At 41.6% G+C, this 144,179-nt stretch overlaps 1 protein-coding gene across 10 annotated transcripts; it reads left to right on the forward strand.

The window, feature by feature from the left end:
* The first annotated feature begins 10,025 nt into the window (after window positions 1-10,025).
* Window positions 10,026-92,964, forward strand: EMSY (EMSY transcriptional repressor, BRCA2 interacting). Of its 10 annotated transcripts, none has more exons than XM_037131539.2 (22): window positions 10,026-10,457; window positions 11,995-12,103; window positions 17,356-17,455; window positions 19,273-19,347; window positions 20,687-20,728; window positions 24,115-24,290; window positions 25,915-26,067; window positions 28,208-28,467; window positions 36,878-37,154; window positions 45,117-45,371; window positions 55,019-55,168; window positions 57,735-57,905; window positions 63,939-64,075; window positions 66,694-66,867; window positions 68,704-68,902; window positions 78,886-79,050; window positions 80,799-80,954; window positions 81,946-81,987; window positions 84,162-84,313; window positions 86,180-86,743; window positions 87,690-88,190; window positions 91,005-92,964. In XM_037131539.2, exons 2-22 carry the CDS (start codon window positions 12,034-12,036, stop codon window positions 91,197-91,199), a joined length of 4,014 nt encoding a protein of 1,337 aa, XP_036987434.1. In that variant the 5' UTR covers window positions 10,026-10,457; window positions 11,995-12,033; the 3' UTR covers window positions 91,200-92,964. The 10 variants fall into 10 exon arrangements, with proteins under 10 accessions (XP_036987434.1, XP_036987433.1, XP_036987435.1 ...); XM_037131538.2 differs by having other exon boundaries at window positions 10,026-10,314; XM_037131540.2 differs by having other exon boundaries at window positions 10,026-10,314; window positions 25,918-26,067.
* Window positions 92,965-144,179: the final 51,215 nt, after the last annotated feature.

The following is a 144,179-nucleotide window of genomic DNA, read 5'->3' on the forward strand; positions in this document are numbered from 1 at the left end:
ACTGGGCTAGTTACTGGTAGTAGCTTGATAGTCTAATGAGTTTCTATTCTCCATTTCAAGGGTTTATTCTTCCACCGAACATCAATAACACATCTATTCTGTGCCAGACATTGTTGGCACCATAACTGTAGAAAGGAACCATATAGGATCCCTGTGCTTGAGCTTGTGGTCTGGTGGAGCAAATGGGCATATAGATAATAACAAGAATGAAATGAAATAAATGCTACAACAGAGAGAAGCAGAGGGGGCTATGATAGCACAGAGGGCTCCTGATCCTTTAAGGACCAGAAGTAGTCATTTATCTGAGGTCGTATGGTTAAGGAGGAGTGGAACCAGGATGAGAACCCAGGCCTTTCATACTTAAAAGCCCACAGAAGAGTAGAAAATTGGGAGAAGACAGGAAAGACTTTGTGGCGATGGAAGGAATTTATGTGTGTCAGCTTAGTTAAGCTTGCAACCATATGGCTCTAGATTAGTGTTGGTTAAATGAGGGTTGCTTGAGATTTAGGAAGCTGGAGTGAATCAGCAGCTGCTGCTCCCTGAAGATCATGGGGTTAGTTACAGCAACAACAGACATGGAGGTGCCGTAGATTCCAGCTTGTCTTCACTCTCCTGCACTCCACATCCAGCTCTTCCCTACTGCTGGCTGCCCTGGACAATAGTAGCTCCAGGTCCACCACCAGACATTTGGCTGTGGAGCCACAGACTTCTCCCATTGACTTCTTCCTCAGCTCCCTCTTCATAGAAGCTGGTTGGCTTCTTCTGTGATTGACTGGTTTGGTGACTCCACCTATCTCCTCACCCTCTACTTTCGGAGATGTTACTGTCCTAGCTCCTTTCACAATTGTGTAACTTCAAATTTCTATTAAAAAATCCCTTATCCCAGAATGCATAGGAGTTCTGCTTCCTTAGTTGAACACTTACTGAATTACTGTGCTTTTTCCAAGGATGAAAATAAATGAGTAGATGGAACAGACTAAAGTTAGAAGTCAGCTTCACCAATATCTCCATAACTCTAGTGCCTCTGCACTTAGTAGTTCAGTAAATATGTGTTGAATTGGCCCTTGCTGGTGTAGCTCAGTGGACTGAGCAAATGTTGTGAACCAAAGGGTTACCAGTTTGATTCCCAATCAGGGCACATGCCTGGGTTGCAGGCCAGGTCCCCAGTGGGGGCCATGTGAGAGGCAACTGCAAATTGATGTTTCTCTCCCTCTCTTTCTCCCTCCCTTCCCTTCTGCCTAAGAATAAATAAATAAATAAAATCTTAAAAATATATTTGTTGAATTGCATTGAATTTTTCCATGGCTTCCAGTTAGTTCTTCATTGATACAGATATCATTGCAAAAAATAGTTTCTGAGGAAGAGGTGTTCTGTTTCATTTTGTTTTTGTTGTTTGTTTTTGCTTCTGTTTAATTATTTTAGCAGGATCAGTGCAAGAGTATGAAGTCCTTTATGGCTCAGGCTCTGCAGTTTTGACCCAGGATGATATCCACTGGGTTGGCTACATGTATTCTTCATGCCCTGGCAGTGCAATAAATTTTCCTCTGGCTTTAATGTTCCTCTCTATCCTTCACCTTCTGTCCCTTGCAAAAACAGAGAAAAGCCTCCCTCTTGTGCATTTTCTCCAAAGAAAGTATTTTACATTCTAATCAGATAAGCAAAAAAATATATATTGGATTACCCTTCTGGGAATGTTCCTTTGACCAGACTAGGTTGGAAGAAGTTGAAAGAAACATCTGGAAGTGGAGGCTCTGCTCACTTGGGCTGGATGGACAGCAATCAAGTCTGAACCACTTAACTGCCAGAGAATTTCCTCCTCACTACTTAGCTCATTCAGCACTTCTTAGGAGAAGACATGCTACATATTCACTTTACATTCTGGAAGGCTGAATTAAATGTTGTTTCAATTAGACAACCATTGATGGAATGTCTGTTCTAAGCTAGTCCCTATGCTAGCTGCTGGAGATACTACCCTTGAAACATTATTACCTCAAAAGGATGGCGAACAATGAGTTATAGCACAAGTCAGCCTATAATAAGTGCTGCAAAAGAGACATAAACAAAGCACCATGGGACAGAGGGTCAATTATACCTGTCAAAGTAGTGGTGGGGTCAGGGAGAGAAGTCTAAGAGAAGTATTAAAGAATATATAGGCAGCGGGAGCTAACACTGATGAAGCACAAAGATGGATTTCACAGAGGAAGGTAAAACAGGGGAGAGAGCTAACAATTACTTGCTGATTATCTACCCTATGCCAGTCTCTGGGGTACATGCTATACATACATTCTCCCAAAATCCATCTGGTGGAAACTGAGGCACAAAGAAGTGAGGTAACTTGTTCAAGAACTTGGAAGCAGTGGAATTGGGATTCAAACACACATCTCTCTGACTTCCAAGAACATTCTGCTCCCATCTATGCTTGGAGAATTATTTTCCAAAGGCATTTGTGATGGGGGTAGGGTGGGGCATGGGTATAACGGGACTAAATGGTAATGGAAAAAATACAATAAAGTTTAAAAAAAGACATTTGGGATGGACTGTAAAGAATGAGAAGGATTTTGACAGGCTTCAAAAGGCAAGAGAGTGGAAGAAAGGATGGGGTAAAAGCGTTTTGGGAGAAGAACAGCTCCAGGCCTAGGTGTGAAGGTGCAAGGCTGGTGCGGGGCATCTTAGGAAGTCTGGGGTGATTTTGTCAGATGCCTACACCACTGCCTTCTCCAGTTTGACATGCTCTTCAGTAAGTTACCCAGCAGTGCCGGGGATTCAGAGCTCAAAACACCCCTTGCCCTCAAGGAGTCTCCAATCTAGTTGGAGTCTTGTGGGATAACTGCTGTCACCACTGACTGTCTTCCACACTTCAGCTTGGAAGGGGGGGGCGTGGGCATGCACATTTGCATACTCACACAAGTGTTATTTGGACCATTTCCTTCCCACAGTCATTTCTCAACACATATGTTCCCTGGGCTGTCCACAAGCATGTATTCTTTTATTGCCTCTGCCTTTAGCAAGGCTTGGCCTTGATGTGATAAGTTTAGAGCCCATAGCATCTCAGCAAGGAATATTTCAACCCAAGAGAGACCTGATATGGTCTTCCACTAGCTCACTTAAAAAATAATGATCAACCCTAGGGTCACAAGGGAAAGATCATCATTGGAAATGACAAGGAAGTGGACACCTTCTATTATTTCTCTGCAGACTTCACAAGTGCTCAACACGTCTTGAAACAGAATATGGCTCCAAGCCTTTCATTCAGCTGGCTGGAGAAGTTTTAAAAAATGCATTTCGTCTCTGGCAAATCACAGCAGAACGTCATAAACAGCTGGAAACTCTCTGAGGTGAAGACAAGCTGGAATTATGTTTGGATTTATAGCCCCTCCCCCATGATAGCTGATTTCCATTTCCGACAGGGTTATTTCCATCTTTATAAAATATCTTGGATCTCACCTTGGATAATTACTGATTATCATCAGTTCCTCACCTGAGGTGGCTTAGCACTTGAGCGAACCTAAAATTTTTTTTTCTTTCAAAAATAAACTAGGGAAAACTCAGCATGTGAGATTAGGTATTTTTATTTTCATTTGCAATTCTCTTTGGCTTTGTAATGATTGAGTCATTAATCAATGTCAAATCACCATCCAGAGCACAGACAATATTTTTGCCATTTGGGTTCCAAGGTGGATTAAATGGCAATAACGTGTTATTAGGTCTGGTGCTCTCTTGTGATTTATTGTGGTAATCACAAACACAGAGCCTTTTAGTGTACAGTCAGGATCTTGGTGGCTATCTGTACTTTTTACCTAAGGATGCACATCACCATGTTTTGGAATTTGATGGAGCCCCCAAGTTATTCTGAGAAGTTCTCACAGTTGACGGCCTCTAGAAGCCCAATATCCCTATTTCACTCCTTGAGATTGCCATTTTATGCATCCTTTTATGCTTTCACCCCTTTGCTTTTCATACTTGGTCTGCCATGATACTCCATCTTCACCTCACATCTTTGCCTGGGCAAATCCTGTTCACCCTATGAGCCCAGCCCAAATGCTATTAGTGTTGTGAAGCCTTCTGTGGTAGAATCCCTTTTCCCTGATCCCAAAGCACTTCTTAAACACCTTTGTGAACGTTCTGAGTTACCAGGTTCTCCTAGAGTATACAGAGCTGTGTGCATGTGTCTATAACTTCTTCACTCAACTGTGAGCTCCAGGAGGATAATGGTTGTACTTTATTCATCTTCTCTTATCTCCATGGCCTGCCATGGGACCTGGCATTCATTCATTGAATGAATGAGAAGGTTGATTCTCACAAGAAATAAAGAAATTTTTTAAAATTTTTATTTTATTGATTATGCCATTACAGTTGTTCTATTCCCCCCTTCATTCCCCTCCACCCCGCACCCCCCACCCCTACTATTCCCCCCCTTTAGTTTATGACCATGTGTCTCAAGTTCTTTGGATTCTATATTTCCCATACTATTCTTGCCCTCCCCCTATCTATTTTCTACCTACCGTCTATGCTACTTATTTTCTGTACCTTTTCCCCCCTTCTCCTCCTCTCACTCCCCTGTTGCTAACCCTCCATGTGATCTTCATTTCTATGGTTCTGCTCCTGATCTAGCTGTCCTTTTAGCTTGCTTTTGTTTTAGATGTGGTTGTTAATAACTGTGAGTTTGCTGTCCTTTCACTGTTCATCTTTTTTATCTTCTTTTTCTTAGATAAGTCCCTTTAACATTTCATATAATAAGGGCTTGGTGATGATGAACTCCTTGAATTTAATCTTATCTGAGAAGCACTTTATCTGTCCTTCCATTCTAAATGAAAGTTTTGCTGGAGAGAGCAATCTTGGTTGTAGATCTTTGGATTTCATGACTTGGAATACTTCTTTCCAGCCCCTTCTTGCCTGTAAGGTCTCTTTTGAGAAATCTGCTGGCAGTCTGATGGGAACTCCTTTGTAGGTGACTGTCCCCTTAGCTCTTGCTGCTTCTAGGATTCTCTCTTTCATTTTAATCTTGGCTAATCTAACTATGATGTGCCTTGGTGTGTTTCTTCTTGGGTCCAACTTCCTTGGTACTCTCTGAGCTTCCTGGATTTCCTGGAAGTCTATTTCCTTTGCCAGATTGGGGAAATTCTCCTTTATTATTTGTTCAAATAAGTTTTCCACTCGTGGGTGTTCCTCTTCCCCTTCTGGTACCCCTATAATTTGGATGTTGGAACGTTTAAAGATGTCCTGGAGGTTCCTAAGTCTCTCCTCATTTTTTTGAATTCTTGTTTCTTCATTCTTTTCTGGTTGGTCATTTTTATCCTCCTTCTGGTCTACTCCTTTGATTTGAGTCCCAGTTTCCTTTCCATTACTATTGGTTTCCTGTGCATTTCCATTCATTTCAATTAGTTTAGCCTTCATATGTTCCTCTAATTTGTGACTAAAATCAACCAGTTCTGTGAGCATCCTGATCACCAGTGTTTTGAACTGTGCATCTGAAAGTTTTGTTATTTTGTCACTTAGATTTATGGGCTCTGGGGCTTTGAGATCTTCTTGAGCCATTTTTGGTCTATTCACGCCTATTAAGTATGAAGAGCGGAACCTTAGGGGTGGGGCAGGGCCTCCAGGGCAGGGTCCATTGGTTGTGATGCTGTATGTGGGGGCGGGGTCAGAGCCGGGAAATGGCGGCCATCTCTGCTCCCTCCCGTAGCTGGGACCTGCTAGTCCGGTCTCACTGCCCACTGCCTCCCTGGTGTATCTGCACAGGAATGCGCCAGCACAGTCAACCTGCCGCCCTTCACCCTCGCCAGATCCACTAGTTGCTCACTGGGTCGGCCCTTTGCAACCCCACGCCTGGGATCCGCGTGCCTGAGTCCATCTGACCGAGTTTTCCTGTGCAATCCCACTCCACCAGGTGCTGGTTTCGCCCCCGCTTACCGGTCAGGCTGAAGAATTCATTGTTATTGGACTTCCAAAAAGTTCGATTTTCTGTGTTCTGGCTGTGTTTTCTGTTGGTAATATTTAGTTGTCTCTAAACTTGGTTGTGTGAGAAAGCACGGCTTCTCCACCTATGCCTCCATCTTGGCCGAAGTCCAGAAATAAAGAGATTTTTACTTTGGTTCATATACTACTTTAGCCAGATCTGGGCTTCCTCTGCATTTATTCACTAAGTTGCTCACAAAGAAAGATGTGTAAGGGTGTGAAAAAGAAGAACCTAAAAGGCCATGATGTTATTTTTCATATTCTTTTAAAAATGCCACTTTCCCAACAAAAGCAATAGTAGCTGCTTTGATTTGAATTAGTAATGAAAGTCTCAATATTAACTTGAAATCAAGGAAGTGTCTTTAAGGAAATCAAACAATCACATAAAAATACAAACCTTAAGCGATGGTTATGGTAGTGTAGGCAATGTTAGCCTAAAAATCAGACCTGCCCCCAGGTTCCTGTGACTTCGTGCAAGTTTCTTCATCTCTCTGGATCTCAGACACCTCTTCTGTAAAATGGGAGGTTAAACTGATTATCTCTGAGGTTCTATTACCTTAACAAGAATCATTAATCAAACAAAGCAGCAGTTTCTTCTTTATTCAGTTCTACTCCATCCTTAGGTGAATGTAGTATTCTTAATAAGAGACTAAGAAGTTTTATAAATGTTATTAAACTATAACAATAATATAAGTACCTAAAGAAAACTTGTAAAATAAAGGAAAAAGAATTACCCATACTTTTGTTGTCATAACATGTTATTTTTGGCATTTTTTATATTTACAGGTACATGCTCTTTCCACTTATCATAAGCATATTTATTGTTAATTGTTTGTAGTTCTTATTTTAAGTGACTGTATAATGAGTAGGTGTGTGGGATATGTAAATAAATACTCTTGTATTATAATATAATTAGGTTGTAATTTTGATAGCATTAAAATTAAATATAACTTTTCCTAGTTTTTAAAATTTTTATTTTTTGAGTTTTCTGTTTAAAATTTTTGTTCAATCCTTCTACCCTACCCCAACCAGGCCACCCCCCAAAAAGCTGTCAACCTGTTTTCTATCTCTGAGTCTGTCTCTATTTTGCTTGTTCATTAGATTCCACATATGAGTGAAATCACATGGTACTTGTCTTTCTCTGACTGGCTTATTTCACTCAGTTTAATGTTCTCCCGGTCCATCCATGCTGTCGCAAAGGGTAAAATCTCCTTCATTTTTATAGCCAAGTAGTATTCTATCTGTAAGTATACCCAACTTTTTTATCCACTTGTCTATAATGGACACTTGGACTGCTTCCAAATCTTGGTTATTGTGAATAATGCTGCAACAAACATAGGGCTATGCACATTCTTTCAAATTTGTGTTCTGGATTTCTTCGGATATGTGAGTGTATACACAGAAGTGGAATCACTGGATCATAAGGCAGTTCCATTTTTAATTTTTTTAAATCTTCACATGAGGATATATATTTTCTTATTATTGATTTTAGAGATAGAAGAAGGGAGGAGGGAGAGAAAGAAGAAAGCAGAAGGAAGGAAGGGAGGGAGGGAGACACAGACAGACAGACATCAGTTGCCTCCCATACACACACCGACCAGAGATTGAACCTGCAACCTAGAGATTAAACGAGTTAACGTATATAACAGGATCTGAAATAGAGAAAGCCCTGGATAAGCATTAGCTGTTATTCTTATGTGCTGGGCACTAGAGTGCACAGACCTGGTCTCTCTCCTAGAAGACCTCATTGTGTAGTCAGGGCGATTTTCAAATGACTGTAACTCAATGTTCTGAGTCCTTGTAACAAAATGTGTACTAAGTGGTATAGGAGCACAGGTGGGAATGCCTCCTAACACATCCTTGAAGGAAAGGTAGGGGCAGGATTAGCTTCTTGAGGGTGAAGTTTGAGTCTGATCCTTAAAGAAGAGAATTTAATTTGGGGACTACGGAGCAGTCAGAGGCAGCATGGGGAAGGCAGTCTCTGACCACAAAACACAAACATGGCTAGGAGGAAAGGGAGGGTATATAGTAGATTAGAGATAGTTGATGTGAGAGCATCAACATCACTTGGAAGCTTATTACAAATATAGGATCTTAGGGCCCATCCAGACTTCTTCAATCAAATTTGCATTTTAACAAGATCCTCAAATGGTTCCTATTGAACACTGGTCTAGACCAGACTCTGAAGCCAAGCTGCTTACTTAGATTTAAATCCTGGCTTTACCACTTACTTATACTGTGTGTCTTTAGGCAAGCTCTTTAACCTCCTTCCTATGCCTTGATTTCTTCATACAAATAGTTTCTACCACGTAACATTTTTAAGGACTAATGAGTATGTGAATTAATAGGTGAATTGCTTAGAACAGTACTGACACCTAGTAAGCACAATGAAAGCTATAATAATTCTTGAGTCGTAAATTACTTATTACAGTCAGGGTTGGTTTTACAAGCAGCTTGCCTTTCCATTTCTACTCCATTATGTCACCTTGAAATTTGCTGTAGAGGAAGTCATTTAGCTGTTAGAGACCTGAGTTTATAAAGCCCACCTCCCTTCAATTTCTAGCTGTGTGAAATTGGGTGAGTTCTTGAATATGTTTTTCTCATTCATAGTAGGGAGGACCCTTATACCTGCTTCACTGAGATGCTTTGAGGCTGAATTTTAAAAATGTACGTTAAACTACAAAATCTTCTATTAAGGTTTCATTTACCATCTTTCCAAGACTTCTTAAGTAATTGGACTGAAAACAGGTGGTACCTCAAATTAGAGAATAGCTGGAAGAGAATTCATTGGCAGATCAGAGGGCAAGGAGGAAGAGCTGGCAATTATTTGCCCCATTTCATGACTTTCTGAAGGGGGAGGCTTGGGTTTCAACAATAACCATTTTTCTGGACCTCAGAGAGTATTTTTAGGTAATGGGTGAATAGTAGGAAACTTAAATATTGTTATTTATTTTCTGATCTACAGCACCATTCAAGATCATGAACAGTTTCACGTGTTTGTATAGTGGTCCACAATGTATACGTGATTCTTCCACATTGTGCATTACAACATCTCCATGGGGCAATATATACATATTTAAGATTTTATTTATTGTTACAGAGAGAGGAAAGGAGGGAGAGAGAGAGAGACAGAATGAGGAAAACACTGATGGGTCGCCTCTCTCACAACCCCAAACCGGGACCCGCCCAGCAGCCCAGGCCTAGGCCCTGGCCTGGAATCCAACCAGCAACACCTCCGCTTTCCAGGATGACACCCAACCCACTGAGTCACACCAGTCAGGGCTCCAAAGGGTCGTATTGTCTACATTTTTTTTTCAAGAAAACTTTGTTAATATCAGAAGACATATCAAAAACCACTTTTACCAAATGTTTCCGCAAGTACAAAATTTAAGAGGGCAATCACAAAATTTGATGAAATCTTCAACACCAGGCACTCCTTCGATTTTTTATGGCCGTGAGTAACTATTTATTGGGTCCCTTTCCGTATCTGTAAAACTGGGAAAATACCTGTGATTAAGAACAAAGGCTAAATGGTAAACCTACCACGTGATAGGGCCTCAAATAACCCTTTTCCTTCTTGACTTTAACAGATACAGCACGAGATATCGCTATCATTCCCACTTCACTCGTGGAGAAACCCGAAGTCAAGGACGCTCGGGTTCCCCAACTTCGCAACCCTCACATCAGGTACAGGCCAACTGCGATGGCTACTCCATCAGTTCTCGTAGCGCAGATTCTCTCTCCCCGAATCGCGTCTGGGGGGAGGGGGGCGGGATCCGCTGATAACTGCTCTCTACACTCTGATGAATACGATCCTAATCCTCCACGTCGCTTCGGGGACCAGGCTGATTTTCTTACGTCTCTAACCTCGCTTAGAATAAAGGTCGCGGTAAAACATCAACTCCAGCTAGGAACGCCATTTTGACCGCTTCGTATGACGCCACACGTAGCAGAGAGCGCAGCTAATTGGTTGGGAGACGGCGGCCAGAGGCGAGGCGCGCGAAGCCATTGAGAAGCCGGTTGAGGAGAGGTCGAGAAAACTACAATCCCAATCTTCCTTGCGCGTGCGACAGCGCGAGTTTGGGCTCGGACCACAACTCCCAGTACACCTCGCGATGTCTCCCGTTACCTTTCAAAACGCGGAGGACTAAGAGGGTCAGGGAGAATGGAGGCCTTCTGCTGTTCTCCCAAAGGCGGGAAAGCGAACTACCATTCCCGATTGGCAGCGCGCGCCTGCGCCTGCGCCCTGATACCTGTCGCCATCTTGCCCCTTCTGAGGCACCGCAAACAAACCCAATTCCTGGTGTCCCTTAGTCTTGGCGAAGGAGCCTTTTAGATGAGCCCCGAAAGGCCGGGCAGGTGGGTGATTCTGAGACCGGGTGCTGGGGAGAGCTGGCAGATTAGCCAGGCTGGAGGAGCGCTGGGCCAAGCATTCAGAGTCTCGCTCGGGGCGTCCAGCTTCATCCTCCGTTGTCTCCTAACGGGATCGTTGGGCTCCCGAGGTGGGTTGAGGGGGACTCTGGCAGGCCTCATGCTGGGATCTCGGGGGTCCAGCTCAGGGACCTTCCCGGTGCGTCTCGGTCGTCTGCCTGCTGTCCACGAGTCTACTCTCCTCGATGTCCTCTCCGCAGAGGAGGGAGCGAAGCGCTCATGTTGGCCGGGGCCCTTTGACACCCGCTACTGGTCCGACCGGCTTGGGCTGAGAGCTTGACATCAGGGTCGGGGGCGAGTGGCTGCGGTGAGGAGGGTGGGCTGGCTGCTCTTGCGGTGCTGCGAGAGTGCGTGTTTGGGGAGGGGGCGGGGCGGGCTTGTCTCCTTGACACTTGAGTAGGGGAAGGATTATACAAATCTCGGTTCCGGGATCAGGCTGCAGTGACTGCTGCCCAGGTTTCCAGTGCGATGTGGTGGGGTCCGCTGGTAGGGACTCGTCGGGATGCTGTTACGTGGTGCTTGATTCCGGCGGTCGCTGGCCGCCTCCGAGATCCTGTCGGGAGGCGGGGACTGGGTTGTGGAGGGAGCGGATTCCTTTGGCTCTGCCCCTTGTTCCTCCTCCCCACCCCTTTTCTTTATGTCATTCTGCCGGCTAGGGCGCGCTGTCCACTTCTCCTTGCTCCGCGTTGGTTCTTAGCTGAGAGGACTGGGAAGTAGGGGGATGGGGACTCAACTCTGGGTGAGGAGTTGGAAGTTAGCAGCCCCAGTGACTGGAACAGGATATAGTAATTCATTGCTTAGGCGTCTGACTCCTAGACCAGAGAGTGAGCTCGTTCCTTCGTTTCACTCATTCATCCATTTACTCTTCTCAGTCATTCATTTATCTATATGACAAATATTTACAGCGGATCTGCTGTGTGCTAAGCAGGTGGTGTGGAGTGCCCAGCTCTGTAGTCTTTTTATCCTCCAGATTAGGGAATTCCATTACCAAGTAAGTTCCTGGCATCTAAACTTTTGGTAAATGGTTGTTTAAAAACTGTGGGTGTATATTCATCTTTGTTATGATTGAAGAGAAAGTTCTCCATTAAGGTCTGGTAACCCAGTTATCGTGTTAGGATCTTTACATATTTTATCTCATGTAACTCATAAGTTGAAAGAGCCAGCAGAAGTCAAGTGACTTCCCCAGGGCTACAGAGGTAGTAGTGTCTGTTTATTCAAAAGTGTACCAGCCATGGGGATAAGAACTTCGCAGAGACTGTTCTCTAATCTTCATAACAAACTGGGTGATGATACACCTCTGTTTTAAAGATGAGAAACCGTATGCTCAGATATATATCAATTTTCCTAGGATCACACAACCGGTAAGTTGAAACCTGAAACTAGAATTTAGAGGGGTCTGACCGCACTGTCAGAGGTGCCTTTTCCACCGTCATAGACTGGAATGGTGAGCTCCCAAATGGTGGTCTAGTTTTCATTTGTGAGGAGTTGGACAAGTGTGGTGAAGTAGGATTGTGAGATATTCTTATTGGTTTTACTTCTTAGCCTTTGTTTCTCCAGGGGAGTGGCCTTTTGAATGTACTTTAGTAATTTGATTTTTTGTTTTGATAGAGAAGACAAGCTCTTTGGGGCTACCAAAAAGAAGCAACAATGCCTGTTGTGTGGCCAACCCTTTTGGATCTCAGCAGGGATGAATGCAAAAGGATTCTTCGAAAATTGGGTATGCTTTTCATTTTTGATGTTTTATAGCTCTATGATACTTTTCTGTTTTTGTTTGGATAATGGCTGTTTGCATGGATGACATATCCTTTGTTGCATTGGAAATGCTTTATAGAGGTACAGTTACTGTCTTACTCATTGTTATTTCCCCAATGCCTATCATACTGCTTTGATAGGTACATGAATCATAATAATCACAGCAACTAAGAGTTCTTGAGGGGTACTGGGCTATTCTGAGTTCTTTACATTCTCATTTAATCCTCAAACCAAAAAGGTAGGGTTTTGGGGGGGTTTTTTGTCCTCATTTTACAGAAGACAAAACTGAACTTTAGAATTCAAGGTAATAATGATAGTAAGTCCTGGAGTCAGGATTTCAACCCAAGGAATATGATTCCTGTCATATTCCCTGGGAATATGAATGTATGTGTCAATTACATATTGTCATTTGTAAGTATGTAATGAACTAACTTCTTATGCAACTAGAATGGTATTTGTTATGGGAAAAGTGAGAAAAAGAGTTACTCAAATCATTTTCTATATTCTCTGCTTCAAAATGAGGATCCTTGGTTGAGAAATGCTGCTTTAGCCTGTAAGGTCCAAGAAAGATGTTGTCTGTCTTGTTTACCACCATAGTCTTAGGCTCAGGAAATGGAAAAATACTTGAAAATATTTAGCAATAGACATGAATTATTTAGATATCTATGATTTTGAAGGGGAAAATGTAGGCCTTGAATTCAGACTGACCCCTGGGTCTTGATTCTGTTACTGATGACCCACATGATCAAGGACAAGTTATTTAGTCTTCCAAAATCTATTAACGTTTTGTAAAGGAAGGATAACAATATCTGCTACATACACTTGTTATGTGGATTAACCATATATAAAAAGGGCATATCACAGAGCCTGACATCTGAGAGTATAGTATTTTAAAGTGGTTGCTTTCAGACATTATTTTTTTCAGATGAATTTTTTCTTCAAAAGAAATGTTTGTTAGGAATTCCTATGTATGAATCTGGTCATAGTTGCTCTGGCCCTACCTGCTAGTAACTTTGGCTGTTTTATTTCCCCTCAGGCCACTGTGAGAATTTCTCTATTTTGAACTACTACTTAGCATTGTATTTTAGCACAGCTAGAGAATTTTTAAAATTTTTGGTCAATCATTCCTTTATCTTTTCTTTAACCTTATATCCAAAGTCTAGTACCAATTTGAGATGGTTTTCTATTCACTTACATTCATCTGCTTTAACTTGCTAGCTATAAACTACACAGTTGGGCTTATATTTATTTCATAGCTGAAATAATTACAGAGGAACGGATCACAACTATAGCAGATTGATTAAAGTTTCTGGGCTTTTGGGGCCTGAATCAAGACACTGTGTTTAAATATAAAAATGGTAACCTTTAAGTGTAAATTACTCCTTAATTTTAGTAAGAGCTGTGCGAGAGTAATGCTACCAGAGAGCCGCTCTACACAAAAGAAAACAGCCTTCCTACTGGGCAGTGTCATCTACCACGGCCCTTTATGTGGGAATCACTTGACGGTGATTTGCAGAGACTTCCTCTCCACCCATTGGCCAATTATCATAATAATGGAACCTTTCCTTCAAACGCTAGCTCCAGGTTCGGAGTTTAGAGAAGGTACTGTATTTAAGAATTGGCTTCAAATATTTTGAGAATTAACTTTGTCCTTTTAAAAATAGTTATAAATCATTGGAAGGTAAGATGCTAAACATATAGATTTTACTTAAACATAGAGAAGCTAGGATAGAGAATGTTTTTTATGATCTACTGAACATACCAGTGAGAGTTAAATGCTTCTTTTTTTTTTATGCTGCCTTTCCTGTTCCCTCCCCCACCCCCTGCTTAAAATGAGGATTCTTGAGCTACAACTCTAACAGGGGGTTTTATGGACTATAGTATAATTAAATGGCTGATGTGTTTAAATGGAATGGGTTGAGGGCTTTATAAAAATGATTCAGTAAATCTTATATTTTCTGTGGTGTTTGTATGTGTTTATTATTTCATTATACTTATGTGTCATTAGAATTCACATTACAATAGAATAGCACCAAAATTATCAGAAATTGATATTTGGTAGGATCTGAGGATACCCGTCAAAATAGAAATCAAATGTGAAGGAGGTTGGGAAGCTATTACAGGTCTTTACAATGAGTGAATTTCTGGAGAAAGGAAGTACCTTGGCTTTTGTAGTTACGAGAACTGTTCTGAGTCTCAGTATTGTGTAAGGTTGCCACCTCTTACTTTTGTGCATGACTTTTTAGTTAAACTTGGAATGAGACTTGAGATGTCAAAAATCTTTGTCACATTTCTAACGAAGTTAATTTCACTTATTTTGAAATAGTGTTACTATCACCATAAATTTCAAAGGCAAAAAGTCAACTTCTTTTTCTTTTTCTTTAAACCACTTTCCTCTTTCTGACCTCTCCATTTCCTATGATACTGACATTCTCCTAAATATTTCGTAAACTGCAAAACCTGATTCCTTTCTTTGTGCCATTCCTTCCACATTCAATGACCGAATCCTGTCAAATAAAAACTTTTTAGACTGGAATAAGAGGCTTTTCTTAGTCTGGCACCAAACTACTTTTCTATTTTAATCTTTCTCTATTCCTCTCTATGTGTCCCTTTTTAGATTTTAATCACCTGAGGATAGGGACTTTGTTTTGTTTATATGAATATTCTCCATGGTATATGGTAGTACCATGTTCAACTAGGAATTTGGTTTGAATTAGTGACTGTCCAAATACAGAGGTGTTTTTACTTCTTGTAGTATGAAACTCTCAAAATAGTCACTAGAAGTTTGATGTCTGTATGAAATATTGTCTGCTCTCTTATTCTCTGTCCCTTTTGCACATTTGCCTTTTCTTCCCCTGGTCTGCCTTCCTGGAGCACAGTTTTCTTTCTGATTAAAGCTTATGCTTCCAGACTAGATGATGTGTTTCTCCTCTGCCTTTACCATTGTATTATAAACTGTATTATAATTTTCTGATGACTTGTTTCACTGTAGCTTTATTCTAGGATTAACTCCTTGAGGGCAATATTTAGCATACTATTTGGTATATAATAGGACTCAGTACTGATTTGTTGAATAAAATATTTCATAAATGGGGCATAAACATTAGAATATAGCAGTTTCTTAGTTTGTTATCCCCAGAGTCTTTCTGAACTCTGCTTGGGTCCTGATAATAGCTAAAATATGTTTTCTGGAGTTAAGTGTCTCCTTCACTCCTCCAGAGCATCAGAGCTTTGTCCTTCCAGAGAGACCTTGTGAAACATCACCCTGGTATCCAGCACAGATTGGACATGCGGGAAGTTTACATCTGGGATAATTCAGTTGGACCAGAGATAAGGCTTTTTTTTTTTTTTTTTTAATGGAATGATGAATAGTATGGCCTGAATGAGACTATTAGTTGATTATTCATGTAGTGCTTAGGATACAGGTATCCCCACTTTCATCATCTGGCTAACATTGCGTGTCTGTTGTGTGTCCAGGCATTGACTATGGCAAATTCTGGTAGCAACTTGAATTTAGTAAGAAGATAACTGTAGGTTGGACACTTACTTTCCATCATTTTGTTTAACTCAGCTATGCCTGCCCCACAGTATTAATAAATTAAAACAACCACTATTTTACAATTTCTCAAGATTATGTGGGTTACTGGTCTTGCCTGAATTCTCTCATTTGGCTGTATTCATTTGGTAGCTTAGCTGACTGGCTGGGCTCTGCTGAGATGGCTGTACCTCTCTCTCCATGCGGCCATTCTGGGATTTTACATGGCTTGGTGATTTCAGGGTTCCAAGGGAGCCATGCCCTGTGTGCAAGTGCTTATCTGTTTGCATCATGTATATACTGATGTTTCATGGATGAAAGCAAGTCACGTGCCAGATCAGCGTGGAAGGGGACCATATACAAAGGTAGTACACAAGGAGTGCACTGGAAGGCAGGCATGGTTCATTGGGAGCCTTTGAGGACTTTCTGGTTTTGTATTTTAACCTGTGTTAGGGATTAACAGTCTCATTTCATGGTGGCTATTGCTGTGCAAAGATTGTGAAGTGAAACTATCTGGCATTAAGGTTCAGTATATTAAGCCCTGGTTGCTGTAAGAGTAATTCATGTTCCCTAATCTGCCTTAATTATTTCTTAAATTTTATTTATTATTTTAAGAGAGAGGGGGAAGGGTAGGAGAAAGAGAGGGAGAGAAACATCAGTGTGTGGTTGCCTCTTGCATGTCCCCAACTGGGGACCTGACCCACAGCCCAGGCATGTGCCCTGACTGGGAAATGAACCTGTAACCCTTTGGTTCACAGGCTGGTGCTCAATCCACTGATCCATACTGGGCAGGGCTTGATGGTGGTTTTCATAGAAGATTGTAACTCTGGGAAGTACCTTTAAAGTCTCTTCTAGACAAAAAAACTGACTCAGAGATGAGAAAGGACTTGCTCAAGGTCACACAACTAGTAAATGGCAGTACTGGACCCAGAATTTGTTCCAGTAGTTTTTCTTTCTTTTTAAAAAATCCTCACTCATGTTTATTGATTTTAGAAAGGAGTGGGGAGAGAGAGAGAGAGGATCAGACAGACAGCCGTTGATGTGAGAGAGAAACATTGATTGGGTGCCTCCTGTATATACCCTGACTGAGGATTGAACCCGAATCCTAGGTATTTGCCTTGACAGAGATCAAACCTGCAACCGTTTGGTGTATGGGGACAATGAACTCTCCAAGCAACTGGGCCACCTAGCCAGGGCTTCAGTAGTTTTGTCAGTTGCGCTGTACTCAGTCCTCTCACCTACCCAGGAGGTATGTGGAATATAGTCTGAATTCTTAAGCAAGCTTAAGGAATTGTTTAAAGGCTTGTGGTGAGGGTACCTTACAGTAATGCTAAAAACTTCTTCTGTCAACCTTATGTCATTTAGAGCCTCTTTTCAGTTGTTGGTAGCATCTGAGTTAAATGTTCTTGAGTGGTAATGTGGGAGACAAAATATTTACTGTTAAGATTGTTCTGCTTACACATTTTACATATATGACTTCTTGAGGCATTAAAAAGAAAATGATATAAAATTATAAAAGCCACATTTTAATCTGGTTTTGAGAGGGATTTAAAAAAGTATTTACATACTGATTTTTAATTGATTTTTTTTTTTAGGTTTCTTGCCCGGAAGTTTCACTATATGTATCCACAGTACTGAAATATTGCAGGCCTTTCTTGATAAAATAAAATTTTTTTTTCTAGAATTGGAGGCATATGCTGGAGTTATCAGTGCACTTCGGGCACAGGGGGATCTCACCAAGGAAAAGAAAGATCTTCTTGGAGAACTCTCAAAAGTGCTTAGGTAAATTATCACAGAAGTTTGTGAGACATGACTCTAGAATGTTCATTTTCAGGAGTTTCAATACTTTTCACACACTGGTTGAAAACAGGCCTTGAAGTTGTTGGTGCTTAAACATCCCATCCCAGTTGCGTGCTTTGGTATAGAAAGTTATGCAGGTTACCATTTATTCTGTAGTGTAATCAGGAAGGGTTTAAGGGAAGTTATCTAGGAAAGGGGGCATTTTTGACATGGGTAGAGAAAAGAAGGGCTGGCAACAACTGGATATGAAGATCTAGAGTGACCCAGTCACATTTTTTAAAAGATTTTATTTACTTATTTTTAGAGAGAGGGGAAGGGAGGGAGAAAAAGAGGGAGAGAAACATCAGTGTTTGGTTGCCTTTCACATGTTCCCTACTGGGGACCTGGCCTGCAGCCCAGACATGTGCCCTGACTGGGAATTGAATGGGCAACCCTTTGGTTCGCCAGTCACATTCTCTGAGGGGAAGGAGGAGATACTAGAAAGTTGCCTTAATTTATAGAGACAGGTGGTGATTTTGTAGTCATAGCTTTAAGGATAGTTTATCCCTTCAGCTTCCCGTTAGAGTGGCACTTGAATTCATTAAAACATTATCATGAAAGGGGTTCTTTGATATTTTGATTAATCCATTCTAATATCTTGAGCTTTCTCAGAAAATGTTCCATTTTAATGGAAGTATCCTTTCTACATTTAAAACAAATTTTTTAAAAAGTGAAAGCAGGGATCTGGCTGGTGTAGCTCAGTGGATTGAACGTGGGCCTGGGAACCAGAGGATCACAATTCGATTCCCAGTCAGGGCACATGCCTGGGTTGCAGGCCAATTCCCAGCAGGGGACCCACGAGAGGCAACCATACATTGATATTTCTCTCCCTCTCTCCTTCCCTTCCCCTCTAAAGATAAATAAATAAAATCTTTTTAGAAAGTGAAAGTAGGGAAGAGGCTTTTCCTATATTTAACATTAGCATAGGGACATTATTAAGATAAATCCTCAGTCTTACTGTCTTCATATTTAACAGTTTATATTTTTTTGTTTGTTGTTTCTACTTCCTCATAAATTCTGCTTTCTAGCCCCTTAAATTTTATTTTAATCCATGATATAGCTTAGATAAAGATTACAATTTGAAGAGTGGCATTTATTTTATTGAGTATTTGTGAATGGAATGGGTGTAGCCTTTTTTCAATTGTTTAGTAATATTAACTTCCTGTATTTCATCAGGGTCAATTTAAGCACATTTTTACCATAGTGGTAACATGATATACTGCAGAAGACACACAGTTCAAATGTGGAATAATAAAGGGGTAGTGTACTGGTGTTAAGTTTCATAGCATCTAGCCACCAGAAACATTATTTTGTCACTTTTATTTTTTTATTATATTCATTGAACATAAAATTATAGACTCTTGAGCTTCAGAAGTACTTCAGAAGACTTTCTCCTGAGTGATTAGGGGTCATTCAGTGGCTATATGTTTAAATAACAGGAACCTCTGCTAATCTTGAACATGGTCTAACATTACTGAGTTTTGGAGGTAATGATTTGATATCAAGCTGAATTTGTCTTCCTGGGATTTCTAATTTGTAGCTAATTTTCTCTGTAGTTATACAGAATTGGTATGAATCCTTTTCTGTGACTTTAATTTAATAAAGCTTTTGAAGATACATGTTAGGCTTCATCTTTACCTTTTCAGAAATCAACCTTGACCCCCCCTCCCTCAAGCAAAATGTTGACTTAAACATTAATAAAAGTATAGAAAAGAGCTGCCTGCTTGGCAGAGTTCTATAATGGCTATTTTTTTTCATAGCATCTCAACAGAACGCCACCGTGCTGAAGTTCGGAGAGCAGTAAATGATGAACGGTTAACAACAATTGCACATAAGTAAGCCATTAGTCATACCACCCCTGATTTTTTATGATGCAGTATAATATAGTTTTGAAACAATCTTCATATTGTATAGCAAATTCCTGAGTCTTTTATCCTAATACTAATACGTCTATACTCAGGTATCCTGACCATAATGGTATTAACTGTTTATTCAATTGGTTATGGTTTTGCACTTAGCTAGGCAAGTTCTAATACTCAGGTCAAATCCCGTTACAATGTAATCTCTATATAACTAACTAAAGGCCACCACAATTTAGCAGATGATTCACTTGAAACAAAGTTCAATTACAAAGTGATGTGCTGCTCCCCAAATTTGACATTCCCTCAGAGGTTCTTTGTAATGGTATTTGATATGTATATTGCCTTATACATTGGCATCATAAATTTTTTGATAACTGACTAATATTTCATGTGTTTTGAGATTCACAAAAATTATAAAATATGTTCTGCTTTTAAGAAATATGAATACAGTATATTCTTAAAACCCAACAAAATAAAATTATAAAGCATTCTTATCAAATTGTTTTTGATCATTATAACCTCTTGACAGACGGGGTGGAGGGCGGTGGAGGACTGCGGGCGTGGATCAAGCATTAGTAGAGTGTGCCTGGAGACAGTGCCTCCTGAAGACGAGAGAGAAATAGAAATTATCCTTTAAATGTGAATGCGAGACGAGAGGAATATTTCATAAAATATGTTGTAGTATAACATATTTTTAACTTTTTATGTCTTAACGTGCAATAAAACTAAAGGAAAAAATTCAGTGCATTTTCATAATGTGATAAATATTGCATTTAAACTATAATTGACCTCAAAGATTCATTAGCTTCATGTTGTGCTTCACTGTTCCTCATTTTACTTAAACTATAAAATGGGGTACTTCCTCTTTAACTGCAGTTTGAGACTTATCTATTTGAATTTTGAGAGTTTTCAGTGGTACATATGTATGCACTGTAGAAATTTACAAAAGAGAAAAAAAGAAAAAAAAAAGAAAGAAATTTTCCATTAGAGACATTAAGTATTTAGTTGTCAGGCCAGCATGATTGAAACATAATATTAATGGGTTCCTTCTTTAATTTGCTGTAAAATTTTGAATTGGGATGCTCTAAAAGTAATAATTGAGCCTAGATTCTAATTTTAGAACTGGTAATAGGAAATGTATGTGCTAGATTAGTAGAGTAGTTAACAATAGCTTGCATTCAGAGGCACTTAGATACAAAATTAAAACCATTGAAACAGTATTGTGGGGCAATTAGTTGTAAGTTGATGCATCAGTGTCATTCGTGAAGGATAACATTTATTTAGTCTCCTTTTCCTTTTTTCCCCTTTAAAGAATGAATTTATCCTTATATTTGGGTGAAAGACCAAGTTACAGGTATGCAAATAGGTTATTATTATTTCAGGCTTTTTCTTGTATTTATTTCAAAATTGAAGCTCTCAATTATTCAGGGGCGCATATTCCATTTACAAATTAACCATGCCCCTCGCTTTTCCTCTCTTCCCCTCCTCCCCACCTAATACTGCCCATCCTTTAGCCATTTTGCTGCTTGGGAGTACCTCTAGTCAGAGGGTGGGAAGGGAGAGGAGGTGAAAATTTTAATTAGTTGTTTTACTATTTATTAGTTGTCATGGAAAAAGTTGTTGGAAGAATTTTCAAGTATTTGCCAAAGTATTTTTAGATAATATGTGAGTTTCTTTAGTCTGTTTGACCTCTCCCTTTCCCTCCTCTATCTGTTAGCATGGATAATTGAGAGTTGGCTTTTATCTGCCTGTGTTTCTTTTTTCCCCCTCTCCTTTCTGATTTCTTTAATACATGAATTTAATTTTTTAAAAGAGTTTATCTCAGTGTCTAATTTAGAACTTCTTAGGTCTTTCAATATTCCTGTTTTAATATTTTATATTGTGGTTTTAATTTGACCAGCTGTCACATTTACTTGTTGAGCCCAAAGGTCAGTGAGTGGGAATTGCGAGGAAGTCATAGATCCCTCATTCTCTCCGTCTCTTCTGCCTTTCCCTCAGAGATAGCAACAGAGCCTAGTTTCGAAGAATATCTATAGGAGAGGTCATACTCCAAACCTGGAAAAAAGGCAACTTAAGCCAAGGAGGAATGCATCTGAACTGACTGCATTCCCCTTCTCCTCTCCCTTTCCTCCCCTCCCCCACTCAAAACATCAGCTTAGGCCCTAGGAATGTGGTTGAAAGGTGAAGAGAAAGCTGAGACGATTGAGCACAAAGGAGGTAGAAACAAAAGGCGAGGGATGTGTGGAATAAAAAAAACCCAAAAACAAAACCTTGCCTGTGACTTGAAGTATAACACTTGTTAGTTATTTTGCACCAGACCGTACATTACGTTTAATTCAGTTTTGAAACATGTCAGAATATTATAGTATTAAAGCATGGAATGTCAAGGGGCTTTCAGAGTTTTTAATTAGGCCACTTTTGCCAGCATCGTCTCTAGAATTCACAGAAAGTGACAACCTGGAATTTTTGTCTCTTAACACCTTCGGGAGCCCAGCATCATAGGGCACCGTGTGATTTTCTACGTGAAGATGAGGATTTCTTGCTGATGCCCTGCACACCAAAGGATGTCGTGTTAGATTTTAGAACAGGGGCTGGAGCTGGGTTTCCATTTTAGTGTAACTTAGGTGTGCCAGGGAAGCCCTGGAGCCAGATGCTGAAAACTCCTAAAATTTAGTTTAGTTGATTAGTACAGCTAATGCATATTGACACCCTCATTACTAAGCAGATAGGAATTTTTTATCTAAATTTAACATGATGTTTAATTTTTTATCACTTCAAGTTTGAGCATGTTTGCATAAGTTGATATTTGGAAGATTTATAGATTAAAAGTTGCAGTTGTGTCTTTTGCTCTGCAAATTTTGTCTTTTCAATAGCATATATTTGTTTCAAATTATTAATCTTCCATAATTTCTGCCACCATTTAAACAATGAACCAGGTAAGTGTAGATACCACTTTGTGTGGTAAACTCTCACCAAACATATTTATTAGTGATATTCTAATAAAATGATAGCAAAGTAGGAGTTAGCCAAGAAAATGCTGAATAGCTTTTAGAATTTTTTCCTTTGACGATTAGCTGTAGCTGTTTTCTGTGCCTCTTGTTTCTACCACTCTCTTTCAGAACTAGAACCGCCTTGGAAATAATGTAACAAATATGTGAGAGTTGTTGGGGTCTTAGGAACTCCTGTTTTGTCTTACCTTAGGTAGGGCTAACCTACCCAAGGTTAAGTCATGGGGGAATTTGCAGGTTTCTCACAGTAACCCAGTTGAATTCTTCAACTCCTAGAAATTCCTTTCTGAAGTGAAAGTAAATCCTTCTCAAGCTGTTTATTTGTAAATTATTCTCAAGTAATTTATTTGTTCCATTCAGTGAAAGTTGGTAGTAATTAGGTAGCAGTGCCCAATTAGGGTAAATCAAAGACTAAAGTTAGACACAAAACACATTTGAACATTTTAATACTCTACTTACAATGTGGTGAATAGTTTCAGTAGCATGATATATATTTATTGAAGGAGACATTTAGTAGCTGTGTGACCTTAGGCAAGTTAAACTCTCAGTTTCCCCATCTGTAAAATGAAGATAAGTGATTTCATAGGATTTTTGAGAGAATTACATGAGTTAATGATACATGTAAAATGTTTAGAACAATGCCTGACATGTAGTAAATGCTTAATTGATGTTAGCTATCATTATTACCATCATTATTATTATCATTCCCCTACGCCTTAATTAAGGGTTTTTATGTACTCTAAATTGGAAGGATCAGTGGACATAGAGCATCCTAAACTCTAGGTTGCAGTTGTAAAATCTTTGGTTTTGAAAAAGCTACAGAAATACTTTTAGTGAAGAGGTTGGTTGATTCTGAGTAACTTTTTCAACCTCAACCTTAAACATTAGTCAGGAGAAATGACACAGTTGCCTTTCACGGAACCAAGTAACAGAAGTGATGCAACTATCTTTTCATATTTTAACCTCTTTTTGCATTCCTGGGATAAAATTTGCTCAGAAAGTTTAGAGAAACTGAGAGTAGTATCTGCTTAAGGTAGAGTTCAGCAACCTCAAATATTTAGAGTGAAGACTGGTATAAGTAAATAAAATTAAAGTAGTTGCAGATTTCTTCCAGCATCCTTAGATCTAGTCTGTTTTAAGTAAGGATAATAATATAACACATTGCCAGGGAAATGTGCAGTGATACATTCAGTTCTCTTCTATCCCTCCCAGTTCCCTCGTTTACTGCCTCAGTTGTTCATCTTTGAAAGCCTTAGAATCTCTGGCCATGCAGGCAGTCAGATAATTTTGTAAAGGTTCACTGAATTCCATTCTTAATTATTAGGGAAAATTTGATTTTAAAAATTATGAGTACTTTTTACCTTTCTAGTTTAACTACAGATTTTAAAAGTTAGTAGAAATGCTGGTTTTTATTAGCACCACTGAATTTAAGCTAATAAAAATAATATTGATATTTATTTAGAAGGCATAGGAAAAATATTTTTAGTTTCAATTATGTTCATTGTAAGATTCAGATTATAGAATAAAAATATGTGAGAAGCTAAGTATATGTGAAATTCCTTGAAATCTGATTATTACTCACAATTTTGATCTTGCTTGCTTAAAATGAACTCTCTTTTACTCACCTAGGGTACTTTATAAGTTTAAAAAGTTGTATTTGTTTGAGAAAACATATTTGATTCTTCTTTTGGTGATTGAGAACCCTTGTAGCAGCATTTTCTTTTTTGTTCAGTATGTCTGGACCTAATAGCTCTTCAGAATGGTCCATTGAAGGTCGTCGTTTGGTACCACTGATGCCTCGGCTGGTTCCCCAAACTGCCTTCACTGTGACAGCTAACGCTGTGGCCAATGCGGCCATCCAGCACAACGCGTCTCTCCCAGTGCCTGCAGAGACAGGAAGCAAGGAAGGTGAGTAGAAAAACATTTGTGAATAGAGATGACTTTCCTTAGATTCTTCAAGAAAAGTTGTCTTATTTTTTTTCATCTGTTTTTATCCCAGTGTTTAAAGGTTGGAAAACAGTGAGCAGTTCCTATTCTGAAACTAGAAACTGCTAAGGTTTAGTATCAGCCAGAATTAAGTCTCCCTTTCGTTCAAAGTGTGAATTTTAATCAATCACAAAATTGCAAAAAAATTTGGAATGAATTTTTGGTATCAGTGTATTTTGTTAGGAGTGAGTAAAAGGTCTTAATGGGTGACATGGAAAATAAATAAGGTGGTAGAAGCCATTCATTTAGCTGCTGGGGAGAGATGCTGAACTTACACTCCAGAATATAAAGTTCTTTTTGTTTTCTGGAATCGATAGTATATGCTGCTTCTCTCTTCTAGTCAAAGTGCCAAATGGAATAGGGATTACCTGGCAGATGGAGAAAGCTTTCTTATTGTTATTTAATCTAGTGATTTACACATAGTTTAAAAATCTGTGAGTTCTCCTGAGGTCACTGAGCGTAATATTAAATTTGAGAGGACACATTTGGATTGACTTTGGTAGCTTACTTTGGTGTTGCATGAAAATCACCCTGAAGATAATGTAGTTGTCAGCCGACTTTAGGGAATTGTCTTTTCTGGACTAGCAGTGGGCTGTGGAGCAAAGTGAAACATGCTTTTCATGCATGCCAGGCTCTCTTTTTAAGCTGAAGAAAGCTATATTCAGAGAGAGACAGTTACCAGTGTGCCAGTGTGCAAACTTGACTTCCATTGAGTTTCTGCTTTGTCTGTTGTAGGAGAGGTGTCTTTTCTTCCCACTTAACCTTTTCTATCTACCAACTCTCTAGTGGAATGGAAAGAATACAGGATTTCCAATAGTTGAATCCTAGTTTTGCCATTTCCTAGCTATGTGTGACCTCCAGCGAATTTTTTAACTTCTATGAACCTTGGGCTCCTCACCCTTAAAATGTGGGTGTGGTGTTGTGACAATTTGTAATAATATATGATAAGATTTAGCATAGTGCATGGTGCTCAGAAAATGGTACCTTAGAGCTATTTTTGCTTGTTGTTATTCAAGATACTGAAGTATGATGTTGTCATTACTTTAGTTGAGTTATTGTTGCCCTGCTTGGATGGCAAGTGACTAGTGAGTTGGTTTATAATACTGGAACCTTGCCTTGGTTCCTCCCCCCATAGCCAAGTTGGAAATTGCTGTGATTAGGAAAGAAATTATCCATCACCCCATCAGTGGTGCTGCTATTAATATGAAAAGGGAATACAAGTACTGTTTAACTCCTACCATGAATGAAAAAGGAGTTTCATTTTCCTCAGTATAGTCTTAGACTTGATTTCTTTGTAACTGTGCTCTTCTCCATTAGCAGTGTCACCTGTAGAAAGATGTTAAATACTTGTGAAAAACCCAGTTAAGTGATAATTTTCAGGAAAGGATATTAATGTCTTTTAACTTATAGACCTAATACCTAGCACTGGCCTCTAACTTCTGATCATTTGAAAATGTTAAAATTGGCCTGCAGTAAAAACTAATTTTTCTGTATGAGTGGACAGTTTTGGTGAAAGTTAACAAGCAAACTTTTATCATTCCTTCAGTAGTGGTTTGCTATTCCTACACAAGTACCACGTCAACCCCGACCTCTACCCCTGTTCCAAGTGGCAGCATAGCAACGGTTAAGTCTCCAAGACCTGCCAGTCCTGCCTCCAATGTAGTTGTCTTGCCAAGTGGAAGTACTGTTTATGTCAAAAGTAAGTGATTTTCTCAGTGTTATTAGGGCCTTCTTGGCTAAATGGTACACAGTAGGCTCTGATTAGATTTGCCTTCCTGCATTAAATTATTGATCCACTGGCTATTAGCAGTGGTTAGTTTTTGAAGGTTCTAAAGAATTTTTTTCTTTATATGTGACTAGGTTTATATTGCTTTTTAATCTGTTAATGGGGGTTGAGAATATTACTTCTTTTTTGTTCTGTGGGCAGCAGTCCTCCTTGAACAGTGCTGTCTTTCAAGTATTTGCTTGTTTTGATTGTCCTCTAATAGAAATATAAGTAGAAATGAAGGAGTAAGCTTATTTTATTTATTCGGTGTTTACTCCCATAATTGTAATCTTTGTAGTATTTTATCTTATTTTAGATTTTATTTATTTATCTTTAGAGGGGAAGGGAAGGACAGAGGGAGAGAAATATCCATGTATGGTTGACCTCTCATATGTCCCCCGCTGAGAACTGGCCTGTAACCCAGGCATGTGCCCTGACTGGGAATCGAACCACAATCCTTTGGTTCGTAGGCCCGCGCTCAATCCACTGAGCTACACCAGCTAGGGCATCTTTGTAGTATTTTTAAAAACTATGTAACATCTTAAATTCAGTGAAGCGTTCTGGAGAATCCATCTTTTATATTTCTTATTGATTAATTTTTTGAAGTTTATTTGCAATTTTTAAACCCCTTGATTCTACCTTGTAAAGCAGTTTGATGTCCAGTTCAATTTTTTTGTTTTTAATGTCTTTGTCTGTTTTTCTGCTTTTGATATCAACCAGAGATCATTAATATTTGCTTTTAATTTTTCTCAATATCGTTATAAACTTGATTTTTTTTTTTTGTTAACTTTTAGAGGTGGAGTTTGCCATTTTAGACAAGAGTGATTTTCGGTCATTGTCAACTGTGTTTAAATTAAAGTCTAAAAGTTGAACATATAAGGAGTTGTATTTTATTACCACTTTCATGAGTCATGCTGTATATTTTTTAAATGTCTGCTCTAGAGATTTTCTGTGTATGTTGCAAGGTTTTATGTTTCTCACTTGCTTTTTAAAAGAATTCTACAAAACCAGTTGAGGTTTCAGTACATAAAGAAAAAACTAAAAATTTGGGATTATTAAGTTTATGTCTGTTTTCTGTGGATTTAGCCAAGATGATCTTTTAAAATAACTTTAGAGATCTACTTTTTAATCATTTCGTAAAACCTTAAGAGTGAATTTCAAACACGAAGAAACCATTTTATGTAATACGTAGTTTGAACTAACAGGAAGTTTATTGCTTTATTCTTAGAAGCCACACAGGCAACATTAGTTTGGGATATAATCATTCATTCACCTAACTTTATACGTGCAAGACACTATACCAAGGAAATCAACCAATGAGACTTAGTCATTGCCCTCTGGGAGCCCATTATTTATGGGAGATACGCAGACTGACAGTTACATTGCCATGAGACAAGTGATACAGAAGAGAATGTACAAAGTGCTTTATGGGCTCAGAGGAGAGGTGGATTCACTGAGGAGATGGCTTGCAGGACGGTGATTGCAGAGTGGCAAGGTGGTCATCGGTGCGAGGTGGTATTCCCCAAAGGTCAGTAGTATGTAGACTTCAGATGGATAGAATATGGTAAGGCTTTGGGGAATGGTGAGCAGTTCAGTGTGCCAGAATTACAGAGAGACACAGGTTTGAGTGGAACAGGGTACTGTCTTCTTATAAAGAAATGGGACTTTGAATGATACAATAATGATTTTGTGCCTCATCTTATAAGGAGATTAAAACTGTTCAAGAATTTGAAGCAGGGCATTTGCATGAATTAGATGTGAGATTTATAACCAATAGTAGGTTGGAGGGTGGAAAAGAAGTAGCAATTAAAAGCATGAAAACATTTTAGGAGGTTGTTACTAAAATATAGGCAGGGGATAAGAAGGTCTTGACATGGCCACAGGGTTAAATAAAATGGAGGGAAGACATTCGGAGCCAACTTCTCTGAGGGAGAACTGATAGGACTTACTATCTGATTGGACATGAGGCAAAGGGACATACCAGGGATGATTTGATAACACAAAGATTTAAAAATAAAGTATAAATGCAATGTTAGATTGGTATAAATACAGCAATATTGTTATTGCCTTTCAGGTGTTAGCTGTTCAGATGAAGATGAAAAACCCAGAAAACGAAGGCGAACAAACTCTTCTAGCTCCTCCCCTGTTGTTCTAAAGGAAGTTCCAAAGGCCGTTGTTCCTGTCTCAAAGACTATCACTGTGCCTGTGAGTGGCAGTCCTAAGATGAGCAATATCATGCAGAGCATTGCCAACTCCTTACCACCCCACATGTCTCCTGTGAAAATAACCTTCACCAAACCATCAACACAGACGACAAACACAACAACACAGAAGGTATGTGGTGGAGGGAGTCTCTGCCTGCCAACTGTATTTCCATCTCTTTCAGTCAGTATTCAGATTTAACAAACATTCACTGAGTGCTTACTATGTGCTTGGCATTATGCTGGGAATGTTCACATCTCGTATTTTAATTCTGCACATTAAAGCTTTGGGATAGGTATTATTTAATTTTTTTCTAGATGGGGCTCAGAGATATCAAATGATTTGCTTAATATGTCATACCCAGCAGATCTGTAACTTCTAAGACTTTCATTCTATTCTATTGTGATGCTATTTGGAAAAATTTAAAATACGAAAGATTTTAAAAATCTGAAATAAGAAAGAACAGGATGATTTCACCTTTAGAAACTCAGTTTTTACTTTGCCTGAGTAACAAAGTTGTCAGTTGGGTGTTTCATAGAAGAAGGAAGCATATGATTAAGTGAACAGTTGTTGTCTGCTTTTTTTATTCTTTGTTTGCAATCATCAATTTATTCCTAAATTCTTGTCTCAGTATGTTCAAATCATCTGTCTTCTGTCAGTTTCATGTTATTCGAACCCTCTAACATCCCACACTAATCTAGATGCTGATGGCATCCTAGATTTGTTGGATGCACATCTGTGCTTCTGGGATCTCCCCCTTCACCACGTTCTGATCTTCCTCTTGCTTGATTTATTTACTCATTTACTAGACTGTGTCCTGTAGTAGCTTCTTGGCGTACAAATGCATGGAGGGTATGTTTTTGAGACCTTGTATGGCAGACTGAAATTTTCTTTTTTCTACCCTCCCATTTTCTTGATGGGGACATACTTGAGGATTACAGTTATTTTCCCTAGAATTTTGAAGATATTGCTCCATTGGCTATTGGCTTCCAATATTGCTTTTGAGAAGCCCAGTGCCATTCTAATTTCAAATTCTCTTTTTCTTTTTGAAAACTCAGTAACTTTCAGAGTTCAGAAATTTCAAGGTAATTTTTCTTAGTGTGAGTTCTTATTTTACCCACTGGGTTAAGTACTCAGTAGTATCTTTCACTTATTTCTTCGCTTTTTCTCTGTTCTCTCTTTTTAAATCACCTATTATTCAGGATGTTGAACTGCCTGGATTGATCCTTTAATTTTTCTTATCCTTTCTCATGTACGTTTTCCATTTGTTTGCATTTTCTCTCTCCTATAGTGTAATGGTTAAAAGTCTGGATTTTGGAATTAGACTCCCTGAATTCAAATTCCAGTATTTGCCACTCACTATTTATATGGTTATGGGAAAACTAAATTCTAGTCCTAAGTTTTCTCATTTGTAAAATAGGAAAAACAATATATCTATTTTTAGAGTTTGGTGGTATAAATAAATGAGATAAGAAGTATAAAACTGTTAGAAAAGAGCCTAATACATAATTAGTGTTTTATAAGTATTATTTTTCGTTATCCATTACTACTTTATGGAATTTTTAAAAGTTTGCTGTCATACTTTAAATTTCTTGTCACTCTTTTATGTTCTCTGAAATTTCCTTTTTTAAAAAAAGTAGCATCTATGTCCTGCTCTTTCATATAATCACTATATTCTCTTATATGATGATAATTCAGGGTAATTTTCTTGATGTTTTCTTCTTTCATGTTTTTTAACTTCTAAGTTTCTTTTATCTATTTGTTTTGATCTCTCTCATGTCAGAGTTTCCTTAAATGCTGGCTGTCTGTTTATAATGAAAGTGAGCATTAACCTGACAGAAGTCTCTGTATATAGGATGGGAGAGGTAGGCTGGTGACTTTCATTATAAGTTGACCTAGATGGGATACTTTGTTGAGAAACACCCACTATCCCTATACGTCCACCAAGCTGTCTCTCGTGAAGGCTTTTCATGGACTGGTCACTTTCCTTAGAGAATCTCCTACCTTGAGCAAGTCTTTCTGCCCTTATTTTGAGAGTAGTAAATGGAGAGAGAGGGCTGGATAATCCCACCATTCAGTATATAGACTTTACCTCTGTTTTCAGAATAGCACCCTCTCCATCCAGTCTGGTGTCATCATATTCCCTTGGATTTAGTCTTTCCTTAAAATGAGGGAGGATAAGTATGATTTAAATGCTATTTAAATGGACTTTCAACTAATTTTTTTCTCTCTAGTTCCACTTTTATTCCCACTTCAGAAGTATTTGGTGCTTTCAGCTCCCATGTCCTTCTGGAGTTCTCTGATGCAAGTTGCCTTGTTTGTTGTTCTTCTCTTTGCTGTTTTAGGTTTTTACTTTCTTGGGAATGCTTGCTTGCTTACTGCTTGTCTGTCTGTTTTCCAGTTTCTAAAACCTTTATCGCTGTTGTCTCCTTTCCATTTTGACCTTATAGGTTTATGCCTCTTCCCTTTAAAAAAAATCCCTTCATATTTTCAGAGGGATTTGGGGGGAAGAGTGGAGGTAAATTTTTGTGTTCAGTGTGTGGTCTTCCCCATCTTTGAATCTTCATATCCATGATAACTTTCATTTAAAAAATCTTCTTGACTTTCTTAGAAAGATGTCATTAGATAATATATAAAAAAGATCATTTTCTTAATGAACTATAAGTGATAATGAGTTGATCTGTGGAATATGATTCTATTTTCAGTCTTAGAATGAGGCATTATGGTATAGTATTAAAATCAAACAAGAATTTTTGTAATTGAAGTGGCCAGGGTTGGACCCCAGGTCTTCCGGTCTGACCTAAGATAAATTGGTCTTTCTAAATTTGTTTATTCATCTGTGAGTTGAGAATAATGCCGATCTTTAAAGATTATTGTGAGGATTAAATGAGATTGGATATTTTAAATTGCAGTATAACATATGTACTCAAAAAATGTTAGCTCTTTCCCTTGCACTTATTTTATGGGATGCAGTGCTTTTTTTATTTGCACCTTTATCAGTGAGCTGTTCCAAATAACTGAATTCATCACTTAAGCTTGCCTCTTAGTATATAGAAATTGACTATTTTAAATGACTTCTTAAATGTTACACTGAACATAATTTTTGTATTTGATGACTCCAAAGTAATCTTTCTGAATATCACTTTTTATATATTATTATAATACAGTTATTACTTTCTGGGCTAGCCCTATATTAGGTGGCATCCATGCTATACTCAGCTATACTGAGTTTTTAAGTCTACAGATTGTAATTTTTTTTACTGTTCCTTCTTTGCTGGATCTTACTTTATCAGTAATTTTCTCCTCCATATCTACTTTTTAAAATTTAGTATTTGAGAAATAGTGTAGCAAAGTTATAGCTAAAAGAGCACTTACTTCCCATCCATGTCCTTCTATTCTCTTACTGTTTTATTTTTGTTATGCTTATAACTAGTTGACATTATATTACATATTTGTTTATTTCCTATCAGAGTATATAAGTTGCCAAAGGTAGGGACTTTGTCTTATTATTCCTTAGTGGTTAGAATAGTGTCTGGCATGTAGTAGGTATTAATTAATATTTGTTGGAATGAATGAATGAATAAATGAGTAAGTTTGGTTCCACTACTGGCTCTACTACCTTTTTTGAGCCTTAGTTTGCTTATAAAACAAAGTTAGTGACAGTACTTACTTCCTAGGGTTATCAGGATAGTTAAATGAGTTGATTCATAGAAAGTGCTTTACATAGTGCATATGCCAAGTTCTCAGTAAATGTCACCTAACATTATTAACTTCTGAATTTTCTTTGGTAGACCTATATAAAGATACTTAGTATAGATGGGGATTCATGTATAAGTGAAGTTGGTGATTTTTTTTTTTTAATTCAGTGACTTTACCATATCTTTATTTTTGTTTCTTTCTTCTGACTGGTCAAATGAGAATGGATAATAGAGATTGTCACTCATACAATGTTTATAAGTTGGCATATTTATCTCTAAAGTCATATATGAGCCATACTATGAGATTTGAGGCTCAGAATCTTAGATTTGTTCTACCGTGTTTAAAAAATGAACATTTAAAACAAACTATGTTAAAAGCAAGACTTATTCATTCCACAAATATTTATTATTTACTGTGTTCCAGATGCAAAGCTACTCTTTATTTATACTCAGTGCCATTAGTTTTATTATTTTTTGGACAAACTGAGTATCAGTAGGACTAACAGATAATCTTTGGGATTTTTGTTTGTTTCTGGAGTTTTCCTTTTGCTGAGTAGTTGGATTTTTTGAAATCTTTGTAAGGCTGTTGATATTATTGCGTTCACCTTGAATTTCCCACTAATCCTGTATAACTTAACTTAGGAATTATTTTAGGTAAAGTGACTTTTACATTTAATATAATTATTTATGGTTTTGTGGACTTAATTCAAATAGGTCATATATTTTCAGGACAGACAAATTTCCACCTATGTCAATGTGGTGCCATCATTTTAAGTATAACGTTGGTATATCACTTATATAAACAAAGCAACGGAATATAGCTTTGTGCTTTCATGTGCTTGATTGATATTTTTCATTTTATCCTTAGGGTGCAAGTCCCAGCACTCTTAAGGAGTTTTTGTGAGTGCTAGAAGGTCAGTAATTTGAATTATGGCCTGAATAAACACTGTTTGGTACTTGGTTTCAACACCCCCTTTTTTTTTTCCTGTTGTAATATAGTAACTTTAAAGTGCAAGTAAATTTTCTTCAAGGTAGATCTCTAATTTTGGATAATCCCTTTTCAGATCAAAAATCAGTTTGCAGACTGAAATCCCAAAATATGTTTTGTCTTTGTATCTATAACCTAAAATATGCTCTGAAAGACTCGAGATTTATTTCTAAAGTTTCATTATCTTAATGTCAGAAGCCTCTAAGCATACTCCAGTTCTGAAATTGCAAATATTTGACACAAATATCAATGCTTTCCCTTCTCCTGCCTATGACAGACATTGCTAATTAATCGTGTCATGCTTTTTTGCCAAGTCTTGGTGAATCCTCATTTGTACTGCAAAGTCCTTATAAACACTATAGTCCAGAAAGCTGCCACTATTACCATAGTTCAAAATCAGCAAATGTGAAACCTAATTGTTATTACTACTCTAATTGGTTTGGCTATGATAGTAGCTCTGAGGTTTTTTAATTCTCAGGGATGTCAGAATTTTGGAAAAAGGTGTCTAAAAATTTTTAATGAAACAAAATAGAGCACACTAAAATATATTTCCGATTGATTTGATACATAATGTCTTTACTATATTCTTTGAACATTTATTAAGTAGTAATAATAAGCTACTAATAAATACCATTTGTTGACTGTCAAATATTGATCACCTGCTATGTGCCTAGCACTGTGTTAGATGCTTCACATCATTACCTCCTTGAATCCTTGTAATGATTTGCAAGGTAGGTATTATCATCCCTATTTTACAGATGAAAGTTGGAGCCCAGAGATTTGAAACGTATCCAGAGGTCTGTCAATTGTCAGTGGCAGAGGCATGATAAGCTCAGATTCCTTTGACTCTTAAGTTTCTGATCTTTTTACCATATTTGTCTACTTCTCCATTTATATGATGGCTGATGGTTGTTTTATAGTAATACTATGTAGGTATTTTTTGACAGAAGTATGCTGGTCAACTCTTTATAGGTGTGTGCTGGTCAAGACTTCTCTCAACTGCTCAAATAATTAACAAACTCCTTAAAGTTATGGACATGCACTAATTTTTTGTAACACTTGAAATATATATATAATAATATAGTGAAAGCTTCTTAGATATGTAATAAGTACTGAGTAAAGGCATAGTAATTTGATTTAACTACAGGCCCTCTTTAGGACTAATAAAAATTAAAAAGAATTTCTCCCTTAAATTTTTTTTGAGTTTTCAAAACAAATTTCTGCCCTTATATAAGAAGTTTTGGTGCCCTGGCTGGTGTAGCTCAGTGGATGGAGCGTGGGCCTGCGAACCAAAGGGTCAAGATTCAATTCCCAGTCAGGGCACATGTCTGAGTTGCAGGCCAGGTCCCCAGCAGGGGGCACGTGAGAGGCAACCACACATTGATGTTTCTCTCCCTCTCTTCTTCCATTTCCCTCTCTCTAAAACGAAATAAATAAGCTCTTGAAAACAAAAAGAAATTTTGGTGAAAGAGGAAAAAGACGTTCTATTCTGATTTGGGTATCACTACACCACCATTATACTCACCCAGAAAAAAATTGTGATATTACACATTTGTAAATGATTTTTGTGTTCTTAACTGTAAGGGATAATAATAGTATCTGTGTCATAGGATTATTGGAAGATTTAAATGAGTGAATGTGTATTAGCCCTAGGAGCTAATCTTGATTCTTTTCCTTAACGCTGCCATTTCCAAACATCAGGTCTTATCAACTCTACCTCTCAAAATAATCTAACATGCTCACTTTTCTTTATTTCCACTAACACCACCGTGCAAGCAGCCTCTGTCATTGCCAAATCTACTGCAATATATTCTTTGCTAATTTCACAGCCTCCACTCTTGCCTCTTATCGCATAGCAGCTAGAGTGATCTTTTGTAATATAAATCAGATATTTTTGTTTCCCTACTTAAAAGCATCCCATGATTCCCATTATACTTAGTATAAAATTTAAATTTTTTACTCTGGCTTACAAATTTGATACGGCCTCTGCTTGCTTTTCCACTCCTTGCCCTACATGATGGTTTTGCTATGCTAACTTGCTTTCTGTTTTTAAGTACATTGAGCTAATTCCCACCTTAGGACTTTAGCTCTGTCCTCTACTCTTTGAAATGCTTTATGCCTATGTCACAATATTTTAGCCACACTGGCTAAACTTGAAGTTGTTTTCCTGCCCTATATTTTTCCTCTGTTCTCTATATCACCCTATGAGCAGATCCTGTTGGTTTTATCTTTAAATATATTCAGAATCTGTTAACTTTTCACTACTTCTACCACAGAGACTTTGGTCACCATCATCTCTGCTTTGTTTATTGCAGGAGCCTCCCGATTTGTCTCCCTGTTTCCGTTTCTGCTTTCTCTGCTGTACTATACTGACAATTTATTTATTTATAGAGGGGAAGGGAGGGAGAAAGAGGGGGCGAGAAACATCAGTGTGTGAGAGAATCATCCATCCGTTGCCTCTTGCATGCCCAAACCCTACCCCCCACCCCCTCCCCTTGGGGCCCAGAGTCCAGGCATGTGCCCTGACTGAGAAATTGAACCCGCGACCTTTTGCTTTGTAGGATGATGCCTAACCAACTGAGTCACATCAGTCAGGGCTAGAGTAATATTTTCTTTTAAAAAATAGTTTGGTTTTTGAACAGTTTTAGACTTACAGAAAACTTGAGAATAGTACAGAAAGCTCTCATATACCTTGTACTGTTTCTATTTAACATTTTATATTAGTATGGTACACTTGTTACAATTAATGAACCAAATTGATGTATTGATATTAACTAAAGTCCATGGTTTATTTAGATTTTATTTAACCTATTATCATTTTTTGTTCTGGGATACCATATTATATTTATTTACCATGTCTTCTTAGGCTCCTCTTGGCTGTGAAAATTTCTCACACTTTCCTTAATGTTTGATGACCTTGACAGTTTTGAGGATTACTATTCAGTATTTTGTAGGTTGTTCCACTGTTGGAATTTGTCTAACGTTTTTCTCATGATTAGACAAGGGTTATGGATTTTTAAAAGGAGACCACAGATATAAAGTGCTGTTTTCATCATATCGGATTAAGGGAATGTACTGTCAGCATGGTCTTCTACCATCTAGTCCTCCATTGCTGCTCTGAGTCTGTCTTCTGTATCTCTCTGCTTAATAAATTCCAGTCCCATTTATTAGTCCTTGAAGTTTCTTGAACATACAAACCTTGCTTCCGCCTCAGGGCCCTTGGGTTTAACTGCTCCCTGTGCCATTGGATGCTCTTCCTCTAGGTGGCCACGTGGTTCACACCCTTTGGTTATTTACTTCTAGTTTCTGCTCAATTGTCACTTTATCAGAGAGATCTTTAAATGCTTTATAAAAAGTCATAAAGCACTCTCATTATTTTTTTGTGTCATACCCTGCTTTGTTTTCTTTTCCACATGACATATATTTACTTTTTTATTTGTTTATTGTTACTCTCCCCTTGATAGAATGTAGTTCCATGAAAGTACACACTTTGTTTTGTTCATCCCACTATCCCCAGCATCTAGAATCATGCCTGGCACATAGTAGATGCTCAACAAATATTTGTAAATGAATGACTATTTAAATTATTTTCCAGAAAGATTGTGCCAACATATATTTCCTTAGCAGTATATTAAAGGTCTATGTCTTGAACATCATTGAGTGTTGTCTTTTAAAATATTTGGTTGATAAAAATTTTTTATTTAAATATTTTTAGTTGTATAGTTGTTGAATCGTTTCTTCATGTTTCATGTTTTGTAAGCTATTTTTGAATTCTATATAAACTAACTGTGAGTCTAGATACAATAGTATTCTAGTCTAGTAGGTATATGAAGATAACTTCTTTTTCCTTTCTTAGGTTATTATAGTGACCACATCACCAAGTTCAACCTTCGTACCCAACATTCTCTCCAAATCCCATAACTATGCAGCAGTCACTAAGCTTGTACCAACATCAGTAATTGCTTCCACAACCCAGAAGCCACCGGTGGTTATAAGTGCTTCACAGTCCTCTCTGGTCAGTAGTAGCAGCAGTGGCAGCAGCAGTTCTACCCCATCACCTATTCCTAATACAGTTGCAGTAACAGCTGTGGTATCTTCCACACCCTCTGTGGTCATGTCAACAGTAGCACAAGGTGAGTGGTGATTCAACCTGTAATTCTGTATTTGTGGTGTAAAAGAATTTTGAAGAAAACTCAATGGGTTTATTTTTCTTCTTTGGGTCTGAAGGGCCCTCCTGTTTCATCGCAGATTACCACTCTCCCTCTCCCAGTTTGAGAATGTCAAGATAGTGGGTTACTCGGGTTTTTAATATTAATATGCTTACTCCAAAATTTTTGTTCACATGCATAGTATCTACTCACATAGGCTATTAATACTCTCGAAATGTAGGTTAAAACTTGTCACAACACATTTCAATGATATATCCAAACATCTTTAATGTAGGATTTTAAAACAAGAAACTTATTATTTTACTATAGGTTCTTTAGAACAGATATTAAGTATATAACCTCTTCAGACTAAGTCAGCCAGTGATACGTAGGGGGAAGAGAATGATTTCAAGGACCTGTCATTTGCCTTTTTTCAGTTTCCTAAATTTTTCTGTATGGGTGGGTCGTGGGAGGTATTGAGAAGCACTGAGGCTGAAATGAAGGATGAGTGCTTCTTTATGGTAGAAGAAAGGATATGTGGAAACCTGTTTTCTCTTAGCTATCAGTTTAGGCCTCTTCTGTACTTTTGATGAAAGGCAAGTAGCAAACTGTTAAAATTTTCTTCTTATAGTGTTGGTAAGTCTTAAGATGGGGATCAAAGAGAAACATTTATTATATAGAATTCATACCCATGGGAATCTTTATTATGCAGAATTCATACCAAAGGGAGCATAGAAGCAATATAGAAGAGTACTTAGTATTAGTTTTCATTGAATTTTATTTGAACAACATATAGCCCAAAATAGACTGAGACTTGGAAATATCCTAGTTTATGAACTAGTAGCAAATGCAAGCATTCGAATAGGGGAATAGTGTCTTTTGTAATTGCTTTAGTCATGCTCACTGGGTTCTGTATCACTGTGTTAGTAAGAAAGAGGTTACATAGATGTGGTCAGTATTCCTTTTCTAGAGCCCTAGTGGAGTGTGAAAGCAGCTGTCATTATTTTCGGACTCTAATACCCATTTAGTGTCTCACTCAATAAAAGGAAGAAATAGCAGGCTTGAAATTTTCTTTTATTTGTTACCTTAACTAATTAAAAAAAAAAATTCTAACTTCTATTTGTGCAGCACTAAACTATAATATACTATTATTAAAAATATAAATAATTTCTCTACAGAAAGTTTGTTTAAGATGCTGGTTGCAAAGATGATCTAAATTCATCATTTCAAAATTTGAAAGTGTAAGAAGGAAAGGCCACCTGTCTCCCCACCTTGCTGATGCTTATCAGAACTGTCACCTGTTGACAGTTGTTTTTCCCTTCTAGTCCTGACTAAACAGTTCACTAAAGTTTTACTATATTAGAAAGGTTACCGTTCTTACAAGTTATTATATGAGATAAAAGGGGTATTTCTTTTAGTTACTAATGAAATATCTTTAGACAAAATGACTATTCCATGCTTCTGTTTTTGATTTTTAGTTTTTTCCAGGTACCCTCTGAAACTCTTGGGAACTTAGGACTTCCCTGTTTTCTTCTTTGCTTCTGTCATCCTGTATTTCTTAGGGGAGCTGGATAAGATGCCTCAGAGATTTTTCATAAATTCAGTGGAATTCAGTAGAGCATGAGAGATGTAAAAGTATCTGAATGTAGGTGCTCATGGAAACTGTATAACTCTTTTGAGTTTCTGTTTGAGATGTTTACTTTAGAAATTATTAGTGCTAAAAACTTAAGGCAGCTTCTTTTTAATGAACTATAGAAATGATCCCTGAAAGTATAGTCCTAAGGCACCTTTTTTTAAAAAAGTTAAAGTTTAGTGGAAGTGGTAATATGCAGATTGTAGTCGTGATTCTGACTATAGGGCTTCTGTAGCAGCAGCTCCTGTGTGGGTACCTGGGGAGCAAGTACATTCAGTGTCTGCTTTTGTTGGAGATTAAAGACCAGCTGTTTGAGAGCGATGTCTCCATCCCTGGTTATTCTTATAGGGGCAGCTGGTGGTAGGGGGAGAAGAGTCTTAGTAGCAGTAACTTAGTTGAGTGATTCCTTGTTTATAAATGTAGAGATGGTTCCAAACATAGGGAGCAGGGGGATTGTATATGGTCAGCTCATGCCACGAGAAGGGAAAGGAACTCCTCAGTATTTGGAATGTGGGAATTCTTAAAATTCTGATTAGAATGGTTATTCTGAGTTAGTCATCTAGAAGAAAGGATAATGTTAAAGATTTATTATGGAAAATGCCAAACATATATAATAAATATGAGAGAGAACAGTAAAAATTTAGACTATTTATAGGTTTTGGTATTATAGATTTAACTCTAGTGAACATCTCTGTGAATTTAATTGAGCCTTTTTTTTTCTTAGACCCAGTTTTTAAGAGCAGGATTGCCATGTTAAAAGGTTGGAAATTTTTAGTAGAGTTTTTGCTAAATGACATATTTTAACTCCAAGTGTATCATCTTGGAACATTTCACTAGTATGTGTTCCACTATAAAGTCCTTGCTCTTCCTGTTTGCCAAAAAAGGGAGGAATATAATAAGGATTTTTAAAAATGCATGGCATGCTATTTAACCAATCAGTTTAATATCTGATTTTTTTCTTTAAACTCTATGGGTATAAGACAAAACATAGTTAATATCCTTAGAGTCGTGTATTCTTACCCCTTTATTTACATGACTTTGTTTTTTGATGTGTTCTGGGCATATTTCTTTAGAGCTATTAAAAGTCTAAGTATTTTATATTTAGAATTAAAACGTAGCCTGAATTGTATGTAATTCCTCCAAATATGGACTATAATGTTTGCCTCAGAGGTATTAACTGTAGCATATGACCTTTGGGGCCTGCAGATCACACAGATAGTATGTGTTCATGTGTTGAAGGCATGATTTGAATACTGTTCTCTAATTCTGAAGTCATCCTGACTGCTTTTATTTATTTTTTATTTATATATATATTTTATTGATTACGCTATTACAGTTATACCAATTTTTCCCCTTTTGCCCCTCTCCAGCCAGTACCCCCATTCTCTCAGGCAGTCCTCCTGTTAGTTCCTGTCAGTGGATCATGCGTATAAGTTCTTTTGGTATTTGCTACCAAATTTGCTACTCCATTACCTATACTGTTTTTAACATCCCCCTGTTTTGTACCTACCAGTTTGTACTTGTTAATCCCAGTGCCTTTTTCCGTATTCTCCCTTTTCCCCTCCCAACTGATAACCCTCCAAGTGATCTTCATGTCTGTGATTCTGTTTGAGTTTCACTTGTTTGCTTAGTTAGGTTTTTAGATTCAGTTGTAGATAGTTGTAAATTTATTGTCATTTTAATGTTCATAGTTTTAATCTTTCTTATATAATTCCCTTTAACATTTTGTATAATAATGGCTTAGTGATGATGAATTCCTTTAGTTTTTTTCTTGTCTGGGAAGCATTTTACTGCCCTTTGATTCTAAATGATAGCTTTGCTGATAGAGTAATATAAGTTGTAGGTCCTTGCTTTTCATTACCTTGAATACTTCTTGCCAGTTCCTTCTAGCCTGCAAAGTTTTTTTAGAGAAATCAGCTGAGAGTCTTACGGGGATACCTTTGTAGGTAACTCTCTGCTTTTCTCTTGCTGCTTTTCAGATTCTCTCTTTACCTTTAACCTTTGGCATTTTAATTATGATGTGTCTTGGTGTGGACCTCTTTGGGTCCAGTGGGTCCAACTTGCTTGGGACTCTGTGCTTCCTAGGCTTGCATGTCTGTTTCCTTAACCAAATTAGGGAAGTTTTGTTTTAGTATTTTTTCAAAGAAGTGTTCAATTTCTTGTTCTTCCTCTTTTCCTTCTGGCATCCCTATGCTTCGGATGTTGGTATGTTTGAAGATGTCCCAGAGGCTCCTTATACTGCCCTTGTCTTTTTAAATTCCTTTTTTTTCTTGCTCTTATAATTGAATGTTTTTTTCTTATGTTCCAAATCATTGATTCGATTCTTGGCTTTATCTCCTGTTGGTTTCCTGTAGATTTTTTTTTAAGATTTTTATTGTTTTATTTTCTAGAGAGGGAGAGAAACATCAATGTATGGTTGCCTCATGCACTCCCACTGGGGGGGCCTGGCCCCCAACGCTGGCATGTACCCTGACTGGGAATAGAACTGGTGACCCTTTGGTCTGCAGGATGGCACTTAATCCACTGAGCCCCTGTAGATTTTTCTTTATCTGACTTAATGTAACCTTTGTTTCTGCCTGGATCTTTTTTATGATGTTGAGGTACCCAATATGTTCTTGGAGCATCCTGATAACCAGTGTTTTGAACTCTGCATGTGATGGATTGCTTATCTAGATTTTGTTCAGTTCTTTTACTGGGGTTTTGTTCTGTTCTTTCATCTGGGCCATATTTCTTTGTCTCCTCATTTTAGCAGCTTCCCTGTGTTTATTTCTGTGTATTAGGTAGAGCTGCTTTGACTCCTTGTAGTAGTAGCGTGGCCTAGTATAAGAAAGCACACCTCTAAGTTATATGGGGTAGAGCCTTATGTAATTGCCAGGGCAGGGCAACCTGTGTCCCCGCTTTGTGGCTCTGTGTGTGGGAGGGCTCGGAGAGGGGACGAGGCTGCTGCCTGGTCTCTGGAGTTTTGCCCAGGAGGAAGGTATCTCCTGGCACTCGCCCTGATGCCAGTCGTTTCAGTTACTCTCTGTATGCCACTTGTGCCCTTCCAGCAGTTGCCCTGGTGCTGAATCCCAGAGGGAGGGAGTCTGTGTAAGTCCTAAATCTATTGCAGGCCCTTTAAGAGGGGACTCCTGATAATCCTGCAGTTTCTTCTGCAGCCCCAATCCCCACTGGCTTTTACCACCAGAAGTTATGGGGACTTACCTTCCTGGCACAGGAAACCCTGGGCTTGATGGTCTGGTCTGGGGCTGGGATCTCTTACTCCTGGTGTATCCCTCCCAATTTTTATTTACCACATGCAGATGTGGCACCGCCCATAGTGCATCTCCACGTCTTTGACCTCTCCACCTTTAGCGCCCCTCCTTGTGTGTCTGCGTCTCTGCCCCTCCTGCGTGTCTGGATGAATGTAGCTTCTTTACTTTTTGGGGTGTTGGACTTCTATACAACTCAATTTTCTGATGATTCTAGATACTTGTTTTGTAGTCCAGTTGTAATTTTTGCAGTAGTTGTGTGAGAAGGTGAGGTGTGTTTACCTATACCTCTATCTTGACCAGAAGTCCCTTACTTTTACATCAGCCACTTTTTGTGTACAGAAGTATATGGAGAACATAGTTCAGGTAGGGAGTTACTCATGTACAATTTACCTTAATATGAGAGTTCATTAGGAATGCAATATAAACATTAAGGCTTTTATATAGTTTAAAAATAACTTTCACTTGTATAACATGTTATACTGTATTTTTCAGACTATAAGGTGCACCCCCTGAATTTGGGAAGAAAAGGGCGGTGCGTCTTGTAGTCTGATTGTAGCTTACCTGGCTTGCTGAGGGGTAAGGTGGCGGTAGAGTGGGGTCCCAGATTATTAAATATTGTACCACATTTTTTGCTTCAAAAATTTTTTTCTGTTTTCCTCTTCTAAAACCTAGATGCATCTTATGGTCCAATGCATCTTATAGTCTTAAAAATATGGTACTTACATAATCACAAAATGTTGGTGCCTAAAGGGGCTCAAGACATAGCCCAGTTTAGCCTACCTAAGCAGTATAACATACATGTCACTCAAACTAGTGTTCAGTGGGAGTTGGAAGTGGGCAAGGTGGGATCCTGTGTAATCAAGCCCCCCATTTTGTAGACAAAAATATGACTACACCTTTTGTCTGCTTTCAAGTATTTCTCATTCTGTGATTTTACGTGACTCACAGAGCAACTGCTGGACACGTGGTGCAAGGAAAATTCAACAAATGGGGAAGCTGAGGCCCAGAGAGTCAGAGTGACCCTAAGTACTTGATAATTAGGCTGTTAATTTATCAGTTTCTTTTCATTGTTTTAGCATTGTTCGGCAAGTTGAGTATGGTGAGTTATATTCTAGGTTCTTTTTGTTAAGAATATTAATTTATTTACAAACAGTAGTCTTACTGTGTTGTTGATGAATTATAAGATTTTTTAAAAAATTTATTTAGTTATTTTTCAAGTACAGTTTTTTGTCTATTTCTCCCATCTCAGCCTCCCCCGCCCCGTGCTCCCTACCTCCCTCCCATTTCCACCCCCCTTAGTTCTCGTCCCTGTGTCCTTCCTATTTGTTCCTCCAAATCCCTCCCCTTTTTTCCCCTTAAATTCCCTTCCCTCTCCCCTCTGGTCACTGTCCTCTTTTTCTCTATTTCAGTGTCTTTGTGGTTTTTTTTTGCTTGCTTGTTTGTTTCGTTGTTTAGCTTCCTGTTAAAGGTGAGATCATATGGTATTTGTCTTTCAACCCCTGGCCTATTTCACTCAGCATAATGCTTTCCAGTTCCATCCATGTTGTTGCAAAGGATAGTAGCTCCTTCTTTCTCTCTGCTGCATAGAATTCCATTGTGTATATGTACCACAATTTTTTGATCCATTCATTTACTGACGGGCACCTAGGTTGCTTCCAACTCTTGGCTGTTGCAAATTGTGCTGCTATGAACATTGTGGTGCATAGGTTCTTTGAAATTGATGTTTTAGGATTCTTAGGATATAATCCTAGCAGTGGAATTGCTGGGTCAAAAGGCAGGTTGATTTTTATTTTTCTGAGAAAGTTCCATACTGTTTTCCATAATGGTTGTACCAGTCTGCTGTCCCACCAACAGTGAACTAAGGTCCTCTTTTCCCCACAACCTCTCCAACATTTGTTGTTGGTTGCTTTGTTTATGATAGCCATTCTGAATGGTGTAAAGTGGTATCTCATTGTGGTTTTAATTTGCATCTCTCTGATAGCTAACGATATTGAGCATCTCTTCATGTGTCTCTGAATGTTCTGTATGTCCTCCTTGGAGAAGTGTCTGTTCAAGTCCTTTGCCCATTTTTTAATTGGGTTGGTTGTCTTCTTGAATTATAAGATTATTGATGAAATATCTGGGAGAGGGAAGAACTTCAGAGTCAGATTTTAGTGGAAGTTACTGGTACTCTTTAATAGTTCATGCATTGTAATATTAGCTTTGCACTGAAAAGAAATGTCTTACAATCTTTTTTTGCTGTGGACATATCAAGTATGCCTACTTGTAACTTTTCATATGATTATGTAATGACCCAGTTAGAGGGGTTTTTAAATTATTTTATTTTTTATTTTAGGGAGATGGGAAGGGAGGGAGAAAGAGAAGACAAGAAACTTCAATGTGAGAGGAAAACATCAATTGGTTGCCTTCCGCACACGCCCCAGGGAATGGTACCTGCAGTCTAGGCATGTGCCCACTGGGAATAGAACCTTTTGGTTCACTGGGCAATGCCTCATCAAGTAAACTACACCAGCTGGGACCCAGTTAGAGTTCTTAAGAAATGACTTAATTTATAGATTATTGGAAATGAAATATAGAAAATCTATTTAACCATGCTAAATAGTTCAAAAGATAAATGTTTCATTGTGAATTATTTTATTCATGCCATGTTTAAATTGGTTCACTAGAACCTGAAGAGTAATTTCTAAAAATATATATTAAAAATAAGATTCAAAACTTAGCTTACTTTGTTCTTATATTATATTGAGAAATCTGTATTTTCTAACAGGAAATTTATTGAGACATCTGTGAGAATATCCTGCATGATACTTTGTTTCTTTTGTGTTAACTCTTCACCAAAGGAAAATCAGTTTTTTTTTTAATGTGAGAGCAATGATGCCTCTCTTGCAGAGTTTGATGATTAGATATCAAATGTGTAAAATACCACACATTATATCTGACACTAGGTGCTTAATAAATTACTTCTTCTATTGATTTACTTAGTCTGTATTATCTACTACAATAATCAGAAGTAACTTTAATTATGCTTCACTGTTGAATTTTCTTTTCCCAACTCTTCCACAGGTGTATCTACATCAGCAATCAAAATGGCATCAACCAGACTTCCTTCCCCCAAAAGCTTAGTGGGTGCCCCAACTCAGATTCTTGCACAGTTTCCTAAACAGCAACAACAGTCTCCTAAGCAGCAGTTACATCAAGTGCAGCAACAGACACAGCAACAGGTGGCCCAGTCGTCTTCAGTATCTCATCAGCAACAGCCTCAGCAGTCTCCTTTGCCACCCGGTATCAAGCCTACGATTCAAATCAAACAGGAGTCAGGTAACTGGGAAATGCTTACACAATATGGTAATCCTCCTGTTACTATGTCTCTGCAAAAATGTATGGATCTGTTCCCAAATACAGTTTTCCCGAGCACCAGATTTGTAAGTTCCAAAATGTATTTTTAGACCCTCCTAATTGGAAATACCTATATATAAATAAATTGGAGCTTGGGAATAGAAAAGGAATAACAAGTAGGTTGCACTGCAGGAAGAGTCTTTTGTTTGTCTTTTCTCTCATTGAACTCTGAGGAGAGATAAAGCTGAGGAAATAAACCCAGAATTATACTCAGGAGCCCGTTGGGGTTATGGGAAGTGGGCAGTAGAAAAATTAGTCTGGGAGTCTTGTGTTAGAGGGCAGTTCAGATATACGAATAGGATGTAAAATTGTCATGAGCAGAAGAGGTGCTAAGATTATAGGACATTGTGTACAATGTGGAAGTTGGTGGTTTGTGGAATGATAATTTAGCAGTTTATTGAAAGCATCTCCAGTACAGTAGGAACGCAGATGTAGGAGTCATTTACTGTAAGTTATCAAATCATAAAAGTATTGAATAGAAAGGTAGATAAGATGGAGGCTGAGTCAAAGGGAAATTAAAAAGCCTCTTAACATACTTAAATATTCTTAAGAAAATGGATGTTTTTCTCCAGTGAATCTGTACTTTATTTGGTGGTAGAACAGGAATTTGGAAAATGCTAACATTTTCAGTTGGTTTTGTTTTGTTTTTTTGATAGGAACATGTAATTTTTCTGAGATATTGTAATGTAATGTATTAGTTTTAGGTGTATAACATAATGACTTGATGTATGTATATGGGGTAGGCGAAAGTAGGTTTACAGTTGTATGTGGAACAGAATTATTTATTTTTGCACTATTTTCCATACCAACAATTGTAAACCTATTTTCCCACCTCTGTATATTGCAGTGATGACACTAATAAATTTAGCTACCATCCATCATCACACAGTTACAAACTCCTTGTGATGAGAACTTTGAAGATCTACTCTCTTAGCAACTTTCAAATATGCAATACAGTATTGTTAGCCATAGTCACCATGGTATACATTATATCCTCAGGACTTACTTATCTTATAAGTAGAAGTTTGTACCTTTTGATCACCTTCCCAATTCAGCCAGTCTCTTACCTCTTGTTAGTTCTCTTGTATCTAAGAGCTGCTTTTTTTGGTGGGATTTTTGTATGTTTTTTAGTTTTTGCATATAAGTGAGATCATACAGTATGTTTCTCTGACTTATTTCACTTAGCATAATGCCATCCATGTTGTTGTAAATGGAAGAATTGTATCTGTATACCGCATTTTCTTATTCAGATTTAATGTTTTATTTTTTAAGTATTTTCATAATTTTTCCACATGATTTTTCACTTATGTATAAGCAAACCTTAAAGTAATGTGTGGTAAAATCAGTGATGAAAGAAACAAAAACTCGTATGAGTGAGGATTATTCCCAGTTCATCGCAGGTCTCAGTTATAACTTTGGCAGCAGCAAAACTGGACAGAGCAGTAGTATATGCCATGCCATTTCTTTTAGCTTTGTCTACATTATCCATGAAAGGAAAGAAGGCATCAGAGCTGATGGAAACTTCCCTAAGTTTGTCAAACCACATTCCTTCTTCTCATCCTTGGTTAATAATTCAGGGACTTCCTGAAACAGTGTGTTCCACTTTACTAAATCTTCATCTTCACTGATGGTTCCAGTAACATATTGATCAATGGCATTGGAAATTTCTTCTTTGCTCACTACGGTTTTAAACTTCATTAAGAGCACTCATGGATGGTGTCTAAGCCACCAAAAGTTTGCCTTATTTTCTGCAAGGCATGTGAGTGTATCGAAGATGACTGTCTTGCTCTGATGCCAATAACCTGACCATTCTTGGCATAGCACACAGAGTTAAACTGAGTATACCTGACAGCAGTGGTAGCTACGGTGAGGTCTCTCGAGTGCAGATTCCAGCAAATCTTTACTCTTGGTAACAACAAGAGTAATGACTGGTCATTATTGCTAAATAATGACCTGTCAACGGCATTATTTCTCTTCTGACTTAAAATGAAGACTAAAGAGAGTCAAATTTTATTTTCATTTGGACTATAAAACTGATCTATTTGAAGAGCACAGTAGTTCCCATTTTTTCCTCTTCATCTTGCACAATCTGCTGATCTATTTTTAATTTTGCTAATTATTTTTTCTGCCAGTTCAAATCTATCGAGAGCCTCTCTAGTGAATTTTTTTACTTCAGTTATTGTACTCTTCAGCTCCAGATTTTTCATTTGTTTTTATAATTTCTATCACTTTACTAATATTCTCTATTTGATGCCACTTTGTCAATACTCTTTTACTTCCAAAGTCATGCTTTTCTTCAGTTTTGTGAGCATATTTATGATGACTACTTTGATTTCTTATTTTGTCGTTGGATCTGACACCTGGTCATTCTCATAAGCAGTTTCTATTGCTTGCTTTTTAAAAAATAGTGTATGGGTTATATTTTCCTGTTACTTTGCATGCCTCCTAATGAATTTTGTTGGAAACCAGACATTTTTGATGTTCATACTGATATTTTAGATAACAGATATAGCTGGGTGCTACTCTTCTCTTATCCCTCCTCCCCTGGTGTATTATTTTTATTTGCTTGGTTGTTCATTGTTTAGTGACTACATCAATTATTTTAGTGAGGTTACACTTCTGATATTGTTCATCAGGGAGATGCAGCTTTGGGTATGCCCAGTTCTTCTGAGATGACACTAGTGTTGTTCTCTTTCTTTCCGTGACCACACTCAGCTGTTCGACTGGACTGACTGATTGCTCTATTGATTTCAGCAATTCCCTGGAGCATAAGTTGCTCTCCACAAACTAATGAAAATTGTGGCTTCTTTGAAGGAATAGTTTCAGAGGTCTATTTTTGGTATTTGTTCTGACCACAAGAGGATTCCTCTTAGCTTCTGTATTCCTCAGTTTTTTCCTGCAAACTGTCTGGCCTGTAGTCTCTAGAACTTGTCTTTATTAAGTCCATGAATCTCCTTGCAGTTGCCTTTTATCACATCCTCCTCTCTTCTCAATGCTCTGTTACAAATGATGTCAGTTCCTTTGGGAAGAGATTAAGAGCTATGTTTTATGACCTGTTTCTATCTGCAGACATCTCTGGAGCTCCGGGGGTAGGGTCAGTGGCATGCTTCTCTGAATGACACTCCTGCCCTAGGAATTGAGCACTCAGTGAAGGCAGGGGTAGAGGATGGGTATCAGCCTGAGATCCTCTTAGCTTTCTTCTTGCAGTGGAGCCACCGCCTCACAAGCCATGGCAGTGGTGATCAGGACCCCAGTATTCTCAGTGGCACGGTGCCCAAGGTAGAGCCATGGATTCATGGACTGAAGAAGGGAGCAGCCACCTCTTGACTGCACTTGGCCAGGGTTTAGTCGTAGCAATAGGCGCCTGGGGGCAGGGTGCAGTAAGCTGAAGTCCTGTTGCTCCTCAAAAGAAAGCCTTCCAGATGGAAGCTGGAAGAAGAGGAAACGCTGTCTTCCTGACTGCAGTGGTCTGGAGAGGAGTCTGCCTCACTCATAGCAGGGGCAGGAAGAACAAAACTTAATTTAAATACCATGGATCTTGCCTTTCTTACTGAATTTCTCTGCATTTTCTTGAATATGTTTCTTCAGTTGTCTTTGGGACCATTTCCAGAGCTTTTTATTGGTAGTTTTATCACTTTTACTAGTTTCATTATGCTACCTTGCTAGAAATTCATCTCTAGAATGGCTTTTTTAAATTTGCTTTTAATTGAGATATAATTGGCTTATAACCTTGTATTAGTTTTAGGCGTACAAGATAATGATTTGATACAGATTTAGTTAACATTAGTTAACTTCCATCGTCACACACAAATTTTTCTGTGTGTGTGATGAGCACTAGTAAGAGGACAGGTTTTTAAATACATTATAATTACCTTCTTTTTAAAGTATTGTAGAATTATTCTGTGAAAATATCTGGGCCTGCTATTTTTTGGTAAAGGGGAAGGAAATTTATTTTAAGGGGATTTATCTATTCAGACATCTCTTTTTTTGAGGTCAGTTTTCATAAATAATATTTTTCCAGAAAATTATGTTTCATCTGAATTTTTACCTTATTTGTTGGACTGAGCAAAGTAGTCTCTTATGATTCTCTTAAACTTTTCTGTCTGTGATTATTTCTTTGGGGACTTCTTATGTGACTCAAGTACTATTACTGTAAATTCATTAATATGATATTAATGCTAGAAATAATTTTTCCCTACAATTTCACTGTTTATGATTTATTATAATCAGGATTTCTTTATTTCTATGACAATAATAATACTTTATTGAATTTTTGGTATGTACTAGGCACTATACAGATTTGATTTATTTAATCTGAACAATAGCTCTAGAAGGTATATGCTAATAATACCTTTATTTTGGATAAGCCAACTGAGTCATAGAGATTAAGTTATTTGCCTAATTATGCTTAGAAGTCATAATTTTAACTTTTTTGTTAGCATATGAAATTTAAAATTATTCAGAGATATTAAGGCAGTAGGTTTGTTTGCTCCTTGATGTCTCAACCTAATCACCATTTTTATTTATTTGTTAAATATATCTATATATATATATATTTTCTTTTTAGAGAGAGGGAAAGGGAAGGAGAAAGAGAGGGAGAGAAACATCAATGTGTTGTTGCCTCTCACTCACGTGGCCCCCACTGGGGACCGGGCCTGCATCCCAGGCATATGCCCTCACTGGGAATCAAACTGTGACCCTTTGGTTCACAGTCCGCACTCAATCCACTGAGCTACACCAGCCAGGGCTATTTTTTAAATATACTTTATTGATTATGCCATTACAGTTGTCTCATTTCCCCCCTTCATTCACCTCCCCCCTGTACAACCCCTCCCCCCATGTCCCCCCCTTTAATGCATGTCCATGTGTCTAAAGGTCTTTAGCTTCTACATTTCCCACACTACTCTTGCCCTCCTCCTGCCTATTTTCTACCTACCATCGATGCTACTTATTCTCTGTACCTTCTCTCCCCTTCTCCTCCTCCCACTCCCCCGTTGCTAACCCTCCATGTGATCTCCATTTCTATGGTTTCACTTCTGATCTATCTGTCTGCTTTAGTTGGCTTTTGTTTTAGGTGTGGTTGTTAGTAACTGTGAGTTTGCTGTCCTTTCACTGTTCTTTTTTTTTTGTTTTTTTAAGATTTTATTTATTTATCTTTAGAGAGGAAGGGAAGAGAGGAGAGAAATATCAATTTATGGATGGTTGCCTCTCGTGAGACCCCGCTGGGAACTGGCCTGCAACCCAGGCATGTGCCATGACTGGGAATCGAACCTCGATGATGTGGTTTGCAGGCCTGCGCTCATTCCACTGAGCTACACCAGCCAGGGCCACTGTTCATATTTTTTATCTTCTTAGATAAGTCCCTTTCATATTTCATATAATAAGGGCTTCATGATGATGAACCCCTTGAACTTGACCTTATCTAATAAGCTCTTTATCTGCCCTTCCATTCTAAATGAAAACTTTGTTGGATAGAGCCATCTTAGATGTAGGTCCTTGCCTTTCATGACTTGGAATACTTCTTTCCAGCCCCTTCTTGCCTGTAAGGTCTCTCTTGAGAAATCTGCTGACAGTCTGATTGTAACTCCTTTGTAGGTGACTTTCCCCTTATCTCTTGCTGCTTCTAGAATTCTCTCTTTCATTTTAATCTTGGGTAATGTACATATGATATGCCTTGGTGTGTTCCTCCTTGGGTCCACATTCTTTGGGACTCTGAGCTTCCTGGATTTCCTGGAAGTCTATTTCCTTTGCCAAATTGGGGAAGTTCTCTTTTATTGTTTGTTCAAATAAGTTTTCCACTTGTTGCTGTTCCTCTTCCCCTTCTGGTACCCCTATAATTCAGATGTTGGAACGTTTAAAGATGTCCTGGAGGTACCTAAGCCTCTCCACATTTTTTTTTTAATTGTTTCTTCATTCTTTTCTGTTTGGTCATTTCTTTCTTCCTTCTGGTCCACTCCCTTGATTTGAGTCCCAGTTTTCTTCCCAGCACTATTGGTTCCCTGTGCATTTTCCTTCATTTCACTTAGTGTAGCCTTCATTTTTTCATCTAATTTGCAACTAAAATCAACCAGTTCTGTGAGCATCCTGACCACCAGTGGTTTTTTTTATATATTTTATTGATTATGCATTATAGTTCTATTTCTCCCCTTCATTCCCCTCCACCCTGCACACCCCTCCCCCACCATTCTCCCCCTGTAGTTTGTGACCACATGTCTCAAGTTCTTTAGATTCTATATTTCCCATACTATTCTTGCCCTCCCCCCTATCTATTTTCTATCTACTGTCTATTCTACTTATTTTCTGTACCTTCTCCCCCCTTCCCCTTCTCGTACTCCCCTGTTGCTAACCCTCCATGTGATCTTCATTTCTATGGTTTTGCTCCTGATCTAGCTGTCCTCTTAGTTTGTTTTCGTTTTAGGTGTGGTTCTTAGTAACTGTGAGTTTGCTGTCCTTTCACTGTTCATCTTTTTTATCTTCTTTTTCTTAGGTAAGTCTCTTTAACATTTCATATAATAAGGGCTTGGTGATGATGAACTCCTTGAATTTGATCTTATCTGAGAAGCACTTTATCTGTCCTTCCATTCTAAATGAAAGCTTTGCTGGATAGAGCAATCTTGGTTGTAGGTCTTTGGATTTCATGACCTGGAATACTTCTTTCCAGCCCCTTCTTGCCTGTAAGGTCTCTTTTGAGAAATCAGCTGACAGCCTGATGGGAACTCCTTTGTAGGTGACTGTCCCCTTATCTCTTGCTGCTTCTAGGATTCTCTCCTTCATTTCAGTCTTGGCTAATGTAATGACGATGTGCCTTGGTGTGTTTCTTCTTGGGTCCAACTTCTTTGGTACTCTCTGAGCTTCCTGGATTTCCTGGAAGTCTATTTCCTTTGCCAGATTGGGGAAATTCTCCTTTATTATTTGTTCAAATAAGTTTTCCACTTGTGGGTGTTCCTCTTCCCCTTCTGGTACCCCTATAATTCGGATGTTGGAGCATTTAAAGATGTCCTGGAGGTTCCTAAGCCTCTCCTCATTTTTTTTGAATTCTTGTTTCTTCATCCTTTTCTGTTTGGTCATTGTTTTCCTCTTTCTGGTCCACTCCTTTGATTTGAGTCCCAGTTTCCTTTTCATCGCTATTGGTTTCCTGTGCATTTCCATTCATTTCAATTAGTTTAGCCTTCATATGTTCTTCTAATTTGTGACTATAATTAACCAGTTCTGTGAGCATCCTGATCACCAGTGTTTTGAACTGTGCATCTGAAAGTTTGGCCATTTCTTCATCGCTTAGATTTATCGGCTCTGGGGCTCTGAGTTGTTCTCGAGCCATGTTTTGATCTGTTCGTGCCTGTTATGTACAAGGAGGTGTTCACCAGGGCGGGGCCACCCAGGTCGCTGGTTTGTGACGCTATATGTGGGGGCAGGTCAGAGAGGGACAATGGCAGTCCCCTCTGCCACTTTCCCTCTGCCACTTTCTGCCATTGGGGCCTGCACGGTCTGTCTCACCGCTTCGCTCCTTCACCGGTTTATCTACGCTCGACTGTGACTTTGGTCAGCCCTCAGTGAGTCCACCGCCTTGCGCCCTCAGTGGGTCCGCCTGCTACTCCATACCTGGGATCCGCCCATGGCTGCTGGCATACCTGGGTGAGTGCCTGGGTTGCGCGCCCAGGTTGGTCCGGTGGATCTTTCCTGCCCGACCCCGCTCTGTTGCTGGCTCTGTCCCTCTTACCGGTTTGGCTGAAGGGTTCATTTTTGTCAGACTTCCGTGTAGTTCAATTTTCTGTGGTTTGGTTATCTTTTTGTTGCTAAAACTTTGTTGTTTTTAAACTTGGTTGTATGAGAAGGTGCAGTGCTTCCACTTACACCTCCATCTTGGTGGAAGTCCGTCACCAGTGTTTTGAACTGTGCGTCTCATAGGTTGGCTATCTCTTGGTCACTTAGAAGTATTGGCTCTGGGGTTTTGAGCTGTTCTTCTTCTTGAGCCGTAATGTTTTGGTCTGTTTGCACCTGTTATGTATGAGGGGCAGATCCTTACATGTTCACCAGGGCGGATCAACCCAGTTGCTGGGTTGTGACACTGTATGTGGGGGCCGGGTCAGAGAGGGAGCAATGGCTTTTGTTCTGCCCTCTCTCAGATTTCAGTCCCTTCTGCTGCTTCCCACAAGCATATTGGGCCCTTCTGATGCTGGTTCCTGGGTGGGTGGGCTTGTGTACATTCTAGGACCCTGTGGATCTCTCCAACGAACTCTCCTGTGAGGCTGGGAGCCTTTCTAGCACCTCAACCCCCCAAAATTTTTCCAATAGGTGCCTTTGGGCTTTATTTCTCATTGCTGGGGCCCTGGGTTGGGCGGTCTGTCTTTTTGCCTGGTTTATCTGTGCGCGAATGTGTATCTATGGTCAACCAGCCGCCTTGCACGCCTTACTGGGTTAGCTTATTTCCTCCCTGCACCCGGGTCTACTAACCGCTGCCTTCTCCTGCTGGGACCCCTTTCCTCTGGCCACAGACTTTGCCCCTCTTACCAGTCTGGATGAATGGTTCATTGTTGTCAGACTTCGGTACAGTTCAGTTTTCTTTTCTTCCTGGTTGTGTTTTGTTTCTAAATCTTTGCTGTCTTTAAATTTGGTTGTGCGAAGAGGTACAGTGTTTCCACCTATGCCTCTATCTTGGCTGGAAGTTACCATTTTAAAAAGTAGTAAATTTTTTAATTATCTATGACAGTACACTCAATTCCATGAAAATAAGCTCCTAGTGCAATACATTCAGTTCCATGAATTATTTCAGTGAAATAATGGGGAAAAAGTATTCCTAAATTTTTCTTCCTCAGTTAACAGTTTTTAGGACTTAAATTTGTAGTTAGCATGAAATATTTCTTTTAAATTTACATTTTACGTTTGAAAAGTCAATGTAACAATTACATTTAAATTAAAAATTTAAAAAATATAAAAAAATTATAGCCTCACCACACTACCATATTGCCTTCAAATTCTTGTCCACATGCACATTTTTGTAGATGCAATAATAGTGTTTGCTTTATTTTGTTTTTGACAAAGTCAGCTATTAAAAATACTTTTAAAAGCAATCAATTGAAAAATAAAGGTTCAAAAAGAAAACGTTCTTGCTCATTTATAGTTTTCAACAGCCTTCATCTAAGAGGTTAGAGAACTATTTGGTATAGTTGGGAATATATAGAAACTACATTAATGTTTGTTTTTTACTTCTTATCCTAATTCTTTTACCCCTGTCTGCATGGAACAGATTGCTTATTTGTCTGTAAAAGTTCAGGTCAGTGATTAATTTGGTTTGAAAGCTGTTATATAACATGATCATAGACAAAAGAAAAAAGTGTTTTTCCCTAAGAATTTAGTAGTCTCTATAATGTTTTTATTGTGTTCTTGAATGAGAGAAGTTAGGAATGGGGAATTTGAGAAATAAAAGCTGAGAAAAGATTTTCATCCATATGAAGAAAGTTTCTCTTTAGGCAAGGTGAAGTAAATGTTTGTAACTACTGCCCTCTTGGGTTGGTATAAGGCACATGTATTTTTAATAGTATATACTAATATTTATTTTTCTTCTTTCAAAGGTGTTAAAATCATCACACAACAAGTTCAACCAAGTAAAATCTTACCCAAACCAGTGACAGCAACTTTGCCAACCAGTAGCAATTCCCCTATTATGGTGGTTAGCAGTAATGGTGCAATAATGACAACTAAACTGGTAACCACTCCTACTGGTAAGTTTTCTTGAGCATCAGTCCATTCATTCATCATAGACTCACTGAGCAATTTCTCTGTACCGGCAAATTGTTTGACACTGGTTACAGAGATAATTGAGACATGTCTTCAAAGAGGCCTTTTTAGACATCCCACTTCCCTCCAAGCAAAAATAGTTCTTATTGTTGTATAGTCCTGTATTCTTTTCCTTCATAGCATGTACTGTCATTTCTAATTACTTAGCTGCTATGTGTTGATTTAATTTTGTTCACCTTATTAGATCCTAAGCTGCTTCCATAAGGATAAGGGACCATATCTGTTTTATTACTCATATACAGAGAGAAAGCTAGCTTGTAAGTAAATGTTCAGTAGGATTTGTTGAGTGAATGAAAAGTTTCCGCCCACAAGGATCTTACTTTGATGAGTTTGAGAGTCTGTATTACATGACAGTGCACTAAGCATCACTCAGACTGAGGGGGCCACAGGATGACATTTTGCCTAGAAATGAGAGCAACCAGGCTATGCCCAATGAAGCGACAGTGTAGATCATTTAAAATAATACCACCCTTTGTGACCTTGAACAGTTACTTAACCCCTCAATATTTTCACTTGTCTATTTAAATGGGATAATAATATTTATGCCATACGGTTTATTGTAAGTATTAAATAAAATCAAGTGTGTAAAGTCCTCAACAGAGTGCTCAATAGCTATTACTATTAATTAGTATTAGAATTAGTCACTGCTATTATTTTGAGTTTGTATAGGTCTTACCAGTTGTTTTGGAGGATGGCCAGTATTTAGGTAATAGAATCTAACTAGTGTAAGGTGATACCTATCTGAAGCTTATAAGCTATCATCTATTGGCCAATGTGTAAAGGTCTGTACAAACAGTGCACTTAATTTCCCTTAGGCTTTATTATCTCCATTTTCAGCGACAAAACAAAGACTTACGTTAAGCAACTTGCCCAAGTTGCATAGTCAATAAAGGCAGAAGTGGGATTTGTACCCAGATCTGTTTGACCCAAAAACCAGTGTTTTAAAAAAATTTGTAGTAAATATGCATAACATGAAATATATTGTTTTCGCCATTTTAAGTGTACAATTTATTAGCATCAAGTATATCTGCATTATTTTGCAGCTATCACCACCATTTTGCTCCAGAACTTTTTCATCTTCCCAGACTGGAGCTCTCTAGTCTCACCTTCTTCCAGGCTTTGGCAGCCACCATTCTGCTTTCTGTCTCCATGCAAAATCTGTGCTTTAGAAATACTGTTATTCTTATATTAAATCTATCATACTTCCCCCCAAACTTTTCAGCATTTGATCCAAAGATAGTAGTGTTAGGTATATATAATTCCTCGTGTTAGGGAAAAGTAGCGATCGATAGTCACGTGCCTGTGCTTATGTATCTGTATTGGAATAAGTGTTTCTTTTTTTAATAAACAAAAGCTCAAGTTGAAATTTTTTCTGGTTATAATTTAACTGATTCAAACGATGTATCTATGTAACGTACTTTGCACTAGATTTTTTTTTTTCTGATTTAGATGTATGTAACCAATTTAAACTAATTGTACTTAATGTTCTTTCCTCCCTCTTTTAGATGAGGATTGTGTTTTTAAATGGTGAATACTGTGCTAAATACTGAACTTTTGGGGGGAGGGTATTGTTGAAAATGGTTATCACAGTGACCTCTGAATCTAATTATGAAAAAAATTTTCAGTTGAAGAAGGTGTTATCTGAGTCATTTTCATTCTCCCCAGGACTAATACTTCTTAGTTTATGATGGTATTTCTGAGTTACCAAAGTTGTGAGAAACTGTTAACAGGCTCATCTGGTTAGTTTTTAATTCCTCTTTGGGAAAAGAAAATAGTTCTAGAAATAGTGGGGAAGAGTATAAAAATCCTTTAAGAGACATGAAGAACAATATCTTCTTCATTCAGAAGTTCAGTTAAAGTTGATGAAATATGTGAATAATGAACTTTTTAGGTTAAAATAAAATATTCCTGAAGCTCGCAATTCTTGGCAGCTTCAATTTTAATCTCTAGTAAAATGGTGGCATAACTCTTTAAAGGATGGAAATGTATGTACAAGGTAGCAGAGTACAAAACAGTGAAAGTTTCTGACATTTTAGGCAAACAATATTGTCTTATTTGCTGAGTGCTGACATTTGGCTTGGCACTGAAACAGCACAGAGCAGATACAGAGACCTTAAAATCTATAACAGAAATGGCTAAAATGCTCTGGCAGGACAGATAGTTAAATTTATGTTTCTTTTGACGTAAAACTAATGGAAGATGAGTAGTGGAAGAAGCAACAGAATTGGTTGTACTTTTTCTTGGGGTTACTAATTTGACACAACATATTACAGTATTTGATGTGTAAAATTGATTCAAATTGACTTGGCTGTAGTTCTTAGCTATGTGTGTTGAAAACTGGCTATAAATTATTACTTAAGTCTTGACACTTTGAAATTTGTGTTTAGGTTAAAGCAATGTAAGTTACATTGAATTATAGTTAAACTGTATAAATTGTCATTTTTCTACAAGTAATGACAAAGTTTTCTTTTGGCTTTTCTTTTTTTATAGGCACACAGGCAACCTATACCCGGCCAACAGTGAGCCCATCCATCGGTCGGATGGCTGCAACCCCTGGAGCTGCAACCTATGTGAAAACTACCAGTGGTAGCATCATTACAGTAGTACCCAAATCATTAGCTACCTTGGGGGGCAAGATAATTAGCAGTAATATAGTTTCTGGTAGGTATATCTGAAACGTAAAAAAGGTGTAGGTGGTTCATAGAGGAAAAAACATTTCAACTGTCGAAGGATTCTGTCTAGTCTCAGTTTTCCACTTAGAAATCTAGAGGGTTTTTTTTTTTTTTTGTAGTCCTGATATTTAACGATTACAGGTTTTTTAGTTCTGGTATTAAATCTTCACATATTAAGCTTTTGATATTTTTAAAATGCAAAGAATATAAATTTGCTTTTAATCAGAATGGAAAGATTATGGCTTGCTTTTTCATAGAAATTTTTCATTTATAAAATATTCTACCATTTGTTAATCTGTTCAGACCTCATTACTCTGAAATAGTTTGTATCATCTCCAGTTTACAGATACAAACAGATTTAAGGTTACAAAGATGAAATTGACCTAAGACCACACAAGCTAGACACTGGAAGAACTAGTATGTATTTATCCAAGTATGTTTGAGGAACCATAACTCATAATTTCAATTGCTAATGTCACTTTAGCTTATTAAAAATAAAAATACTTGAATACCTTATTTGCTTTTCACCATTTATATTGACTGTTTATTCTTAAAAAATATTTTACTTAGGTAGCGAAGGTTAATATTTATTGGAACTTTCCCTGGTTTTTATTGGCTCATTAATTCCTGAAGTATTTGGGTTGTGGATCCTGAAGTGGAATGTTAGCATGGTATTTGTTTTCATTGATTATTATTTTTTAATTAAAATGATGTAAATAATCTTTGATCAAGCAAACCCTCTTGACTTTAACTGTTTACTATTTTTGTAGACTAGCCATATTTTGTATGTCCCAGGTGAGTTGTTGTAACATTTTAAAGTGAAGGGATTGAAGTTCCTAGCAGTAATATGATGTTGCCGATAACTCAGAGTGAAAAAAAGCAAAGCAGGGCATGGTATTGGCATCAAGTACTCTATTTAAAGCTGTTAGTTTTGGCTCTGCTTTTAAGTATAAGCGATAAAAGCCAACATTTGCCAAACGGAGGAGGGTGAAACCAGTAGGGAAAGAATTATTGTACTCCAGATTTTTAAGAGGATATTTTAAATAACATAGTTAAAATTCAGATTATGATTTATTACTTGACAATATGTTTAAATAATACAGAACACATACTCAATTTAACATTTCTTTAAAATGATCATGTTTTTCATTGGTATGTAGCTTTATATGACTATAAGGTTTTTCTTACATATATGAATTCATGGTTCTGTATAGCTTGAAGGGATATTCAGATATTATGAGGCCTCTGTTTTCAAACATTATTTATGGTTTAGCTGCTTTGTACCAGGTTAGAGCAATGCAAAGCAAGCACATTTTTCTGGCAGTAAAGAGGTGGTCAGATATAACATTTATAGATTTTATCACATATGTAATTTATCTTCCTTTCTATTTTATTATTTTTTAAAGATTTATTTGTTTATTTTTAGAGAGGGGGGATGGGAAGGAGATAGAGAGGGAAAAAAACTACAATGTGTGGTTGCCTCTCATGTGCCCCCCCAGTGGGGACCTGGCCCACAACCCAGGCATGTGCCCTGACTGGGAATCAAACCGGCAACCCCCTGGTTCTCAGCCCACACTCAATCCACTGAGCTACACCAGCCAGGGCCCAACTTTCTACTTTAATTTAAAGCAACTCATTATTAGTTGCTATTTCAAGTGTATGCATATACATGAGACAAATTCTTAAATTTTTCAGCACTATAGGATATGCTTGGCACAGAGATGAAACATGATTCACTGCGTGGAGCCATTTTGTCTCTGCCTCTGCCTGACTGTTTGACACTTTTATTCTAAAGAACTGCTCTCATTTCTGGCTGCTCTAAACCGATCCTTGTGTTACATATCAGTGTTCTTTATAATAAAGACTTATTTTATAGTATTGTTGTTCTTTGGGATACTAAGCTGATAGGTTAGCTTTCAGCCCCAGATTTCCTATTGATAGTAAAATGTAAGTGTGGTTGGATGAATGCAGACAGTTTGTGCTTTCATCCCTGAACAATGCCGGGTTCTAGAGTTTGAACCTATCCCATCACGACGCCATCCATGTTCCCCAACGAAAAAAAGAACACTTTTCTTAAAATACACTAAAAATTCTAGCTGTACGAGTAGGAGACTTTTTTTAAAAGCTACTTTTTTTTCTCATTGTAGGGAATTTAGAAAATGTAGAAAGGTACAAAAAAAAATGAAAAACTTACAATTTTCACCATCCAGAGGAATGTGTTGAAATTTAAGTGTATATATTTCTGGATGTTCCTTTTTCTGTTTTTGTATATATGTGTTTGTGAGAGCTAATTTAATTGAGAGCTAATTATTATCTTTTTTACATAATGACATTATTTTCTCATTCTACTAAATGTATTTCGACACTCCTCCTGCCCTCGCTGAATGGCTCCACAGTGTTCCATCATGTAGAGCACCATAATTTATCCAGTTTCTTATTGTTGAATATTTTAGGTTGCTTTCAGTTCTTTTTGGTCATTATCAATAATCCCATGAGGAACATCATTATATATTATTATGTGAAGTTCTTATTTCTTTTGTATAATACCATAGAAGCAAGTTGATGCTTCTAAAGTACATTCTAAAAAAGGTCACATTTTTCTTTCTATTGGAATAAGCAATTAAGTGGAAGGCATGACTTTTTTTGCTGTTGTTTAACTCATTTCTTAATAGAGTCAAATATTTACTTATATGTGTATACATAGAACTTTGTTGAGGGTTGGTTGAAGAATCTTGCATATTTTATGCAGATGATTGGGTCCTTCAGGGGTGGGCTTATTATCTCGTCCCTGAGGACATTTTGAGGAGCCATGACAGTGGCAAAACTTGATTCTGATTCTCTTAATCTTTAGAACAATGTCCAGGCAAGGAGCAAATGTTCATAAACTTTTTAATTCATTTATTAATTTGCATATTCTACAAGTAAAACAACATAAGACATAATCCAAAATAATATAGTCAGTAATGCCGAGATGACTGGGTATGGGGCCTGGGGGTTCTTGGGACAGTGCGGGGGACCACTCTGTAGAGTGTGTGGTTTTCTGGCCACTTTGTCGTACATCTGAAACTGGTGTTGAATGTAAATTATGGTTGGAAAAAAAACATTATTCATGAGACCAAGAATGTCAGGGTGACTCAAGAATCTATAATAAAAAAAAGGCTGTGGTACATATATACAATGAACTATCACTAGGTCATAAAAAGAATTAAACCTTACTATATGTGATAGCATGGATGGCCCTGGAGGGTATTGCACACTAAATGAAGTAAGTCAGAGAAAGGCAAATACCATATGATTTCACTTATATGTGGAATCTAAAGAACAATATAAATGGACAAAACAGACACAGACTCACAGATACAGGAAGAGACCAATGATTACCAAAGGGGAGAGGAATTGGGGAACTGGGTAAAAAAGGTGAAGGGATTGAGAAGTGAATATGTTTAGGTATTAAATAAAATTGATTGTAGACGCTGAAAAAAAAAGAATTGTATGAATAGTAAAATCTGGGCCAATAAATTTGTATTCTTTTAAGCCTACCTACCATAATACTCAGACTTTTATATGTGCCTTATTTTTAAATAGGAATCCCTAGAATGCATCAGTATTATAGCCCACGATCCAAAGGTGTTTCACAGGCATTTGCACCCATTGTATCTTAATGCTTTACAAGTAAAGACTGTATATACGTGGGTTTTCTGATACACTATGGGTCAGATGCTAGGCGGGGTGCTGTGATAACATAGGGATGTACATGAGGTACATTCTCTGCCCTAAAGAATGCTCAACTTGTATACATTCTGTTGTAGCATGAGAACTATAGACTGAATTCTATGAATGCATAGATGAAGGACTTCTTAAAAAACGAGTACTACTTTCCTCAATACAACATAGATATCACCTGAGATAAAGACATGCTCCCTGGAATCTCCAGAGTTTGATAATTCTAGTCACAAATTATATTGTATTTTAATATAATACTGCCCTTGCTTTGCTTTATGCTATACCTCTTCTATATTCTCATACCCCAGCCCCAAACACTGGTCCTTGGGGTGCATTGTCCAAGGAGACATAATCACACATGAGGGATTAGAGTTCAGAGTTAAAGTTGATATAACTGAAAAATGGGCAGTTTGCATTTGTGGCTCTTAGCCTACTGTGTAGATCCTACAGATAAAGGAAGAAACATTTTTGAAGCTGGGGTGCGTAGATAGAAGTGCTTTTTTGTGTAACCTGAGGGTTGCCTTAGACTGATGAGATACCAGATGACAGCAAGTATATTACAAAGACATTGTAACAAGATTACCAAAAATTGACATACAACTAGAATAAGAACAAGAATAAGAATTAAGAGCATTCTTGTTCTTAGTACAGTCTTATTTCTAAATCTCAAGGAATGCTGAGGTTTTTGAGTCAAAAAATTTTTATTTAATTTTTCTCCTTTAGACTATATTAATAAGTCATGATACTTTATGGCTTATTAATGAGTACCTGTTCTATGCTTAGCCATTTAATAAATGATATGTGAGCCTACAGGAGAAAAATATGACCTGCCTGTTTTCTTAGGCGGAGGGAATTGCAGGCGCAAAAGTTGCATTGGGACTGGTATGCTCAAGGACCAGTGTGGAAACCAACACTGAAGGAGAGGGATGTATTGGATAACTCTGAAAATTAAAGTCTGACAGAACCTAGAAAGCTAAGCAGGAGAGTTTGGACTCTCTATGGTAGGTAATAGGAAGCCATAGTGAAGAAGTCACATGTCAGACTAGAGTTAATGGTGAGTGTTGTGGAGTAGGAACAAATAAGATCAAATCAGTAGATTAAGGGCTGGATCATACAGGAATTTGAAAACCAAAGTGGGAAGTAGAAACTGGATACAAGAGGGATTAGGAAGGTTTTTAACCAATTTCACAAGTTGTGGATTCTTGACGTGATGAAATTAGGGTTTTTTTAGATGTTTGATATGACAAGGACCATCCTCTGGTGCTATTTGTATGAGAGAAAGTTGGAATAGGAAAAAAATGAGAAGACAAAAGAGTTGAGGGCTTGTCTATTGAGCTGGTATTGATCACATTTTGGAAGAAGACATGTTGGTGACAAATTAATTCACATATTCATTACTAAGTAATTTTCATACACTGTGTGCCTAGCTCTGAAGAATCAGCGACATAAAAAAATAACATCTCAAGAGGCTTTCATTTTGTCAGGGGGTACATGGAGTGAAGACAAGGCATGAATCAAAGATTTGCACCAGGAGTTCTATCTTGGACAATTAGAAAAATACAGGGTTCAAATTTGGTAGGAAGGTAGTGTTCATAGGTAGGAGGGAAGCAAACGTAGAAGGATGCGGGAGAGAGGGTAAGATAATAGGATATTTGGGTCAGTAGATACACCACTCCTAAGTAGAGCTTACTAATTGGAAATACGAATTTATATCTGTGTATATAAAATAGAGTTTCATCCTCACTCCTTAGAGTGTTGTAGATTATAAGAGCACATGTTGGTCTGTGAGTCATTGTTGGTTTCGTCTTTTTTGATCACATAAAAAAATACATGACATTTCATAAGTTTTTTGGAGTCTGGTGCTATGTAAATTTTGATAAGCATTTAACTACCTGTTTTTATGATCTCCTTGAAGAGTTTTTCCATCACACTAGTTGTAGAGATATATAATACTGAGTTTGGGGGGAATATATGTCATGGAATAAAGATTCTGATTTGTTTCAGTTAACAAGTTGGGAAAATATTGGTGAAGATATTGATAGTGATTATTTTAGGTTCTGAGTTTGGTGTGCAGGTCCTCAGACTGGAAAAAGATGCCTTGTTGTAAGCGTCAATTCTTAATATTCTCTTTCTAGGACAACTTGTAACTTACTATTCTAAGCCTTCATTTTCATCCTCATAACAGCCTTCATGTCATCTTGGGATGACATTCTCACATGTATTTTGTACAACATAAAGAGAAATAATCAAATATCACTAGTCCTTAACTCAGGCCTCCTTTTCTCCCCCCTTCTCTAAGGAACGACTACCAAAATCACTACAATCCCAATGACTTCCAAGCCCAATGTGATTGTTGTGCAAAAGACCACAGGAAAAGGAACGACCATTCAAGGCCTCCCTGGCAAAAACGTTGTCACAACATTGCTAAATGCTGGAGTAAGTAAGAGCTTGAACTGCAGATGCAGCAATACACTGAGGACTTGAAAGACCAGCTATACAAATATTTGCTTAAGAACTTCAGAACCCCACAGTGGCCAGAATGGCTTGATTTACCACCACTGTGATATAACAACTGCTAAAACACCATCTACTGATCTCATTTTTCACAGTATTTCTAAAACATGTTGCTTATAGCCAGGTTGCTTAAACCATGATTTAGATGCTTAGTTTGGTTCAGATGGAGGATTCCATCGGCCTAGTAACTACAGGGGGACCTTTGTTAGAGGAGAATTTTATTACTGCATGTGGCCAGTAGATAGCAGCCTAGTATTTAGCCTAGACTGGGCAAAGAGGGATGTATGGGATTAAGACTAAATTAATGGACAGGGAGTTGTTACTTTCATTTTTACCTTAGAGCTAGTGAAAATATTCAAATAACAGATTTATTTATAACTTTTTTTAGTGTACATGCAGTTGTTAAGAGGTTTCGAGCTATATAAACCCAGGGTCTCTCAGTATCATAGTTGTTTGACCTTGGTTAATTTACTCAGCTTCTCTTAGACTCCATTTCCTCTTGTGTTATGTTGGGGAAGATAATCTCTACCAGTGAGGTTTTTTTACTAGCTAGTCACTTTGAAAGTACTTAGGACAGTGCTTGGCACATAGGAAGTCCTCAGTAAGTGGTTTTTTTAAATTGTTATTAATCTTGGTACTTAACTGTTTGGGCTTGGTAATGTCCCTACTTTGCTGGAAAAAGAATGCAATACTTCATTATAGTAGGTCTCTAATAGCTTCCTAGGCATCACAATCTATACAGTGTTGACAGAAGTGCAGCATAGAGCTTTTTCACCATGTGGGAAGTCAGATTGTTTCTAGCCTGAGTTCACATAGTAATGCGAAAGTAAAACCAGGATTAGAATTTAGCTTTTCAGAACCCTGTGTAATCTGGTTTACAATTTTATAGAATTTGATATATAAGAGGGGTTGCCATGTAACTCAGGTCCTATGGTCATGTAGATCTAAAAGTTATGTGTGAATCCTAGCTGCTGGATATATCTAATAGCAGCAGTGTGACACACGAATTGGTAGTTACACTCAGAAGAGATTAAGACTATCCTTTTTACCACACATGTGCATGCACTTGTACTTAACTGCTTATTCTTCAGTGCATGCAAACGCATATCAGAAGAGCTTTTGCGAAAAATAGCCTGCTAGTTGGGTTTGAATTGGCTTCGAATGGTTCAGTTTACTTGGACAGGGCCCATCAAGCCATTTTAATACATAGACGTGCCCATTTGCAAACCAGCCATTCTTGGCAAATGAACTAGATAGAGCTCTTTCCAGAGATGCTGCTGTGAAAGAGGTATGTATGTTAAAATAAGCACACAGTTCTCAGACACTTCATGTTTCCCTTAGGTAATTATAGCAGACAGTTCACCTTGTGATTTTCATTATAATATTTAGCTTTGAATTCATAGTGAGTACCTTTCTGCCAGCTCACCTGGGTGCTTTGTTTTTACTGGCTGTTAAGTTTAGACAGACACTAATAACTAAAAAATAAGAAAAGCTGGTAAGGTGAAAAATTTTGGGTCCTTTCCTTTTTATTTATGGATTTTAATTTTTAAATTTTTAAAAGATTTTATTTATTTATCTTTAGAAGGGAAAGGAAGAAGAGAGGGAGAGAAATATCCGTGTATGGTTGACCTCTCATGTGTCCCCCCCTGGGAACTGGCCTGCAACCCAGGCATGTGCCCTGACTGGGAATCAAACCATGATCTTTTGGTTTGCAGGCTGGTGCTCAATCCACTGAGCCACACCAGCCAGGACAAAATTTTAATAATTTAGTATAATCACTGTTAAGGTCAAATATTGATTCTATAAATGACCAGAAAATGATACTTAAGAATAAAGCAGATGAAAATGTACAAAAATGGTGAAAAGTTAATGGGCTTAAGCTATCTAGTCAATAAACTAAAGTGATATTAGTAACATAATGGTAATAAAATATGGGAAATGCCCTAAGTCTTTCTTTGGATTTTCCCATGTAATCTCAGACAGAATGGTAAATCGTTGCTGATTTTATCTCTTGCCCATTCTTTTTCACATAGACATTCTGCTATTTATTTTTCTAATTTATATTTATGACCTAAGCAGTTTATTTTGTATGTGTACATTTAGTTATTGGTTTAATGCACAGTAATTTTTTATTATGTAAATGTTCATTTTAGATAAATTAGAAAATAAAGATGAGTGTGGGGGGACAAAATCTAATCCCTGCTCTGTTAACATTTTAGTATTTATTTTTCTATAGTTTCCTGACTTTTCATATAATATGTTCTGTGATTGAGACAGTATAATAAGATTTATGTCAGTAATTTAAAAAATTTACTCATTAGGAAATAATTAGTGCCTTTGGGTAGAAAGTTAGATGACTTCTAAGATCGTTTCAAATAAGTCTGAGATTTTCGATCACCTGAAAACATTGTACTTTGTTACACAATTTATAGTTCTTTTTCCCATCATCTTGGTAAAATCTTTCTGTGGTTTTTCAGTAAAGGGACAGTTTTTATTATTTAAATGCTTATTAATCTCATATGTTACTAACTCCAATTTAGGGAGAAAAGACTATTCAGACAGTGCCAACTGGAGCAAAGCCAGCTATCATCACTGCTACAAGACCCATCACCAAAATGATTGTGACTCAGCCGAAAGGAATAGGTTCCACGGTTCAACCAGCAGCTAAAATCATCCCAACAAAAATTGTTTATGGGCAGCAAGGGAAAACACAGGTAAGTTATAAAATGTGATGAATTTTCTTGGCTTAGGTATATTTTAAATTCCTAAAATTCCAAGGTAACAATTTGAATGAAATGATGAGTAATATTTAAAAAGTCAAATTATTTAAAGTTATGACTGCATGTATATAATTATTCATCTATTTTCAAAATCTGTGTTTCACTGTTTGGTACTTTTTTTTTGATATCTAAATATTTGTGTCATCATGAGCAAATATTGGCAAAAAACAGTCCCCTTAGAATAAAGTTTGTTGAAGGTGTATATTGTTATTTGAGGAGTATATTGTTGTAGTAGAATAGTAGTTACTCAGCATCTCTCAGAGGAAAGTATTTACTTTTTATAAGCTAATATGGTCTTCAAAAGCAATTTATTTACTTATAAAATTTGCTTTATTTGAAACCCAAATATGTAGAAGCTAGAGATCTCTTTGTTTTTCAGCCACTAAGGTAACTTTTCTGGAGATTTGCCAGGGAAATTGAGGCCCAGGATTTAACCTTATGTTGCTGGGCTCCTGTTTATTTTACATGAGATGTGAAATATCAAAGGAAGCAAAGTCAGCTTTGGTTGAGAAATGCTATCCTAGAATTTTTGTCAAAGGTAGTAATTTACCTATAAACTAATAATTTACCTTTCGAATAATTTTCTCAGAATTATAATCAAATAGTTGATTACCTAAACAAGTAAGTTTGGTGATTAGAAGTAAGTCCAAATTGCCTTTACGGTTCAACTGGAACAATTTTATTTGCTCCATTATCTAAATTGTTGGGTATTTCATTCTTGAATTCTTAGAAATAGGCAACTTAATAGAGTCTGAAAAGGTTTAGAATCTTGCCCTGTTGGTTGGGCATCATCCCGCAAAAAGCAAAAGGTTGCTGGTTCAATTCCTGGTCAGGGCACATGCTTGGGTTGTGGGTTCAGTCCCCTGTCCGGGCGCCTATGAGAAGCACATTGATGTGTGTGTCTCTTTCTCCCTCCCTTCACTTCTCCCTAAAAATAAGTAAAGTGTTCTTTAAAAAATAAAAAAGATTTAGAATCTTACATATTGGAGAAATGAAAAAAAATGTGGTGAGTTAATATTTTTCTCCATGCACCCAATTGAAGTCAACTACTAGAGTCCAAATTTTGAAGTGTAATGGTTATGTTTCAAAATGTTTTTCCCATTTCACTTCTTTTAGAGTCTGTGCCTTTCACCTTTGCCAAGAGTTGATCTACCATATATTCCGCGTGGCTTCTAATAGTTGACTACATCATTGTCCCTTTGGGGAATTCTTCAAAGATGGTTTAGGGTCCAGGCAAGTTTACTTTGTGCACACATGTCAGTTAGGAACTTCATTTGGTTGCTAATGACAGAAAGCCAAAGAACAGTGACTTAAACAAATTAGGGTTTTATTTTCATGTTAATTAACATTCAGGTTGGGGAACTTCAAGACTGTTACTGTGGCACAAAAATTCCACAGGGAATCTAGGTCCCTTGTATCTTTCTCTTCTGTCATCCTTAGCTTGTGACAGTCATTGCTGCTCTATAACCAACAACTGTAAAATGACTCCTGGAGATATCATAGTCAAGAAGAAAGCACGGGCAAAGTTCCTCCTCAGAATCATGGCTGCTGTAATCTGGCATATACCACTTAAATGTTGTATGTGGACTGACTATAATTTGTTCGTAGATTGAATTAGTCTTTGACGTACAATGTTGTATCCAAAGTGTAGTAAATGAACAGAATGTGGTTTTCCACATCAGGAAAATGTTATTGTTCATGACCTAGAAATTTAACATTTTAAATAGTGCTCTAAAATTTAAACTGGATGTATTTCTGCTTTTCTTCTAGGTTCTTATTAAACCCAAACCAGTGACGTTTCAAGCCACAGTTGTTAGTGAACAAACAAGGCAGCTGGTCACAGAAACATTACAACAAGCATCCAGGGTGGCAGAGGCTGGTAATTCTTCTCTTCAGGAGGGAAAAGAAGAACCACAGAGTTACACAGATAGTAGTTCCTCTTCCACAGAGTCCTCCCAGAGTTCCCAAGGTAAGGCCCTTTCTATATAATTACTGCTCACACAGTGCCCTAGTTCCAAAATAGTTGCATCTAGGGATTTCAAACAAACATGTATGCTTTGATTTGTCAGTTCTTTTGATGTTATTCTCTTTTGTTTGATATGTTTGTTTGTGGTAAGGCTTACCATTCTTTACTGCATGGCAGATGTTCATCAAATAATTGGTAAACTTTAGATGATGATTTTGACATATAGGTATTATCAAACTGCTTAGGACTGTGATTCCTCCTGTTTTCTTTGGGTAGGTAGTAGGAGTATGCAAGACAGTGAATATACCTTTTGAAATGGTTGTTAACCAAATTTTGAGCCATAATCAAGGTGGCCAGGGGTGGGCTCTAAGTAGGCTGTAAGTACAGTGATCATACACGGCAGTTTGCATGGGACAAGTCCTAGTTCACAGGTGGCAAACGCGAGGCCCGTGGGCCAAGTCCGGCCCTCCACCTTGTTTTATCTGGCCTGGCATCTTGTTTCTACCCTGCAGTAGCACCAAGCTCTCACTTAACTGTTAAAAGAGTAGTTACGTTTGTACAGTCCTAAAGTTACATTCAGCCCTTTGAAGGCAACCGCAAAGCTAATGTGGCCCCTGGTGAAAATGAGTTTGACACCCCCGCAACCTAGTTTGTGTCTGTTCTAGCATAATTATTAATGGTATTCCGTTTCACTCTCAAAGGTATCCCAGTTTAAATAATAATTGTATCACTCTCCTAATTATAAGGAAAGGACTGTGAAGTCATACTTCATAGTAGGAACGCTCTTTGTCCTCAGTGTTGTTTTAATTATATTGTTCTAAGAAGTCACTTGAAAGTAACTCATGATCATAATCTTTGAGACCTCCTACAAATCTACTCAGTTACCTTAAAACCACCTGAATTGTCGATGCAGTGTATTATGCCTGTGCTTATACACTGTGATTCATGTAAGCAAAGCTATTTATCTTCCCTTGATCATTCCTCACTCACTCTTCCCTCTCCCCACCTGCCCGTTATCCTTTCTGGAGTGTTTTGTTAGCACTTTTCTAATATAGATTCTTCATATTGTGTGAATACTTTATCATTTTAAGTCTTAGGTAGAATCTTCCCAAGTTGGTCTTACATGATTCAAATTGTTAATTATTTCATTAATTCATTTTGAGAATATTTGTACTATGTAATAAGTATTGTGCTAGAGTAAATTTTGTATCTTTTACAAAGGCTGAGTAAAACATAGTTCTTGCTGCTTAGGAGCTTAAACTCTAGAATAGGAGATTAAAAAAACATACATGTACAACTTCAGTATAAGAATTTTATTAGTAACAAAAAAAATGCCAAAGGCTGAAAGTTCATACTCCAGTAAGGTGAGGATGAGAAAGCTTCAAGAAGAAAGTAGCATTTGAAATGGTCTTTGAAAACTCATCAGTTCAAAGTAAATTAAAAAGTTGATTTTAACAAATAGTATGTCATTTGTTTTATTAAATATGTAAAATATTTAGCTTATGAGTTGGTGCTCAAGGGAGACATGTACAGTAGATGTCTGTTTGTGTGTGTATGCTTACACATAAAATCTCAGATGGTCTTTTGAAATTGCTCTTCTTTTCCTAAGGGAGCTCTAAGCCAGTCCACACTTCCCGGTCATGTCATTTCATTAGCGAGTCTTCAGTTTTATTTCTAAGAATGGTACAAGAGTTTGGCTATTTTTAGAAGTGACTGAGTATAAAGTTTTCTGCTCTTTGATCTTTTATACAAGCATCATCTGTCTCTTTTTTAAGGTCTTATTTATTTATTTTTAGAGAGAGGGGATTGGAGGGAGAAAGAATGAGAGAAACGTGAGTGTCAATGTGTGGTTGCCCCAACGTGGCCCCGACTGGGGACCTGGCCTGCAACCCAGGCATGTGCCCTAACTGGGTATTGAACTGGCAACCCTTTGGTTCACAGGGCACGCTCAATCCACTGAACTATACCAGGCAGGGCGGCACATCTCTTTTTATTTATTTTCTATTTTTCATCTGTTTTTTTAAAAATACTCTGTAATGCAGAATATTGTATAATTTAGACCAGGTGTATCTAATATAATTCACTGTAAAGCCAGTTTTTATAATCTCCATTTGCCCCTCTCCCTGTATCCTTTTATAGCTCCTTAGTACATTCTCACAAACACAAGGGGCTGGGAATGTATATGCTGTGATCTAAAGAGAAAGGAGAGAAAGGGCTAATGGTTTGGGACAGTCTGAAATGCTGTTTTTCAGAGTATACGAGGATCGTAACTACTAAAAATGTAAATACTAGATAGTAGATAGTAGGTCCTTTTTTTTTTATTGCTTTTGTGGTTTTTTAGCCCCTTCTCCCCACCCTTACAGCAGTGTTTTCTTTTCATGTAATTCCAAAATCATGAAAAAGTAACCAGAAGAGTAGAAAGAACTCCTGTTTATTCTCTTTACCTAGATTTACCACTAGTTTACATTTTGCCCTATTGGCTTTATTGTTGATTCTCTTTATGTCTCCCATATACACCATGTGTTTACAGTTTAAAAAAATTTTAATTTATTTTATTGATTATGCTATTACAGTTGTTCCAGTTTTCCCCCCTTTGCTTTCCCGTACCCGGTATCCCCATTCCCTCCAGCATTCTCCCCCTTAGTTCAAGTCCATGGGTCATGCATATAAGTTATTTGGCTTCTCCATTTCCTATACTGTTCTTAAAATCCCCATGTCTATTTTGTACCTACCATTTATTCCCTGCACCTTTTCCCCCATTCTCCCCATTCCCTTTCCCAGCTGATAACCCTCCAAATGATCTCCATAACTGATTCTGTCCCTGTTCTGATTGTTGGCTTAGTTTGTTTTTCAGATTCAATTTTATATAGTTGTGAAATTTATTGCCATTTTAATGTTCATAGTTTTGATCTTCTTTTTCTTAAATAAGCCTCTTTAACATTTCGTGTAATAATGGCTTGATGATGATGAACTCCTTTAGCTTTCCCTTGTCTGGGAAGCACTTTATCTGCCCTTCCATTCTAAATGATAGCTTTGCTGGATAGAACAATCTAGGTTGTGGGTCCTTGTTTTTCATCACTTTGAATGTGAATGCTTCTTGCCTGCAAAGTTTCTTTTGACAAATCAGTTGACAGTCTTATAGGAACTCCTTTGTAGCTAACTGTCTCCTTTTCTCTTGCTGCTTTTAAGATTCTCCCCTTATCTTTAACCTTTAGCATTATAATTATGATGTGTTTTGGTGTGGTCTTGTTTGGGTCCAACTTGTTTGGGATTCTCATTCTTGGACTTGGCTGTCTGTTTTCTGCACCAAATTAAGGAAGATGTTAAGTGTTCAAATTCTTGCTCTTGTTCTTCATCTTCTCTTTCTGGCATCTCTGTGCTTCGGATGTTGGTACATTTGGAGATGTCCCACATGTTCCTTATACTATCCTCTTGTTTTTTTAATTCTTTTTTCTTCTTGCTGTTCTGGTTGAATGTTTATTTCTTTCTTATGTTCCAAGTCATTGATTTGACCTTTGGTGTCATCCCCTCCATTGTTGGCTCCCTGTATTATATTTTTCTTTATTTCATTCAGTGTAACCTTTATTTCTTCCTGGGTCTTTTTTTTTTTTTTTTTCTGTACTCAGTGAGTTATGTGAGCATCCTGATAGGCAGTGTTTTTAACTCTGCATCTGTTAGGTTGGTGATTTCTGTTTTGTTTAGTTATTTTTCTAGAGTTTTGTTCTGTTCTTTCAGTTGGGCCATATTCCTTTGTTCCCTCAATTTGGCAGCCTTCCTGTGTTTGTTTCTGTGTGTTAGAAAGAGTTGCTTTGACTCCCAGTCTTACTAGCATGGCCTGTTGTAGAAAAGGCACTATGAATTGTGAGTTCTGAGTCCGTGCTGGCCCTTTAAGTGGAGTCTCTGGAAAATCCTACAGTTTCTTCTGCCACCTCAACCCCCACTGATTTTTATAGCCAGAAGTTATAGGGATTCATCTTCCTGGCTCTGGAACCCTGGGCTGTGTGGTCTGGCCTGGGACTGGGATCTTCGCTCCTGTGGTATCCGTCTCAATTTTTATTCACCATATGTGAATGTGGGACCGCCCATTCCACCACCTGTCTGTGCCACACCGGGTATCCATGCCTCTGTGCATGTCTCCATGTGTCCACCCCTTCTACCCGTCTGGATGAATGTGGCTTCTTTAAATCCTTGGTTGTTGGACTTCCACACAGCTTGATTTCCTGACAGTTCTGGATGTTACTTGTTTTCAGGTCTAGTTTTAATTTTTTCTGTAGTTTTACAAGGAGGTGAAGCATGTTTATGTATGCCTCCATCTTGACCAGAAGTCCAATTTTTAAATTTCTTAACCATTTGAGAGCAAGTTGCAGATATCACGCCCTTTACTCCTAAATTCTTAAATTTGTAGGTCTATATTTCTCTTTTTAATTTTTATTTATTTTTTAAATAGAGGGGAAGGGAGGGAGAAAAAGAGGGAGCAAAACATCAATGTGAGAGTGAAACAGAGAAAATCAATTGATTGCCTCTCGTACATTCCCCAACTGGGAACGAAACCTGCAATCCAGGCATATGCCCTGATTGGGAATCGAACTAAATGACTTTCACTTTGCAAGAGGAGGCCCAACCAACTGAGCCACAGCAGTCAGGGCTACAGGTTTATATTTCCTAAGGGAATAGTTAGTCTCTTTGTAACTAAAATGCAATTATTAAAATTAAGAAGTTCAGGGTTATGATTCTGTAATCTGCAATCCATTCAAATATCATCAACTGTCCAATAATATTCTTTATACATTTTTCCCCAGTCCACAGTCATAATTCAGGACCACACATTGCATTTTGGTTGAATTTAATTTTCATGGTTCTTTATTTTGCTTTAACTAGGATAATCCTTCGGTCTCTCTTAGTGTTTCTTGACCTTGACAATTTTGAAGGGTGTTGATCAGTTACTTTGTAGAATATTCTTCAGTTAGTTTTTGTCTGATGTTTCCTCTTGTTTAGATTCAACAGGGATTCCACAAACATGATGTTGTGTCCTTAGTTTGTTCTCATCCGTAGGCACGTGGTGTCAGTTTGTTCCAAAATTGATGATGTTAAAGTCAATCACTTGCCCTTTCTTTTTTCTTTGCATTACGAAGTTACAATATTTTCCTTTGAGATTTATATTAATTTGTGGGGTGATACTTTGAGACCGTATAAATATCATGTTTCTCTTTAAACATTTATGTACTAATTTTAGCATCCATTGATTTTCTAAAATCTATTATTTATATATTTGATTGTTGGCATTGTACTGTAAAAATTGTTGTTCGTTCCAAACAACGTTGCCCTGGCTGGTGTGGCTTGGTGGATTGAGTGCCAGCCTGCAGACCAAAGGGTCGCCAATTTGATTCCCACTCAAGGCACATGCCTGGGTTGTGGGCCAGGTTCCCCACTAGGGGGTGCGCAAGAGGCAAGCACACATTGATGTTTCTCTCCCTCTTACTCCCTCCCTTTCCTTCTGGCTAAAAATAAATAAAATCTTTTAAAAAATGAATCAACCTTTTTGTGACTTCAGATCTTTTTTTGTAATGACTTCCCTTACACAAGTCCTGGAAATACGGATGTCTCTTATGCCCAGGGAATTTCTTAATTCTACTTATGGTTTCTAAACCTTTCCCACCATCTCCCACCCCCAAGGAGGATCAGTTTAGTTCTTATATCCTGTTCCTGAACTATCTCCTCACAGGGTAAAAAGAAGGCTTCATCTTCACCTTGCTGTTTCACTTTTTTAGATCACCCTGGGGAGGGTTCATCATTCCTTCTACACTATGCTTCCAGAATTGCTTTATATACCAGCTATTTTATCATTCATCGTTTTATTTTGTGCTTTTTGTTTCTTCATAATAATTATTTTTCACAAGGCTACCAGCTTCTCAAGGGCAAGGGTCATATTTATATCTGTATCCTCAAATATTAGCAAATAGGTTAACAGTACAAAGTAGATGCTCAGTAAATGTTTCACTGAAGGAACAAACAGCAAACGGCAACCATAGTATCTGTGGCATAGTGTTAAGCTTCATCCTTATAAACTAATTTTTATTGCCTGAATCTAAAATGTTGTTTCCTTTCGGGGATTTCCTGTAACCTTGGGGATGGGCCTATTAAGTGGTACACATGTGGAGTATTTTTAGATCTTATTAGACAGTTAGATGACCAAGGCTAGTGGATCAAGACCATACTTGCCTGGGTCATTTATGGCAATTGGACCATAGGCCTTCCACAGCTCCTGAACTTTTCTTCCTAATTAGATCTTCCTTTTTCCCCTTTTTCACTTGGGAATAGGCTAGACTTAATGGGTCCCAGGTTTTTTAAAAAGAAAAACTATTAAAGTTTTCTTTTCTCATATTTTATTTATTTCCAAAAAGTTAGGTTAGATAGGTTACAAGATTAGGTTAGATAGGTTATGAAAGGTAGGTTAGATAGGATACAAGATTATGTGAAGTAAAATGGAAGAGAACAAGGAGACGAAACCAAGGGTAGAGATTTAAGATGGTACAAAGCATGAGGAAAATACAAAAATGCATCCTGTCAAGACCATGCTTTAAGTAGGCCATAGCTTAGTTTCTAGGATGATTCTTCCAGAAGCTTCATGATGTGGGTTGTCATGGTAAGGATGGGGAATAAATACAAGTTAAGCAAAATATACTTATTACAGAACTCCCCAGAGCTTTTATGTGCTAATAATATATATTGTGAAAGATGAAGAGTGGAGTATATAATGTAAAATGCTTCCCAACTTTTTTGACCATGGAACCTTTTTTTGTAGAACACTTTGCGAAACTAATTTTGTCTGGGACATTTTGGGTGATGCTGTCTAGGCAATTAAATACTGTGAAGGCCTTAGGCTTTATGACAGTACTTCTGAGGGAAGGTACATACTAGGGATAGTTGTACATACTAGGGATAGGGTACATACCAGGGATAGTTGTAGAAGAGATATAGACATCTTGGGTCAGTTTAAAAGAGGTAGTTTAGATGGGTAAGACATTTGGGAATCATTTTATATGAGGGATGGTTAGTGGATACTGAACATTTATTTATCATGGAGAAGAGAAGATACAGATTGGGTTGGGTTGGGGGGACATGGGAGCTCTCGTCAATTATCTTGAGGACTGTGATGTGGAAAAGGGAAAAGAATTGGTCTTCATGGGCACATGGATAGAAACTAGAACCATTGGGTAGAAGTCACAGGAGAATTTGCTTCTACCCCATACAAGAAAATTTTCTGATTGTCATAACTATGCATAGATGGAAGGAGTCTGTTTTTGGAAAGTAGAGAGTTCTCAGATGCTAGAGTTCTGCACTGGCAGTGAAGATTTCAGCATAGGATTGATGATAGTGTTAAATGAAGTTTTTGATCTTTTCTAGCTGACAGGTCTTATGATTTTATGAACATGTGATGTAGGCATTTTATAATAAAGATCTAAGAGACATTTTTCCATAGAGATGCCTGAGTCTGCCTTTGGATATAATAGTGCACTGTGTATCTCTAAGTACCTAACATGTGGTAGGTATTAAATAAATATTTGTTTAGTGACTTGTCGGGAAAGATATCTGAGGGTTAGCAGGCCACCACCTTCAAGAAAGATAGGGAAGTCATTAAAAAAAATAACAGCCTTCCCAAAGAAAACAAAATCAATATACAACAGATATGGAATTTTAAATTACTATTTACAAACTATTCCTGCCCACCCCTGCAAAAAAAAAAAAAAACACTGGGTAGAATATGTGTCACACCAGGGATATATAATTTTCATTACACTTCCAAAAAATCTAGAAGATAAAGGCACACCACATAATCCCATAGTACTGTGAGATCAGGCCCCCAGGAGCACAGTCGTTACTGTCGAATCCCAGTGTCAGAGGCGATGGGCAGTAGATTTATCCAGACTAAGCGTAGCCAAAGGTAGAGAGGAAAATCACTCAAGAAATGCTTTGCACATCTAAGTTCACTCTCTCGTGTCACGCTTTCTGGGGTTGTTGCAGTAATACTTTTTGATGGTCAACTACTCTTTCTGAGTATGGGCAGAAAGAGTGAGCAGTCTCCCCAGTCTCAATGGGGTGATGTTATTTCTGGTAATGTCTCTGACAGGCGTTTCTATGGGAAATTTGTGTTCCTTTTCAAGTCTCTTTCTGCCATATCCCTCTACACATAAATCATTGCTTTCCTCTAGATTCTCAATGTGTGAAAGTGGGGTTGCCAAGTCATTCTTTGCCTATAGGTCCTCTAACCTAATAGAGGGGTACTTATTATCATCAGTGGAATTTTTTCAATTTGAGAACTTAGGTTATTTAAAAAGAGTGATTCTCTAATATAATTCTCTTAAGTTTAAATTCTATATATATATATATATACTTAGAATGAGTAAAAGAAAATTGTTACATGCTTCATATAGCATTTGGTATTGCAGGATAGTGTCCTTCAATTTTCTAGATTTGGGGGGACATTTAATGAAAATTATATATCCCACATGTGGCATATGTCCTACCCATTGGGTTCTTTTGGCAGGGGTGGGGCATGAGTTGGGGGTGATACAGTTTGCTAATGCTAATGGATACAGTTTGCTGTTGTAAACTGATTTTGTTTTCTTTGTTAAGGTTATTGGGGTTTTTTGTTGTTGTTTTTGAAGGGTTGTTACCCCTACTCCAACCTTTTTGGACAACTTTGTAGTTTTCAAAAATATAGTAGTGTTCATAGAAGGGAGAACTTACATTGTATTTAGTCTTCTTTTGGCAGTTACATGAATTATTTTTATTCTGTGACACTTTCACTGACATTCTAATTCAAAGCAGTCTTTTTCTTTTTATATATTTATCTTATTTGCCCTAATCATTTGATTTTACTCAAAAATACAAAACTGTATGTGCCTTTATTTTGTGTCTCCTCCATTATAATCTAAACTTGGGAGTGTAGGGATCATACCTTTGTCCTGCATACTTTTCTGTGTGGTGTCTTGGACAAAGGAGTTTAGGAACTGAACAGTAGTCTAGTCCAACCTGCTAAATAAATGGAAAACTCATAAATAATTTGTCACTTGATTTGATGCACATTTAGTATTTATGTGCATACCTGTATAGCATGACTATAATAAATTCTGGATTAGTGTATAATTTATCTTGAAACTAACCAAAAGTCTTAGAAGTGAGAACTTTCAGGCCACCACCGTAATAACATTTCTATTGTCCTTCATAGTTTATAAAGCTCTTTTACATGTATCATTTCCTAATGTCCTCAGATCCTCAAATTTTGTGAGGTAGAAAGGGGATTTTATTGTTGCCATTTTAGAAATAATGATACTAAGACCCAAAGAATCAACTTGCTAATAATTGATAGAGCTGAGGCTGTAACCTAAAACTTTGAACTCCAAATGTTATATATGTCCTGTTTCATCATGCTGTATCTGGATTATTTATTCATTCTTGTTGTCAGTGGACAGGATTTTCTTTCAGTGAAATCAGTCATCCAAAGAGTGTTGACTGGATGCTGAGGTTGTAATGCAGAGCACGTTTTTCAGGTGCATTGGGGGAAGTAACACTCCTACAGCATTTTGTTCTTACTTTACACAAATACACACCCACCTACACACATGTACACCTATTGATTACAGCAATGATCACATTGAATTGTAATTTGTCTTTTTACATGTCTGTCTCCCCAACCAGACTGTGTGCTTCTTGAGAATCCTCTGACTATTCTGTGAGCTCCTTTGTATCCTCAATGCCAAATACAGATCTTGGCACATAGGTGCCCAGTTTGTTGAATCAATGAATGAATGATTATGTGACTACAGACATGAAAAGACATTATGCCCTCTGGAGGCTTACAGTCTTCTTGGGGAGATAAAGCATGAAATTTACAGTAAATACAAAGATTTTTTTTAAAACCAAAATTTTAAGAGAAACTTTGTTTATAGGGTTTGTTTGTTTGTTTTTTAACTAATATAAAACAGATTCCCAGCCTGTAGTTCATGTAATTGCTTCCCGGCGTCAGGATTGGTCAGAACATGAGATTGCAATGGAGACTAGCCCCACCATAATTTATCAGGATGTATCCAGTGAATCACAATCAGCTACTTCAACAATCAAAGCTCTGTTAGAACTCCAACAGACAACAGGTATGAATTCACATGCTCAATTGAATGAAGCATGTTTACTCTAGAGATGGGTTGTGCTAAAAATACTACCACTGTTCTATTTCTTTGTTATTATTTGAGCACATTTCCCCCCTCTGGACTTGTCTATAGTCATCAGTGCAGTCTGTTTACTTGTCAGTTCATTAAGATGAGCACAGGAGTACGGAAGGATAGATACAGTCAGCAGAAAGGAGGGGAAAATGGCAGAGCTCTTTCTTCTCTGTCTCCTGACTAAAATGGACAGTCCTATTGCATTTTGTCACCACATGGGAGAAGATCCGTCGTTTCTAAGTGGAAAGATAGGTGCAGTGCAGTTGCCAGTTCTATTCAAGAATAGTAGGAGGTAGATTGAAGGGCCCCTGCCATCCTCCTTGATATTGGCAGAGTTTTATGTTCATAAAACACCATTAATGGCCCTTTCTAGCATTCTAATTTGTTTTAATTATATCTCCATATTTCCCCGTGTACTTTAATCACTTGAGCTTCCATGCAAAGCTATCCTTATTTAAAAAAGATCTTATCAGTATTTCTAGTTACTTAATATCTTAGTGAACTGTAGGCAAAACCTGTGTTATAAATACTGACTTTTCTATTATAATGGGTCAAAGACTATCAGAGTATTTAAGGGACCTTAGCAATGATCCAACCCTTTCATTTTATGCAGAAGTAAACTGGTATCTAGAGAGGTTACCCAATTGGTTAGTGGCAGAGTAAGACTCCATGTCTTGATTTCTAGTTCAGTGTCCTTTCTACTTGTGGGGTGACTCTTGTATTCTTTTGGTTTTGTTTTGCTTTCTTTATTTAAATGATTATTTTGATTTTGTCACATTATATGCTTTGTTGAAATAATCTAAGTGATCATTCAGTGGACTTAATTACTGGTTACTGCTGTTCGGTATAACAGCCTCTCTACACTACCCAAAGAATGCTAGCATTTAATGTAAGTCTTTGGTTAACATTTCTATATATTGATGTTATTTTTGGCCTTAGTCATTTCCTCAGCTCCTTGTTTTTAACATACTTGGCCATTTCCACTAATGCCTTATAGAAAGGGTAGAAACTGAATGAATAGATTTTGTAGAAAAAGTGATTAAGATAGAAAAGTAAATCTATCCACAGAAACTATACCCTGATGCCAGACTATTCCATAAGACATTTTTCTGCAGGTCATTTGACCTACAGAGAGGTCATTTTTTCCCTAACATTGAACATTTTTATTCTTTAAGAATCATTGAAAACATTGTAACATTTCTTTAGAGATTATCTCGAATTTTTAATAGATCAAATTAAACTGATCACTGTGTTACACTATTCTGGGTAGGTGTGCCTGAGAGGAAATTATACTTTGTACTGCTTATTCACCCTTTATTTTCAGGTTGGTGAATTCAAGGATACCAGGGACTGACTACCTTGAAGAAGAGTAAAGGAAATACTCTAAGAGGAATGTGTACCAGGGAAACAGAACCAGCTGTCTGGCCTAGTGATGATGGGGGGATTTCACTCTGATTGCATATGTGTCCTCTTGCCAGGCTCTGGGTGTGATTGCACAGATTGTGGACTCTCCAGCCCTGCAGAGCAGTCAGTCCACTTTGTTCTTTTCAACTCATTGTCTCCTTAGTTGCTGCCAGGGTAGCACCCCAGAGGTCTGGTTCATTATTCCCATGGACAACTCTGGTTTTTGATACTTGTTTGTAATAAAAGTTAACTTTTCCCCTGACTTTTTTATGCAGTAAAGGAAAAATTGGAAACTAAACCAAGACAACCCACTATTGACCTGAGTCAAATGGCAGTGCCTATTCAGATGACCCAGGAAAAGAGACATTCTCCTGAGAGTCCATCAATTGCTGTGGTAGAGTCAGAACTAGTTGCTGAATACATCACTACTGGTACGTGTCCTCTTAAAAAGTTGTATTAAGATAGGAGAACTACCTTTCTGGAATTTCATGGGATAGTTATTTGGGGGAGAATATATCTTTTGCAGTTTGCTGTAAGAACACATTCACTTTGTCCTTGGGATTTACTGTTTTCGACCGAGGGGAAAATCAATAGGTTGTTATGGAGTTTGAGAGTTTGAAAATAATATAAAACTGCAGTTTGGCCATGAATGACATCTGTGAATATAGGGCAACATTTGTAGACAGAGGATAAACTCTTTTTTATTTAAGAATAAATATTTTTAGGCATCCAAATTTGTTAATTTGAGAGGAAGGGAGGTTGGATCATGGGGAAAAGAAAATCCAACCATTTTTTCATGTAAAGGAAAAATGTGCAAAATTTTAAATTCTTACAAATACTTAGGAGTTCTGGTGGAAAGTGAATTAGGTATTTGTTTAAAATATAGTCTGGCAGCAAAACATTTGGATGGCATATGTAGAGAATGGTGCATGAAGGATAATAGTTCATTTTCTCTCTCTGGTGAGACCACACCTGCAATACTGCTTTCTGTTTTGGACACTTCATTACCTCGAGACTTGAAATAGTTGGGAGAGTAGTAATGTGAATAATTAGGGGATAGGAGAGAGCGCTTATGAGGCACTATTTAAAGAATATTTGTCTTAAGTGTTCTTTAGCAATAACAAAAGAGAACATAAAATGACAAATATTTGAAGGATGTAAATACCTAAGCAGAAAAGGAATTCTTTGGCATCATTTTAGCAGATATTAAGACTAATTGGTTAAACTTGCCAAGTAGGGAAATCCATTTAAAGATTATGGAAAGCCACCTAGCATCTTTCTTTAGAGATATTTAGCGGAAAGCGAAGAGATGAAACAGAGGGCAATATGTTAGTAAAATCAGTATTGACCTCTGGGGGTAGACTAGGTTATCATAAATAGATGACAAGACCTATGATTTCTTCCCATGCTTATCCTTTTCAGAACACACTGATGAGGGGACAGAGGTTGCTTTTCCCCTTCTCGGTAAGTGGTGTGCATCCATTTGTAATTTGACTAAAGGTGAAAGATGATGGGGGAAAACCACCCAAATGGATGTGCTCTACTCTAGTCTGGTAGAGGAAGGGGAAGCTTCAATCAGTGAAAGAAAGGAAGAGAAATTTTCTTTCTCAGAAATGAGCAGCTTGACATTGGAAAAAATGAGAGTTTTTTAAAGAAATGAGTGACTATTTATGGTATTTGGTGCGGTTAAGGTCATTTCAGCTGTTTTCCAAATGTTTGCTGTAACCTCCTCCCATAGTCTCCTGCCATCATATCCTTGCTCACAGGAACATTTTCTTTGACTGCAAAGCCAGCTCAAGCACCTGGCCTTCTTGTGTTATCCTGCAGTGGTGTTAGTTTTGTCTTAACTTTCCTGTGCTTTGGGGAAGAATTTATAGTATCTTGAATAAAGGTTATTTTTAAATGGTTTTAGTCAGTCTTCTATTAAATCCATTTCTTTTTTAATAAAATTAATGTAATAATTATAAAGATTATATGGACAGCAGAAATGTTTTATATAATTTGATAATTTCATCAGAAATTGTCTTTACTTGTCAAATGTCACTCATTTCTGATGATGTTTTCATCAATAAAAACTATATTAATTTAATTGCTTAATTTTACTATTAGTATAATTTGTTTTTATTTAGTCATATTGTAAATCATTTCAGTAGTCATTTTGTTATGAACCCTAACTCCTTTTTTTCCATTTGGTTGAACATATGAGCACATATGGAAGATTTATTACTTCATATAATTTAAAGTGTACATATAAAACAAACTGTGATACTACAGTACATTTATAAAAGGAGAGTAGTGATGCTTCCTATAATTTCTTACATTAGGTGGAGGCATGTGTACAAGTATAGCAATAATTCATTTGTGAATATAGGTAGAATGTCTTATAAAAAGACATAAGGCTTGTTTCTATTTCACCGGATAGTTTTAAAGTCCTGTACTTACGACATATAAATGTCACTTTTACATTGACTTCTGTGGTGATCATCTTACCTTTGGACACTCCACTGATGACTTTTCTAAGTATGGAACCGCTACTACTTGAAATTGTAGGTCAAAATATATGAGCATTAAAATCATGGATTATTGAGAGGGTTTTGATATTCTCAAAATCCTTAGCTACTTTTCTAGATTTTTTTTTCTCAGTAAACAATCATTTTTAAAGCTCTGTAGAATAAGTGGTGAATGTATATACTGTTTAAAGCATTGAAATTATGATTGATTGGCATCAATAAAGATGAATATTTTTCATCTGTACTTTACTCAATGGGACCTTTGTAGCAAGAGAATATTATTTCAGTCTATACTCTTATTATCCATTTGTGTCAGATGAGCTAAATTTGAGAAGATGAAAGAACACTAATTTTTCTATACTTTTTTAAATTTATATTTTAGTACTTAATAATTTAAGGACTATTTTCAATCCATTACTTCATTTGGTCCTCTTTTAGGTAGAAACAAATTTTTATTATCCCTTAAAAAATAAAACTGTAAGTTTCAGGAGTGAAATAGAGTTTAAGCGACCTCTTCACATTCACACGCTGGTTGGTGGCCCAGTGCTACAGAATCCGGTGTGACTCCTGGTCCAGCTCTTTCTGCAGTGTTACCTTGACCTCCGACATCTTTAGGAATTGTAAGGAATGAAACAGTGTCATTTCATATAAAGGAGTGGATGTTTCTGGTTTTTGTTACATTTGAAACTGAGCTAAAGAGATTAAATTCATATTGTCTTACTATCCTTAAATTAATCTGGCATCTATAACAGAAACAAATTACTGGTTTTTTACCTTAGTGGGATAAAGGACATTGGAGAAAGTGAGTACAATTCATAGGAGGTTGTAACTCTAAGGGATTTATTCCTCCTTTATGATAGTATTTTTCACCATGCTTCCACATACATTTTTCATCTCATCCTTATAATAGCTCTCTTATTCCCATTTTACAGATGAAGATAGAGTCTCATAGCAGTGACTTTCTCAAAGTCACATAGCTCATTAGACGGGCAGACTCTGGTCTTCTGCCTCCTAGTTCACAGTATCACACTTTGTGATGCAGTATCACAGACATTTGTTTAAAACGGCTACTGGTTACAGATGCTGTAATGATTTCTGTAGAAACATCATCACCTCCTTTGTTTTCAGTTAGCCATCGCTCCCAGCCTCAACAGCCCTCCCAGCCCCAGCGGACACTGCTTCAGCATGTGGCTCAGTCACAGACCGCAACTCAAACTTCAGTGGTGGTGAAGTCCATCCCAGCCTCTTCCCCAGGAGCTATCACCCATATTATGCAGCAGGTTGTATCTCCACTTTTTCTTCCTATCTTCTGTAACTGCAATTTGCCTGAAATGAAGTTCCGTTTCTTCCCCTATTGTAAAAGGAGAAATAACTGAATCAGAGTGTTTGTGTATTTCCTTCATCTCTGAGGACTGAATAGAGGAAATGAATTGAGAGTCATAACAGAAAATAATTAAGAAATAGTATTCTTGGATTTCCTGTGAACTTTTACTATTTCAAAAGGGTGGGGCTATCTAGATGACTCTGTGGCATCAGAATTGGTCACTGCTTCTAAGAATTTTTATCATTATGCAAGAATTTATCACTGAAGTAAGATTTTCAAATGAAATAGAGGTTGGCTTGTTTTGCTGTTTGTTGCTTTTTCATTTGTTTGTTTTACTTTTCATTTTTATAATGAATCCTCATGGGAACATATGAATAAGTAGGTAAATAAATATTTGACTTATTTTTACTTATATGTGACCAGTTAAGAAGGAAAAGACTCAACAGTAAGGAGAGTGAATTAATTAAAATAGAAAATCTGGTACCAGGGATTCGGAAAAAAGGAAACATGTTAATAAGTTGATTTTGTGTCAGATACTGTGCTTTGAGCTTTAAATATACTAACTTATTTAATTCTCACTATTATCCTGTAAAATGGGTATATTATCCCTCTTACAAATGAGGAAACTCATGCTCACAGAAGTTAAATAATTTATCCTAGGTGGCTGAGCCAGAATTTAAACCCCAAGCAGCTTGCCTTTATTTTAAAGTAATATCATAGATATTAGATATTTACATGAGTTATTAGTATTCACATAAATCACCATCACTCAACTGGTAACAGTTGACCCTAATGGTAGGCAATGAAGAGATTGTTGAATTAAAAACCTATGTATGTATGTAAGATCATTATGAGATAGGGGAGGGCTTTGATTGAATCTCAAAGCCTTAAGTTTAGAGTAGAGGTGTAGCAAAGAGGATGAGGTTGGGCTGGATCTTGTGACACTGAGGGAAACCAGATGGCCAGCGGTTTTGCTGGGTGTCAGATCTCAGCCTGGAGTCTGGCCCTTACCTGACAGGTCCTGACATTGACTTTTCTCAAGACAGCCAGAGAGGTCAGGCAGGCTGGCCCTGTCACTTAAGATCAAGACCTCCTCCCCTTGCTATTATAACCAATACCAGACAATCTTCTTTTCCACTGACAGGAGTGTTCTTGTCTCCTCCCCACCCCTTCTTCCCTTGCCTCTTGAGCCTGGAATCTGAGCAAGGGGGTGTAGTGTAGAGGGTTTTTTCCCAAACCTTTGTGAAGTCTAGTAAACAACCATCTCCACTCTCACCAGAGAGGCCCTCTGTGGGGACTAGGATAGGCAGGTTTCTCAGACAATAATTCTTACCTTGTGGACAGCCTTGGAAATGCACATGGCCAAAGTGGGTTTCTCTGAACCTTGGCTTTTCTCCATACTCCTCTTCCTGGGTTGTTGCATCTTTCTTTGGATGGTTAACACTGTTGAGCAGGCTTAAGAGCTGTTTCTTTTTAGCCAGGGAGCCTTTTCTTCTCTTTATGTGTTGGCCTGTGCCTGCAGAGCAGCCTTATTCTTCTTGCCTGTAAGCTCTGGTCCCTCTTGAACTTTTCTTATAAAAGTGAGTAGACCAGTTTTTACAGTACTTAACACCTGAGAATTGAAATTACAAGAGTCTCAACGTGAAGTTGCCTTTATATTTGGAAACCTTGGAAAAGACCAAGGTTTTTTTGGTCTTTTTAGGCTTTTCCCTCTGAAAATTTTTGCATGAGTCTTATAACCAAGTCTTTTCCAATTTGAGAAAAATGTACCAATGCGGGTGTTTTCCTTATTTCATTCTTACTTTGTACCTTTTTTACCTAGGCATTAAGCAGTCACACCGCTTTTACCAAACACAGCGAGGAACTTGGAACTGAGGAGGGCGAGGTTGAAGAGATGGACACTTTAGACCCTCAGACAGGTCTGTTTTACCGATCGGCCCTGACTCAGTCACAGTCCGCTAAACAGCAGAAACTTAGCCAGCCCCAGCTGGAACAGACTCAGCTGCAAGTGAAAACTCTGCAGTGCTTCCAGACTAAACAGAAGCAGACCATCCACCTGCAGGCAGACCAGCTCCAGCACAAACTCCCGCAAATGCCCCAGCTTTCCATCAGGCATCAAAAACTCACCCCTCTCCAGCAAGAACAAGCACAGCCCAAGCCAGATGTACAGCACACACAGCATCCTCTCGTGGCCAAAGACAGGCAGCTTCCTACCTTAATGGCACAGCCCCCGCAAACTGTAGTACAGGTGCTTGCAGTGAAAACTACACAGCAGCTCCCTAAACTGCAACAGGCTCCGAACCAACCAAAAATCTACGTGCAACCCCAAACCCCCCAGAGCCAAATGGCGCTCCCAGCCTCGTCAGAGAAACAGCCGACAAGCCAGGTAACGGAATATTGATAGCATGCAAAGTTAAACTTCTCTGTTCACGGAAAAAAATGAGACCATCACGACCCTAACGTGATTAGCAGTGCTTTCTCCTGGCAAGAGGAAACTCAAAAGCCTCATTACACTGGTGTTAGTTTACCCCATCAGGAGGTTGGCATTAGGGAAGAAATGTACACCTTAGTATAGGAAGGGGAAAAAGTCATATCACTCAGAACTTGATTTTCCAGGCATTTTTTAAATAAAGTCACTTCAGCATTGATCAACAGTGCACAGAAGTGATATCCCTAAATTATTTTTATTCTTTCTGTATAAAATATTTATTTCCATACCTGTAAACTCCTATTTCTGTGACAGTAATGCTAACTATAGTCTTTTAAGGAGCTTCATTGAACATCTTCTTTTGTAGTTTACATCATCACCATCTAGTTAATAAATTATCTTCTAGATTGCAGAGGAATTATCTGTGGATATTTGAAAGAAAAACTATATTCAGGAAAGTCAATGGCTTTGGAGTGACGTGTATGTGTAAATTATAAATATATATGTAGGATATGTTTGTGTAAATGTATTTTGAAGAAACAGATTTTTAAAACCCTTTTTATTTTAAAAAGCCGAAGATTATATGAAATAATCTGAGACAGGTTGAAGGTATACTGTGGGAATATAAATCCCAAAGGAAAACAAGGCTGCTGGGACTTTTTTCCCTTTATTGCTATGAACCTTGGCTGGCTGAACAAAGGTTCTTTCAACCCCTGCTCTTCCCCTAGATCCCTTAAAAGTAACCAGTTACTTTCCTACCCAGCCCTCTTGCCAAAACACCAAGCTTCACAATGTCTTCCTAGTATACCGCACGAATGTTTCTTTTGCCATATTGTCTGGGGTGTTTGATAGGTTTTCTCAAAGAGATGTAGCTGTAACACACACAACCCCAATTTGTTTTCAGGTGGAGCAGCCAATTATAACCCAAGGATCCTCTGTTACAAAGATAACTTTTGAGGGGCGCCAGCCACCCACAGTTACAAAGATAACTGGTGGCAGTTCTGTGCCTAAGCTGACATCACCAGTTACAAGCATATCTCCCATTCAGGCCTCTGAGAAGACAGCAGTGTCAGACATTTTGAAAATGTCTTTGATGGAAGCTCAGATTGATACAAATGTAGAGCATATGGTAGTGGATCCCCCAAAGAAGGCTCTTGCCACTAGTATGCTCACTGGTGAAGCAGGACCATTATCCTCCACCCACGTGGTAGTGACAGGGATGGCGAATTGCACTCCCCAGCAACAGAAATGTAGAGAGTCCTGTTCAAGTCCATCTGCCGTTGGCCCTCCCTTAACGACAAGGAAAATCGATGCGCCAGGAGTGCCTGCGACAGGCCAGTTCATGCGTATTCAGAATGTAGGCCAAAAGAAAGCTGAAGAGAGCCCAGCAGAAATTATCATCCAGGTAAGAATTAGAGCTCTGAGAACTCCTGAACATGAGAACTCTTGGGCATCTTGGGGGTGGCGGGTTGGTGTGTTCAGGGCTGTCAAAGGAGGAGTCAGGCCAAGATGGGAAAAGACGAATTATCTGGATATACAGTGTTTGACAAAGTTGGTTTAATAGGATTTAGATGTACAATTTTATATTTATTTTTTGGAAGTGAGTCCTAGAAAATTGATGAATACTGTCACTAGGCAACCCATATGTCAGCTGGGTTTATAAATGCAAAGCCGCCTTCCCTAGTGTTAACTCAGCGAGTCACCTCTGAAGACTGGCAACTTCCCCGGGTTCAGTTTTGGGCTCCCTAATCTTTGCTGAAATACTCCTGGGATATAGTTGGGTTGTACTTCTATTTCTAGTACATTTCAGGGACCCTTCCTTTGGAAAAGGACAGTTTTTGATTTTGGTCCAAATTTATGGTTTTCAGGACAGTAAACCTTAAGTAACTGAAATGTCTGGAGAAACATGTTGTAAGAGAATTTTCCAAGTAATTTAATTTTATGTCTAACTTGGGATTAACCATAAAGCTTTGCTTTTTGTTTCAATCGTTGTTACTGAAAAGTTTTGTTAATGGTTACTGTTCTGCCTTGGTAAGTACAGGCTAGTGAACATGATGTCTTATATTCCCTTCATTCTAAACTCATCTTCCATCATGCGTAATAGATCAAGGCTGAAGAGTTACTTAGTTCAGACTAGCCCTGAGTAATTGCGTTTTATTTCCCTCTCCCCTTGCAGGGTACCATGCTATATTCTTGACATTTGTCATTTTTTGATAAGCTGACAGATGTCTTAAAAAATATCAGAGTGGCACATTTTAGTTAATTGAGAACTTTTAGATTTATGAAATGTAGATAGTTTAGGACTTATCATATATTCAGACTTGGAAATTTCTGTGGTAAATTTATCCTTTTCCATGATGCCAATCTATGAGAGTGTACAAATTAATACTAATCCAAATATGATACAGTTAAATATGGGGGAAATACTTAAAGGCACATAGAACTGGCTGTTGAATTATTCAAATAATTTGGTTTTCCCTATTAAAACAAATGCTAGGGAATTTAATAATCTTTGACAAAGATTATTTTTCCTCTAAAGAGAGAGTACAGTGAAAAAGAATGGTATCCTGGCTTTACCATTGACTTTGACTTTGGGCATAGCTGCTTAACCTCATTGAGCCTTAGTCTCCTCATCACTGAAAAGGGGGATAAGGTACGCCTACTCTGCATGGTGGATGTACGGGTTACATAAAATCAAAATGATGCACCTAGCACAGTGCTTGGCTCATAGTGATTGCCCAACACATGGTAACTTGTTTTATTTTTACTAAAATTATTATTTTTACTAAAATTTACTGTGGCTCCTGGGGGGTTAAATTTGTGTGCTCACTAAATTGAAAATGATTTTGGATAGCTTAATTGGAGATAATTTTCTGCACTTTTTGAACAGGGGTGAAAATACAATTTGTTTTATGTACAAGGATAATAGCTAATTAATAGTTTCTCTACAAAATACTCACCTAACTTTTAGCATGTATCATGTACTAGATTGTGGGGTCAGAGGCAAGGGCAGCATAGTGGTTAGGAATCAAACTTTTAGAATCAGAAATAAATTTGACTAGATTTGAACCTCACCTCTGCTCCTTACTGAGATTTTGGCCTTGAGCAATAGTTAACTTCTATGCCTCAGTTTCATTATCTGTGAAATGGAAACAGTAGCATTCACCTCATGGGGTTGTTATGAGAATTAGGTGAGAAGATGTGTATAAAGTAGCTGGTCAAGTGTCTGATAGAGAGGAAAATTGAATAAAGATAGCCCTTGTTATAATCATCATTAATAATACACTGTGAAAACATTTTCAGATCATATAGTAATACTTAGCTTTGACCTGAAGTACTGATTTTGCTGATTCAGTAAAATGCCTATGGGGGTGAGTGAAAGAAGTCTGCAGAAGTGCTTTGGTATTAAATGCTTTGAAAAGCATTGTCCTTTTAGACAGCAATAATGTGTATTTCATTCATTTGTTCATTCATTCCACATGTATTATTTAACCTTTTATGTTCCGGGCACTGTGCTAGGTACTGGGAATAAAATAATGAGCAAGGTGAATCTAGTGTCCTGAAGGAGTCTGCATTGTGGAATTCATAGTATTATAGAACTGCAAGGGTCTTCAGAGCATATTTTCTCCAACTATCTTATTTTATACAAGATCAAACTAAGGCTCAAGGAAGTGAAGTGACTCTTTCAGAGGTCCACAGGTAGAGCCAGAGCTGAACAAAGATCCTGGTCTCCTGACTCTGAGACTTTTTCACAGTGATTAGTTACATGAAATGGGAACAAACACACACAAAAAATCTGACTGCATTTACATTTAAACTGTGCTTAATGACCAAATTAAAGTGTCCTTCAAAGTCTCTCTCTAATTAGGCACAAGCTTCAGCCTCCTTCATTAGCAAGAGTCATCAAGGAGTAGCTAGATTGCTTTGAGTTTTCTAGGACTTTGCTTTGAATCCTGACATTGACCCTGGCCAGCTGTGAGACCTTGATTAAGTCACTGACCCTCTTGGTTTCCTCATTTGTAAAATGGGAATAACATTTTCCTGACAGTGTTGTTATGGGGATTTAGTAGAGTATCATAGGTGAAAAAACCTAGCATAGTGCCTAGTGTGTAGTAGTTGCCTAATAAATGTCCGATCCCTTTTCCTTCTTTAGTGTTGCAAAGATCCTTCTGTTACCGTTTTTTACCCTAAAGCTTCTCTCCTGTGTCTTCTCTCCCAGGCCATTCCCCAGTACGCTATTCCTTGTCACTCCAGCTCCAATGTAGTAGTAGAGCCCAGCGGGCTCCTCGAGCTGAACAACTTCACCAGTCAGCAGTTGGATGACGATGAAACAGCAATGGAGCAGGACATAGACAGTAGCACAGAGGATGGAACTGAGCCCAGCCCCTCTCAGAGTTCTGCTGAGCGGTCCTAGTGTTTTGGACACAGGCGTGCACTTTAAAACCTACTTGGTTACCAAGTGTCCAGGGAAGCCCTTGTATTTTGATGTCTAAAGAGAGCACTTTGCCCACGCTTAGGCTGTAGATAGACCCTGCAGCAGCAGTGTTTCAACAAGAATTGCTGCAGGGGCAGCATTTTAAAACAAAACTCACAGGGGAATGAATGTACTTTTTAAAAAAGAGGAAGGAAAAAGAAAAGAAAAGAATGCACATCCACAGTGGCATCAGACCTGGTATTCTTCCTCTCCTGGACCACGGCTGGTGAAAGACTTTTCTGTGAACGTTCCTCACCTGGTTTCTGCTGAGCAAAACACCATCGGAAAAGGAGAATGGGAATAGTTCGTACTTTGAAACAGTGTTTCAGGAACAGGTTTTTTTCTTTTAATCTTATGTTTTGCAAATCCTTGGAAATGTTAAATTGGTTAACATTCTACATTTGCTTAGATCACAGTTTATAAAATAACTATAAAAGTACTGGCATTAAAGAATCCTCAGTGGATAGTGAAAATCAGATCCCTAACCGGTGGGAACTGCTTCTTTGGGTGGCTTGTACATTCTCACCAATTGTATGCTAATTTATTGTGTTGTTCCTTTGTGCTCTAGTCTGGCACACTTGCCTTCTATTTATTTAAATGTAAACATTTCAGAGCAGACGATATTTCTTGTGACAAATTTCCTGTAAACCAGGATTGCCTACCTTTCCACTTCCCCAATCCCCACTGTAAGAAAACTAAACGAGAAAAATGTTTCCTTGTGAAGCAGAGGAAAAAAAAAACATTTTCTGACCCAAAGGAAATGTTCACTTATATTCAGGAAAACAAATTCTTCATATGATGCTATCTTTACATTGAAATTGCACATTCATGTTGGACTGAGAGTTTGAAAATCTTTTACATACTTTTGTTTAACCCCCTTTGAAATGTATAAAAAGTTCATTTACAGTTCTAAATGTAATGTTTTTAAGCATTCTACCTTTTTAGGATGCAGTTTGTTAAGCAACATGTTGGGTCTCGTGATTACTGTCTGTCACAAGTAGAGTGAGGGGTAAGAGGGCGGGAGGGTCAGAGGCAGTTTTGACAAGTTGTGGCAAAGGAAACTATACTTTTCATTTTTTAAGAAAATGTAAATAGAAAAGTTTTTAACGGTTTTATATATATTTCACTATAAATAAGCGTTTTACGACTGACAGATGTTGAACTGTACATACATATATCAGCATAACTGCCCAAATTTTTTGGTGCTGAAGTACTGTAAGTAGAATTCATCAACAGTCTCCTGATTTTTGCATCTATATCTGGAAAGCAAAACTGTCATACAGTAGTTAATAAATTCCCACTAGAGTGACACTGAAGATTTAAACACAAGCATTCATAAGATGCACTGATCTGGTAGTTGTCATTATTTCTGTTAGGTGATAATGACTTACCCATAGATGGAGCTGTTGGATATTATTTTACTGTACAAATTCATGTTTAAAAAGACTTTGTGACTGTTTATAGTTAAGTAATTTTTTAACCTCTTGGGTCATAGACTTTGAAAATCTAATTACACTATGAACTCTCTCACCAAAAAGATACACATGACAATATACATGTTAGATTTTGCATACAATTTTGGGGGTTCATGGGCCCCTCAGCCGGTCCTGTATTCCAGGTTAAACCCTCTGTTATGGTCAATCCATTACTTACAGATGTAAGTTTTTATAAAATAAAATATCTTAAATATCTGTGAATCAGGCAATATGAGCGAACTCGAATAAAATTATACGTCTACTTCTGTATATTTTGGCAGCATAGCATACCCGTGTCCCTTTGAGAATATAGCTTTAATATGTTTCAGCAACCAGAATGGCAAATGAAAGTTTCATATTCTACATTTTTAAAAATTAGTGTATATATTAACAAATTATCAAATGAGGGGGTTTAATTTTTTTCTTTCAAAGGCGTTAATTTCAAGGACAGCATGAATTCTTTTATTGAAGAAATCCTAATTAAGCATCTCATACGTTCCAGGTACTATATTCTAAGCACCAGGGATACTGTGGTGAACAAATAAAATTCTACCCTTACATAGTTCACAAACTGGGCTTCCTGCTGATGACGTGGATGTGAGGGCTAAAGAATGGAGAAAACGAGGGACTCTTAGGTTTCTTGATTAAGATGGTGATACCCTATAGCTTGTTGGCCACTGGCCATTTATATAGCTTTGGAGAAATGTCTGCTCAGGACCTTTGCCCATTTTTCAATTGAGTTATTTTCTATTTTATTATTTAAATTGAAAGCTTTCGAAGTACAGGAAATATATCAACTCCTAAAAGTAAGCTCTTCTCTGGTAATTAATTCATCATCCTTAAAATCTTAATTAGGTTCTAGTTCTTCCTCTTCAGTGTAACAAATTGCTTGATGTTCCTAAAACTATGACCTCTATAATTGGGAAAACTTTTAAATATATTTTTTATTTTTATTTTTTGGTGAGGTGGTTCTCTCAAAGCTGCTGGGGTAGGAGACATAGTAAAAAGGAAATAGAGGTGAGGTGTCTGGATTTGAGTCCCAGACTCCTCTTTTTATTGATTATATGAACTTGAGCCAATCATAGTATTCATCATGTGATGTCTTTCTGACACCACGGGGTTATTGCGAAGACTAGTTGTGATAGTAGATGTGAAATGCCCAGCACAGAGCTAGGCGCTCCATTTTCGAAGTCTGGTATTTACGTCATCCTTACTTTCTACTGAATAAATAGAAGACTCAGACAAATGATGCACAGAAACTTGCAGGTTAAATGCCAGTAGGCATCATGCTGAGCCATGAGTTGCTCTCTATAGAAGAGTGTGTGTGCTCCACCAAACAGGATTGACCTTTGGAAGGGTAGAGGACCTTGGTGTTGGTCGACAAGGGGGGATTCCAGAATCTGTCCCAGAGATTCTGGAATTATCTTCTGGAGTATGGTTCCCTTGTAGTACAGGCTTCTCTTACTAGGTGAGTGTTCTAGGAACCCATCTGTACCAGTGTACTAGCTGGCATTTTTGTGAGAGGCTGCGTTCAGCTTCAGTGAGTTTTTTTGCATATGCTTTTAACATTTGCCCATCTCATGATGGGTGACTTACAAGCACACCTGCCCATACCACACTGAGTGTTCCTTAGTTTTTGACCAAAAACAGTATGACCTCTGTGCCTCACCCACCCCCATTCAGCCATTCACCCCAAGCAACTTTGTTTCCCTGCATGAAAAGTCCTCAAAGAGGAACATTTTGCTGATGTGGAAGAGGAGAAACAAAAAATGGCAGAAGTACTAAAAGGCATCAAAATTGCTGAGTTCAAAAACTTGAGCGGTGGAAAAAATGTCTCGATAGGTGTATTGCATCAGATGGAGAGGACTCTGAAGGTGACTGAAGTTTAAATGTAAGAATAAATACATAGATTTTTATAAAGAAATTCTGGTTTTGGGGGGAAACTCCCCCTTATATAACATCTCTTTACCAGCCTTGGGTGATTTCACACAGGTGCTCAATTTAACTTTGTTTTTTGAGTTCAATTATGTGTCACAAATCCCAGATAAGAGGAAGTAAAGTGAAAAAGCACCATATAAGCAAGGCCTTTCCAAGAAAGGACAGTGAAAAAAACAGTCTGCTGTGTCTGCTTGTAGGTTTATAAACCTTTAAGTACGCAAGGCTTGACCTATATTGAAAAAAGAAGAAACACAATAGGGTCAGATTAGTAGAGAAGCACTTGTGAGAAGCCTCACTCCACCTTCTTCCTTCTTCCTTACTTACAAACACACACTAACTAAAAATATGTGCTTGCTTTTTTTTTTTTTAACCAGACAAGCCTGGGTTTGAATTCTGACAAGCCATGTGAACTTGGACAAGCTCTAAGAGGCTCAAAACAGTGGAAGATGGAAAGAATTATAATGCCACATTTAATTCCCACTTAAAAAAAAAGACCGATCTGGTATCTTGGCTTTTCTTTCTCTTTTAACAAATAGTTATTGGGTGCTTTTCACGTGCAGACATTGAGGATGTAGTTGTCAGCCAGGGGGAAAAGCCCCTACCCTGATGGAGCTTCAGCCCAATAAAGGAGATACGGTAAAGTTCACAAGTAAGTATATTGCTGAATACACTGTGTGCCATGGTGGAGAAATAAGTGGTGCCGTGATAGCATGGGATTGGGGTGAGGGGAGAGTTTCCCTCAGGATGGAATGCTTAAGCCATGATCCGAAGAAAGATGGTACTAGGCAAAAAGGACAGGGCCAGATGGACAGCAGTACGGAGGCCCTGTGGCAGGAGGGGAACTCGCACAGGCCAATGTGCAGCAGCATGGAGAGCAAGGGCAGCCAGTGTGGTGGCAGCGGAAAGTACAGAGTGAACTGTGTGTGGGTTATGATAAAGGGGTGGGTCTCTATTCTAAAAATGAGATGTCTTTGAAAAGTTTCTAGGCGTTGGAGCTGGCAAAAGGAATGACTACATTTACAAATTATTTGGAGTTATATTGGTCCATTAGAACAGAAAGATATATTTGACATATCCTTTTTGGGTGCCAGTCTCAACTCAAGTCACTTTATCAGGTATCTTCAGTGTTTTCCCCAACACTGTACTGTGAGTCTGGCGTACAAGGGTCTCAGCCAAAACTTCAACCGATGTTTCTAGATTCAAAACCCTTTTCACTGCCCTGACCTATTGCCTATCCTCCAGCAAACACACATTTTAGGCTCTGCAGTTGAAAGTCTCATTCCTCAAAGCCCAGCTCTTCACCAAGACTGCCCAGATGTCTCCAGTGAGGACTCATCCCACTGCACTGCGGGGTTCCTTTACTATTTGGTGAGAAATACACTTTCACTTAGTGCTTAGCATTAATTACCTACTGTGAATTGCTTGCATTGCATTATGGTTCTCTGTAGGCAAGGATTCACGGTTTACTTTTTTGAAGTCACCCGATTTCTTGTATGATACCTGATAGGAATTCTAGGTGTGCACTGTCACACAATTTGAGGGTTCCTTTGTAACTCCCTGCAATGTGTCTTTGAGTTAGTCTAAAAATTTCTTTCAGCCTAAAGTGAGAGATACTGAGCTTTCTATATTTTTCTCTTATGCCTTTGAATCTCAAGGCTTAATATTCAAGTTTGTTAGAATTTAGTGAGGTCATTGATAATCTTTGTGGGGTTCACTCATACTCAGCCAACATTCATTCTGTTCGGTTCTCCACAGGCCCAGCTGTTTTTCCCCTGTCCGGTAGAGTTCGACTCAGCCTGTGTCCCTGTGTCGACTAGCCTCACCTAGTGCAGCCTTCCCGACGCCGCCATGTGCACTGTGGCAGGGCTGTCCAACCTCTTGGCGCCTCTGGGCCACACGTTAAATACACAAACACTAACAAAACCTGAGGAGCAAAAAAAAAGGTCATGTGTAATTTTCATGGTATCTGCCACTACAGATAAGCAAAAACATCCCCACATAATAACCCTAATGATGTAGTGGACCTCTCGATAATCTTTTTAAATAGTTGAGCAGGTCTCAAGCTTGTAGTCACTAATACAGAAAATGTACATATCTAAGTAATAAATCTTCGTATAAAACTAAGTGATGTTTTAAGTAAATTTAAGATTTTGTGTTTGGCTGCATTTATAGCCATCATGGGCCTCGTGCAGCCTGTGAGCTGTGGGTTGGACACCCCTGCACTGTGGCTTCAGCCTCATCTACATGTGGGTTAAATCATTGAATATATACCTTTGAGCATTTATTATGTCCCAGAAACTGTTCCTGCGATTGAGGATATAGCAGTGAACCAAATAGTGGGGGGAAAACTTCTGCCCTATATAGTTTACATTCTAAGTGGGCTACAGATACAAATTTAAAAATACATAGTATCTTAGTAATAAGAAAAATAGAGGAGAATATTAAGTTCTAGGGCCTATGGATGTGAAATTTGAGGCAGGATAGACAGGGAAGTATCACATGAAGGCAGTTTGGAAAAACCCTGAAGAACGTGAGGGATTCAGCCGGGCCGACGTCGCTAGGAGTGTTGAAGGTGAAGGGAACAGCGAGTACAGAGGCCCTGAGATGTGTATCTGGCGTGTTCAAAGAACAGTAAAGAGAATAATGAGATCAGGTCAGAGCGAACGGGGGGAGAGGGAGAGGTGGAACTATGTAAGTTGTTTTTCTGAAAAAATGTTGGATTTTGTGAAGCCCTTTTTATGCATCAATTGAGATGATCATGGGGTTTCCCATTAATGTTTGAAGTGGATTGATTTTCCTTGTATTGAACTATTCTTAAATTCCTGTTATAAATCCCACTTGGTTATGCTGTGTAACCCTTTTAATATGCTGTTGGATTTGATTTGCTAGCATTTTATTGAACATTCTTGGGTTTATATTCATGAGGGATATTGGTCTGCAATTTTCTTACTTTATCTTTAGTTGGCTTTAGTATCAGAGTCATGTTGGCCTCATAGAATGAATGAGGAAGTGCTCCCCTTTATTTTCTGGAAGAGTTTGAGAAGATTGACGTTATTTCTTTTGGTGGAATTCACCAGTAAAGCCATCTTGGTCCTGGAATTTGCTTGGTTGGGAGATTTTTGAGTAGTGATTCAATATTTTTTCTTGTTATAAGTCTGTTGAGATTTTCTGCTTTTTAAGCAAGTTTATATAATGTCTGCATTTCTAGGAATTTGTTCACTATTCTCCATGATCTGCTTTGTTGGATTACAATCGTGCATAGTGTTCTGTACATTTCCCTCTGTAAGGGAGCAGTCAGGTCCCCGCCTTCATTTCTAGTTTTAGTTACTTGAGCACAAGTAACGCATTTATCAGTAAAATTTCCCTCTGAGCACTGCTTTTGCTGTATTCCATAAATTTAAGTATGTTGTGGCTTTAAAGCAATTATCTCAAGGTATTTTTTAGTTTCTCTTGTGATTTCTTCAATCTTGGTTAAGAATGTGTTGTTTAATCCCCACATACTCGTGAATTTTTCAGTTTTACTCCTATTATTGACGTCTGTCTTTGTTCTGCTGTGGCCGTCCCGTCCACGACTGAAAGGGGTGTGCCGAAGTCGCCACGGCTCCGCTGATGCAGAACTGCCTGTTCTCCCTTCCATTCTGTTACTATTTGCCTCAGATATTTTGGGACCTGGTGCATATATGTTTATAATTGTTGCATCTTCTTAATGATTTAAATCCTTTATTTAGTGTCCTTCTTTGTCTCCAGTAACAATTTTTGTCAATAGGCTTTTTGTTGATAGACTTTTGTCTGATACTAAGGAAGTCACCTCAGCACTCTTGATTATCATTTATATGGAATATAGTTTTTCATATTCTCACTTGCAACCTGTTTGTGTCTTTAAATCTACCATAAGTCTCATGATAGCATCTTGGATTTTTTTTTAAAAAATCCAATTTGCCAATCTCTGCTTATTGATCAGAGAGTTTAATCCATTTACATGTAATGTAATTACATGTAAGGAAGGATTGACTTCTGCCATTTGGTATTTGTTTTTCATGTGTGTTATACATTTTTTCATCCCTCATTTTCTCCATTGCAACTTTCTCTGGTGTTTAGTTTATTTGTTTGTTTATTGTAGTGAAATGTCTCTATTCCCTTCTCATTTCCTTAGTGTACTTCTTTTTAGATATTTAGATATTTCCTTCCTGGTTAACATGGAGGTCACAGTGACCATCCTGAATTGATACCAGCCTGGTTTGGATGGCACCCACGTCGCGTCGACGGCACGCAGAACCCTGCCCCACTCAGCCCTGTCCTGTCTGCAGGTCGCTGTCATCACAGATTCGTCTTCCTAGATCGTGTGTCCAGTAACAGAGACCTATAGTCGTTTTGTGCATTTGTCTTTTAAATTGTGAAGGAAATAAAAAATAGGGTTGCAATCCAAAAAAATGTAATATATAGAGCTTTATATTTGCCCATGTAGCTACTTTTACCTGGAAATCTTTATTTCTTCATTGGCTTCATTAAGGCCATTCAGGTGGCCTTTAATTTCAACTTGAAGGACTCACTTTAGTATTTATTTTAGGGAATATATAGTTGCGATGAACTGCCTGAGCTTTTGTTTATCTGAGAATGTCTTAATTTCTCTCTCATTTTCAAAGGAAAGTTTGACCAGATATTAGATTCTTGACTAACAGGCTTTTCCCTCTAGCACTTCCAATATGTTATCCCAGCCCTGGCTGGTGTGGCTCAGCTGGTTGGAGCATCATCCCATAAACCACAGGTCACAGTTTGATTCCTGCCCAGGGAGTATACCTGGGTTGGGGGTTTGATTCCCAGTTAGGGCACCTACAAGACAACCCATCAATGTTTCTCTCTCACATCGATGTTTCTCTGTCCCCCCACCCCATGTCTTCGGCTGAGGATAAACAAACAAACAAACAAATAAATAAATAATCGCACTGCTTTTTGGGCTTCATGGTTTCTGGGGAGAATGGGCTTTCATCTTTTTGAGGCGTACTTATACACGACAAGTTGTTGCCCCCTTGCTTCTTTCAAGAATTCTCTGCTTTGTCTCGACAGTTTCGTTATAATGTGTCTTAGTTTGGATCTCTAAGTTTATCATCCTTGGATTTCTTTGAATATCTTGAATGTACAGATTCATGTCTTCCATCAGTCTCGGGAAATTTTCAGTTATTATTCAAATATTTTTTTCTAAAAAAAAAATATATATATATATATTTTCTGTCCCCCTTTCCCTCTCTCATCATTCTCGGACTCCCAAAGTGAATGTATTCCTTGTGATGGTATCCCTCAGGTCCCATAGACTCTGGTTACTTTTCTGAGTTTTTCTTTCTGCTTCTTGGACTGGATAGTTTCAGTTGTCCTATCTTTAAGGTCACTGATTCTGTCTTCTGCATGCTCCAATTTTTGTTGTAAGTGATGCCATGCACTGTTTGTCTTTCTGTGTCTGGCTTATTTCATTGTACTTTTCATGATTACCTCCAGGTGCACCCACGGTGTTGCAAAGGACAGGATTTTCTTTCCTTTTAAAGGCTGAATAATACTGCATTGTGTGTGTGTGTGTGTTTCACACTTTCTTTATCCATCTGATGACAGGCACTTAGGTTGTTTCCATATCTTTGCTATTTTGAAAATCGCTGCAATGAACATGGAAATGCAGGTGTATCTTTGAGATACTGATGTCATTTCATTTGGCTGTATCCAGCAGTGGGATTGCTGGATCCTGAGGTAGTTCCATTTTTTAATTGTTTGAGGAAGTGCTATACTGTTTCCATGAAGTTTTTATTTTAATAATTATACTTTCCATCTCTAGAATTATCATTCTTTTTTTATAATTTATTTTTCTTGATATTCTCATTTTGTTCATACATCACTTTTCATATGCTTGTAGTTATTTGTCCATGTTATCCTTAGGTCTTTATGCATATTTAAGAATTATTGTAAAGTCTTTGTGTAGTGAGTCCAGTGTATGGGGTTTTCTTGGAGACTGTTTCAGTCAATTTTGTTCCTTGAATGGGCCATACTTCCCTGTTTATTTGTGTATTTGTGACTTGTTTGTTGTTGAAAACTGGAACATTTGAATAATATGATGTAACTCTGGAAATTAGATTTTCCCATTCCCTCAGAGTTTTCTGGGGTTTGGTTTTATTTGCTTATTTGGGTTTGTTTTAAAAAAACTGCATTATATTTATCTAATTTTAGAGAGAGGGGAAGAAAGAGAGAAACATTGATGTGAGAGAGAAACATCAATTAGTTGCCTCTCATATATGCCCCATCCGGGGACCGAACCTACAACCCAGGCGTGTGCTCTGACCAGGAATGGAACCAGTGACTTCTTGCTTCACAGGCCGACACCCAACCAACTGAACATCTGGTTAGGGCTGGGTTTGGCTTTTTTTTTTATTGTTAAAGGCTGTAGTGGTTCATTGGTCTAGCAACTGCTTCGAACTCTCTTTCCCGAGCCTGTCTTCCTATTCATGTGTGGTCACCGAAGTCTCTGTTTCTTAGCATGTTTTCAACTAGTGTTTTGGCAGAGATTTTCCTGAACTGCAGACGTTAAGCACGCAAATGAGTGAACAAACAAGCACACTTCTTGTCTTTGCAGATCGGCTTTGTGCTGTGGCTCTTCTTCAACACTTGCCCAGACTTCCGCTGAGCCTAGGGACCGACTCGAAGTGAAAGCTTGAGGCCTTCTCAGTTCTTTTCTAACCGTATGTGGCTTTCTAAATTCCTCCTTCTATATAGGTGCTTTTGAATGCACCAGTTTCTCAAAGAAATTCTCTCCTTGGATTCTCCTCCCAGGCCTCTTAGGTGGTCTATTATATGTCTTAACCATAATCTTTTGCCCCAGGTGTCTGAGGATTGTTAGCCATAGCATGTTTTCAAGCAATTTCTGCTGCTTTTCCAGCCTGGGTGAGTTCTAATTGAGGTAAAACAGAAAGAAATGGCTTGCATTAGCTCTTCAAATAGCCCAGAGACAGGTCGGAGCAGATGTGCACAATAATTTGCAAATAAGGTCTGCTGAACATCATCAAGACTGCTGCTGAGCTAGGGACAGGTAGGGCAAAGGCTACTAAAAAATGTGAAAAAGCTTTCCCACAGGGAAAAGCTTTCTCTCTCATTTTTTATTGTGATAAAATATATATAACATAAACTTGACTATTTTAACCATTTTGAGTGTGCAGTTCGGTGGCATTATGTAGGTGCAAACATGAGCCATCTCCAGTCCGCAGCTCCAAAACCTTTCATCATCCCCAACTGAACCTCTGTACCTCTTATAAATAAGCTCCCATTCCCATCTCCCCCAGCCCCTACTAACCTTACCTTACACTTCCGAAGCTGATGTTTTCTCAATGCAGCATTCGGCTGCTGCTGTAAACACTACAGTGTTCCGAGTTCTGACAAAGTTGGTTCTGACCATTTCTGCTTGCTTTTCACTGTCTCTGTGGGAGGAGCTGTGGCTGCCTATGCTGCAATTTGCTGACATCACCCTCAACAGCAAGGTTTTGCCATGAGCAACTTAGAAGAGCAGAATGGCCACTCACTGAGGTGGGAAAGACTGGGAAAATCTGATTTTGAAGGAGAATGTCAAGGGCTCAGTTGGAATAAATTAAATTCAATACCTATTTGACATCAAGTGGAAGAGTCATTTAGATAGTTAAGAGATCCAAGGGCTCAACTCTGGGCAGTCCAGCACTCAGAGGACTGGAAGATGAGGCAGAACCAGAGGCGGCACTAAGGAGGAGGAGCCAGAGGGATGAGTGGAGCCTCTAAAGCTGGAGCCTGAGATTGCAGTGGCTTGGAAACAGGTAAGGGAAGCTGCTGAGTCAGTAAGATGAGGACTATGGAGTTAGCCGAGTGCAGTCATGGGTGATCTCGGGAAGAGCAGTGTTGGTGGAGTCGGCGACAAAGCGAGAGGAAAACATGAGGGAATTGGAGACTGAGAATAGGAACAATCTAATGAGTGGCAGTAAAGAGGTGCAGAGATGTGGAGCAGCTGCTGGACAGGCAAGTGAGATAAAGATGTTTCTGTTTTTTTTAAAAAATAACCTGAAGAAACGGGATTCCTGGTGGCATAGATGCAGTGGAGAGAAGAAAGTCGATAAAGCAGGAGAGGACAGTGCGGGTGCAGTGTTCTCGGGTAGTGGGAGAACACGGGCTTTGTGGAGGCACCAGGTTCATCCCTTACAGCAGAAGGGGAAGACATGCAGGGGCAGAAGCAAGTAGGTGGTAGGTACATCTGCTTCAGTTTTGAGTCTCAAATCTGTATCTACAGTCACTTCTCTTGCCTGGCCCCAAAACCCACTGCCTGGGTCATCCCGACCGGATTCCCTACAAGTGCTTCAGTCTCGAGTTGTCCCAGACCGAGGTCATCACCTTTGCTTCCAATTTGAGCTTTCTGCGGCATTGCCACCTGTCCGAGGTGAGGAGAGGAGCTGGGTTTACAGGTGGGGTGGAAGCCTCAAAAAAAGGGCAGCCCCAAGCTGAAGCTGGAAGACCAGTAGATGTCTTCCACGGGCAGGGAGATAGAATAATGGAACAGAGCACCCAAAGCAGGTGGGAAACTGGGTTTGGGCATGGGGTGACTCAGGAGAAGTGAGCTCAGCAGAGTCACCTGCAGGCTGTTCCACACCCAGAGGTCAACGGCATTCTGGCAGGGTCCCTGGAGTAACCACAGTTAGTTACATGGTTCGAGGGGCTACTTATCTTGAGTTTTTCTTCCACAGCATTAGATCTTTGTGCTACTGGAAGAACACTCCCAAGCCCTTCCTGTCTATGGGCCCTGCACACGCTGTTCTCCTCACACCCCCTCTGATTATTGACCAAGCCCCCTTTTCACCCTTCATCCCCAAGGTCACCTCCTGGGATGCTTTCCAAGACTCTTTCCTCCTTCACCTCCTTGTCTGTATCCTCACTATGGCTCCCAATTTTTGCTCCATAAGAGTTTTGCTCTGAGAGTTGGATTCATCTTCATGTTTTTAGAACAGGACCTCGTGTGGAGGAAGCAGCAAGTTTGCTGATTGACTGTACAAACACTCCCACAGGCCATCCTGGTCCTGGGGCTCTCCCCGCAGGTGCACAAGTGCTTGTTCACCAAAACGCACAAGTAAATCCCAGAAATAGCATCCTTATTGCAGGTTATTTTCGGATAAGGATGTTATTGTTGTGAGATGTTTGTGTATCAGCCTTTCTGGACTTAGGGGACAGTGCCCATCTCTGCTGTCATTTGTTCTATCACTTCAAAGTGCAGGAAGACCATGGGAGGTGATTTTAGAATCTTATTTAAAATCCTCAGGGAATGAGTCATGTTGCACTGACGACTTTTCCGGAGATCCACAGTGCCAATCAATTAAGCAGTAGGATATTGTTGTTACTGTTAAATTTAATCATTTTAGATGGTAAATTTAAGAAGTTCATTATCATACTTTTCTGAACATGATTCTACCATTTCTTATTTCTTCAAAATTCTTATTACCAGCATAGTTACTATCATTTTCCTGCTCAGGAAGAAGACAGAACCTTGCTAAAGGAGTAAGAGCAGGGTAACTCTTGCTCAGTTTCTTTCGAGAATGCATTTGGATAAGAGTCCAAACTCTAAGGCAGAGGCAGCTAATCTGCCCCATAAATCACGGGGACATGCGGCCCCGACCCTACAGCAGGACCAGTGTCTCGGTGTCGGTGTGCACTCACACCGCCAGGGGTCTTGCTGCAGTGTGGATTCTGGTTCAGTACATTTGGATTCAGGTCTGAGCTGGGATCTGAGGTTTACATTTTCAACAAGATCCCAGAAGATGCTGATGCTGCTGACCACAGAACGTTCTTTCAATATCATGTCTTAGTTGACCTCCCAGAGATTTTCTCGTGATGGTGCACCAGTTCTCCTGGGAATCTTACCTGTAGCAACTTTCTCTGGGGCGTCTTACAAGTACCAGGCTTCTAGTTGTAGTGATTCCGCCATGTGCACGGTGCTGGCAAGTTCCTGGAGTGGGCTCACGTTCCGTTTCTCTTCATTCTCACAGTAGTCCTAGGGGTGAGTTAGTGCCATTTTACCGACCGGAAAGCCAATTCTTGATATCCACAGCTCATGAAGGGGCCAAACCAGAGCCCATGCCTCCACTCTGTGCTCTTTTCACGGCTTCCTGCAACTCATGTGGCATACACAGCCCCGTGGCTTCTCAGCACTGTGGGAATGCTGTGGGGAGTGGTTGTACGTGCATGCACACGTGTGTGCCTGTGTTAAAGTGAGAGGTTGAGCTGTGTGGCTGGAGCGTGTGGGGTCCACGCGGCCTCACTGAGCACACCCCAACTGAGGATCGCCACTCTCGGGTGATGTTGCCTTATGGTGTACAGATTAAATACTGGACCCACAAGCAGCAAGATGGGGTGCTGAGTGACACACAGAGATACTGTCAGTGCCCCACCCGTCACCCCTTTAAGACTTTCCATTTCAGGGTACGCTGGCCAGACTGGATCTGCAAACAGCTGTCTCTGGCCTGCTGTGCCTGGGCAGGCACGGGGAAATTTACACCCCTCTGTCAAACACGGGCCAGTGGGAGTTGATGAAAAAAATTATCCAGCTCTCTTGCCTCTCCATTTGGTGTAAGACAGGGACTTCCCCCACATTAAGGCCCAGTTACCCAGAGTGGTAACTCACTTGATAATGTAGCCTTTATTTGCTGCTTCCTCCTCCCTGTCTCACTTCCCCATTCCTGTAATAGCATTTCGGGGGGTCCTCTCCTAAGTGAGTAACTTGCAGCTCCTTATCTCAGGATCTGCTGGGGAAGCCCAAGTTCAGACACTCTCCCAACCACTATTTCTACTGATCTAATAATAGCTGGACCTACATACCTGGCTTTCCTCAGTCACAGTGGAAAAAGTATCCCAGTTCCTTGGTTAGGTCGCACCCTCTACCAGGAACTTGGATTACATCCCTCTGCTTCTCAAGGACTCCCGTCCTGCCTTCTCCCCTCCTTCAGCAGCTGCAGCAGCCGAAGCAGCGTCTTCATCCATCTCTCTCTCTCTCTCTCCCCTAGGTCATTCCAACCTGGAAACATGCCTATATGACCCCTCAGGTCATGGTCTGCTGGTTCTGGCCAATATAGAGCAGCAGGGACTGGGTTTTCTTTTCTGTCTGAAACAACAAGAAACAAAATATATGACACAATGATTTTCAGGACGCTGGACGTCAAGCAACAAAGGACAGTGATTCTTGGTTATTAGGGATGTTGTCATTAAGGGAAGTGGGTGAGCAAACTTGGGAACAAAAAGATATAAATCATATAGCAAGATAAATTTCAACCTAGCCATATAATTGCATTAAATGTAAACAATCTACCCCCCATTAAGAGGCATAGATCATTAGATTAAATGTAAAAGCAAGACCCAACTATATGCTGCCTACAAGAAACACACTTTAAAAATCACAAATAGATGAATAGATTAGGAAAATATATACCATGCTATAAAAGGAAGTTGGAATAACTGCGTTAATGTTGGACAAAGTAGAGTTCAGAGCAAAGACTACTATCAAGGATAATGAATATCATTTTCTAATGAGAAAGGTGAAATCTCCAGAGGACATAATCCTAAAATAATATGCACCTAATAACATTTCAAATTATATTAGATAAAAACTAATAGAACTGCAAGGAGAAATAGCCAAATTTGCAGTTCTGTCTAGGGACTTGAACTTACCTTTCTTATTAATTAGAAGAAACAGACAGAAAATAGGGACTTTAACGCTATCAACCAACTTGACCTAATAGACATTTTAGAACGCTCCACCCAACAATAGCTAAATACACATTTTCAAGTACGTGTGGCATGTTTACCAATATAGACCAAATTCTTGGTTAATATGAAAGGATTCAAGCCATACAAACTATGTTTTCTGATGACAATGAATTAAATTAGACAATGACATAAGCATTTCTGAAAAATCTGCAAATATTTAGAAACTAAATAACAAACTTCTAAATAACCCAAGGATCAAATAATAAATTGAAAGATAAATTGCAAAGTATTTTCACTGTAGAAAATAAAAACACATCAAAACTAGTTTGTGGGATGCCACCAAAGCAATGAATTCTTCAGGGAAATTTATGACATTAAAAACCTATATTACAGCCCTGGCTGGTATAGCTCAGTGGATTGAGCACGGGCCTGTGAACCAGACACTTGCGGTTCGATTCCCAGTCAGGGCACATACTGGGGTTGCAGGCCAGTTCCCTGCAGGCCAGTTCCCAGCAGGGGACACACGAGAGGCAACCATACATTGATGTTTCTCTCCCTCTCTCCTTCCCTTCCCCTCTAAAGATAAATAAATAAAATCTTTTTTTTAAAAAAACCTATATTATAGAAGAAAAAGTGGTCTTATATGAATGGCCTAAGCTTCCACCTTAAGAAACTAGGGGAAAAAAGTCAGGTCCAGAGTAAGCAGAAATAAAATGACAAAGATCAGAGCAGAAAGTAGTGAAGTAGAAAACAAACCAAACAAAAAAAAGAGTGAGAGAAAATAAGTGAAACAAGAAGCTAGTTTTTTAAAATTCATTAAAGTTAATAAATCCTAGTCAAACTATTCAGGAAAAGGGAGAAAAAGACACGATTACCAATATTAGGAATTGAAGTGTTGATATCACTACAGAGTCCAAAAATATTAAAAGAATACCAAGCCCTCACCAGGTGGCTCAGTTGGTTGGAGCCTCGTCCTGTATATTAGAAAGGTTGTGGATTCCATCCCTGCTCAGGGCAGCTGCCTCGGTTGTGGGTTCGATCCCCGGCGGGGCATGAGGGCAAGCAACCAACTGATGTTTCTCTCTCACACCAGTGTTTCTCTTCTTCTCTCTCCTTTCTCTTTCTAAAATCAACAAATATATCCTTGGGTGAGAATTTCTTTAAAAAGGAGGTCCTCTGTAGTTCTTAGCTTTGTGCTTCTAAGTAATTTGTATTTTTCTGACTCGGTATCCTTCAAGATTTTCTCCTTACATTTAGTTTTGAGTAGAATGTATCTAGGGTCTCACTTTTGTTTGATTTTTATTCTTCTTAATGGTATCTTCTTGGGTCTGTAGGCTTATCTGTGTGTTTTGTAATGGTAAATATCATTGTTTATTATAGAATATTTTATCATTTAATGGTATATTTTAGACATAATTATTAAGATTCCTAATTTTTTTCCTTTTAAAATAATTTTTTATTTTCCAATTACAGTTGACATGCAATATTATATTAGTTTCAGGTGTACAACCCAGTGACTAGGCATGTAAACTTATGAAGTTACCACCTCAATAAAACTAGTACCCCAGTGACACCACACAGTTATTATAATAGTATTGATTATATCTCCTATTTTGTACTTTTTATCCCCATGACTATTCTCTAATTACCAGTTTGAACTTCTTAATAACTTCACTTTTTCACCCATCCCTCCAGCAGCTCTTCCATTTGACAACCGTCAAGTTGCATCTATAAGTTTGGTTCTATTCTGCTTGTTCCTTTACTTTGCTTTTAAGATGCTACATATAAATAAAGTCATATGGCATTTGTCTTTCTCTGACCTATTTGTCTGACCTATTTCACTCCGCACAATACCCTCTCGGTCCATCCACGTTGTTGCAGATGGCAAGGTTTTATTCTTTTTTATGGCTGAGTCATGTTCCATTGTATATACACACCACTTCTCCTTTATCCATTCATCTACTGACGGACCCTTAGGTTGCTTCTATATCTTGGAAATAATCATTGTAAATAATGCTGCAGTGAACATATGGGTGTATATGTCTTTTCAATTTAACATTTGGGGTTTCCTTGGATAAATACCCAGAAGCTGAATTGCTGGGTTCTTCTTTGTCTCTTGTTGTGGCCTTTGTTTTAAAGCCTATTTTGTCATAGGTATTGCTACTCCAGATTATCCTTTTTTCTTTTCCATTTTCATGAAATAGCCTTTCCCATCCCTTTACTTTCAGTCTTTGTGTGTTTCTCAGTCTGAAGTGAGTCTCTTATAGACAGCATATGTAAAGGTCCTGTTTTCTCATCCATTCAGCCACCCTATTCTTTTTAAATATCTTTTAAACTTTTTAAATTACAGTTTACATTGAATGTTATTTTTTATTAGTTTCAGGTGTGCAGAATAAGACCCTATGTCTTTTGTTTGGAGTATTTAATGCATTTGCATTTAAAGTAATTGTTGATAGATATGCAATTATTGCCATTTTATTATTCATATTTTAAGATTTTTTTGTTTTCATAAAGAAGACCTTTTAACATTTTCTGTAATACTGATTTGGTGGTGATGAACTCCATTAGCTTTTTCTTATCTGGGAAGTTCTTTATCTGTCTTTCACTTCTAAATGATAGCTTTGCTGGGTAGAGTAATCTTGGTTGTAGGTCCTTGTTTTTTTTACTGCTATGAATATTTTATATCAATCCCTTTTGGCCTGCAAAGTTTCTGTTGAGAAATCAGCTTACAGTCTTGTGGAAGCTCCCTTGTAGATAACAAACTGCTTTTCAGATTCTCTCTTTGTCTTTAACCCTTGCCATTTTAATTATGATGTGTCTTGGTGTAGACCCCTTTGGGTTCATCTTGTTTGGGGCTCTCTGCACTTTCTGGACTTGTGTGTCTATTTCCTTCACCAAGTTAGGAAAGCTTTCAGTCATTACTTCTTCAAAATAGATTCTCAATCCCTTGCTCTGTTTCCTCTCCTTTTGGTACCCTTATGATGTGGATGTTGTTACATTCAATATTGTCCTAGAGGTTCCTTAAAATATCCTCATTAAAAATTTTCTTTTCTGTTCTGATTGGGTGTTTTTGCTACCTTGTCTTCCAAATCACTGATTTGATCCTCTGCTTTATCTAATTGCCTGTTGATTCCTTCTAGTGCATTCCTCATTTCTGGCTGGTTCTCTTTTATGGTTTCTATGTCCTTTTTTATGCCGTTGAAATTCTCACTAAGTTCTTTGAGGATCCTTATAACCATTGTTTTGAACTCTATATCTGGCAGTTTGCTTGCCTCCATTTGATTTAGTTCTTCTCTGGATATTTCTCCTGTTCTTTCATTTGGTATCTGTTTCTTTGTCTCCCCACTGTGGCTGCTTCTCTGTTTTTGTTTTTATGTATTAGGTAGATCTGCCTTGTCTCCAAGTCATGGTAGAGTGGCCTTACATAATAATGGCTGACCTGTAGGGCCCAGTGGTGCAGTCTCCCTAATGGCCCGAGCTGGGAGCTCCAGGTGCACACCCATGTGGGATGTGTACACCCTTCTTTATTGGACTTTGATTGCTGTTGGTTCATCAGTGACAGGGATTGACCTCCAGGCCAGCTGGCTATGAAGACCAGCTACAACTTCAGCAGAAGAGCTGCTGTGCAGAGGCTGACCCCAAGGAGTAGAACTTGCTTCACTGGGTTCTGCTACCTGCCTAGTCTGCCCTCCTAGTGTGTTGCTCATGAGGTGGTTGGGTGGTGCTTCAGCAAGGGCTGAAGCTAGTCACCATGTGCGCTGGCTTTAGTACCTCCTGGGAGGTGCAGGCCAAGGTCTGCTGCCTATGCCATGCCACAGACCACCTGGCATGGACTACAAAGTGATCTGCACATGGTGCTAATAATGCTGGGCTTGGCGTTGCCTAGGAGAGGCCAAGCTGCAAACCAAGACTGGCTGCCACTAGTGCTGGGCCTGGGGCCACTGAGCAAGAGGTACAATGGCTCACCAAGTCCAGATGCTACTTGTTTGGGGTTTGTGAATCTTTGAGAGAATTTAGGAAAGTCCACAGCACGAACCAAGACAGGCCATTTGAATGGAAAAGCCACCGGAAGCTGCTTGGCTTAATCAGATTAATGGAGACTCAGATATGGTGCCCGCGTGTACCTGAAGGGGCACTGTTCAGCAAAAGGTACGACGGCTTCTGCCAGCTCTTCTGTCTGGGAGAAAGCTGCCCCTCCAGTCCTCATCCCAAAGCCGGATGATTCAGTTCCTCCCCATGTGTCCCTGGCAGCTTTCAAGCTGCTGCCCCACCTCTGGGGCCCAGAGCGAGGGTGTCTGCCAGTGAGTCTACTGATGAGCCATTGAAGTAATTCTTCATTTTTAGTATTGTGATTTTTTTATTTTTAGGATGTCCATTAGACTCAATCTTATAGTGTCCATCTCTCCGCTGAAACGCCATCTGTTTTTGATATTGCCCATTTTTTCCACGAGATTCTAGAATGTATAATTTTTAGTTGTTTTAAAGTCTCCTTCTGATAGTTTCAACATTTGGATTATTTCTGAGTTTGGTTTTGTTAATCGCTTTGCCTCTGGCAATGGGTCATTTGTTTCTTGCTTTTTTGATGTCTTGTGTGTTTTACTGAATGTTAGACATTGTCTGTAGAACAGTAGGTACTTAGATAAATAGAATTACACCTGAAAATGGGCACGTCTCCTGTTCTGTCAAACTTCTAGTGCAGGGGATTAAATTGGGACTTGAGCTGGGTTTGGGTTTTTGTTGTTACTATGGTTATCTTCAGTACATCGCATGCAGGTTTCGGATTCCTCTGGAATTATCTTGTGTTTAGGACTGGAACTAGGATGGTGGGGGATTTTTCACAGAAGGACTCACTGTCCACGTTCTCGTTCTTCCCGCAGTAGTGGGTTGTTACTTCGTGCTTGTGAGGCTCCCTGTAGATACAGGGAGGTGCTCTTTCCGTTGCCGTCCAGCCTTGGTCTTAGGCGGGCACTGTGCCTGGGCCTCAGAGCTAGGAATTTGTCAGCATTCCTGCCCCTCCTCCCCCGAAAGCCAATGTCTGCCTTCCACCTGCGGTGCAATTTGCACCAGCCTGGATCTCCTTCCCTCTTTGAGCAGTAAGAGACCTCCATTCATGGGAGTTTAGGATTCTAGGCCCAGGAGAGTTTCCTACCCTTCACCAGAGTAGAGATAGTTTTCTTTTATCCTTCTCATCAGAGGTGGAATTTTGCCTGTGCCCTTGGGGACAACAGGTTTGATGCTCTTCCCAAGTAGCTAATGGGATTTGTTCACAGTCGAGAAGGGTCTTGGTGGGGTGGCGGCTGTGTGGCTCTCCTCCAGTGCTGAGCCCCTCCTATGTGTCTGCACTCCTGAGGGGGGCTCCCTATAGTCTCCTGCCCCTCCTCCCATCTTTCTCATGGCTACCCGGCAGAGGTGCATGAAAAAGAACCTATACTATCATGGTTGTTGGCAGTGATTAAAGTCCTAGCTGTTTTCTTATTCCCTTGTATGGTGGCCTGTGCCTCTCCCCCACGGGCTCTGTCCCAGGGAAGCCAATCCCTGGTTTCATCTCTCCTTGGAGGTGCTGCTCAGCTCCTGGAGATTCGGGGTACTTAGGTGTCCTCCACCTCAGGTCTCTGGTGGGTTCCAGTTCTGGTCTGTGGTTTAACTGGCCTTTTCTTGTGGGGATGGGAGCAGTGCTCTCCGGCTTTCTATGTTATGGGCAGTAGTGAACAGTCCCTCCTGTGTGCTTCATAAAGTAAACAGGCTTAATCTCTGCCGAGTCCTTCCCCTCCCCTGCCGTCCTCTGATCTGGTTTTTCCCTGCTTGCCCTGCGATGCCAGTCTCCACTCCCTACCTGGCAGGGCAAGACCTCCCTTAGAGGACCAGGGTGGGAAGAAACTGAAGGAGAAAAGCAGAGTCTTGTAAGTGGGCAGGGCTTAGGGGAAGCCCTTCAATACTCATATGTTAACAACTGTTGCCCTGCCACAGCTTTAAATAATAGTTGTAAACAGGATGGACACAGGTCACTACGCAGGGACCCCGTCCTACTAAAGGGAATCCTATGAGGGACCCTTCAGTCTCCCCCTTATTTTCCCTGTCATTGGATGAGGGGCCAAGCTGATCCACATAATAAAGTGTTGGGGTGGAGGGGAGGGAGGGCGGAAGAGGAGAAGAAGCTGAATCGTTTAGGGTTGGAGGAGTTTTCAGGGCACGTGGGGGGAGTGGAGCCAGACTGAGCGCAGGACAGAAGTGGACCGGGGAAGAAAGCACCTCGGAGAGTGCGGTGTGCACTCTGTTTTGAGTCACTTTCCTCTGCGGGAGCATCAGGTGAAGAATGGCTCCTCTGATGGCTTTATCTGTTTAGGTGAACTTCGTAGGCGCCAGGCCCCTCTGAGGCCGAGCCCTGAGTGTCCCCAGCTTCATGAGGGTTACACTGCAGGCTTCCTATGCATGTGCCAGGCTGGATATAGTACCTTGCAAATGAAGAAACCGAGGGTCAGTGATGGTAGACAACTTGGCTCCAGTCACACAGCTAAGAAATAAATATCAAAGCTTGGATAAAAAATCTAGCCAGGTCTGAGTTTGCAGCCTGAGGTCTTTGAGTGTTGCGGCTCAGACGGCTTTCCTCTGATTAGCTACTGCCCCTGAGCCCATTCCTGGCCCGCTCACACCCCCTGCCCACCTCCCCCCACCTCCAGTCCACAGCGAGGACAGGGCTGAGTCTGCACCCTATTAAGCTCCTCTAATATCAGCCTTTAGAGAAACCACCCCTGCCCCCATCAGTGAGAAGGAAAGTTCTCTGCTTCCTGACACTTTCCAGACAGCCAGGCCCCAGGGGTTGCAGCCAAGCAGAACCCCTCCGGGTGCCCCAGCCTGGGCTCCGGGTGTGCTCCCTGTCACAGCCCAGGAATGTGGGCATCCAGGCATCAGCAGCAGACACGCTGGCTGTCAGCCGAGCCAGGGCCCCTGATAACTGACAGGAGCTCAAAGAATCAGAGAGGGAGGCTGGGTAGAGGGAACATTTCAGTGTCGCCTGACCTGTGCAAAATGGAGAGGGGCAACCGGGGACAGCAGCCTCGGGAAACCTACTGTCCAACATCCCCATGTGCAGAATAGGGATGACCTTTCCTGGCCTGCCTGCCTCACCAGGCTGCTGTGAGAAAAATGAATGTGCTTGTTATACCTTCAGCTGGTAACAGAGCCAGGACCAGACTCCAGGACCCCTGCCTCCCCTATCAGGACTCTCCTACACCAGTTTCAGTCCTCTCTGTCCTAAGTGCACCCAGAGAGGGAGCACAGCTTCTGGAATGGAGGGCCAGGATGAGGCAGGACTAGTCCTAGGACCCAGGAGAGCTGGACTCCAGACAGTGCCATCACAAACTCACTCTAGAAACATTGGGCAGAGAGCTTCTCCTCTTAGGATATCGGCCCACAACATTGCCAGAAGCAGTTCCCCAACTCTCATGGGCTTGCGAATCCCTGGGGTCATGGTGACAGGCGGATTCTGATTTAGCGGGTCTAAGGCAGGGCCTGAGACTCCACATTTCTAACAAGCTTCCAGAATCTGCTGATGCTGCTGGCCCTTGGACCACACTTTAAGAACAGTGGCCCGGAGGAGCCCTAGGGGCTTCCAGGTCTGGCCATTGTAGGCTGCTGGCCTCTGAGATGCCTCCTTTTCTTCATCCCAGCAAACCGCCCCTTCTCAGGGGTTCTCAAAACTCCTGGAGCACAATTCCTCCTGCTCTAGGATTCTCCCCACCATCTGCTCCTGCTTCCCCTTCTGGACTGAGAAGGTTCAAGTTGTTCCTTCCTCCTGCTGGGGCTGGCCTCGAGAGCACCCTCCTCCAGTTTTTGCAGGAGTCAGAGCCCCATCTCCACTGAGGATGCGGGGAGCTCATTGCACAGCCTGCACCACAGAGCTGGGGAAGCACGGAGAGCGGGGCTCCCGGGAGCCTCCCGTCTGAGGGTCCCGGCCCACTGGCTATTGTGGGGCTCCCTGGGCTTTCCTGCACCTCCCCACTTATGCCCACCTAAGAGTAGCAGCTGCTGAACTGAGATTTATGTGGCTACCACTGGAGTTTTGTAAAGAAAAGGGGTGTGTGTTCATAAGGAAGGAAGAAAACCAACATTTATTAAGGTCCCATTGTGCGGCAGACACATTCTCAAACATCACTTCCACCCGACCCTTGGCCCTGAAGGAACAATTGCCTTGAAGGTCACGGTGAGGATGAAATAAGATGAAGCATGTGAAACTCCTGGGTGACCCGCCAGCAATTTGAGGAGCAGACAGAGCCAGCCTGGCTTCCTTCAGGGCACAAAGAAAGGGGAGTCTGGGGTGGGCAGATGTGGGGGCGTCTCACTCAGTGGTGCCTGCAGCCCTCAGGGTGAATTAGATTTCTTTTGATGTGTAGTGGGAGTCTGGTAAAGAATTAGGCAAGTTTGGGGCCAAATCAGACTGGCCGTCCAGAGGTGCAGTTTGGCCGCTGAGTGGAGGTGGACGGCAGAGGGCACAGCTCAGTGGGTGGGGGCGCATGGGGTCTGAGGAGCCTGCGGTGAGGTCCCTTCCGCCTCTGGGGTCTCAAGCTAGACAAGCTGTGTGGCAGTTCTGTGGCTTGTCCGTACCCTCAGTGTCCCTACAGCACAGTCATATCCACTATTTGAGACCCCTCAGTTAAAATCCCCGGGACAGCCGAAGTTTCCCATGTGGCGGATCAGGTCTAAGGAGCACGAAAAGCTTCCCCGAGATCCCCTCGGGTGAGTCACCGGGCTGGCGTTAAGACCCGGGCTCCCAGAGGCTGCACAGCTGCCAGGACCCTGGGCCTGGGAGGGAGGGAGGCCGGAAGGCTGGGGTCCGGCCTGGGTCAGCCAGCGTCCATCACCAGGAGCATCACCCGGCTGGCCTGGCTCAAAATAGCCCTCCAGACCCAAGGAAATATTTTATCGTACTCTGTTTCCCACCAAAAAAATAAATAAATAAACATTTCAAAATCTCCATGGGGCCCGACTCCGAAGAGCAAGGGAAGGGAAGGAGAACATGCCCGGCCTCCCACTGAGAAGTCCAGTTTCTGTCCTTTTAGATTTTTTCTCGAAGGTCACGACTTGGCTTCGTGACATGAGTGAGGAGGCTCCCACGGCTTTCTCAGTGGTGACTGGCTTTCTTCTGGTGTCAGGCTGCCCTTTCCCAGGGGTCACCCAGCTCAGACATGGAGCCGCTGATGGGGCGCTGCGGGGACCGCCTCGGGGGTGTGAGGAAGTATAGGCCACAGCTCTGCCCCCACAGTTGCTGGGTGACTCTGGGCTGGGCGGTGGGGCTGGGCCTCCTCTGTCCCTGCGAAGCTTAGAAAGGGGAGGCGAGAGCACTCACATGCACTGGGAGCCAACCACGTGCCCGGTACGTTCCAGCACTTCCACACACATCACTCCATTTGAGCTCCCAAACTAGCCTTTGAGGTATCTATGTCCCCACTCTCCGAGATGGACTCTCACACCTCGAAAAATGAATGATTTTCCCATGTAATCAAATATCCAATGCATTCGGTGTCCCTGGTTGTCTTTTTGATGTGCGGGCTTGAATAGGGGTCCGAAATAAGGTGCAGGCATTGCCTCCGATTGTTTCTTAAAATTCTTTTTAATTTTGAAACAATCACAAGCACAAAAAGTTGCAAGTACGTTACAAAGAACCGTCCTTCCTGTGAACCTGAGAGTGAGCTGCGGACCCGTTTCCCATCACCCCTCGATCTGTGATGTTTCCTGCAAACGAGGACTATCTTCTCTAGAACCACACTACGACCAGCAAGACTGGGAGGCTGACAGGAATCGTCGCTGTCACTTACCCCTCGGGCCCCATTCCAATGGCCTGTCGTCCCAGTCCCGTGTTTTACAGCCTCAGGCTCTGTGTTCAGACACATAGGCTGCATGCGGCTGTCGTGGCTCTTAAGGGCCCTCCAATCTGGAACAGTTTCTCAACTTGTACTGGACTTGAACATTTTTTTAAATTGAATTTGTTGGGGCAGCATTGGTTAATAACATTACGTAAGTTTCAAGTGCACGGTTCTGTGATGCGTCTTCTGCGCGTGGCACTGTGTGCCCGGCACCCACCTGACTTCCGCAGGCCTGGACGATGTGCAAGTTATTTCCCAGCTCTCCCACACTCTGAGCCAGTCTGACGCCGTCTCCGCATCACCCACCTTTAGCAGGAACATCACGGAAGTGATTCCATGTTTTTCTTGTTGCACCTTCAGGTGGGTTTGATTTTGTTCGGTCCCATCACTGGTGACGGTTGTCAGGGCGATGTCCACCAGTCTTCTCAATGGGAAGCTACTCTTTTCTCCTTTGCGACTTTATAGAGACTCTGAAATGATGCACTCACTCCTCACCAAACTTGCAGTTTATTCGTTTATGTCAGTATGAACGTAGGGTTACTCAGTGGGTTATAATCTCTTACTGTCTTGATTTATTTTGATACTCAGAGTGCCCCCAGGTCGGCCAGTGGGGGGCCCTGTGAGCTGACTGCCCTGTCCCTCTGAAGAGTCCCCACCGCGCTCCAACCACTTCCTCACTTTCTGGCTCAGCACCGTGTTCCTAGTGCATCTCGGAGCTTTCCTGTCCCTATCCTGTAATCAGGAATTCTCTAAGGAAGTGTAAAATGGTGATATTCTAATTCTATTATTCTTTGTTTATTAGCTGAAATTCCTTAATCCCAAAACAAAAACTTCCTTTTCATCCAGTACACTGGTTCATTTCCTTGAAGTACCATGTAAATAGTAAGTCAGGATAAATGTTTGAGTCTTTCCTGTTACTCACCAGCTTTCATCATAACGAGTTCATTTTCTGGCATTCTCAAATGTGTTCAATAAGAGTTTTTCAAGTGTTATTATGAACTTGTTAATGCTTATACATTTCAATCTATTCATTATTATTCTTACTGATGTTCAGCTGGTCCTGTCTTTGGTCAGTGGGGGTGTCTTGGACCTTTTTCTTCCACATGAATCTGATCGTGAGGAAACAGGAGAGGACAGAGCCAGACGGAGTGTCTCCCAGTGAGAAAGGCCACTGGGAGTTCTGCGTGAGACTTCATGGAGTCCTCGGGTCAACGTGGGGAGAGCGGACGTCGGGACAGCCGGCCTCCCCGTCCGGGAACGACACCAGCCCTGTTCACTGCAGCCTCTGCTAATGCCTTTCACTGCGGTTTCACAAACGATCTTTCACATCTTTTGCTAGCTTTATTAAAATACATTGCATTTTTATTGCTAGTACAAATTGTATCCTTTTAAGAATACATTTTCTAACTGAAAAAATGGAAAATGGTGGTACATAAAAGTAGAATTTGGCTTTTGTATGTTGATTTTCCCTCAAATTGCTAAACTACTTAAGACTAGTAATTTCATGGTAGATTATTTTGCTTTTCTATATAAAAATTATATTAAATCATAATACAAATCATAACACAGATTTCTCCCTTTTTAGTCCTTCTAGTTTTATTTCTCTTTTGTCTCATCGTGTTTTCTGAAGCTACTAGTGCAATGTTGAATAGAAATGGCGACAATGGGCATCCTTACTTATTCGTGTTGTCAAAATAAATATTTTTAATGTTTCACGATTCAGCAAAATCCTGTAGAACTGGGGGTTTTTTCTTTGGTAGCTCTCAGGTTTAGAACTTTTGTTTCTATTACTAATATGCTAAAAGTTGTCTTTCTAACCATGAATAAATGTTGAATTTTATGTTTTCTATGTATTGATATAATTCGAATTTTTCTTCTTTAATCCATTAATAAAAAACTTTAATCCATTAATAAAGAACTTTAATCCATTAATAAAGAACAATCCATTAATAATGAACAATCCATCATTAATAGATTTGGCTAATGTTGAACGCTGTGGTCAGAGAGCAGGGTCTGTAATAAAGCCGATTCTCTGGAACTTGTCCACAGTCGAGTCAGGGCCCAGCGGACCAACAGTGTGCAAAGGCAGTCCCTGGGTGCCTCATACTGGGTTTATCCTTCAGTCTGGGCTCTGTATCCGAGCACTAGGTCGCTAAAGTCTTACTGATGGTTTGTTAACATAGTCTATCAAGTCCTGATCAATCTCCCACTACATACGTTATACTCATATATGTATCTCTATTATGTGTATATACAATACATATCTATTAGACATATTATGTTGTTATGTGCTTATGAATTAAACCGTTTTATATCTTCCTGGGTAATTAATTGAACCTTTAATTATCTTGTAATGGCTTACTTTATCTCTAGTAATACATTGGTCTTCAAGTCTGTCTTGTCTGATAGTAATCTGGCTACGTCAGATTTCTTTTGGATAATATTTGTCTGTGCTGTCTTTTGATTTTCAACTTTTCTGTGTTCTTTGAGCTGAATTTTTTCTTACTTTAACAATCTTCTTGTTATTGTGATGCGGATGTATTCAATTTATTTCTACCTACAGCACATAGTAGGTGCTTGGGAGATGAGCCACCATTCACCTCGGGTCTCTCGGAGGCCTGCTGGGGGTAGGGGGCAGGGAAGTGCAGCCTCTTCTCACTGTGGCCCCTTCGTCTGGGGGGCCAACAGGACATGGTTTTTCCTGAGAAAAGCATGGCGTTTTCAGAAAGACTTGGCTGAGAAAACCCCAGCCTCGCTGCAGCCACATAACCGTTTCCTAGAAACTAGATGTGAGTGAGACGAGGCTGGTGCCCGAGTCACAGCGTTCATTTCCTGTTTTTCCTCCACGAGCTAATAAAGTTATTTCCTTCGTATGCTGCACCGCTGAGCAGGAAGGTCCCGCTGCCTCAAGGCTTGAGGCCAGCGGTTATCCACCACCCGGCTCCAGGCAGAGGGAGGAAGTGGCCTGGCCTCCCAGGTGGAGGGCTTCCTCTCAGTCAGGGTTGTGAACTTTCCTCTCCACGTGTGCTTCGAGGGGGTGTCAGAACCATCTCTCCCCGACAGTCTCTGAGGCTCTGTCCCTGACCTGGAGCCTTCTGTGGATCACCTGACCCACCCATCTGGTCCTCTTGGAACTCCCCCAAGATGCCTGACCAGCACCTCAAATCCCACAGGGCCCACACAGACTTCTCGGCTCACCATGTTCTGGGCGTTCCTTGTGTTTCCCATCTCTGACGTTCTGTCACCATCTACCTGGCTGCTCAGTCACAAGTAAGGGCATCACTATGCCCCTGCCCAATCCCTGCGGCCTGTCAGCCAGCTGTCTTGATCTGGGCTCCCTGGCCCATTCACAGCAGTGTGGGAGGGCATTTGTCTGGCGCAGCCCCAACTCCCACTCACTGGGGTTCTCCAGGGAAGAAGGGGTAGGATGGATCCATCTCTGTGCCCCAGCAGTCAGCACAGATTGTGGCATGAATGAATGAATGAATGAATGAGCAGACTCCTGTGAAGTCTTCTCCAGGATAACATCCTGTTACCCCATCTCCCCCAGCCATTCTCCTTGCTTGTGGTTTCCAGAACACTCTGCTTCCTACCCCTTCCTCTGAATCGGCTCCAGGCCTCCACTTTCTGCCCCACAAATGGAATCCAGCTGCGCACACTGTCTCGGCCACTGCTCTGGGACAAGGCCCTGGCTCCAGCTCTGGAGGCAGCATGGTCCTACACAGACAGCACCGGCTCTAGGCGCCAGAGCTATTTCACTGGGTCATCCATTTAAAAAATAATAATATTTCATTGATTATGCTATTATATTTGTCCTGATTTTTCCCTCTTTGCCCCCCTCCACCAGCACCCATGACTCCCTCAAGCAGTCCCCACACCATTGTTCATGTCCGTGGGTCATGCGTATAAGTTCTTTGGCTGTTCTATTTCCTATACTGTACTTCACATCTCGTGGCTATTCTGTAACTACTTATTTGTGTTTCTTAATCCCCTCACCTCTTCACCCATTCTGCCCCACCCCCTCCCATCTGGCAACCATCAAAACGCTCTCAGTATCCATGATTCTGTTTTTCTTGTTTGCTTAGTTTGTTTTTTAGATTCAATTGCTGATAGATATGTATTTTTGCCACTTTATCCTTCATCGTTTGGTCTTTTTCTTAAATAAGTCCCTTTTACATTTCATATAATAATGGTTTAGTGATGATGAACTTCTTTAGTTTGTTCTTGTCTGCGAAGCTTTTTATCTGCCCTTCCATTCTAAATGATATCTTTGCTGGATAGAGCAATCTTGTCTGTAGGTCTCTGCTTATCATGACTTTGACTATCTCTTGCCAGTCCCTTCTAGCCTGCAAAATTTCTTTTCAGAAATCAGCTGACAATCTTTTGGGAACCCCTCTGTAGGTAACTAACTGCTTTTCTCTTGCTGCTTTTAAGATTTTCTCCTTATCTTTAACTTAGGCATTTTAATTGTAACGTGTCTTGGAATGGACCTCTTTGCATCCATCTTGTCTGGGATTCTCTGTGCTTCCTGGACTTGCATGTCTATTTCCTTCACCAAATTAGGGATGTTTTCTTTCATTATTTTTTCAAATGGATTTCCAGTTTCTTGCTCTTTTTCTTCTCCTTTTGTCATCCTTATGATGTCAATGTCAGACCTCCTAAAGTTGTCCCAGGGGCCGCTTATAGCGTTTTCATTTTTTAAAATTTTTTGCTTGTTCTGCATGATTGTTTTTTGCTTCCTTATGTTTCAAATCATTGATTTGATTCTTGGCTTAATCCACTCTACTGTTGTTTCCCTGTAGGTTGTTCTTTATTTCAATTGGTTTATCCTTCATTTTTCAAGTTCCTTGAGAATCCCTATAACCAGTGTTTTGAACTCTGCATCTGATAGATCGCTTATCTCCATTTTGTTTAGTTCTTCTGAAGTTTTGATCTGGTCTTTCATCTGGGCCATGTTTCTCTATCTCCTCATTATGGCAGCCTCCCTGTTTTGCTTCTATGTATTAGGTAGAGCTGGTTTGACTCCATGTCTTGGTTGTGTGGCCTAATGTAGTAGGTGTCCTATAGGGTCCAGTGCACAGCCTTCCCTTTCACCAAAGTTGGGTATTCAAGGTGCGCCCTTTGTGTGGGCTGAGTACACCCTCTTCTTGTAGTTGAGTCCTGGTTGCTGTTGGCAGATCAATAGGAGAGATTTACTCAGGACAGTTAGCTGGAAGGATTGGCTCTGACCATTTGCCACGAACCTCTGCCCTTTGTGGAGTATCAGCTCATCTGTGCAGGGGCAGGGTGGTCTGCAGCTGTTCGCTGGGTGCCTAGGGTTTTCCAGGTGGCACAGGCCAAGGTAAGTCTCCACCTGTGTTTTGCACAGGGTACCCTGCCTGAGCTATAACTGAGATGGCTGCTACTGGTGCTGAGCTTGGAGATTCCCAGGTAAAGCCAAGCTATGAATCTAGGCTGGCTGCTGCTACTGCTGGCCCTGGGGCTCACTGAGGCCAGCTGTTGCTTACTTGAGAGGATTTAGGAAGTTGCAAAGCAGGGGCCAAGACCAGCCATTCATATGGAAAAGCAGCTGGGGTGGGGAGGAGTCTCTGGGGATCTCCAAGGTTGGTCAAACTGTGTTAGCCAGGTTGATGGAGTCTCAGATATGGCACCAGCTTGCTGGATCTGTGGCTCTGGGGGGGGGGGGGTTAAAAAAAGGGACGTGGCCTCTGTTCACCTTGATGCCAGGCACTTGAGTTTTTCCCAGTTTGCCACTGGTGCCTTTCAAGCTGCTACCCTACTGCTGGAGCTCAGAGAGGGTAAATCTGAATAAGTCCATGTGTGGGTTTTTAAGAGGAAATGTTTGGGGCTCCATCAGTTTCTTCTACCAACTCAATCCCTGCTGGTTTTTGCAGCCAGAAGCTGTGGGGACTTATCTTCTGGACACTGGAACCCTGGGCTGGGGGGCCTGCTGTGGGGCTGGGACTCCTCACTCCTGAGATACCCCTCCCGAATTTTTATCCACCACATGTGTCTGTGGGACCAGCCCATCTGCATCTCCACCCCCACCAGTCTGAATGGGTGTGGTTTCTTTAGTTCTGTAGTTGTCAGACTTCCATTCAACTCGATTTCTGATGGTTCTGAGTGATGGTTGTTCTATATTTTAGTTGTAATTTTGATGTGGTTGTGCAGAGGCCAGCCGTGTCTGCCTACACCACCATCTTGACCACAAGTCCAAGTAATTCATTTTTTTAAGGATCTTATTTATTTATCTCTAGAGGGGAAAGGAAGGCGAGAGGGAGAGCAGTATCAATGTATGGTTGCCTCTTGTGCATCCCCTGTCAGGAACTGGCCTGCAACCCAGGCATGTGCCCTGATTAGGAATTGAAGTACAATCCTTTGGTTCACAGGCTCATGCTCAGCTCACTGAGCTATACCAGCCAAGGCAGGTAATTCATTTTTTATTCACACAAATGTTTGTGGAGCCTGGAGCATGTGCCATGGCTCCATGGCACCATGCACTGGGGATACAGCACAACAAAGACAGACAAGATCCCTTCCCCTTGAGGTTTACTCACCAGAGTGGGGAGCAGAGGACCCAGCAGCACCCAGTCACTGGCAAGTTCCAGTTGAGCTGGGGCACCTGCAGGTGTGTGTGGTGGGTACAGCCTCATAGTAACAGGACAGGAGGGCTGTGGGAAGCTTGTGCAGGCACCGGCTCAGACAGCAGTCTGGGCTGCAGGGCTGAATCTGGCTCCCAGAATGAAGGGTGGTGAAAGGATGGAGGGCAACAGCCCAGGGGGACGGGGTCCACTGAAGATGGCCCAGACAGATGGTGGAGTGGGGAGGTCACGTTTGGGAGTTGGGCAGACCGGACACACTGCAGGAGTTGCTCTCTGAGCCCAGTTTCCTTTTCCGTGAAATGGGTGTTAATAATCCTCACCTCAGCAGAGGATGAAATAAATGCACACCATGAAAGGAGTTTTAGCACAACTCCTAACACTTAGGAAGAGCCCAGGAGGCAGGGAGCCCCCAGTCAGCCCTGAAGCATGGGGCTGGGACCCTCCTGCCCTCCTCTGCTCAGGGGTATCTTGAAGCTAAAACAGGGGAATGGTGGAGGGACAGGAATTCAAGAGGATTAGGGTGAAGGTGAGGGGCAGAGGGTGGAGGAGATTCAGTTTGGAGCTGGGTGATTTATGTGTAGGAATAACATCCTCACAAGCCTAAGGAAGATTTTGTCTTCCTCCCAGGAAATCGAGGCTTGGGGAGGAAGAGACCTGCCACGGGGAACTGGCAGAGCTGGGCTCACATCCAGGTTTGCAGGGCCCCGGCTCTCATGCTCCTGGCCTCAAACCGAGGTTGGGGGCTTCACCAAGGCCATCACATCCTTCTCTCAGAGCAATGGCCCTGGGGTTGCCGGAGCGGCCCTCCTTGCCCTGGCTGTGTGCTGCTGCAGGTTTGGACATGTCATTCATCCCCGATCAGTTCGTCTTTTGTTTCCCAGGTCAAGTGTCATGCACCTAAGAGTGGCTGGTATAGTTCCCACGGCGGCACAGTTCAGCCCCTCAAGGATGCTCCCTAAAGGGCAATATGGCCTGTGTTCAGTAATGATGAGAGTTGCAGCCCAACTATAAGAGTGAGGTGTTGAGGACCCTGGCCCGTGGGACAGCGGAGCCCTGGCCCCTAAATGCGCTCTGCTGTGAACCAGCTCTGTGGCCCTGGTCAAGTCCTTGCCTCTTCTGGGCCTCAGCTCCCTCCTCGCACAAAGTCAGGGTGCACTGGGGGACACTCTCCCGTAGTTCCCAAGGCGCCTTCTCTTCTGTTACCAACCTCGGTCCTCGCCTCCCCTGGGCCAGGAGGCTGGGTGGACAGTTCCTTGTGTGTAAGGAGAGGAAAGCAGTTCTTCCCAAGGCCATCTGTTCCCTGAACGTCTTGTCTGCTTGTCCACCAGAGCCTCAAGGACAGGGTTCCTGGCTTCCTGTCATTCATTCATTCATTCACTCACTCCCTCACTTATTCACTCATGTATTTAGTGAGCCCTAGTCTGGGCCAGGCCCAATGCTGGGCTGGCTGTGGGGGACCTGGTGCATGCCTCCCACGGGCTCCCAGGCTGGTGGGCTGTCAGAGCCAGACGTACGTGGTGTGGCACCTTGCTGGGCCTGCAGGGACAAGATGAGATCCCAGAGCCCTCTGCCCTGCGGAAGGGTGGGGTGGGGAGTGGCCTGCGGTGTGGACAAGCTGTGGCAAGTGCTCGTCTCCTTCAAGCTCTGTCTCCTCATCTGCAAAGCAGGCGTGAATAACAGCAGCTGCCCCAGAAGGCTGTTGTGAGGAGCAAATGAGGAGGGAAGGTAAAGGACCAAGCATGGCTGTCCAGTGAATGCCGGGTCGCATGTGAACGGCCCATGTGTGGGGTGGACCCTGCGGGGAAATGCTGCACTTATACATCCGTTTCATCCCTCAGCCGAACACTTCCCAGCGCCTCTCAGGTGCAAGTGCATTTCAGGTGCGGTGTTGCACACAGCCCAGATGCGCTGCTCCGTGCTGGGAGGCACTTCTCAAGAACCTGTGAAGATGCTTATCTCCACCACTGCGGTTCTCAGAAGGGAACTACTTACTCTTGGTTGAGCAGAAACCTTGGGTTGAGGACACAGAAGTACAAGACCCAGGGCCCTCCCTCCAGATCCTTGGTCTCCTGGGGATGAGACAGGTGTGAAAGTACAAGCGGTCTGCCCTGTGTGGGGTGGATGCTGTGACCCCAGGGCTTTGCACCCAGCAAGGCTGGGGGGTGTGGAGCAGTGGGAGGACTCTGCTCATGGATGGAGGAGAGGACTGAGACCGAGGTACCAGACTGTTGTGGCCAGTTCCGATGTTTATTCTCACAATACCACACACACACACACACACACACACACACACATGATTTAGGCATTATATCTACAACTCCCATTCTACAGAGTGGAAGCTGAGACTTGGAAACGTGTTCCACTTGCTGGAGATCACACTGACCTTTCCACAAGGTCAGGAGTTGAACACCTGCCTATACCTGTGACACCGGAGGCCACCCGCTCAGCTCCACTGTCTCGCAGTCTTTCTGTCTCCCCTTCTGTGTTCCCGTCCTCTGCTTCTTCCCTTTTCTCTGCACATTCTCTGCCCTCCTTCAGGTTTGGCCTCCCCTTTCTGTCCCAGGCATCGGGCAGGGACTTCCTGGGTGCAGTCCCCAGGGGAGCGGGAACTCCATAATCCGGGGCCTCCCACAGCCGCAGTGGGAGAACTCCTCCTGCTCAGGTGCCGCCCAGGCACCCAGGCTCCACCCTGGGTGTGGGGCTGGGGACAAAGCCTCTTTGTTCCATTGTCCGCCCCACCCTGAGCAGCCTGGATCAGGGGAAGGCCCAGGCTGTTCCGCCAACCGAGCAAGGGTTTACTGATGAGGCAGCAGAGCCCGTGTGTCCACGATTTAGTACAAAGGCTCCCATCCCACCTTTGCATTACAGTCACCCTGGAGTTTATGAAAAATTTCCCGTGTATTCCCCAGGCCAGGGCCCCAGCCCAGGCCAGTTAAACCAGGGCGCAGGTGGGGCCCGGGCATCAGCATTCTGAGAGCTCCTTATGGAATTCCCTGTGCAGCCAGGTCCATCTTAGTGGGCCACGCTTCAGTCTTAACGGTCATGACAGAGGGCATAGCCTGGGCAGTAATTTGCACTGATCCTCAAACCTCCTCACTGCACTGGGTTTACTTCACCTCCTGTTATGTGTTGAGTTTTATCCCCTTCAAATTCGTGTGAAGTTCTGACCCCGAGTTCCTCAGAGCATGACTTTGTTTGGGGGTTGGATCGTTACAGAAGTAGTTGAGGCACAATGTGGTCACTGGGGTGGTTCCTGATACAGTAGGACTGGTGTCCTTAGGTAAAGGGGAGATGCGGACCTGGCCTTGCACAGGGAAATGCCGTGTGAAGATGGGGCCAGAGCCCCGGCTGGTGTGGCTCAGTGGACAAGCCCCGGCCTGTGAACCAAAGGCTTGCAGTTCAGTTCCCAGTTCAGGGCACATCCCTGGGTTGTGTATGGGCCAGGCCTTCATGGGGGGGGGGGCACGCAAGAGGCAACCACACATTGGTGTTTCTGTCCCCCTCTTTCCCCCTCCCTTCTCCTCTCTCTAAAAATAAATAAATAAAATATTAAAAAAAAACAATGGAGGCAGAGATTAAGATGATGCTTCGACATGCCAAGGAATGCCAAAGTTGCCAACGAACCCCCAGAAGCTGGGGAGAGAAGTGGGATTGACATATAAGGTTGAACAAACATATTATTGAAATTAAGCTCACCTGTTCCTTTTTACTTTCATGGGGCGGCTCTCGGGGAACTATAACACAGTATGTGACTCACTTTATACTTTATTTGGAGAACGCTGCTCTGGAACTCAGAAAGGCCATATCCAGGACATCTTCCTGGTGGCTCCCGGGAAAAGCAGCCTCGGAATTCTCACTGAATTCCACTCAACCTCAGCCTCTGAAGAATGTCTGCTTCCCAGACGGCCTCTGGGTTCTGGAACCCACTCAGGGAATTCACTCACTTCTCCCCAGTTCCCCATGGGTCACACAGCCTCCCAGGAATCTGCCCCGGCCAGGGCATCTGTGTCACTGTGAAAGTGGGACCACCAAAGGTTGCTGCCCCAGCTCAAACCGGAGCTCTCCAGCTGGTTAGAACCTCAGATGTGTGGGAACGTCCACCGTGTCACTTTCTCCCTCCCTGTGGGCCCCAGGGATGTGGCTTTTCCTGGCCCCAGGCCCTGAGTCAGCTCCAAGGAATCCCCTCTTCTCTCAAGAGGGTTTAGAGGGTGAAAAACAGGGCCACGTGGTAACCAAGACCATGACTTTAGGGGCAGAGCAATCTGGACAGGAAACCAGGCTCTGCCTCAGACCGGCCACATGGGCAAGGCCCCTCTTCCCTGCGCCTCAGTTTCTTCATTGTGAAATGGGCATAATCACTGTACCTGCCTCATAGGCTTGTTGGGGATCAGATGACATCATCAGTGTGTGGCCTCCAGCATGGCTCCAGGTTTGTAGTGAGTGGTAGCTGTTAGAGGACAGGGGAGATTCAGGGATGCAGCTTCTGGCCGCTTCACGCAGGCAGACCCAGACGGAGAGGAGGCAGGAGCCAGCAGGCAGGGCCCGGGGCGGGAAGGAGGTGGTAGGACTGCAGTTCCCTCCAGGGGTGCCTACCCCGGGGCCTGAAGGCTGCATGCAGCCCAACACAAGAATGTAAATGTACTTAAACACTGAGATTATTTTGTTTTCGTTAGTGTTTGTGTATTTAATGTGTGGCCCAAGATAGCTCTTCTTTCAGTGCGGCCCAAAGACGCCGAAAGTTTGGACACCCTGCTTTAGATCTTGGGCCACATGAAGCCCAGTAGACGGTCAAGCTGGCTCCCCTTTCCAGATGAGGAAATTCGGGCTGAGGAGGAAACTTGACCCTCCCGAGGTCAGCACTGGGGCCGCCCGTCCCCAAAGCCTGCACTCTTTCTGCCAGGCTGCGTCATGACTTCTGTGAATAGCCTCTGGGGGAAGTGGACTCCAGAGGGTTTGAGAAGAAACAAGCTAATATGACCCCTTTCCCACTAGTGGTTTGGAGCCTTTGAAAGAAAATAGTCACAACTGCTGTCCTAAAGTAGGTTCTCAAAAACAGACCCCGAGCCAAGAACTTGAGTGCAAGTTCATTCGGGAGGTGACTCCAGGAAACGCAGTGTGGACAGAGAAGCAAGACAGAGGGAGAGAACCCAAGGAAGCGTGCTTTGCTGGGCAGCTCTCTGCTGTGGGCAGCTCACCACTGTGGGCAGCACCTGGGCTCAAGCCCGCTGGGCACCCTCTGAGCTGCTGTTTTGGACACACGCCGGGCTTTCCAAACTAGGAAGCTGGAGACCGGGGTATTTGTCTAGCTTCTGCCCCTGGTGACTAAGTGTTGCCCCTGGGGGTCCAGTCTCTGGTACTTCCCTGCACAGGCTGCACAAGGTCCCCTGGTGCTGGAGGGAACTCTTGGACAGAGAGAGGAGAGAAGCTGAAGCTGAGATGCTATGGGAGGGGCGCCCACGGGGTCAGCCTCAGCCCAGGGCTGCAGAGTCCTCTTCAGAAAAACTTCCTTTTTTTCTCTTTCTTTCTTCCTTTCTCTCCTTTTTCTTTAAAACATTTTATTGATTTATTTTTACAGAGAGGGGAAGGGAGGGGAGAAAGGAGGGAGAACAACATGGACCTGAGAGAGAAGCATCAATGTGCTGCCTCTTGTATGAGCCCCACGGGGGCCCAGGCCCGAAACCCAGGCATGTTCCCCGACAGGGCACCAGACTGGTGACCTTTTGTTTGTGGGGTGACATTCACCCCACAGAGCCATGTCAACTGGGGCAAAAACATTTTTTTTGAAAAAAATTTCAAACTATGTGAGAAAACTCATGCCAGTTCTGGAAGTATACACATATAATAGTGGGGTTTAGAAATAACTGGGATAGCCAGCAGGAAGGGATTGGCTTAGTGAATTATGGTGCATCAACCACAAGATGGAATATTCTGCAGCCAACATGGAAAAGTGGGAGGGAATGGTAAGTGCCAAGTGCAAGTGCACACAGTCCTGTATCAGTCAGGGCCCCATCAGAGACGCGGCATCATAGGAGATGAACGCTGAGAGGCGCATTACCAGGAACTGGCTGCGGCGCAGGGGGCTGGCTAGGCAAGTCGGAAGGACTCAGTCTGGGACCAGTCTGGTCTCGCCTGAGGCCATGAGCCAAGTCAGGCTGGTACCACTCTAGCCTGAGGCTGGATCCTGCCAAAACTTCCCCTCTCCTTCACCTCCCTAGACAGTAGACTGAAGGTGTCCAGGGTGGGGACCACTTTCTCTCCTAGTTCTCAGCCTCAGCCTCAGCCTCAGCACTCATCACTTCTGGGCTCGGTGCCTGCATTGACGCACCACAGTCCTCTCCCATCCTTACCTCCCAGGCCTCCTGGGACAGGGTGGGGAGAGCTGGAGGAGAGATAAGGCCTGAACACAGGGGTCCCATCCATGACATCACTCTGACAAGCCATCTCTAGACTTTCTTGGCCTGGAAAAGGTCTGGCTCTCACCCCAGGTGTGGGATTTGTTCAGCCTCCAGCCCCTGAGGATGGACCAACACCAAGTAGAAAGTGAGTCAGGTGATGGTTGGTTACCTTGGGCAAGTCTCTGCCCCTCTCGGGGCTCTCTGGCCATCCCTCACTCTAACACAGGAAATGTGTGACTGTGCTGGTGTTAACCCCTGTGCCTCTTGGGTCGGCATCCAGCGTTGAGCTGCCCAAAGCAGGCACATGTGAGCGTGGGGGCTGCACCAGCTGGCCTGGGGCAGGGGCCTTTATGGCTGGAGTCTGATCTGTCTCCACGGGGTCACAGCTTGTACCTTGTCCTAGGCTGAGCTCCCCAGATCTGGGACCCTGCAGGAATCCACCTCTGAGGCCTCAGTGCCGAGCCCAGGGTTGGCACAAAGTGGGCACTTGGTGAGTAGAGAAAGGGAGGGAAAGAAATGGAGGGAGCGAGGGAATAGGGGAGTGCAAAGGGAGAGAGGAAAGAGTAAGAAGAAAAAAGGGAAATGAAGGGAGGAAGGAAAGAAAGAAGGAAGGAAAGGAAAGATAGAGGGGCAATGGGGAGGAAGCGAAGGAGAAGATGGGCGAGGGAATGAGTGACGGAGTGGGTGGGAGAAGAGGCCATGTCCTGAGGAGTCCACCACCTCTGTAGCCCAGTTTTACTGCTGACTCAGAGTGTGCAGCTGGATGGGCAAGCCCAGCCCTTTCCACACATGCAGCAAGGGCAGAAAAGATGCGTGAGGCTGAACAGAGGCAGGGACAGGGCCACAGCTCTGGTCCAGTGCCCTTCCTACCTCCCAACACCATCCCCATTCAAAGGATTTCCTAGAGCCAGTGGGAAGGCGATCATGGGAACAGGGCCCTGGGCAGGAGGCAAGAGGACGGGCGGCTTTGGGCAGGTTGTGATGGCAAACCCTGGGCTCTGACAGGTCAGCGGGCAAAAGCCAACCTCCGGTGTGACCGTGGCTGCCCCAGTACTGGCTGCAGCGGTGCCCCCTGGACTGGGGCCCTCCAGCGGCTCGGGGACGTCGCACGTTCCTCCAGCCTCGCCAGCCCTGCTGTCCCAGCATTTTCTCAGCCTGGTCCTGTGCCTTTTGAGCTGTCCCTCTCCTTCCCCTCCTCCTCCCTCCCTCTCTTTTTCTCCCTCGCCATCTCTCCTCCTCTGCTCCCAGTTCTCTCTGCTCTTCTCCGAGGGTCCATCCCTTAATGCCTTTCTCTCCCTGTCTTGCTCTCCGTAGATGTCACTCCCTCTGTCTGCCTCCCACTGTCACACCTGCTTTAACTCATTCTCTGTCTTGCCCTGCTCTGTCTCAGTGTCTCCCTCTGTCCTTCTCTGTCACCTTCTGCCTCTGATTTCCTCTGTGCCTCTGTCTCATGCTCCCTCTTTTCAAGTCACTGAAGGCCCCACTGGCTGCTCTGGGCACTGCCCCGCCCTTCCCCCTCCGCTCCCACCTCTGGTAACAATTACTCTGGGCTGGAGCGGAACCCTCCAGTGCCCCAGACAAACCCACAGGCAGCACATGGGGACCAGATGGTGACAGATTCCTCAAGAAACTAACCACTGTGGGCAAGGGAGCAGGGGCCCCAGGGGAGGCCAGGCCAGCCGGAGAGCAGAGGCCTACAGTCCTGCACTGCCACGCTCACGCAGGAGCCTCCGGAGCTGCCCTGGCCACCCAACCGGGAGGCTCAGGGGTGTTACCGGTGCTCAGGGCACGGAACCCAGCGGCAGCCAAAGGTGGAGGAGTGGGAAATCAAGCTGCCCTGCCCCCATTTCACAGGCCACTGGCATCTGGACGCTATATCCAGAGCCTGAGTCTTAACCTGGGCTCTGTCCCCCTTTCCAGAGTGAACTGTTTCTTCCTCGGGAGCCGGGCCATCTGGGTGCTGGGCCCAGCCCCACCTCTTCCTGTGTGACCTTGGGTAAGTCGCTGAGTCTCTGAACGTCTTCACCTGTAAGTCAGAAACAATGTTCACAGAAACATTCCTAGAAACATACCTGTGCCCTAGGAATGATGGGGAAACTAATGAGTCAATATGTATAATGTGCTAGCTCAGGACTCGGCCAGGGCAAAGGTCAATCAATGTTAAGTAATAAATAATATAATAATAAACAGTAATTGTTACTAATCTTCCTAACGCATAGCTGAGCTCAAGCCGCTTGCTGCTCAGAAGCCTACATGCTCTGGTGTCCCCGAGTGAGTCTGAGCCTGCTGCAAAGGTTCTTCTCTTCCCTCATCTGTTCAGCTGAGCACAGCCAGTCTCTCCCTTTGGGTCTAGAGGCATTTTGCTCAGTGTCCCCTGAGTCTCTGCCCATCCCTCTGGCAGCATACGCTCCCTCTCCTGCTGAGAACTCCTGACCAGTACCACCCACCACCCACCCCTTTCATGTGGCCTCACCCCAGGACTCTTTCCTGGGCCACCCTGGGCCATCTCAGGGAGGCCTGAGCTCAGGGTCATCAGATACCGAGGAAGCCCCGTGCAAATCTGCAGTCTGGGCCCCCGCCCCGGAAGCCTTGCAGTTCCCAACCAGTCTCCTCCTGGACTCTCTCACTTAGCTCATCTGAGCCAGAACTCGTGATTTTCCCTCCAGACTTTTTTCTTTTCTGTCTCCCACTTCCCATCGCTCAGGCCAGGAAGCTTGCCGTCATTCTCCTGTCCTCTCTTTGTTTCACCCCCACATCCAAATGTCAGCAAGTCGATCAACTCAGCCTTCAGAACCGCCCTCTGACCGCCCCCCCACTGGGCCATCCAGTCTCTCACCTGGGCTACTCCAACAGCCTCCGGCTGATCCCCACTGAGGCCACCTTTGCCCTAAAAAGGGTGTAGGTAAATTTTGTATTAATGTTTTTGAAAGTGGAACAAAGAAGCAAACAGACCACATCGCCCCTCTGCACAAGCTTGATGAGTGGCTCCCGGCTCGCCCTTCCCTGCTAACGGTCTGTGGAGGCCTGTCCATCTGTGTGTTGCGAACCACGGGCCGTGACCCTTCACTGGGTCGGGAAATCAATTTCAGGCTCATGACCAACATTACTCTTTTAGATAAAATAGAATAAAATAAAACATATACATGTATACCTATAGTAAAGGTATGTTTCATGAGATGCTTACTTTGGTTTCATTTTTGTATGTGTATGTTTATATTGAATTGCCATGCAAAATTTATTTCTTACCATGGATTATAATCGACAATATTAACGCAGCTCAGCATGGTCTGCTGCTCAGCTCCTAGCGCCCCTTATTCTACCTCTTCCCTCACTCCCTCACTCACCTTGCTGTACCCTCACTTACTCTCTGGCTGTTCCTGGCACGGTCCTGCCTCAGGGCCTTTGCACCAGCTGTTTTCTCTAGCTGGGCCATTCCTCCTCCAGGCAAAATGCATATCTCTCACTTCGTCCTTGTCTTGAATCCAGTTTCCTCCTCCAGAGAGAGGCCTCTCCGACTGGCCTGTGTACAACGGACCCCGTTTCAGTTTCCTCGCCATCCCCTGGTCTTGCTTTATTGCCCTTCACAGCCCTTGGACTACCCGGAATGTTACATCTATTCGTCTACTTCCCTCTGCCGGGATGTCAGCTCCATGAGGCAGGGACGGTGTCAGTTTTACTCACTGTTGTACCCCAGTGCCTAGAACAGTGCTCTGCACACAGAGGATATTTATTGGATAAATTGACCCTGAATAATTACTGTCCTTGCCCTAAAGGAACATAGTCTGGTTTAGGAGGTCTCTTACAGTTCTCTTTAAATGGTAAAGTTCCTGGATGCCACCCCCATTCTCTGCTGAAAGGAGAGAGGGCACACCTGCAAATCCACGAGGGTCCGAGGCCCAGTGTGACTGGAACTCCCTCTGGGACCGTTGCCGCCTGCCTGGAATCGCAGGGAGAACTTGCCCTCTCCAACTTCCAGGGCACCTCTGCTGGAGTCCCCTGTCGTCCTGCTGAGGTCCCGGCGGTCTGTGCAGGACCCCTGGACCTGCGCCCTGCTGAAGTCGGCAACAGGGAAATGCTGTGCTCGGCGTGTTTCAGTCCCGTTGATGAAACTCATGTGCTGAGTGATCGGGCTGAGACAAAACACAGAAACCTGAACCAGATGGGTGGCGAGAGGGAGGCCTCCTGTCCTGGGACGCTGCCTCACCACAGCGCCTCGCTGGTGGCCAACGGAGAACCCCCTCAGGGGCCCACACCTGCCTCAGGGAGACTGACTTTGGCGAGAAGGGAGGGGGAGGAGGGGAGGACCAAACGTCCAGTAGCTGGAGGGCCAGAGCGAGTTCTCTCTACCAAAACAGCCTATCTCCCCAAAGGGTGAATCACCGGCTCTGAGCACCAGCAGGGCCCATGCAGATCTCATAATGCGCTTTTCCATTTCACAGGCAGGGAAACTGAGGGCCGGACAGGGGACCGACAGCCCCGGAGTCACATAGCAAGCTGAGGCTACAACTGGCCTCCAGCAAACATCTGTCAGGAGGTTTTAAACGGAGCAGAAGCTATAGGGTGGGGAGGCCTGGGGGGCCAGGGGCAGAGCACGAATGCGGGACCCCCTACCCTGAGCCCTGGCACCAGAAGACCTTTGGGCCCAGGTGGCATTTGAGCTAACTCTATAGGTTTACCGGATTTCAACACATAACAAAGGCATTCCTTGGGGGTGGGGGCCGGAGGGGAGGCTGGTTAAGCCAAGTTGCAGAGGTTCAGAGGTGGGAGGCTCATTCGGGACCCACGCGGAACGGTGTGGCTCATGTCCAGATTGTGTAACAGTGGGGAGTGGTTGGCGCTGAGGCACAAGGCCTTGTTTGGCCATCAGCAGTAGCCTCTCCACAGCATGGAATTAGGGGCCAAGGACTTCATGCCGGAAGGGCTCAGGGAACATGGAGTGTGCTGCCTGGGAGTTTTCTGTCCAGGCAAGCCCCGCCCCCACCCCTTCCCCCCACTCCCAGCACTGTCCCTATAGGTGGCTGTCTCTCTTTATCAAGTGCTGATGCTATTTTAAGATTCAGAACCTGCCAGTTGAGAGGGGCCTGGGCTTGGGGCCCCACCTCCTGCAGAGAGGCCAAGGGTCTGGGAAGCAGGAGCGGGGCCTGGGAAAACAGGCCATCAAAGCAGCCCGGGCAATTCCCTCTGGCCACGGAGAAGAGAGGGCTACGGGGTCACAGCGGACAGCTAAATATAGGGACACGAGGAGGTGGAAGTGGTTCCTGCCAGCCACAGGGGGCCATTCGGTTCCTTCTCACAGAGGCAGGGATGAGGCCATCAGGACCAGTGCGGGTGAGATGGAGCGCTGACTGCCAGGCCAGCCCGAGGTGGACTCGGGCGCTGGCTTGGAGGACCGCAGTCTGGGTTTGGGAGGACCGCAGACTGGACCGCAGTCAAGTCTTTGCCCATGGCAGGGGCAGTGACAAGGGTTACCCCCATATTATCACCCTTTAATTCCAACCATTATCCTTTGGGCCTCTGCTCTGGCCTAGGACTTGCACTTAGAGCTTAGAACTTACCCTGCTCCTGGAGCAAATGCTTTCCTGGGGAGACCAAGTTACAAACGGCCAGCCCACCTTGTGGGTAAACAAAATAAGGACGAAATAAGGACTGACCCTAGAACGTCAACCCCCACCCCACTGGAATGTGAGACCCAGAGGGAGGGATTCTTGTCTGTTTGCTTGGCAGCTCCTAGACCAGTGCCTGGCCCGTAGCAGGTGCTCAGCACGTAGAGGTGTTGAATAGCCAAAAGGAGGCCTCTGCCCACAGAATCAGAACAGGTGGCAGATTTTTAAGCCAGTCCACTAGCAGTGGGCCTATCAGGCAAAAAGACTTGCCCTGGAAAGACACAAAAATGTGTGATGTTCTCGGAAACTCTGAATCTGGTTTCATGTAGGAGCCAGGGTGAGAGACGCACTGGAGTGGATCCCGAGGGGCTCTGTGAACGTGGTCCTCCGGGTGGGCCGGGCCCACAACGGTGCCCGCCCCCCACGGTGGCACCTTCAGTCAGCCTGCCCCTGCGTTCATCCAGGCACGCGGTTTTGTGAAAACAAAGTCTTCAAACTGCAGCATCTTTGCAAAGCTTATTTTCAACAGAGGTAGAGGCACAAAGTAGGAATTTGCCGTCTATCTCAGAGCAAAATACTTAAAAGAGTTACCTCCTTAAAGGTGAGTTTTACCTTTTGTTTCTGAAAAGACATGGCCCGCATGTATGGGCTCTGTCCGTGACAGCGGTTAACTCTCCAGTAGAAGCTGAAACAAATAACGGCACAGGTACAGGTATTGTTTAAAACTGAGGAAGAAAGTGACCACCTTGGAAAGAAACTCACGCTGTAGAGAGAACACTTCACAGTCAGATATTTTGGAAAGATTTTGTGGCTGAAGCGCCGGCCAGAACATCACCTGTCTGTTGCTTCTTCCAGTACAGACGTGCACCTCTTGACGCTGGGGCAAGTCCTAAAAACTGACCACTGAGTGCACATCTCAGAGTGCACTGACATAAACCTAAACGGCACAGCCCGCTGCACACCGAGGCTGTACGGTGCAGCCCACTGCTCCCAGGCTACAAGCCTGTACAGCGTGTCACTGTACAGAACAACACGAGGTTAAATCAATCGCAAGAGAAAATGGCGCAATCAAGAGACGCAGTAAACACGAGATGTGTGAGGCTGCTGCTGGGGTAACACGGTGTGCTGTTTCAGAGCACGCTTGATTTATAAGTGTCCGGGCCAGCAGCCAGTGGGGGGAGGCCGAGGTCCTCAGTTCCAGACCACCAGATCTGGAGGTTGCCCTGGCAGCAGGCTCTGTTGTGATGTTAGTCAGAGCCACACAGGAAGGTCCCCTGTAGCCCTGGAAGGCCCGGCGGTCCAAATCTGGGCATGCCTGGAAGTGGCCCAAGGGCCGACCATTGTCTGGTTTGGCTCTGGCCACCAGGCCAGGGGAAGAGCAGCTGGTCACAGGGGAGAGGTGAATCCAGCAGGGATCGGGGCTCCAAAATCAAACTCCTGTCCACCGACAAACTGTACTCAGCAGGCAAATCACGTTCTACCCTTGGTGGGGGGGCGGAGGGTCCTTGTTTATACCTGAGATGGGATACCAGGGATGTTACCAGGATGGCTAGGACACACCCTGCCAAATAGACCTCACCCCACCAAATAGACTTTACCCCTTGAAGCGGTCCGCTTGGGAGGCTGCTGAGCGTATGCCAGATGCTCCTGATGTGCCCACATTCCAGGACCCCCAGTGGGGAGCCACTGGGCAAAGGCAACTCACTTCAGACTGGGCCACATTCTAGTATCGTAGTACAGGGGGAGACAGTCCTCCTTTTCCTGGCCTCGGTCTCCCCATGGTGTGCCAGCAGATGCCCAGGCGACTTGCCCCTGTGTCCCTTGCCGGAGCCCACCTCCCTCACCGGCCACTACAAGCCCCCACTCCACCCACCGAGCTTTGCCTGTGCCACCCGGGCCTCACTGCCACGCTTTCGCTGTTCCACTTTACAGCTCCAGCTGTGGGGTCTGTGCTGACGGCAACGGCAACGGCAACAAGAGGCCTCGGGCCCAGCCGCCACCCACTTCGTCCCTCCCAAGACTGGGGTAAAATCCCCAGGCAGTGGCCACTCTCCCACTGTGCCCATGCCCCGCCCCTCACAACACAAACGCCCCCACCCCCACGTCAGGGCGCAGGAACCTAATGACTGTCCTCGGTGGAGCCACTTCCCCTCCTGAGTCCCCGTTTCCTCACTGTGGAAGGAGGGTGATGAAGGTGACCTCACAGGGAGGCACGCCTCCGCCGCTAGCTCCCATGCTTCTGATCACATGTAAGGAATTGCTATTTTTATTATTAATGTGGGTGGCTCCTGTTGGCTTTTTGGGGGCTGTTGGATGAATAATTCAGGCATGGGTTGGACCCCACTTCCCTTGACCCTTCTGTGGGTCGATCAAGACCGCGAGGGTGGTGTGTGGGAGGCCGCGTGCTCCCGGGACCTGCCCCCCACATGCGGGTCAGGAAGCTGTGTCAACAACAGCAGACCTGAATCACTGGGCCCTCCCCATCCCCGGGGACCTCTGAGAATAGAGCCAGGAGCCCTTCCCAGAAGCAGCCCAGAGCACTAGAGAGGCCGCCAGGCCTCGGTTAGAATCCTGCCTCTGCAGGTGCCTCAGCACAGGTCACCTGAGCTCCCGGCCGCATCCTCACGCCCATCCTCGCCTTCCTGGTCTTCCGTCTGTGAGTCTCACCATCCCTATTGCAACCATCTCTGGCAGCCTCGTGGTTCCACGCTGCCATATTCTTGCTTAAGCTGTTCTGTCTCCCTGGACTGCCTTCTCCATTCTTCGGGGCCCAGGCACTGCCCCCAGGCTCCTCTACCTGGAAGGGATCTTCTCCCTAATACCTTGTAGGCGTCCTTAAAAGGCCCCAGATAGGAGCCTCATTCAGTGCAGCAGCTGGCGCAGTGGCTGGGGCCTTCACACACACCAGCTCCCCTTCCTCTAGTCTACAGGTGAGGAAACTGAGGCTCATAAAGGTGAGCAACTAGCCCTGGAGAGTTTGTAGAGCTAGGATTCGACAGAAGGCAGCGGGGTGGCTGCTGTCCTTACCCCGCCTCCCCACGTCTGCTCACTTCGTCTTCACTAGACCAGTGAAGGTGGTGTCCTGAAGGAAATCTGAACTTTGAAAAATTAACAGTTAACCCAGAGCGACTCCCTAGTAAACCAGTCAGTCTCCCAAGTTCTTTTTTCTCCAATGTAGTCCCTAGAACAACATACTCTCAGTGAGCTCAAAGACCGGGGGATATGAAGTCCGCTTCTCCTTTAGGAGCCTGGATCTCCCTCCTCATGGGGACTCCTCAGGGGCCTGGCGAACAGCTTCCCCAGCACTAAGGGCGGTAATAATAATGACGCTGGTCCGCACCAGTCAAAGAGGGCTAAGGTCTTCGCCTCATTTCACCCCCACAACAACCCAGCTTTGTGACTATTATTGTCCTATGTCATGGGGTGTGGGGACACTGAGGCTCAGAGAGGTTCAGGGTAACTCAGACAGATTTGTCTGGCCCGAAGTTCATGTTCTTAACCTGCCAAGTGGGGGCCTCATCCCCCCTCTCCCTGGGGTAGCCATTCCCACTGTGGCCAGGGACGTCCGCCTGGGGGCATAAATTAGGTCTCTTGTCAGGGGAACTGGCTCGGGGGTCTGCATCAGGGCTTTCCCTCCTCCCAAGAGCTACGGAGCTTGGCTGACCCCAGCACCTCCCTGCTGGCCTGGGCCTGCCCATTGTAGTATATTGAAGAGAGAGCCCAGACCTGAAGTCAGGAACCTGGGGTTGCAATCTTTGCTCTGCCATTTATTTGCTGTGACTTTAGATGAGTCACTCACCTGTCTAAGCTTCTGAAGTAAAATGAGGACATGGAGGGAACTTGGGCAGGAGCAGAGTGGGACTCCCTAGAAGTGAGCCGGGTCTGAGATCCAGGTGGTGGGGCAGGCGGAGGAATCTGGACCCAGGAGGCCAGGTTATTCTGTGTCTAGGGCAGGAAACCGAGGAGGGTGGGAAGGAGGGCATGAGAGCAAGGAGCGGCATCTGTGCTTGGGCAACTCCAGGGTGCATCTCGTCCTCCCAGGGGTGGGCGGAAGAAAGAGCTTTCCCCTTTGGAATGTGCCCCCCCTCCGCCCCATGCCGCAAGACACAGACCTCCAGCATTTGGGCTGAATTAAGAGCCTCAGACGTCAGCTGCCTCTGAATCACAGGCTGCTCAGAGCCCCAGGGGAGCACGTAAGATCCCGTTCCAGATGGCGATTTTCACATTGTGTCCCACAGGCTCTGGGGGCCTCGGGGGCGCCCAGGAGTGGGGCCTGGGCCCTGCCCCGGCTCCTCTCACAGCAGCTCCCTCCATCTGCCTTAACTATTGAATTCCTCTTATTTCAAGTGAAGAGAGAGTTCTGCATCCAAATAGAGAAAGGAAGTGAGCCACTTGATTTTAGAGAGCTGGAGAAGTTGCACAGTCAGACGCTGTGCGGGTGGGATTGGCGTCCCCAATCCTTCAAGCACATGGGCCTTCTTCTACCGATTAACTCAGCAAGCAGACGCCGAGCGCCCCGCCTCTGCCGGGCACGGGGCTGCCCATTGAGAGTCTGTGAAAGGCAACCTGGACAGGGTTCCTGTCCTCATGGAGTTCAGAGTCTAAGGGGATGACACTGAGTTTTAAGCTCTCACACTTCAACCTCATCAGCACCTGCCACACATTTTATACATTATCACCTCTCCTGACAAACCTGTGAGGTCAGTAAATCCCCCACTTACAGAGGAGGAAAATGAGGTACAGAGAAGTGAAACAATGAATCAGGCAGCCAGGAAGTGGCGGAACCGGGATTTGCACATCAGCTACCCAGCTTCAGAGCATGAGTTCATAACTACCGCGTCATATAGATGCTCTGGGTTTTATGTGTATACAAGGGAACTTGGCTGGGAGGAGGCTGGGCGGGGAGGGGTGTCCGCAGAGACTTCCCTAAGGACGTGATGCATGAGTTAAACTGAAAGGATGACATCTACAGGCCATCGGTTTTTGACATGGAGTCACGGAAACTCCGAGAGAGGAGGAATGGTCTTTTCAATCAATGGTGCTGAAACAGTTTGATATCCACAGACAAAGGAGTGAATTTGACCCCTTAACTCGCACCATAAGCCACAATTAATTCGAAATGATCAAAGACCTCAGTAAAAAAAAGTACAGCTATAAAACTCTTAGAAGAAAACATAGTTATAAGTCTTTCTGACTGTGGGTTAAGCAATGATTTCTTGGAAATAACACCACATGGGTAAGCAACAAAAAGAAAACCAAAAACATTGGATACCATCTAAATAAAAAACTTCCCTGGCCTCAAAGAATACAATGAAGAATGGGAAAAAAAACCTTCAAATCATATATCTGATGAGGGACTTGTATCTAGAATATATAAGAAATTCTTATAAATCAAGAATAAAAAGATAAATAACATCATTTAAAAACAGGCGAAGGATTTGGATAGGCATCTTCCACAGAAGAGATACAAATGGCCAATAAGCCCAGGAAAAGATGCTCTGACATTTTAACCACCAGGGAAACACAGCTGAAAGCCACAGTGAGATACCGCTTCACACCCACTACAATGGCTATTTAAAAAAAAAGATATTTAGTTAAAAGCATTGATGAGGATGTGGAGAACTCTGGACCCAAAACCGCCAGTCGCAGGGGAAATGATGTGGCCCCTGTGGAAAACAGCCTGGCGGTTCCTCAAAAGGTTGAACATAGAGTTACTACGTGATCCAATGACTTCACTCCTAGGAATACAGTCAAAAGAAGTGGTAGTGTATGTGCACACAAAGATTTGTACACGAATGTTCACAGGAGCGTTATTCATACTCGCTAAAAAGTGAATGCAACCCAAATGCCTGTCAACTGACGGAGGGATCGTACGATGTGATACCCTCTCAGCAACAGCATATTGTTCGGCACTAAAAAGGGAGGAAGTACGTGTACACAGGCCTTGAAAACATTATGCTAAGTGAAAGAAGACAGTTACCAAGGACCACATATTGTGTGATTCCATTTACACGAAATGTCCAGAATAGGCAAATCCGTGGAGACAGAAGTCAGACTAGTGGCCGCCAAAGTGGAGGTGGGGACAGTGAGTACTGATGAGGACGGGTTTGGGGGAGGCACCGCACATGTTCTGCAACCGATCCGCAGATGCCATAAAACCATCAAGTTTTATACTTTAAACAGGAGAGTTGCATGATATATGAGTTATATCTCAGTAAGTCTGTTCATTCTAGAAGATGGGAGGATGAAGAGGCATTAACTTCGGACATGGAAGGTGCTGGGCCTTGGAGTGTGTCTTCGAAGCTTAGGGGACTGTCATGCCAATACCCTGTGGCTGGGGCCCTGGTATGTTTAAGAACTTAAAGAAGACCATGTAGCAGGAGGAACCTGTAGGGCACAAAAGGCGGAGACGGAAAAGGCTGGAGGGCCAGCGGGGCCAGGCCACTCGGGGCCTTCAGGACTCTGGCGGGGCCTCGAGTCCAAGTGGAGGCCCAGCAGGGTGGAGCTCTCACCCCGGGCAGTGACGGCATGAGGCTCACCGAGCTCAGGGTGCCCTGTCCTTCCCCTCTTCCCGGTCTCTCTCATTTGCCTGGGGGACCCTGGGATAGGACATGGGTTCATCAGGAACTGCACAAATCACTGGGGTCAGAAGTTGCTGCGGAGGACAGGCTTTGTGGCAGAGCCAAGGCGAAAAGTCCAGCTTTGGCCCTTGCTGTGTGCCTCTGGGCAAGTTATTTCCTCTCTCAGAGGCCAGATTTTAGCGTCTGTACAGGGATGGCTCTCCCAGTTCTGCCTTCCTCACAGGGCCGTGGGGGCGGGGGCTGGAGGGTCCCTGTGATGCATCCAGTGATTTGCAAGGAAGGAAAGTTTTAAAAACCCAGACAAAGGTCATTATCTCTCTGCAGCCAGCTGCCTTCTTTCTGAATTCCAGGGTTTGCCGTCACACCCCCGCTCTGGGGATGGCGGCCTCACCAAGGAGCTGGCTCTGATCCTGACAAGGAAAGGAAAGCCTAGGGCCTGTGAGCTGCTCCTCCCCAGCCTCAGGGTACTCAGCGGGTCAGGGAGTGGGAGAGCTGGGGGCAGACAGGCTGTGTCCCTCGCTGACTAATTGAGGGCAGGGGGGCAGGCCGACCGGCCGGCGAGGCAGGGCTGAGCGTGGATTCCTTGGAGAGGAGCAGAGTCTGGGGCCTCAGCAGCTGAAATCTGCTCACTTGCTCTTTGAACAAACACCAAGGCCTTGCCTGCATCTCAGCCGGTGCAGTCACAGTTGCTGTGTTCCCACAGAGTCCGCAATGTCACCAGAACTCAGGGCTCCGGGAGTTCCTGGTGGGCAACACCTCGTTTTACAGGCACGGAAAATGAGGCACTGCTGAGCATTTAAACTTTGTCTCCCTGCCCCCAAACCCCGTGCTCTTTCCCTGCCTGATATCGACACCACTTTGTTAAGGGGCTTCAGCAGGACTGGGAGCCCCAAGCCACAGGCCCTGGCACAACAGGGCAAGTGTGTGGGGGAAGGGTGTGCGGAGGAAGACAGCAGGGATTGAGCCTTGTGGGACGTCCACTGGATGCTGACCCCTCCTCGCCCCATCTCTTCTCAACTCATGCCAGCTCAGCAAAGGACAAGAGCCCCCCCTCCAAGCCCTGCTCACCCCTCTCTAAAGTTAGGCCTCCCAGGGTTGGGTCCCAGCTTCTGGGAACCTGTGCTGGCACCTCCCTGCACCTCAGCTGCCTCCTCTGTGAAATGGAAATATTAGCAACGTTACACTGCAGGGCTGTGTGTGAATCCAATGAGTTTATGGGCGTACATCCCTCAGAACTGTGCCTGGAGTGCAGTAAGGGCTCAAAACCAAGCTCGCCATTGGTGCTGCTACGATTATGGCCTGTTTGTCCATCTTGCCCCACCGACAGTGAACTCCAGAGGGCTGTGTTTTGGGGGTCTCTCTTTACCTCAGCGCCCAGCCCTGCCCCTGGCCCAGCAGGTGTTACCATGCATATCCAACTGAGCAAGGAGAGCCCATGTGTCACTGGTCGTGTGAAGGTCACGGACACGTCAGCCTGTGGGACAAACTTCTCTGCTCTGCTGACAGAGTGAGCACCATGTCGTCCCCGTATGGGGCACATCGGCCAACATGACCTTAATAGAGAAGGCTCCTCCCTCCAAATTCAGGTGTGGCTTGGAGAAAGAAAATGCATCCAGGTGTGAGAGTGGAGGATACCGAGGCTGGTGGGTGAGGGGCTAGCCTCCTGCCCTGTGAAGCAGGTGTGTCCCCACAGCGCCCACCTGCAGGGCTGCGGGGCTGCAGGGAGGGAATGGGGTGATGAGGAGAAGGGGCCAACCCCCTGCGCGCCTGCTTTCTGTCACCCTGTGTCTGGCGCATCCTGAGCGTTTACATTCCCAATACTCTAGACCACAGCGGCTGATAAGCACGAGGCCAGTCTGGGAGTGACTTATCTCCTTAGATAGGGCCCGGCTGGCCCTGTCTGGGACAGGGTGACCTCAGTTTTTGAGAAACCAGGTGCTCAGGTGTGGCCGAGCCCACCTGGCTCTGTGCAGTTTCCCTGTCCCCCACCTCCAGCCCCTGCCTGCTGTGCCCTCCACTCTTCCACCCTGCTCCCTGCTCTGTTCACCCTGGACTGCAACATGCCAGCCCCTCCAGTCCCACTCCTCCTACCCCCACATCTTGGGCAATTTGGGAACAATCTGGGACCGGCCTGCACAGAGCTGGGCTTCTCACACTCAGCGTCCATTAGCTCTCATTGCTTTCCAGACTCCCTGAAGCCCAGTTGTCTTCTGTCCCTGCAGTCAGGGTCACAGTTACATCTTTGATCTCTTCTTTTCTCTCTGGTCTCACGGCCCTGCATCCACCTAGGAAGCACTCACTTTGTGCCGAGCACTTTATTTAATGAATCCCAGACTCCTGAAGGACACTCTCAGAATTTTCATTTGACAAAGAGGAAACTGAGTGTCAGAGAGGGTTGGTGACTTGCCCAAGGGCACACAGCTGGAAGCAACAGAGCTGGTCTTTGAACCAGGGCTGTGCAGCTGGGCTTGGAGGGCTCAGCAGTGGGCAGAGAGCTGACTCCAGGTTCTGACTGTGGGAGAGGGAAAGGCACACAGGAAGGAGCTTACCCGTACCTGGCAGGGTGACTCAGGGTTGTAGGAGAAGAAGGAAGGCTGTTCCTGTCACCTAGTGTTGTGTGCCCAAAACTTAGTGCTTGAAGCAATGGCATTTATGTTGTCCCCAAATGTGCATTTGAGTAAGGCTCAGTGGGGATAGTTCATTCTGCTCCACTTGACATTCCCTGGA

Source organism: Artibeus jamaicensis, unplaced genomic scaffold, assembly GCF_021234435.1.
Source record: "Artibeus jamaicensis isolate MK-2021 breed Jamaican fruit bat unplaced genomic scaffold, CSHL_Jam_final contig_64, whole genome shotgun sequence".
In the NCBI taxonomy this organism is placed as follows: domain Eukaryota; kingdom Metazoa; phylum Chordata; class Mammalia; order Chiroptera; family Phyllostomidae; genus Artibeus; species Artibeus jamaicensis.

Excerpts from the sequence above, each read along its gene's own strand:
- EMSY (XM_037131539.2), top strand. The coding sequence starts at position 12,034 with ATGCCTGTTGTGTGGCCAACCCTTTTGGATCTCAGCAGGGATGAATGC. Across the intron at positions 45,372-55,018 it reads TCAAATCAAACAGGAGTCAG|GTGTTAAAATCATCACACAA; the intron begins GTAACTGGGAAA and ends CTTCTTTCAAAG. Across the intron at positions 81,988-84,161 it reads GGTTGCTTTTCCCCTTCTCG|TTAGCCATCGCTCCCAGCCT; the intron begins GTAAGTGGTGTG and ends CTTTGTTTTCAG.